We start from the raw sequence: 144179 nt of genomic DNA, 5'->3' as shown, positions 1-144179 counted from the left end.
TGATGCTGCACTTATTAGCCAATTTCTCTACGGATTACAATATGAGGTAAAAAAATTAATGCTCAACTTACCTGATCCTCAAACTTTGAGTCAAGCAATTGACTTCGCTGTGAAGTGCGACAATCACCTTTTTGAATTCCGATCTGAAAACCAACCTTGACGTTACTATAATTCAATGGCAACACCAACACCTCTTCAAAACATACATTCGAAAGTAGAGGATATGCAAATTGATGCAGTACGTTTCAAACCTCTTACTGAACAAGAAAAGACTTGTCGTCGTCAAGAAGGATTATAATTATATTCTAGACAACCAAAGCACACTGCTCAACATTATCTAAAGAAACGACATAATTACAAAATGAGGAGTATGGCTGTGAAAGAAGACAATATGTCAGAAAACGAGTTTGTCCAGCTATAATATGGACCGTGTGGCTGGAACCTTGCACAACATCTAGTAAAGGTCCTATTCTCTCGTTAGAGCCCTCTCCTTGTTTTACATTAAATGTTATTTTAGGACCTAAACATTATAAAGTCTCTGCCTTGTTAGATTTAGGAGCCTCAGCGTGTTTTTTAGATGAAGAATTTACTAAAAGACGTAGCATATCTTTAGTAAAGAAAACTAAACCTGTTCATGTAGAAGTCATAGATGGCCGTCCATTGTCTTCTGGAGATATTATTCATAAAATCCTTCCTATAGAAGTAATAATCAATGGTCATAATAGTTTTGTAGTATTTAATATCATTAGATCTCTATCTAATCCAGTCATTTTAGGTTTATCGTGGTTAAAAAAATACAACCCTCAAATAGATTGGATTTCCCGAACTCTTACTTTCTCTAAAAGTATAACTAACAGTGTAATTAATCAAGTAGAGAGTCATAAGTCCAATTCAATTAAACTCGTATTGATAGGTGCAAAAGCTTTCTTGCATGCTGCTATGAAAGAATCACCATATAATATTTATGCCACACTTGTTTTTACTGGTGAAAAGACTTCAAGTGGCATTCCAAGCCAATATCAAGAATTTCAAGATGTATTCAAAAAAAAGAATGTGGATACACTTCCAAAACATCATCCCTATGGTTGCTCAATTGACCTTCAAGAAGGAGCACAACCGCCATTCGAACCAATCTACAGTTTATCACAAAATGAGTTGACTAAACTCAAGGAGTATGTTGAAGAAAATCTAGCCAAGAATTTCATACGCCATTCTAAATCTCCGGCAAGAGCTCCAATTCTATTTGTGAAGAAAAAAGATGGATCATTGCGGATGTATGTTGATTATCAAGGACTAAACAAGATTACTATCAAAAATAAGTATCCACTACCTTTAATATATAGACTTCTTCATCAACTGAATTAAGCTAAGATCTATACAAAAATAGATCTTCGGGGAGCATACAATCTAGTATGCATCAAAGAAGGAGATGAATGAAAGACTGCATTTTGAACTAGGTATGGATATTTTGAATACAGCGTCATACCTTTTGGACTTACAAATGCACCAGCAGCTTTTCAACATCTAATGAATGATGTTTTTTGAGAGTTTTTGGACGATTTTGTCATCTGTTACCTAGACGACATCTTGATCTATTCTAAGAATTCAGAAGAACATCAACTTCATGTTCGTCGTGTGTTACAAAAATTAAGAGATGTAGGACTATATGCCAAGATAGAAAAGTGTGTATTCCATACTACTTAAGTCAATTTTTTAGATTACATCATTTCAAATGATGGACTTATGATGGATCCTAAGAAAGTTCAAACTATTATAGATTGGAAGATCCCAAAAACGGTAAGAGATGTCCAATGTTTTTTGGGATTTGCCAACTACTATCGAATCTTTATCAAGGACTTCTCTCGAGTTGCAGCTCCACTTACACGTTTGACTTGTAAAGTCAAACTCCAATGGAATCAAGAAGTGGAAGTTGCTTTTGAATCTTTGAAGACATCATTTGTTTCTGCACCAATCTTGTATCATGTTGATTTTTCCAAAGCATTCTTTATGGAAACAGATGCATCAGACTTTGCTCTGAGTGCGGTTTTATTACAAATGGGAATAGATGATAAACTTCATCTAGTAGCCTTTCATTTAAGAAAATTCTCAGTAGCAGAAATCAATTATGAGATCTACGACAAAGAACTTCTTGCAATTGTGGATTCTTTTCAAGAATGGCATCATTATCTAGAAGTCGCTTCCAATAGAGACCGTCTATACGGATCACAAGAACCTCGAATATTTTATGTCAGCACGCATATTAAATCATCGTCAAGCTCATTGGAACATGTCTTTATCAAGATTCGAATTCATCATCATTTATCGACGAAGAAAACAACAAGGTTTGTCCTATGCCTTGTCTAGATGTTCTTATCTTGCAACAAAAGAAGGAGATGCAACTTTTGAGTAACAAAAAATGGTTCTCTTGAAGCCGGAGCAATTTCATCTTCGAGCAATAAAATCAATATTGACTATTGATTTAACTTTTCTTAAGCAAGTCTAGTTAAGTATGTCTTCAGACCCTCTTATTCATGATATCAAGAATAATTCTTCTAAATCTCATGATCCCTCTAAATTTGAATTCAAGAACAACCTACTCTATTTCGAAGGCTGCCTATATGTTTCAGAAGGAGAAGCACGTTTATGTGTTCTTCAAGCTCGTCACGACTTCCCAGCAGCAGGACATTTTGGATATAATAAGACTTTAGAGCTGATATCTTGGGATTTTTTGTGGTCTCAAATGTGAAAGGCAGTGAAAGATTTTGTACAATCATGTGATGTTTGCTTAAGATCAAAAACTCCTCGTCATCGACCTTTTGGACTTCTTCAGCTATTATCCATTCCACAACATCCATGGTCTTCTGTTTCTATGGACTTCATCACAGATCTTCGAATCTCAGGTTCATATGATTCTATATTTGTGAAAGTAGATCGTTTTACCAAGATGGCACATTTTGTACGATGTACAAAATCTATCACAGGTGAAGAAACAGCTAAGCTCTTTTTTGACAATATCTATCGCTATTATGGATTATCCAATGATATTATATCAGATCGGGGAACTTAATTTGTATCAAGATTTTGGCGGACTCTTTTCAAGATTCTAAAAGTAGATATAAAACTATCTTCGACATTCCATCCACAAACTGATGGACGAACGGAGCGTTGTCGTATGGCGTGATTTGCTATCTGGGAATACACTTGGTATCTAGCTCTAGAGAGTGTACCTTAAACCTTTATATGATTCTTTTCTTAGCTTCTATAACTCCTTTATTTTTGTATAAAATCCCAAATATAACAAAATCCCTTAAAAACATATTTTTCTTGCGAAGGATTTTTTTGCCCCCAAACTTTAGAAAATCATAACTATTGATCTAACCATTTTTTTTAATCAAATTTATGAGATAGGTTTAATTTATCCTTAAATTTTACCACAAAAAAACCAACTGTAAATTCACTCCCGATCTTTTGGCATCTAAGAAACCCTAGCAGACACCCCAAATCCTAATTTACAAGCACCCGAAAAACTATTTTCCTTATATCTCATAAATCCGAACTCCAAATATCAAAAAAATTATGCACAAAGTTTACTAACATGAAATTACTCATTCCTTGAAATTTTGAGCCAAAACCTTGTGAAATTGCTCAAGATATAGCTCAAGAGACAAACACTAGTAAATCGGTTTACTTACTACCCTTAGATTCCATGTGCTGAATTCAAAATCTAATAACTCCATGATTCCAACTTAGAATATAGTAAGCAATATGCAAAAAATATAGCCGTAAAAGTGCTCTCTCCAGTCGCAGTCGCCAATCCTCAATTGCCATCCGTTCGCGTGCGTTATACTCAAAAGAGTGATAGTAGGTCCAAAACTAACATCTTAACTTTGAGCGCCTATATTTTTTTCATAAAAACCCCAAATGACACAAAACTTGAACCAAAACCTTAATCAAATACCTAAACCTTTTGACCTTAGCCTTCAGAGTTCGAATGGACTCGAGAAACTAACCCTAATTCCTAATATGGCCTCGGGCAGCCTACTCAAAGCCCATTGGTCATGATTTTTGATCAAAAGGAATGGAGATTTTTATTTTTCATCTCCATTCATCTATATTGGTGCCCTAATTACTCCCTTTGCTACCAAAATCCTTCTTCAATCTTTTTTTTTATAAGACTTACATAATTTATGCTCTAAACATCAAATAAAAGAACCAAAATAAGTTTTTAAATGTCACCAATGTCTAACAAAAGTGACTCTAAATATTTAGAAGTTACTATCAACCAAAACCAATCTTAAAAGCCACTATCAATTGAAAATTAAAGCTATACAAATTCTATAGTAATCTTTTTAAACAACCTCTTCTCAAAATAATACTCAAATTATATTCTAAAACCAACTAAAATCTACTAACATGGCTCTCACCATGTTACTTAATAAATTATATATTAAGTACATAATTACATTATTTTCATATAGTAGCTGAACCACAACACGACAGTATGTTAATCAAGTTTTGGAGTAATATTTAAGATGTACCATTAACTACCAACAAGATGATTGGACAACTCTCTTGCCATTGGCAGAGTTTGCTTATAATAACACGGTACATTCTTCTACAAAACAAACACCTTTCTTTGCTAATTATTGTTATCATCCACGACTTGATACTTTTAACTTTTCAAAAGTTGATAATCGTGCTGCGAAAGATTTGGCGATTCATTTATTAGAGCTACATGCAACGATGAAGCTGTAGTTAAAAGAGACTCAAGAACAACAAAAGGTCAATGCGGATGTCTATCAAAAGGAACAACCACCATTCCTCTTGGGTGATAAAGTATGGCTAATTCATTGCAATATCAAGACCACTCGTCCTTGTGACAAGTTGGACTATCGAAGGCTGGGACCACTTTCTATTTCTATACAAATCAATCCAGTTGCATAATATTTACATCTACCGGAGTCAATGAAAATCCATCCAATATTCCATGTGTCTCTTCTTAAACCATATAAGATAGTGGACATACCAAGAAGACGACAAGCTCTACCTCCTCCTATAGAAGTGGACAATAATGAAGAGTTTGAAATAGAAGAAGTCTTAGATTCAAGGCGGCATCGAAATAAATTAGAATATCTTATCCATTGGCACGGATATGGTATTAGTGAATGCACATGAGAGCTAATAAAGAATCTTGTAAATGCAGCAAAGGCAGTGGAGGCTTTTCTTCGATGGCATCCATCAAAATCAAGATGAAAATTTTTTTTATAAAAGAAACAACATCTAGGCAAGATAACATTCTACTTTCAATCCTTGTTCGTAGCTTCTTTATAGTTGTGACGTTCAAGAGATGGAGAACCAACAACCAGTGGATTCGACTCAAGAGTCTTCATTTGCTGACTTGCTGGATGAGACATTACGATTGTCACAACCTTCAAGTTGACGCAATTGAGATAAAGATCTTCAAGAACGACATGTTCTTCCTAAAATAGATGGTGAGATACAACTCGTTTGGTATCACAATTTGGGAAGGGACTCCTGATGTTTGGTGATTTTACTAGAGGTAGAAACAACTCCTCATGGTGTTCCAAATGTTTCATTCGAAGGAAGTTATGAAGGCCTAAATAATGCTCAAATAACTGGGTGGTCTTCCCGCCCTGGTATGGGACACTACCGATGGTTGAGAGGCCCTATCAATCATCTTCAAAGAGAACAAAGATTAGAGTATGTGGCGAATACAATTCGTCACATCATAGATTTCCTCAACATATGATGACCGCTCTTCGTGGAACTCGTCCCTAGAAGGGGGGTAATATCACGGACATACTCACAGACATACTCATATAAGCTAGTAATTACATATACAAATAGATAGAAGTAAGTAAAATTAGGTAAAAGTAAGTTAAATATATAGTATTTAATATGAAAGCTTCCTAGAAGCTTCATAGATGCAACTTTGACTTCATAGGTATCTTTAATTGATTTTTTGGATTAGAAACGTGGTTAACAAGTTGGCCACGTGCCATACATGTTGTTAGCTTGAAGATCAAGCTAATTATGTGACCCACACGTAGAAAAACTTGCCTTGTAAGCCAAGGCATGTGTCCTACAAAGTCAACACATATTGGAGGTCCTATAGAACGTCGCCATGTAGCCCCTAGTTAGATAGTATATATAGAGACAAGAGTGAAGCCTTCTTCACTCTTCTCAACTCCTTTCTTGCTTCTAGTCTAGTTTCAAAGGTCTGTAGTTTTCTTGTCATTTAGTAATAGCCATTTTAGTTTCTCTTTCAATATACTGTGAAGGACAAGAACTCGATGAAAAATAATTCAGACAAGTGAGCCTTCACTCAAAGAGAGGTAAATAAACAAATATATATATTGAAAGAGAAACTGGAATGGCTATTGCCAAAAGACAAGAAAACTAGAGACCCTTGAAACTAGACTAGAAGCAAGAAAGGAGTTGAGAAGAGTGAAGAAGGCTTCACTCTTGTCTCTATATATACTATCTAACTAGGGGCTACGTGGCGACGTTCTATAGGACCTCCAATATGTGTTGACTTTGTAGGACACATGCCTTGACTTACAAGACAAGTTTTTCTACGTGTGGGCCACATAGTTAGCTTGATCTTCAAGCTAACAACATGTGTGGCACATGGCCAACTTGTTGACCACGTTTCTAATCCAAAAAGTCAATTAAAGACACCTATGAAGTCAAAGCAGCGTCTAAGAAGTTTCTAGGAAGCTTCTATATTAAATATTATAGAATTAACTTACTTTTATCTACTTTTACTTACTTCTACATATTTCTATATGTAATTATTAGCTTACATGATTATGGCCGTGACATTACCCCCCCCTTCTAGAGACGAGTTCCACGAGGAGCAGTCATCATATGTTGAGGAAATCTATGATGCGACGAATTGTATTCGCCACATACTCTGATCTCTGTTCTCTTCGAAGATGATTGATAGGGCCTCTCATCCATCGGTAGTGTCCCATACTAGGGCAGGAAGACTACCCAGTTATTTGATCATTGTTGAGGCCTTCATAACTTCCTTCGAATAGAATATTTGGAACACCATCAGGAGTTGTTCCTACCTCTAGCAAAATCACCAAACATCGGGAGTGCCTTCCCAAATCGTGATACCAAACGCGTTGTATCTCACAATCTATTCGAGGAAGAACATGTCGTTCTTGAAGATCTTCATCTCGATTGCGTCGTCTTGAAGGTTGTGACAATCGTAATGTCTCGTCCAGCAGGTCAGCAAACGAAGGTTCTTGAGTTGAATCCGCTGGTTGTTGGCTCTCCATCTAATTAGCATCACAAATGCAAAGAAGTTACAAACAAGGATAGGAAATTGAATGTTATCTTGCCTCAATCTTGTCTCTTTTATAAGAGAGATTTTCATCTTGGTTTTGATGGATGTCGTTGATGGAAAACTTTAACTTTAGCTGATGCATTTGCTAGATTCCTAGATGGCTCCTATGTGCATTCACTAATATCATATCCGCGCCAATGAACAAGATATTTCAGCTTATTTTGGCGCCGCCTTGAGTCTAATATCTCTTCCACCTCAAATTCTTCATTATTATCTACTTCTATAGGAGGCGGTGGCATTTGTCTTCTTCCTTGTATATCCACTGTCTTATATGGTTCAAGAAGAGACACGTGGAATACAAGATGGATCTTCATTGACTCCGGTAGATGTAACCGATATGCAACAAGGTTGATCTGTTCAGAAACAGAAAAGGGGCCAAGCCTACGATAGTCCAACTTGTCACAAGGTCAAGTAGTCTTGATATTGCGACGAAGTAGCCATACCTTATCACCCACGTTGAGTTGTGGTTGCTCCTTACGATATAGATCTGCATTTATCTTTTGTCGTTCTTGAGCTTCTTTCAATTGCGTCTTCATTATTGCATGTAACTCTGACAACCGATTTCCCATATCTTCTGCTGCAGGATTATCAACTTTTGAAAAATCAAAAGTATCGAGTCGTGGATGATAGCCATAATTGGCAAAGAAAGGTGTTTGTTGCGTGGAAGAATGTACCGTATTATTATAAGCAAACCTTGCCAATGGCAGAAGGGTTGTCCAATCATCTTGTTGGTAGTTGATAGTACACCTTAAATATTGCTCCAAGACTTGGTTTACGCGCTCTGTTTGTCTATCAGTTTGAGGATGGAAAGCCGAAGATAGCTTTATGTTGACTTTTAAAATCTTGAAAAAGGTCCTCCAAAATCTTGACACAGATTGAGTTCCCCTATCTGATATGATATCTTTAGGTAATCCATAATAGCGATAGATATTATCAATGAAAAGCTTAGCTATTTCTTCACCTGTGATAGATTTTGTACATGGCACAAAATGTGCCATCTTGGTGAAACGATCTACTATCACAAATATAGAATCATAAGATCTTGAGCTTGGAAGATCTGTGATGAAATCCATAGAAACAGAAGACCATCGTTGTTCTGGTATAGGTAATGGCTGAAGAAGTCCGTAAGGTCGATGACGAGGAATTTTTGATCTTGAACAAATATCACATGATTGTATAAAGTCTTTGACTGACTTTCACATTTGTGGCCACCAAAAATCTCTTGATATGAGTTCCAAAGTCTTATTATATCCAAAGTGCCCTGCTGTTGGAAAGTCATGACGTGCTTGAAGAACACGTAAACGTGCTTCTCCTTCTGGAACATATAGGCATCCTTTAAAATATAATAGATTATTCTTGAACTCGAACTTAGAAGGATCATGAGACTTGGAAGAATTATTCTCGATATCATGAACAAGAAGGTGTGAGGACATACTGGACTGGATTTGCTTGAGAAAAGTTGAATCAACAGTCAATGTTGATTTCATTGCTTGGAGATGAAATTGCTCCGGTTTCAAGAGGACCGTTCTTTGTTGCTCAAAAGCTGCATCTCCTTCTTTTGGTACAAAATAAGAACGTCTAGATAGGGCATCGGACAAACCTTGTTGTTTTCCTAGCCGATAAGTGATAATGAACTCAAATCTTGACAAAGACATACTCCAACAAGCTTGACGACGATTCAATACGCGTGCTGACATGAAATACTCGAGGTTTTTGTGATCTGTATACACAATGACTAGACTAGAAGCGCCTTCTAGATAATGACGCCATTCTTGAAAAGAATCCACGATCGCAAGAAGTTCTTTATCGTGGATCTCATAATTGATCTCGGCTGCTGAGAATTTTCTTGAATGAAAAGCTATCGGATGAAGTTTGTCATCTAATCCCATTTGTGATAAAACTGCACCCAAGGCAAAATCTGATGCATCTGTTTCCATAAAAAATGCCTTGGAAAAGTCAACACGATATAAGACTGGTGCAGAGACAAACGATGTCTTTAAGGCTTCAAATGCTGCTTCCGCTTCTTGATTCCATTGGAATTTATCTTTACTAGTCAAGCGTGTAAGTAGAGCTGCAACTTGTGAGAAATCTTTGATGAAGATCCGATAGTAATTGACAAATCCCAAGAAACATTGGACATCTCTTACTGTCCTTGGAATCTTCCAATCCATGATTGTTTGGACTTTCTTAGAATCCATCATGAGACCATCATTTGAAATGATGTATCCTAAAAAGTCAACTTGAGTAGTGTGAAATACACACTTTTCCATCTTGGCGTATAATCCTGCATCTCTAAGTTTTTGTAATACTTGACGAACATGTATTTCATGTTCTTCGACGTTCTTAGATTAGATCAGGATATCGTCTAGATAGCAGACGACAAAATTGTCTAAGAATTCACGAAATATATCATTCATGAGATGTTGAAAAGCAGCTGGTGCATTCGTGAGTCCAAAGGGCATGACATTATATTCGAAATGTCCATACCTGGTTCAAAACGCAGTCTTCCATTCATCTCCTTCTTTGATCCGTACTAGATTATATGCTCCTCTTAGATCTATTTTTGTATAGATCTTAGCTTGATTCAACTGGTCAAGGAGTCCTGATATCAAAGGTAATTGATACCTATTCTTGATTGTGATCTTGTTGAGTCCTCGATAATCAACACACATTCGTAAAGATCCATCTTTTTTCTTTACGAATAGAATTGGAGCTCCTGCTGGAGATTTTGAATGGCATATGAAATTCTTCGCTAAATTCTCGTCAATATATGTCTTGAGTTCAGCCATCTCATCTTGCGATAAATTGTAAATTGGTCTAAATGGTGGCTGAGTTCCTTCCTTGAGGTCGATTGAACAATCATATGGGCGATGCTCAGGAAGAATATCTGCATTCTTTTTCTCAAAAATGTCTTGATACTCCTAATATTGACTTGGAATGCCACTTGAAGTCTTTACGTTTTCAGAAATAGGTGCAGCATAAATAGCAAAAATTGATCCTTCTTTTGCTGCGTGTATAAATGCTTTTGCACCTATCAGTACGGGTTTTACTATACTAGACTTATAATTTTTATACTTGGTTGGTAGAACTATTAATAATACTCTGGAAAAAGTCAAGTTTATGCGAATTCCAATCTATTCGAGGGTTATATTTTTCTAGCCAGGATAAACCTAAAATAATTTGATTGGACGGGGATTTAATTATGTTAAAAGCTATGTAGCTATCATGACCGTCTATTGTTACTTTTATAGGATGAGTTTCATGAGTGACATCTCCAGAAGACAAGGGACGACCATCTATGACTTCTACATGTACTGGTTTAGGTTTCTGTACAAAAGGTATTTTATGACTCTTAACAAATTATTCATCTAAAAAACATGCTGAGGCTCCCGAATCTAATAAAGCAGAGGCTTTGTAATTCTTAGGTCCTAAATATAAGTCTATTATAAAACAAGGAGAGGGTTCTGAGGAGAGGATAGGACCTTCATTAGGAATTGTACAAGGTTCCAGCTGCATGGTCCCTATTGTAGCTGGACGAATCCGTTTTTCGACATGTTGTTTTCTTTGACCGTCGTACCCCTCATTTTATAGTTATGTCGCTTCTTTGGACAATGTTGAGTAGTGTGCTTAGGTTCTCTGCAATATAAACATAATCCTTCTTGACGACGACGAATCTTTTCTTGCTCAGTTAGGGGTTTAAAACGTACCGCGTCAATTTGCATGTCTTCTACTTCCGAATGTATGTTTGGCAGAGATGTTGATGTTGCCATTGAGTAATAACGTTGAGGTTCCCGTGAATGATTCTCAGATCGAAATTCGAAAAGTTGATTATCACATTTTACCGCAAAATCGATTGCTTGACTCAAAGTTTGAGGATCAGGTAAGTTGAGCATCAATTTCTTTACTTCGTATTGCAATCCATAAAGAAATTGACTGATGAGTGCAGCATCATCCCACTTGATGTCAATTGCAAGTTGTCGAAATTGTGAAGCATACACTGTTACTGAGCGATTTCCTTGTCGCAGAATTCGGATCTTATTTGTTGCAACACGAGTTGCATCGTGTTCACCATACATAGATCGAAACTCTGCCAAAAAAACTTTCAAATTTTCTAATATTGGATTTCGTTGTTCAAGAAAAGACGAAAACCACGATAATGCAGAACCAAAAAGTAGAGTGCCAATAAACCTGACTTGTGATCCTAGAGTTGGATAGCTTTGCGGTTGAAGTTCAATTGCCAATTGTACTTGATTGATGAATCCTCGAAACTTTGATCTCGTATCATCAAACTTCTCGGGTAAGGCAATTCTTGGTTCTCTAGTGCTTACAGGGTGTTGTACAATTGGAGAAGGAACATGATTTGTTGCAGATGTTGAAGCAGCTCCGATCATCTCTATATCCCCACTTTCTGCTATTCTTGTTCTTTCTTGTGTTGGTGAATTGAGTTGATGCATTGCAAGCATTAACTCCCTCATTTGCTCTTGCATTTGTGCCATTGCACTCTTCATTTCAACAAGCTCTGCCATAATGATACTAAGAAGAAAAATTTGTTTAATACTGCTTAAGACAAAAGAAAAGAAAGACTTGATAACAAAGAAGATACTAAGAACAATACCAGTTTAGAAGTGGATAATCCGCAAACTTCTAATATGCTTATGTCTTGTCAAGAGAAAGGGGTAATCCACTCTTACTCAAGAGAAAATAAAGCTCTGATATTGTAAGTATACTCTTGTCAATCTGTCAAGGACAAGAACTCGATGAAAAATAATTCAGACAAGTGAGCCTTCACTCAAAGAGAGGTAAATAAACAAATATATATATTGAAAGAGAAACTGGAATGGCTATTGCCAAAAGACAAGAAAACTAGAGACCCTTGAAACTAGACTAGAAGCAAGAAAGGAGTTGACAAGAGTGAAGAAGCCTTCACTCTTGTCTCTATATATACTATCTAACTAGGGGCTACGTGGCGACGTTCTATAGGACCTCCAATATGTGTTGACTTTGTAGGACACATGCCTTGACTTACAAGACAAGTTTTTCTACGTGTGGGCCACATAGTTAGCTTGATCTTCAAGCTAACAACATGTGTGGCACATGGCCAACTTGTTGACCACGTTTCTAATCCAAAAAGTCAATTAAAGACACCTATGAAGTCAAAGCAGCGTCTAAGAAGTTTCTAGGAAGCTTCTATATTAAATATTATAGAATTAACTTACTTTTATCTACTTTTACTTACTTCTACCTATTTCTATATGTAATTATTAGCTTACATGATTATGGCCGTGACATATACATACTTATTTATTTATATTTTGTTACCTTTCTTTGAGTGAAAGCTCACTTGTCTGAATTGATTTTTCATCGAGTTCTTGTCCTTGACAATAAGATATTCTAATTTATTTTGGTACCGCCTTGAATCTAGGACTTCTTCTACTTTAAATTCTTCATAATTGTCTACTTCTATAAGAAAAGGTGGAGCTAGTCTTTTTTTTAGTATGTCTATTGTCTTGTATAGTTCAAAAAGAGACACAAAGAATATTAGATGGATTTTTATTGACTCTAGTAGGTGTAAATAATATACAATTGGATTGATTTGTGTAGAAATAGCAAATGGTCCAAGCTTACAATAGTTCAACTTATCATAAGGATGATTGGTCTTGATATTGCGACAAAGTAACCTTACTTTGTCACCTAGGTGAAATGGTGGTTGTTCCTTTTGATAGACATCTGCACTGATCTTTTATTATTCTTGAGCTTCTTTTAATTGTGCCTTCATTGTTGCATGTAGCTGTGACAAATGATTTGCTAAATCTTTTGCCATACGATTATCAACTTTTGAAAAGTAAAAAATATGAAGTCATGGATGATAATCATAATTGGCAAAGAAAGGTGTTTGTTTTGAAGAAGAATGTATCATATTATTATAAACAAACTCTGCGGATGGCAAAAGAATTATCCAATCATCTTGTTGGTAGTTGATGATACATCTTAAATACTGTTCCAAAACTTGATTAATGTGCTCTGTTTGTCCATTAATTTGAGGATGTAATACTGAAGATAGTTTTATATCCACTTTTAGAATCTTGAAAAGAGTCCACCAAAAATCTTGATACAAACTGAGTTCTCCTATCAGATATAATATCCTTGGATAATCTATGATAATGATAGATATTTTTAAGAAAGAATTTAGCTATTTCTTCACTTCTGATAGATTTTGTACATAATACAAAATATGTCATCTTGATAAAATGATCTACTATCACGAATATAGTATCATAAGAACCTGAGATTAAAAGATCTGTGATGAAATGCATAGAAACATAAGGCTATGGTTGTTCTGGAATAGGTAATGGTTGAAGAAGTCCGTAATGTCGATGAAGAGGAGTTTTTGATCTTGAACAAATGTCGCATATTTTAGCAAAGTCTTTCACACCCTTCTACATTTGAGATCACTAAAAATCTCTAGATATAAGTTTTAAGTCTTGTTGTATCAAAAATGTCCTTTTATTGGAAAGTCGTGATGTGCTTGAAGAATACATAATCATGCTTCTCTTTTTTGAACATATAATCAATTTTAAAAATAGAATAGGTTTTCTTTGAATTCAAATTTAAAAGTATGTTGGAACTTAGAAGAAGGATTCTTGATATTATGAACAAGAGAATCAAAAGATGTACTTGATTGGATTTGTTTCACAAGAGTCTAATCAACAATCAATATTGATTTCATTACTTGAAGATAAAAATACTTTGGCTTCAAGAAAATTATTCTTTGCTAATCAAAAAATGCATCTCTTTCTTTTGGTGCAAGATAAGAATGTCTAGAAAGGGCGACTAACAAACCTTGTTGTTTTCCAAGTTGATATGTGATCTTGAAATCAAATCTTGATAAAAACATGCTCCAACGGGCTTGGCTACAATTTAAAACATATGTTGATATGATATACTCAAGATTCTTATGATTTGTATATACGATGATTGGATTTAAAGCCCCTTCTAGATGATGATGCCATTCTTGAAATGAATCCACGATTCCAAGAAGTTCTTTGTCATAGATTTCATAATTAATCTCGGCTGTTGAAAATTTTCTAGAATGAAAAGCTAATGGGCAAAGTTTATTATATGTTTCCATTTATGATAATACGATATCCAAAGTAAAATTTGATGCATTTGTTTTCATAAAAAATGCCTTAAAAAAGTTGATGCAATACAAGATATGTTCAAAAATTAAAGTTGACTTCAAAGTTTCAAAAGATGCTTCAACTTCTTTACTCCACTGAAGTTTGTCTTTGCAAGTCAAACGTGTAGGTAGAGCTTCAACTTCAGAGTAGTCTTTGATGAAGATCCAATAATAGTTGACAAAGTCCAAAAAGCATTGGATATTTTTTATTATTTTTAGAATCTTTTAATCCATAATTGTTTGAACTTTCTCAGGATCCATCATAAGTCCATCATTTGAAATGATGTATCTTAAAAAGTCGACTTGAGTAATGTAGAATATACTTTTTTCTATCTTAGCATAGAATCTCACATCTCTTAATTTTTGTAACACATGACAAATATGTAATTTATGTTCATATGTATTCTTAGAATAGATAAAGATGTCGTCCAAATAACAAACAACAAAATTGTCTTAAAACTCTCAAAAAACATCATTCATTAGATGTTGAAAAACTGTCGATATATTTGTAAGTCCAAAAGGCATGACGTTGTATTCAAAATGTCTATATCTAGTTCAAAACGTAGTCTTCTATTCATCTCCTTCTTTGTTATATACTAGATTTTATGCTCCCCATAGATCTATTTTTGTGTAGATCTTAGCTTGATTCAATTGATGAAGAAGTCTAAATATTAAAGGTAGAGGGTATTTATTCTTAATGGTGATCTTATTGGATCCTCAATAATCAACATACATTTGCAATGATCTATCTTTCTTCTTTTCAAATAAGATTGGAGCTCTTGTTGGTGATTTGGAATGATGTATGAAATTCTTTGCCAAATTTTCTTGAATATATTCCTTGAGTTTAATCAATTCATTTTGTAAAAAACTATAGATTGATCCAAATGGTAGTTGTGCTCCTTCTTAAAGGTTAATTGAGTAGTCATAAGCACAATGTTCTAGAAGAGTATTTGCATTCTTCTTTTCAAATATATCTTGAATCTCTTGATATTAGCTGGAAATGCTATTTGAAGTCTTTGCATCATTAGAAACACGTGTGGCATAATTGACATAAGGTGATCTTTCTTTTGCAACATACAAGAAAGCTCTTGCACCTACAAATATAGGTTTAATTGTACTAGGCTTATGACTTTCTATTGGATTCATTTCACTCTTAATTATACTTTTAAAGAAATCAAAGGTACAAAAAATCCAATCTATGAAAAGATTATACTTTTCTAACCATGATAAACCTAAAATGATGGGATACTAGGAAGATCTAATTATATTAAAGATTATGGAACTACTATGATCATTTATTGCTACATCTATAGGAAAAGTTTCATGAAGAACATCTCCAAAAGACAATGGACAATCATCTATGACTTTTGCAGGTTTGGTTTTTTATATAAATAGTACTTTATGACTTTTAACAAATTCTACATCTAAGAAATAAGTTGAGGCTTCTAAATCTATCAAGGCAAAGACTTTATAATTATTAGGTCTTAAATGTACATCTATTATAAAACAAGGAGAGGGTTTCAAGGAGAAGACATGACCTTTATTAAAAATTATATAAGATTCCAAGTACATGATCCCTATTCTAGTTGGACGACTTCATTTTTTAAGACATTGTCTTCTTTGATAGATGTGCTTCTCATATTGTGATTTTGATCCTTCTTTGGAAAATATTGATGAGTATGTTTAGGTTTTCCATAATATAAGCATAATCCTTCTTGATGACAATGAGTCTTTTCTTCCTCGATAAGAGGTTTAAAATGTATCGCATCAATTTTTTCATCCTCTCCTTTTGAATGTATGTGTTGAAAAGATATTGGTATTTCCATTAAATTATAGTAACGTTGAGGCTCATTTGTGCGACTTTCAGATCGAAATTCAAAAAATTGATTGTTGCATTTCATAGCAAAGTCAATTGCTTGACCCAATGTTTGAAGATCAAATAAGTTGAATATCAATTTCTTTACTTTATATTGTAATCTATAGAGAAATTGGCTAATAAGTACAATATCATCCCACTTAATATCAATTGCAAGTTTTTGAAAGTATAAAGTATATAACGTTATAGATCGATTGTCTTTATTTCTATTAAACTTGTCTTTATTTCTTTGAGACTCTTTAAACTAGACTAGAAGCAAGAAAAGAGTTGACAAGAGTGAAGAAGGCTTCACTTTTGTCTCTAAATATACTATCTAACTAGGAACTACATGGTGATGTTCTATAGGACCTCTAATATGTGTTGACTTTGTAGGACACATGCCTTGACTTCCAAGGCAAGTTTTTCTATATGTGGGCTATATAGCTAGCTTGGTCTTCAAGCTAATAACATGTGTGGCACATGGCGAACTGGTTGACGACTTTTTTAACTTAAACAGTCAATTATAGACACTTATAAAGTCAAAGTACTATCTATAAAGATTCTATAGAAAAATTTATAGAATTAACTTATTTTTAACTACTTTTACTTACTTCTATCTATTTATACAAGTAATTATTGGCTTACATGGGTATGTTTGTGACATAAGCCTTCTAACCATGCTTCATCTTTTAATAAGGATTAAAGATTTCTTCTATTGTATGTGTCACACACTTCAGTGATCTAGTTGTTATAATACTAAGCTTAGAAGAGTGTAGTTCAGCATTTACATCATAATAACGTTTGTCTTCAACAATGTATATTGATGGTCCTAGTTGAATGGAAGGGCTATTAATCAACGAAGGGAGATACTTGAGAGTATGTTGGATGTACATTTGTATTTGTTTTGAATTACATATTTTATGATTGGTTGCTGGCACTTGATGTATTGTATGTAACAATCTTTGTTTACATGAAAACTATGATGTGATATGATAATAGGTACCAAATCTTGTTAGATGTATGTAATTTAGTTTAATTAGTGGTTTTTCATCCATTGATAGTTTTTTTGTGAGTTGACTTATTCATATCAATTAAGATTTGAGTACTTAAGTAAAAAAAAAATCCTTGACTTGACACTCTTGTCAAGTCAAGTCTTATGAGTCATTTTGAGAGTGAGAGAACTTGTTATAAGGGTTTTCTTACCTATGGTGTTTTAGCCATTTTAATAAAGCTTTAAGATTTCTCTTATTTTCACACTTGTATTCTTAGATTTCCTACTTTGTGGTATAAGAGATAACTTCACTTAGTTTGGAATAGATTTCTAATCTTTTTTTGACATTGTATTAGGTGTGTATTTGTATTTGTTTAGAATTACATACTTTATAATTGGTTGGTGGCACTTGATATGTTGTGTGTAATGATCTTTATTTATACAAAAAAGTATTTTAAAAATATTCTAAATATAAATAATAATTCATCAATATTAGTAGTATATATTTTATATTTTTTTGAAAATATATTAATATTATATATATTAATAATATTGCTATTAATATTAATATATATTCTTTTATTTGATACTACATGCTTCTTTTGAAATATTTTAAGGAGAAAGAATTTATGACTCTAATAGTTTTTTCTATATTTTGGTTTAATTATTTATATTAAGAAGCATGACTTTATTATCTTAACAATGTTAGTATATTTGAAAAGCCTCAAGAACTTCTTTAAGTTTTTGAAAGAAATAGTGATGTGTTTTATGATATCAAGAAGTATTGTCCTAGCATAAAGCTTATGATATGAGTATAGATTCAAAAGATATTTAAGATGATTTATCTTGGACTATAGAAATCCTTTTTATTGTCTTATTTGTTAGTAAAAATTATCAATTATTTTATTCCATCCATCTTAGCTAAAAGATTTTTAAAGATTTTGGGTCTTGTTCTAATAATAATTTAATTCAGTATTAAAAAACTTTGTAATCTTACTTTATAGTATCTACATATCTTGAAAATATTTCTACTAATATTTCCTTTTGCAAATTTATCGAAATAAAATTCATCCATATTTTCTTTTTCATAATAAATGATATATTTGCAAAAAGTAATGATGATGTATATTAATACATCCAACATATTTATATATGTAACATCATAATAAAAGATACAAAATTATAACACCAAAATATTTATATGTATTCGATCAAAAAATTTATCTTCAATCAAAAAAAATAAACCAATTAAATTTGGTTTAATAATTATTAAAATATTTAATAAAGCAAAATATTAATTTTTTTATATCTCAAATATAATTTTAAATCAAAATAAATATTTTAAAATTTTCTTGAATTAAAAATTATTTTTTTAATTTTTAATTTAAATATATAAAATAAGCATATATCAAATAGATGATGTAATTTTTGACATGATGTTTTTAATTTTATTTTGTTACATTGTACACTTTGAATTTTTATTTTAGAATAATTTGAATGTATTCTTAATATGAAACAAAACTTAAGAACATAATTATCTATTTGATTTTTTATTATAAGAAATTATAAATGTGATATTAAATTTATATATTTATTATTTTATAATTAGGATTTTTATTCTATTTTATCTTTTGTTATATGGTTTAACTGAGATTTGAAATCATTATATGTATATCCATAAATTTTTTTATATTTTTTTATTACAAATGTATAAAATACTTTCAATGTATAATATTTCCATTCAAATATACATACACTCAAAATCCTCTTAATTCTAAGTGAGTGCTTTTATTAAATTTATTAATTCCTTCCAACTTATAATATTACTATTCTAAAATATTTTATAAACTATTAAGTAAATACCTTTTATCTAAAAAACTTGACACATATTCAATTTTATAATAATTTTTGGTATCAAAAATACTTTAAATCAAGAAATATTTTTTAATCCATCCTCAAAAATTAATATTCAATTGACAAAAAAACTAAAAATGATTAAATAATATTAAAAATTAATATTAAAATATTTTAGAATGTTAGTTTAAAAACTCTACTTATTTTTCACATAAATACTCAATATAAAAAAAAAATCTAATTTTAAAATTTTTATTGTATATTATTTAATTTTTAATATACTAAGATTTAATATATGTGCTATGGATAATAAAAATGCATTAATTTAATATTTTAAATCAAAATTTAAAATTATAAAATATATATATTATGTGATATATGATAAATTATAGAAAAAATTATAATATATACATCATGTTGCTAAAAAACTTTAGCTACAAAAGAATTTATATATATATTATGTATCTTAAAAAAATAAAATAAATAATAGAAAAAAATAGAAAAGAGGCTATTTTATTAAAATTTTATATTAATTAAATATATCTTTGTAATTATAAAAGCTAAATTAAGATCAAATATATCTAATTTTGAATAAAACAAAATTATGAAACCTAAACATTTTTGCTTTCAAAATTTTTTTTTTAATTTATTTTTGTCTTATTAGTTTTGTTGTATAGAAGAAATGTAATTTTGTATTAGTTTTTTTTATTGATTTGTACATGTTTTTATCTTCTATATGTATAAATAATATATTTTATAAATCTTTATCACTTATGAGATGAAAAAATTCTTGCATAACTAATGAGCCATTTGGTTTTTAAAGCAAAAAATTAATTAAATGAAACTCTAAAATATCTGAGTGTAATTTGATGATATGTAATAGTATTAATAAGGTGGCTTTGATAGTTGTTCGATGTTTTTAGTACATTTGGCTATTCTTCCTAATATATGATGTTAAGAAGTTTATTTTTTTTTTGTTTTATTCCATTAATGAATGAAGCACAACATGTCTTTGCATCAAATAAGATTTAAAATATTAAAAAATTAAACAAAACAAAAATACCAGGAAATATCCTTATTTATATTGATATGATAAATCAATAAACATCCTTATTTTTATATATTTATATACTTTATAATATATTAAAATATTAATATGATAATCATAGCTTAATAATGATATCAAACTAGTGGTGAATAAATTCAAGTATTTAGAGTTGATTCATAGTAGACCAAATATTAGTATCAAGAATCATGATGCTACTATAAATATTTTTTGAAACATCTTTGTGCCATACAAGTTAAATAAAGTTAGCTTCTTTATAGGAGCTAGATTCTAAGTAACTATTTAATCAAGCAATAAGACTTAGGAGAATAAATATATATATATATATATATATATATATGTGTGTGTGTGTGTGTATTAAATTATTCAAAGATATATTACTTTGAATTGAATTTTTACCAGATTAGATAGAATGTTGTACGGATTTTTTTCTAATAACTTATATATATGATACAAAAACAATGGTCAAATAGTGGACCATAGAAGAAACCAACATCAAAAGCATGTTTTCTTGTTGATTGTATTTTTGTAATAACTCTCACCATTTAAAAAAAACCTTCAACTTGATTTGCATCCTCTTCAAAGTCTTAGTCAAGCAAATGTTTTGTATTAAAGTGAAGAATTTTTGATTGAATACCTATTTAAAAAGAATAATAATTTTGAATCTCTAGATAGGATAAATACTTATTTTTTTCTTCTCCAACATATTCTCAAGGAAATTAAAATACAACATTAAGAAGATGAGCAAACTTCAATTTGTATAGTCTAATCCTATGATTGGATTGTTTTTAAAAAAATTATCATACTGAAGATTATTTTTTAATAATTAAAATTATACAAGTAGAAATAAATTCAAATAGAGCTATAAAGTATGAAAATATTCTTTTTTTTAGTAGTAAGAGGATTTATAAGCTCTTTGAAGAGATTTTTGATAAAATGAAGATCATTTGAATGAAAGAAAACAACTTGATGGAATTTAAGGTGAATGTCAATTAAAAAAAATTGAAGATTCTACTATCGAAAATAGTTCTATAGGTTACAAAAAGACGTAAAATAGTTGAGCCAAAAGAACTCATACATATGATTTTACACTTTTTCAATATTGTTTTATATTTTAGATCCTAAATTCCATTTGTGATTTGAAGTAAAGGACCAAACCATATCTGGAACCCATTTTTCATAAGCCGTAGGTTAACTTTCATTAATTTAAGTCTAAGAAAGTATTGAATATTTTTTTGGCCAAGTTCAAGAGTCAATTACATATATTTAAATAAAAAGGCTATGATAGCTTCATTTGGAGCAATGATACTGAAGCCTCTTTCTTCACAACTTTTATGACAAATAAATCAAGCAACTTTAGAAAAAGTTAAAGAAGTAGTGTTTTTTTTATCAAAAGAAATATTAATCAATAATTTAATTTCTTTAACAACCTTCACAAAATTAGTCCATATGGCTAAAAATAATCATATATATATATATATATATATATATATATATATATATTTTAAATAATGGTTCAACTAACCACATTCATTTTGATAGATCACTACTATTCTAATTCTATATTCATTCTATTCTTTAAAAACTTATCAACTTCATGTATATTCAAGGAAACATTAAGTCATTATCATATAGACTGATGATTTGTAGGTTTGAACTCCAAAATATATAAATGTCTTATAAATAATGTTATTTGACATTATGTTGAACTGCAATATTTAGAATTATGTCAATTCAAATGAAGAAGTAATGTACTAAACGGCAACTTTGTCTCACACTTCATTTAATGGATTTTTTCTTTTGTAGAAACCTTGTTAATACTTGATGTTGTGCTTGCATCTTAAGCACTAATTTTAATCATGTAAGTAAAAGAAAATTTATCAAAGATGTTTTTTTTGAAGGCTATAAATACCAATTTGCAAGAGACTTTATCATAGGCTTCGCAAAATAAATTTTTAAGAAAAGCAGAGCTTATTTTGAAGTCCTGGCTTAGTTTATGCTTTCTTAGATAAGTAACATATTATATAAAATAAATCTCAAGGGAAGAAATAGAAATTAGTTAGGATGAATAATTTCTATAAAAATTGCTTAGATCTAAGGCTAGATTACTTTAGTATAAATTTTATTGAAATTTTTTGATAATGTCATTAGCCTTCAATTACCTAACTTTGTCTTATAATCTCTTTTGTGCAAAAAAGAAAAGAAAAAAAGAAAAAGAAAAAGAAAAAACCTTTGAAGATATTGTATTAGAATTAGCCTTAAGATAAAATATGGTTAATTTCAGAAATATAATTATTATCAATATTATATCAGAAGGTCTAAAAGTTTTTAATACTTACTTTATTTAGAATAAACAATTTCTCCCTAATCAAGGTGCTTTGCTTTTAGCCATGTCTTTTTTTAAATATCATTATTGTATATATTAAATGGATTTAATAAATATTTGTTTACATATTTTTTGACCTTTCATGTAATATTATTAAAAAAAATAGTTATAATCTCTTTAAATTTTCTAAATCCTTTAATTTGTTTTTTATAAAGAATAAAATAAAAAATTGAAACAAATATTTGTTGGTGTCAAAGGTCTCTATGTTGCTCACTTTTGGAGTATTAGAATGCAATAATATTACATTTAGAATATTTATTTTTAATCTTTGCATAGAAATCTTTGTTAGAATTATCTTCAATCTTTCTCTATTTAATCTAAGTAAGTATTGACTTCCTTTCTAGTTGCAAATCTTTAATTTGATTGAAAAATATTTGAACATATCTTAAACATATGTGTGAAGAAAGATGTAGGGCTTTTTTAATTGATTTTATAATTTGATGTATTATTTTTTTTACAAAAATATTTATTTTTTACAAAATATTAAATAAAGACATATAAAATTTTACAAGAAAAAATTTAAAATATGTAATATTATAACAAGACCATATATCATTAATATGTTGAAAGATTCAATGATTTTTTTACTAATAAATAATCATATTGAAGTTAGATGATTTACATTTATATTTTTCAATTGAAAAATAAATTCAACTTAAAGGTGATCAAATAATATACTATTTTTTCTTGTTTAGCAATATAAAATTTAATATTATGAAAAAAATGGGAGCTTAAATAAAACTTGTTCAGTCTTACAAAAACCTTTATTTTTTTCTTTTATTATCCCATAAGTAATATAATAAACCATTTTTTTTAATACATCTATTAAGAAAAGATAAGATATAATATAATTCTATATCAAAGACAAAAATCACAAACAACCATACATCAATATCTTCTTATATCACTTAAAAAAATAGATATTTATTCAAAGATAGTATAATATTAAAAATAGAATGTCTATTGTCAAAAACAAAAAAACTAAACATTCTTGAAATAATTTTAATTAATTTTAAATTTATAAAATGATACATTTTAAAAAAGATTCTTAATCCTATAAATTTTTACTTATTGATCTGCTAGAATGCTTACAAAATTATCTCAAATATAAACCTTTTTTATTTCACAAAATTTCAAATCACCTAAAATAACCTTGACTTTGTAAAGCTCTTACAAATTCAATATCCATCCAAATCACTCTAATCTAACGTTTATCCAATCTTATGAAGTTTATTCTTGAATTATTTTTTTAATCATTAAAAAAAATCCTATCATTGTTGTAGATATGCAATTTTGTGTCTTAAGAGTTAATTATGATCTAAATTCATAATTATTCTTCTCCATGTATCAATCTATAGTTTTTATAAATAATTTTTGCTAAAGCTATTCTAAAGTTATACCTAAAGATACTTATAATATTATTTTTACTAATCCACTATATTTTATCTTATTTATAATCCTACAAAGTATATATAAGGTTTATTTTACAAAAATATATACTTTTTAAACCTACAATGTTTTCAAACTTGGTGCAAATGTCTAATACAATTGAAACAATTTCTTTTGAAGTTTTCGTTGATTCTATTTAGGAAGAGATTTTATATAATTATAGTATTAAAGTTATAATTTAGGATTAAAAGGTGCAAAAATAATCTTTAAATTATAAGACAATAAAATTAAAATCCACCAAGATTACTCTTTTTAGAATATTTTTAAATATATTTATTTTTTTATTTATATATATATATATACAAAGCCTTTGGTTATTTATTTTAGAAATACTTAACATACTTCAAGACCATTATCTCTATATTTGTTATATGTAAAGCAAACAATAATGATAATGCATAAAAGTTTTTTTACTTTCTTTTGCACAAGTTCCTAGTCTATTTCCACTTTGAAAGGATAATTTAAATTAATAAACCAAAGTAACTTTGTAAGTAACTTGCAATCTAATGAGTAAGGTATGAGTGGTCACTATATTGATAATGATGAAAGGAATTAAGTAGAGTTTGCTCTTCTAACATGTCCATTGCTAGATTAAAATTTGAATCTTAGATAGTAGACTTCTCTTAGTTGTATAATGTATTGTTATTGTTGGAGATGCCTTGGACTCTCTTTGCATATGTAGTTATAGATGTTGTACCATTGATAATAAAATTACAAAAATATATTGGAAAATCAAATAAAAAATCAAATAAAAATGAAAAAAGTTGTTTCCTTTCAATAAACCAATGGAAGATTCTACATTATACAAATGATATGTAGAAGATTATGAAGTGCAATTTGAGCTACTTTTGCAAAGATACACACACTTTTGTGGCATTTTTATGCTTTAGATTTGAGCTTTGCTACTATTCTTTAGTATGTATCTAGTCTCAAAATCATGTCATTGGTGAAGTTTTTGAATGTCATTTTTTTAAGCATTACATGAGAAACTACTTTAAATGTATTTAAAAAACATTATATTGTTTTTTTGTATTATTTATCAAATACTCTTTAAAGGCCAAAATTTAATATATTTTTATTCTTTCTTCAAATACATACATACATAAGATATCGCTAATGCCACCACAATTTTTGCTTTTACATTCATAACATGCCACCTATCTAAAAATAAATAAAAAATTAATGAATATTATTTTAATAATTTTTTTGATATCTCCAATATTTTTTTTGATATTATATAGAAATTAAAATTAATTGAAATTTAAAAAATAATTAAAACCATATTAACAATAAATTGTGATGGTAGTAGCCAAAATTGTGGTGACATTAGCAACATCCTACATTTATACACGTCTCAAGTTATGTGTATATATATATATATATATATATGTATATTCCCGAAAATTTAAATACCAACAAATAAATTATTTGATTTCAACAATCCAAAACATCGCCTTCACTCTCTCCCTAGCTCCACAGTTCCCGTTGAAGTCTTCAAGAGTACATAGACTAGGCCCACGACGAAGACCCCTGAGCGCGAAGTACTCTGCACACACAAGTACACCCCCTCACTCTGGCAGAGTTATGACAAAACCCTCCATCAGACCAGTCAGCACTTGAATGTGTACAATTGGGGTAAAGGAAGATAAGCATAATAATCATAATAATAGCAACAACAAATAACAAAAATATCTCCCACACCAGATTCAGTGTCCAGCAAGTTATCTAGATATAGATATAGCATGGCAGCAGCATTCATGCCTTGCATAGGACTCCCCTGCCATTCAAGGAATCCGATGCTGTCTCCATCCTCGCCCGACCCGACCCGGCCCAACCTCCCCCCCCCCCACACCCTCAACTACTTTAAAAGTAAGTGATGACAAAATTTCCTCCGAATATATACCGATGTCGTGGATAATGCCTCGTGTGGGGTGAGTTTAGATTTTAGGTGCCTAGAGATAGGTGGCGTTGGGTGTCCAAAAACTGTGCTGAATAACTACATTTCGGTGCTGCTGCAATTTGGCCTCCGCCGCCTCTTTTCATGAGACCAAATGCAGCGATGTAGTCTTACCTCCAAAAGAATATCGCATGCCACGTGTTTTGTCGATCACCAGGATCCCATGACCCTCGTTTATGTAGGTGTATTGTACATATATGGAATCTATACCCTGCATAGAGAGCTTGTCTCCACTTGGATGATACATCTAATCAGTAATGACTGAAATAACTGTCGTGGAGGTACATGGAATGAAACTGCACCATCTCTGTGAGGAATAAACATCAACATCCAGATTACCAAATGAAAATTCTGAGTGATGTGAGTGATTTCTACATTTGTTTTACACATCTTGGATTGTATTTAACTTAATTTAAATTGTTAACATTGAATAACTAACTAGTGTGATGTTCAAAACTTTTAAGAGAGCATCACAATTTGTAGTGATGGTAGTGGAGAAACTTGACGTCAGGAAATTCATTTCAAACATGGTATTCTACGTAAGATGTTTTGGTACAAGAGAAATGTCATTAAAATTTATGATGATTATAAATATGTTTATTTTATTGTAGTGTTCAGTAAAAAGTAACACACAAAAGTTCTACCACATCGGTTATGTTGTAAACTTTAAAAAATTATATTAAAAATTAAAAAAAAACTAAAAATAAAACATGAAATAGGAAACTAGTTCATAAATAACTAAAGGAATATATAAACAACAACTTCAAAGTCAACCAGTTTGCTTGTAATTTTTTTATTTGAATAATGCAGTTATTTTAGGTGTTATTGAGTGTTTCCTTATTGAAAGTCAAATAAAAAAGAACAGCTAGAGTGGATGGATGTTCTCATCCAGACGCGCTCCAACGAACAGACGACGAGTCCTGCACTGGAGCGGTCCCAAAGGAAATTAAGCGCAAGCAAGAAAGCAGAAGGAAAGCCAAGAAGCGAATGGGTTAGGGGGTTCGTCCACGTCCGCAAATGAGAACCCCTCCAAGATCCCAGCTGGCAGCTGAATAGACATAAAGACCGAAGTCTGGTAGCCAGGACGGTATAACAATGACGTGGAGAACCGCTAGGAATCTACAAATAGCCTAGATCCATTGTGCTGATGAGGAAGTGAGTCACACAATGATCAGAGATGCCTCGTGTGTGGATGACGAGGTTTGCCGAGCCAGGGGGGGTGCAACGGCCAACTGGGGAAAAAGGGCCACAAGTACCCACACCTCTCCCCATGCCTCTTTGTCCCAAACGCAAATTCCACTTGGACCTTGTCGATAAGCATGGGTTAGCTTCGGAGGAAGAAGAGGCTCGGGCCGGACCAAAAACCATACCTGATACCAAACCTACGTGTCATGAGGCATCGTGGGATTGATTCTATCCTCTACTCTTTACCAGTATTGAAGGAACTAAAGGCGAGTATATGAGTTTTCGAAAGTTCACCGATGGCAGGTGGGAAAAGGAGCTCAACTGTTTTGTCACCACTCATGGTCGTTAACTTAGAAGGAACCCGAACGATCGCTCGCTCGCTCGCTGGCTGTGCTTCACTTTCCCTTTCTTACATAATAAAATTTAGGAATCTAGACCTTTCCTAGAGTCCCCCTCCACTTTTTGTCCACGACCGGACCTTCAAAATATCTCACTGCTGAAGGGTACATATCGCACGGCCAGGATGCTCTCAACGCATCGGACGTAATCGGTGCCGCGACCACCGGACGGTGGAGCCTCCCGACCGCAGAAATCTGCCAACTACCGAAAGTCGTGCGTGGGCATGGCTTGCTCCCCGCACCCCTCATAATCTCGTGCCCGCAGCCCTATTCTCATTGCACTCTCTTGCCTCTACTCTGGTCTCCTTTTCTCTGATCTCCGAGGCATTCAGGGTTCACCCTGCGCCTCTTTGTTACTTGTCCGTTTTTTTCGAACACTTCATACTATCAAGATGGGAGAAGAATTTAGGTGCTTCGTCGGGGGCCTGGCTTGGGCCACCACCGACGACCGTTTGGAGCAAGCGTTCCGTCCTTTCGGAGATGTTATTCAGAGCAAGGTAATCTCCGACAGGGAAACTGGAAGGTCTCGCGGGTTCGGTTTCATCACGTTTGCTGACGAGAACGCCATGAACGAAGCTATTAAAGAAATGAATGGAAAGGAGTTGGACGGGCGTAACATCACTGTGAACCAAGCGCAGTCCCGTGGAGGAGGCGGCGGTGGAGGTGGTGGCTACGGAGGAGGCGGTGGTGGACGCCGTGAAGGTGGTGGCGGCTATGGTGGAGGTGGTGGTAGCTACGGTGGGAGTGGTGGTGGTGGGTACGGAAGTCGCCCGTCCTATGGAGATCGTGAGGGTGGAGGCGGTGGTGGTTACGGAGGCCGCGGAGGTGGTGGCAGTGGTTATGGAGGTCGCGGAGGTGGCGGGGGTTCCGGGAACTGGAGGATCGAACGCCAGAGCGATTATTAGAGCCGTCAAAGGTGGTTGAAGCCTCTGGTGGTTTAAGTAACATTCCGGATTCACGAATGGATGACGCTCTGCGCTCGGAAATCTGCGGGTCTCGGATCGGATAACTGGTGACAAGACTACTGCAAGGGGGTTGCCGAAGGGAAAGACACTGAAGGATTTTACTGTTTGGGGCCGGGAGAGATGCAACTGTTCACTGGGGAAAGCCACTTGAGATTTAACTGTCCTTTCTGCGGGGGTCGCTGGACCTGCCTGCAGGTCGCGTTAGTGGCGACATGTTTGTCGACTTGTTTCTTGTTACTTGTTTGTTTTTGTGCTCTTTCTGCAGTGCAGAGCAACGGATCGTCCTTCACTGTTCCTGAAGTAGGATAACCACCCGTGGTACTCTGATATTTTTTTGCCTTGAGCTCGTTCTGATCTGTTTCTTGTAAGGATGTCTTAAGATTTTGGTCTCACTGTAGTAGGATGAACTTCCGGCGGGGCTTTAGCTCTTTCTGGCAGAGTCGTTCTGTATTTTATCTAAGGTGAAACTTAGAACGCTGGAACGACATGATACCTGTGAGTTCTTTTTTCGGACATTGTTCATGTGTCTCTTATACGAAGATTTGAAACTTCTGAAACAATACTTCGAGACCTCAGTCTTCTGGCTATGGGTATTCATGAATGTATACTGTGAATTTCCCAAGTGTATCGTTTTCTATCTATTTTTATTCCGTTCCATTGTGAAATAATGACACGCTGATCTTCCTCTGGGAGTAAAATATTGACATATTTGAAACTCACAGTTCTGCGGAAGATGTTGCCAACGGGATACTCAAAATATTTCACGAAGTAGCATGCTTTCATACAATGTATTACTTTTTTTTTCTCCACGTGTTCTACCAATTGTCACTTACACATTGCAAGCTCACTCTCTTATGACACAAACCTTCCTTATCATAAGACACAATATTTAGTGAACCCAAATGTGTCTCATTCTACCAGTTGCCATGTGAATGAAAATATCTAACACTCGCACTCTTTTTGTACACATGTTGAAAAATCTTCTACACCTGTATGGTATACACTATGTCAGAGCGAGGCGAATATACGTTGAATAATTTCAACTGCACATACCAATTCACTATCCCATTGCACAATCACATATAAATTCACTAAATATCAAATTTAACAGAATCGTGCACCTTAGCGTTCTATGTCGGAGCAAGAAGGTAAGGAAGTCTGTATTCTTGACAATGAGATTGACGTTGAGATTATGAACATTGATCTAGACAAACTTCGCATTCATCAAGACATAGTTATCATTCAGCATAAAATAAGGATAATAGCTGCTCTACCTATTTTTAATTACAAAAAGTCGTACACATCACCTTAACATCACAACGATTAAAACTACAAATTGACCAAAATGACTAAGATAATTAACCAAAACTTAATACTTCTCGATGTTGAGAAGATTCCTATAAATATTCAGTCAGCAAAAACATAAAAAGAAAAATATACATATACATATGTATATACACACATATAAATATATATATATATATAGATATAGATATCTTTGTTGATTGAATTTGGGTAAGCACAATTTTATGATCTATATATACATATCTTGAAATATTATTGTATCTAGAAATACAAGTATTACAAAGAATCTTTTCAAAACTTAAAAATTATAATCTCCAGGTTTCTTATTGTCTATTTGTGTATAAATTAACATTGATCTTTTTAATGCACTAGCCTAATACTTCTATGTCAAAGTTCTAACAACTTATTAATCAAATGTTATTTAGTTTGATTGTTGTTGTATATATTGGCAAAAATATGTAGAAACTATGAAGACAAACTAAACAAGAATCATGTTTACAAAGAAAGAGACAAAAGGGCTAGAAGAGTTGTGGTAATAAAAGATGGTATATGAGTGTATTATGAGTGTATTATCCATTTTTTATCGTTTTATTTTTTATGAAAAAAATTTACTTAAGCTAATGCAAAAATATAAAAATAAAACATAGTTAATCTATGCTTAGCAAGGTTGTTACATCCAACATAAAACATGTTTAGATATAATATAGAAAGCAAATAACAATCATACCATTTTAAATTGATTTAAAATACTAAATTGTACATATATATATATATATATATATATATATCTCTTGGTTATTCATATATTGATAATTATAGTAAATATTTTATCTAAATATTAGTTGATAATTATACAACATAAGAAGTAGGATGTGTTATAAAAGAAATGTCTAATTTTGGTATTTTATACACTTACTTCTTGTTTCTGTTGTTTTTTCTTTTTAAACAAGTTTTCTTAATAACATACTATGATCTAATTGATGTTTAATAAAATAAAAGGAATAAAAAAAATATGTGTGTGAGTGTATATATATATATATATATATATATAATACTTTATGTAGCAATTTATTTTACATGAAAAAAAATATAGTAATTGGCTATATTTATGACAAAAATAAGTAAAATATCTATGAATGTATTTGAGTGAAAGCTGATTTAGAATTATTTTTATAATCAATATGTTTTATATAGTATTTTAAAGAATCAATTGTAAACAGTTTAAATAGAAATATTTCAGAATTTTAATAAAAATTGTGAGAACTCTTGAATAAAGTTTTGTAAGGCATAAATGTTTTTCTAGACATTTAAAACAAATATTAGAAATATTTACATATGTCAACAAATAAATTGTTTTGAGCATGTTTGAAAGCTAGTTGGCATTTTAAATTTTAATGTTATAATATAAAATAACAAAAAAATATTTTACTACATAACATATATGGCTATTAATTTTATTCTAATTTTATAATAAAAAATTCACACTAAATAACTAATTGTGATTAACCAAGAATTTTAGACCCTAATTATTTTTAGTAATTTTGTTTTATTTACTTTTTTTTAAATAACGATTTTATATACAATAAAAGAATATCAAAAGTATATCATATTAAAAATTTAACCTTTAAAACTTAAAAAAATTTCAGATTTATCCTTGGAGTATCCTAAAATATTATAAATATCCTCTTACTTTTGATAATTTCTGATGCATATCTTGCATTGTATATGAACATATATTATTACCAATGATTCTTATATTGCATATTAATGGATATTACCAACAATGATTTATGTATCATATATGAACAAGTATGATTGGCAATTCCGCTTAATGATCATACTAATGAATACCACCAAAGCTTGAATTCATGATCAAACATCATCTTCTGTGTCATGCTAGCTTAGGTTGATGCTTTGAATAAAGATAGACCTAGTTGCAAGTTTGTACAAAAGTAAGTATTAATTGAATCTGCATCAAAATAAATCATAACATTTTTTGCAATTCTTTTTAGGTAGTGGTAGGATGATAATACAATTGTTTAAATATTGCTACATTTGTAATATTGATAGTATTAAATCATGTGTTTTGATTCTATTGCATTAACCAAAAAGTACTTCCAACTATCTTATCAATTGATTCCCCGTTTTTGACATTTGTAGCTATAAGCCTTAAGGACATGCTTCACATTACTCTACAATTCATTAATTTTGCATCTATGGATTGACAAACACATGATGTGCTTGAATTAAGCAAATGTACAATGCAATTCCATTGAGAATAAGATTTGAATCAAAATCAAGGTTGGAGACTTCATGAAGTTCGGAATCAAGCATTGATGTTGATATGTACTAATACATGACTTTACACAAATCTTTAGACTATCAGGTTGTTAGTGTTTATAAATCATGTAATTATAGATGACAATGCTTTTGGACCTAGGCCTCTACTATTAGAATTATGTAGCCAAGACATGCACTAATTTATAAGAATAAAAAATCAAATACTATAAGTAATAATTTTTTTATGATTTCTATATTGAAAGTCAAATTTGATTATCTTTGTGTAAGTGATTTAGTGAAATTATGTAGTGTTTATTCATAAGTAGATTTTATATATGATTAGGCATATGCAAGCATGCATACATCACCTTTGAATTTAGAATGATCATGTGTCATACTATGGGTGTTGTTTTCCTAAGTAGTAATACATTAAAGTAAGATATTTATTGTAATGCAATCAACAACCATTTTGAAACATCTTTTATCAAGTCCAATCAAATGAGATACATTGTAAAATATTGTATTGATACTTGCAATTAGAAACTACATATGCTACAATCTCAATAGATATGTACAAGTGAATTTATTATTTGGATATTTATCTTTGAAGACATATGCATTGCTAGCATTTCAATTGCATAAAAAATAATATTTGATGTAATGAAGGAGTTACAATATCCTACTTGATTGTCTAGTATAGAAGAGGGAAACATTACTTTTGAGCTAATTGATTCCTATAAAGATAACAATATAAACCTAAAAGCATACTATGACTAAAAAAAAACAAAGAATCTTAAGAGCATTACAAAATTAGAAGTTGATGAACAAAATTGCTTTCTTTTGTATTTTTGCCTAAAATGCTAGCTTATATGGCTTATAACATTGTAGACATGTCATTGACATAGATAAGACTCTTTCAAAAAAAAAAAAAGTGGGACATTTTCTTGTTGCTATAATAATTATTTCAAAGAAATAATTATTTTATTTTCTATTTAATATTACAAATGTTTAAATCAATGACTATTGGTTGTGGTTCATGTGATGGATGAAAGCAATAATTCTTGCATATTGTCTATTATATTACAATCTTCCAAAATTCACATTTTGTCTAATCAACAAAAAGATATCATTGATGTTGTCAACAATGTATTTCTACTATGCAAATACACATTTTTAGTGCACCATTTAGTTAAGAATTAATAATGACATTTCAAAAATCCAATGCTTATATGCCATCTCTAAGTAGTAGCAAGTGCAAATATTTTTTTAGATTTCAATATCAAATTTTCAAAAAAATTAGGATGTATTTGAAGAAGCTATACAATACTTAATAAATACTCTAGCATAATATTAGACATTGTCACAGCTTAATGGAAATCAATATAGCCACATGATTTTAAATATTACAAAATTTCTAAATTAATAGATCTTAAAAGGATATAAGAGGAGATTAATTTCAATGCTAGAAATACTTTGGCAGCAACTCATAATATAATACAATGAATAATTGTCAAGGACATGAATTGGAAGAAAATGCATAAACTTAGAAAATCTGTGTCAAAAATAAAGTGAAAAAATAAAAATAAAGTAGTATATATATTAAAAAGAAATTAGAATGGCTATTGCTAAATGACAAAGAAACTAGAGACTCTTAAATCTAAACTAGAAGCAAGAAAGGAGTTGATAAGAATAAAGAGGGCATCACTCTTGCCTCTATATATACTATCTAAGTAAAAGCTACATGGCAATGTTTTATAGAACTTCTAATATGTGTTGACTTTGCAGGATACATGCCTTACCTTACAAGGCAAGTTTTCTACGTGTAGGCCACATAGTTAGCTTGTTCTTTAAGCTACCAACATGTGTGGCACATGGCCAACTTATTGACCACGTTTCTAATCTAAAAATTCAATTAAAGTCACCTATAAAGTCAAAGCAGCATCAATAAAGTTTTTAGGAAGCTTCGATAGAAGATATTATAGAATTGACATACTTTTATCTAGTATTATCTAAATTATATAAGTAATTATTGGTTTACATATGTATATCTATGACAATAATGTACCATTGCAAATTCAACTATTAGACGATTATCAATTAATATAATAGAAAAGAACAAATGGTCACTTATACTTACAAGTGACTATTGCATCATTTTTCTATTCAATACTATCTTTGAATGCATATCAAAGCAATCATCTAATATTTTAGATTTATAGAATTGCACATGTACATGTAACTTGTGGGAGCTCTTATAATTAACAAAGTATTGGATAAAAAAATAACTATAAAATCAATGTTGCTTTGATCCTACTATCCTTGATACAACATTCATATTACTACCTTAAAAAATGTCACATTTGTATTCAAGATATTGAAAGAATTAAAAGAGTATTTAGATGCAACTAATCCAAGAATATTGGGCATAATTACTTGACATGCAAAAAACCAATTTGGTTCCTTGATTGAAGCATTGCTTAATGTAATGTTGATGAGACTACTTTTGAAACTTAATAGAAAATAATTAAATTTGGTCACTTAATAGAAAGCAATTAAATTTGGTCACTTAGAATGCACGTGTATATGATTTTAAATAAAATTAAATATAATAAATAATATTGCATATTCTTGGATTTGATTTACTTTTTATATACTATGTAGTAAAATAATACTTTGATATTTTCTTATTAATTCTCTCAATGAACTTATTATAAACTTAAAAATACCATTGGTTGCAAGTTTTGGTATTTAAAAGTGAACCTTGATAAAAAATAAAAATAAAAAAAGACCACATAATACCACAAAGATTTAATATGGAATCCTCCAAAGTCTTTGTTAATTCTAAAGAATAGTAATTATACCTTTAGAAAGCTTTACACCTAATATTCAAGTAATTGATTCATGCCTTCACTTAGGCTTTAGCTTCTCTTCCTCACACTAGCTGCTAGCCATTGTAATGCAATTCTTTCCATATTAATATATCAAGTCTTGTTGCACTATTTAAGGTGTATATCATAAGTATATGGTTGAAAGTTGTATTTTTTTAAGCAATGGCTTATAGGTAAATTTAAATATATATAATTTTTAGATTGTTTTGATTTTTGGTTTGATGATCACATAAGTATTAAAATTTAACTTTCAATATAAAAATCATAAAAAAATTATTACTAATAGCATTTGATTTTTGATTCTTGTGAATTAACGTATGTCTTAGCTACATAACTATGACAGGAGAGTCCTAGGATCAAGAGCATTGTCATCTATAATCACATGATTTGTATATACCAACAACCTAATAGTTTCTATGGATGCAAAATAAATGTATTGTAGAGCCACATGAATTACATGCTTAAGAATTATAACTATAAGTATCAAAAATAGAGAATAAATTAGTGAGATGGTTGAAAGTACATGTTGGTTAATAAAATAGAATCAAAATACATGATTCAATATTATCAATATTATAAATATAGCAATGTTTAAACAATCATATCATCATTTCATCACTACTTCTAAATAATTATTAAAAATATTATGATTTATTTTGATGCAGATTCAATTAATACTCATTTTTGTGCAAATCCGTGACTAGATCTATCTTTACATAAAGTATCAACCTAAGCTAGCATAATATGGAAAATGATATTTGATCATGAATTCAAGCTTTAGTGGTACTTGTTAATATAATCATTAAGCGGAGTTGCTAATGATACTTGTTCATATATAATATAAGAATCATTGTTGGTAATATCGATTACTATATAATGCAAGAATCATTGATAATAATATGTATTCATATACAATGCAAGAGATACATTAGAAATTATCAAAAATAAAAGGATATTCATAATATTTTAGGATATTTCAAAGATATATTTAAAAAAATTCTTAAAAATAAAATTAATTTTTTAATAATATTTTTTAAGTTTTCAAATGATTTTTAATAATATAATGAATTCTTGGTTATTTTTATTTTTTTACATCTATTATTCTTATTATATTATTTTATCTTCATTCATCATAAATTTGCTAAATATTGATTTTTTTAATCTCTTTATTAAAAATTATCTTATTCAATTATTATGCAATTGTTTCAATTTAATTGTTACAAAGGACAATCCAACAGAAAATTTCCCATATTTTTGCCTTTTCATTTAACTGTGAGAGTAAAATAAATAATTGTACCAATAAAAAGAATAATTGATTAATGTTCCATAAAATTATTATGTACAAATGAATAAATCAATCAATTTAAAAAATATTCAATAATTCTACTTACCACACTAACAAAAAAATAAAAAACATAAAAAATTGTGTGATGGTTCCACAACTATTTAACATATTAATAAATTGGCCTTTAGTTCTAATGTCAACAATAATTAAACATGGTATGAAGTGTTTTTGCTGATTTGATATTTGCATCTAAGACAATTTAAAATTTTACTTAAACAGGTTCAGTAATGATCTTTGAATCAATAGAATTCATATGAATAGAAGATTCAATAATTGAAGTATCTCTTATGGTGTAACAAAATTCTTCTAGAACCTTAAGGAATGGTATGCTTCTCATTGTAAAAGATGTTGACACCACATTTAATTATTGTTGACATTGGAACTAAGAGTCAAGATATAAACAACATATTGATTTATAATTCAGCGTGGAACCAATAGATGAAAAATTTGTGTGCAAACTACAACAATTGTCATTTTAGTTCATGAATATTGCATCATGCAATATAATGATGACAATTATCCTCTTACAAAACTTGACAGCATCAAAGAAAGTATATTCAGGCACTACAGAATCATTCACATCACCCAGAACATCGTCAGGTAATGCGAGGTAATATTCATTCTGCGAATCATATGCTTAGTGCACTTCGTCTATTTCGATAATTGTACGATTGCAATCTCAAATAACTACCAGTACACATGTAAATGGAAAATTATTCGAAGTATTAATTTGTCCTATAGCATTTGAAGTTGTAGCTCCATTTCACTAGGATTATGCATAAATTTGTTGATGCAATTCTATGTAGGAGCTAATATCATGACTTCAGATGTGTTTATTTTGCATACATTAGTTACGTTTCTGAGCTATTGGTGAAGTAAGGAAAGGCACTGAAATGAGTAATATCTGCATGTTTGTCCGCGTTTAGCTTACACCATAAGTATTAGCGACATGGAGATGCGAAACACAGATATTCCACAAAGACTGGAACTGGATTATCTGGACCTTAAGAGAAATCTAAACACCATGAGTCATACAACGACGTGTTAAAGATAGACCACGATGATGATAATGCGTGGATAGTTATGACCGGGGTACTTGGATTTTGAAACAAGAAATCACCAGAGCATTCGGATAACGGAAGTGTGCACCATCTAAGCTGTGGACTTGCATACAGTGAGAAAACTATTGTGTTCACCGACATACAAAGAACTCCAAACCACGAGGACAGAGATATAATTATTCGTTTTTCATCGCTTTGGCTGGTGTTTAAAATTCAATCTCATGGAATTATTCTCCGTCAACCACGAGTGGTTCAATAAGAAAAGTAGCCTCCAAGCATCGGTCTAGGGGCTTTATCTCATAACTGAACTGCAAAGACTACGTCTCTTCTTACACACACTACCGTGTGCAATGACTAGTCACTTAGCCATGGAAGAATACAGCAGTGCCCCCATTTGACTTCACTTCATGTAGCAGGGTGCTGCTCCGATCCCAGCAAGGACTGTCTTGATAAGAAGTCGAGATGGCAATCAAGGGACAATGTGACCTGCACGTAAACAGAACCAGTAATATTGATTGTTAGGAATAGCAAGAGATCTTTTAACGAATAAACAGTGGGAAACTCAATCGAGCAGCAACCAACAGGAAATTGTGTAAGAAAAAGAATGGAATGACGCACCCTTGCAGTTGTAGTTGTGGATATAGTTGAGTCTGCACTCCTGGGGCAGCTTGGATGCCAGTTCGAAATTCACCCCAATAGACTTAGCGAGATTGCTGGTCAAGGCATCACACAGGCACTGGGGACCGTTAGCACCGGCCAGCACGGTCTGGATATGTGCGCAGCAATCCGCGGTTGGTGCTGTGCCAGTCGTCACCGCAGGCCTGCAAGAAATGTACGAGTTCACTGCAGGGCACTGCGCATGCGCGCAGTACACCATCGCCAACACAACCACAAAGGCCACCAAACTCTTCGCCATGATCGCCATCGCTAAAGCAGCTGCTTTACTATCTTCAGAGGAGTCCAGAAACAAGAACTTCGAAACGAAGAGAGAGACAACTGTAGAAGACTAGAAGACACTGCGCCGCGACTTAAGCCTCGGAAGTGGAAGTATATATGCGCTCGGAGAAGACGATTCACGGAAATGAACACTCATACCTCAGTCTTAAGGCTGACAGCATCGATCTGCTCAATCACCGTTGTAGCAGATCTAGCTCCCAAACTAAATATCTGACACCATACAAAATCATAAACTAAAACAATACTATTAGAGAAGTCGCAAAACACCTGCACCACCTCTTGGTGGCAAAACAGGCTTTTAAGTGCGTTGAATTGTCGCAGACCGGATCAGCGAGAGGGACCCACTTGTCCACGGTCTTACAAACCGCAGCAGACCGGGCATGACAACATACAGCGAACCAGCCCATACAATCCGCAACCCGAGTGGATGAACCCTTATTGGAGCGAGCCACGGTACATGACGTAGCACTGATGCCATCTGTGCAACACTGCTCTGCGCTTCAGACGCGTCGTACTGGAGCTAGTGGATAGGAATCGGTGTCATAACCGCAACTGAACGGCGACAGTCCCAATCGGTGGAGTGGTGGCGAGAGAAAGACCCCACTTGGACTGATCTTCACACAAGACGAAGCTCGGTTCTCGACGGTGGAATCAATGCATAGCGCGTGAGAGTAAACCTTTCATGTGTGGGGTGACAGAATGGGATGATGCAAGCGCGGTGGTAGTGCGCAGCCTTGCATTGATGGTGCTGCTCCCCTCTGGTGATGGAGCAGTGGGTGCCATATCTCCTGCCCACCCACCGCAGTAACGCTCCTCCAGGTTCTGCCCTCCTCTTCCTCCTCCTCCTCCATATCTGGATGGCGGTTTGGCCTTTGTCAGGCACTTTCCTTGTTCAATTGCTCCTTTTCTGCTTGCTTCTGTTCTGTCCTCCACGCGGTATTATCTTCCGCACGAAAAACAATTATGTACAAAACATTTGTTTGTGAACCACGATAACCAATGCCTCACATAATATTAATAAGATTAATAATAAAATAATAAACAACAACAACTCTTTGTGTACAAAATCGACTCATTTCTGGTGCAAGAGACATTCATTCCTCCTGCACAGCAATGCTTCTGCACAGAACACTTGTCTGTGAAGCACATGGACAGAAGTACAAATCGTTGCTGTTGGGCAGACATACTCATTTCTTGTGCACAGAATTTTTGCTTCCTGTGCACAAGAGCTTGTTGTTTTGAGTGAACTGCTTCTTTCTTATCCACACAAATTGGTTGTTGTGAGTAGAAGCTCGTTTTAGCTGCTCAAAAGAATTTACATTACATTACATTGGTATAAAGTAATTATAGTTTTATTTGAAGTAGTTACTTTATTTAAAGATGGTATTTCATCAAAAACGTTGTAGTTCCAAAGGATTAATCTGAATAAATATAGGGGAATGCTAAATACACCCCCCAATATGCTATTTCGGTTGCTTCTAAAGCACCTACTATGCTCAATATGACTACACCCTTCAAAATGGAATTTCCATCCCTCCTATCTACAAGATTGTTGGATTGAACTAAAGCATCTACTACAATGCTAAGTATACCATCAAACCTCCAAATATTGTCAACTTCCAAATCCTGCTATCTTCAAATCCTTGAACCCTATTATCTTCAAAATTCCAAATCCTGATACCTTTCAACCCTCAAATCCTAGTACCCTCAAATCCCTTGAACCTTATTACCTTCAAACCTCCAAATCCTATTACCTCTCAACCTTCAAATCCTAGTGCCTTCAAATCCTTGAATATATTATCTTTACTCGAGATTTTTCATGCATTATAAGAAGAGATGTTGTACTTTGTAAGAATGTTTGTTCACATCCAAGGCTATGTACTTACAATGCTACACTTTGTTCCTACGTGAAAGAAGATTATTTTGAATTATGATTGTAGAAGCAAGTACAATCTACAAAATGATCCAACAAATGCAAAGTAAATTTACAAAAGATCCATGTAGAAGATTTATTACCTCTTTTAATTTAATGGATGCAAGTTGGACAAACTCTGGTACTTTACAGTCACCAAATATGAGTACAATCACAACCTTTTGAGCAATAGGGTTGGACATCCTAATGTATAGCATGATTAATATGAAGTAATGCAAAAAAAGGTTGTTGCTAATATTACTCCAAAGGTTATCTTGTTAACTATAATACAAGTCAATCCAAATACATAAGCAATAGCAAAGACCATTCAGAACAATAAAGTATATATTTTAAAAGGTGAATTTGATAGTCATCTAATAACCCTTTTTTCTTGTGGATTAATTTTGAAATGAGAACTTTTGCTTTGACTATTATGTCAACAATGTTGATCAAGTGACATCCTTATTTTTTACACATTCTAGATATGTGAAGCTTGCTAGTAAGTATCTTTACACTCTAGTTATAGAGTGCATATATAAAATAAATTGATTCAATATATTGATGTTCTATATTATTGGCATGACCAATTTCAATACTTCTTTCATTGTTGCAGTTGCCTTTATATAAGAAGAACCTAAAATATACTATCAATAGGTACTTGAAAAATTTGTAAGTATTTAAAAGAATATCAAATTAATAACTATTACAATCAATTATGAATTGACTCTCATAAATGTACTAGCAACAATCTTTTTGATTGCCACACTACTTCTTTGTATGTGGCATATTAAAAAAAATGACCTTGCAAACTATAAAAAATACTTTAGAATGGACAAAGACTGAAAATCATTTCAATAATTATAAAAAAATATTATTTAATTACCAATAATTGAAAATTTTATCAAATAATAGAATATAATTTTTTAATTATATATGAGTATTTTAGCTTCACTTTAGTACCTTAAAACAATCTTAATTATATACAAAGAGTGCTTTGTGGAAGCATGTACTAACTGTGCATTACAATTCAGGAAAGTCAATAACTCTTGAGCAAAAGGCATGAATTCTATGGTAAAAAATTACATATTAGTCTCCACCAAAGATATCTAAGATGTTCAAATTCAACATTTTTAAGCCTTTAAGAGTCGCATCAAAGAAATCAAAGTACAACCAAGTATGAAACAGATTTGTATTAATCATTACTGTAAGTAATATTTGTTCATAGATGTTATAAGATAGATCTTATTTTATGCAATCAACTTAGTCCCACAACATATTCAATATGCTAAAAAAGAGGATGTCATTAAATATTTTCATGATTTTATACCTATGATGGCCTTTCTTTGTTGCTTTTATATATAGAATAAAATAAAAGCAAAAATGTGATTATTAGTGCATGATTTTTATCTTCTTTGATATCTTCTTAGTATGCAATGGCTTGAACTAGAAGTTGGATTTGTACATTGACGCATTTCAAGCAATACAAGAGCAGTTTCAAATTTGGATAGCCTTGGATCCATCTTTGATGAGGTTAGAAGAACTTATTAGATCTTGGTACTCCATCAACAAGAACATATGTACAATCAACTACTGAAGCTAGCATTGCAGATACACACATTAAAAAATTCATCGATACAACATACTTATATAGGTCTAAGAAGCTTTATCAAATAAATATTATACTCAAATAATTTTGTAATATAAAGAATTTCATTTCAATTTGAATTAATCCAACTTAGAACATCTTCTTAAGCTTTGAATGTAATTTGTATACAAAAGTATATAATGTATAATCAAAGTAGCTACAAATTTTTAAAAAATCATTTATGTATTTTTAATTTTAAATAAAATATATAAATGTTTTTTATATTAAATATTTTATTTTAATTTTTAATTGATTATTTTATATTTTTTTATAATTTAATAATTATATATTAATATTCATTTAAATTAGATAGAAATAAAAAATTAATAAAAAATTATACATGATTTACTTATTAGAGTAAAAAATGATTATAAATTTTATTTAAGAATAAAAGTGGAGCTACTTAGAAAATTAATATTATTAAATATGATTATGCTATTATAATCATATATGTATTATAAATTTATAAAAAATATTTTAGAATGTATAAAGAATATTCTATATCATAATAGATTTAAAAAATATATTTTAAGAACTTAATAGACGTATGAGGTAGGTAGCTTAAAAATTAAGTTATGTTAGGTGGCATCTTTATCAAGGGCATGAATCTTAAAGAACCAAAAATTCAATACACTCTTGTGTAACTCAAAAATAATAGATATTTACTTAAAACTAATATAGTATTGAAATTGGAATGACTATTGGTAAAGATAAGAAGACTAAAAAGTCTTGAAATATGATTAGAAAGGCATTGATAACAGTGAAGAAGGCTTCACTCTTGCCTGCATATATACTATCTAACTAAAAGCTATATGTTGATGTTCTATAGCACTTCCAATAGGTATCTTAATTTACAAGGCAAGTTTTTTATATGTGCACTATATCATTAGCTTATACCACAAGCTACCAATATGTGTGATTCATGGCTAACTTATTGGCCAATTTTCTAACCTATCAATCACTTATAGATATGTATAAAGGTGAAACCATGCCTAAGAATCATCTAGAAAGATTTTCTTTAAGATATTATTAAATTAACATATTTTTATTTGTTTATAATATCTAGATAGTTATTAGAATAAATACATATATTTGCAATATTATCTCCCCTTTTAAAGTCAAGTTCAATAAGGAGCAGTGATCACATGTTGAAGAAGTTCATGATGTGGTGAATTATATTTGTTACATATTCTAATCTTTGTTTCTTTTGAAGGTAGTTGATAGGTCCTTTCAACCATCAATAATGTCTCATTTCAAGGCAAAAAGACTAATATATTATTTGATCATTATTGAAGCCTTTGTAACTTTATTCAAATAAAATATTTATAAAACCATTGAAAATTGTTCCTACCTCTAATAGAATCACCAAATAATGGAAGTCTCTTCCAAGGTCGTGATATCAAATGCATTATATCTCACTATCTATTTGAGGAAGAATATGTCATTTTTAAAGGTCTTTATGTTAATTATATTATCTCAAAGGCTGTGATATTTACAAGATCTTATGTAATAAGTTACCAAATGATGGCTCTTGAGTTGAATCTGCTAGCCATTGATTAGATTTTTTTTATTTTTATTTTTATCATTAACATAATTTATTTATAATAATATATTATATTTTTCTATTTAATAAATACTTTACTTTATTAATCATGATTATCATCCACAATTTGATACTTTTGAATTTTTAAAAGTTGATAATTTTACAGCAAAAGACTTAACAAATAGTTTGTCAAAGCTACATGCAAAAATAAAGTTACAACTAAAAGAAGCTCAAGAATGACAAAAGATGAATGCAGATGCTTATTATAAGGAATAACCTCAATTCCAGGTTGGCAATAAGGTATAATTACTTTGTTGTAATATGAAGACTATTTGTTGATATAACAAATTTTATTATTATAAACTTTGATTATTTCATATAAATAAATAGATTATCTAGTTTCTTATTGATTGTAGCTATTAAAATCTATAAAGATTCATTGTATATTCTATATATTTCTTTTTAAGCCATACAAGACAATAGATGTATTGAGAAGACAATAAATGTGACCTCTTCCTATGAAAGTACATAATAACTAGGAATATGAGATTAAAGAAGTCTTAGACTCAAGGCAACACAAAAATAGGTTAAAATATCTTGTTCATTGGTGTGAAAATGTTATTAGTAAACATACATAGGAGCCAAGTAAGAATTTTATAAATACAATGAAGAAGGTTTATATTTTTTTATTGACAACATCCATCAAAATCAAGATGAAAGATAACAAATCTTTGCTATAAAAAAATTTTAACTTAAAAAAGATTGCATTTGATTTTCTATCTTTGTTTAAAATTTTTATGTATTTTTAGTACTAAGGAGATAAAAAACTAAAGTTTTGTCATATTCAAAATGTTTGGCTACTAGAAAGTTATTCAAGCTTGAAGAATATGTAATTGTGTTTTGTCTTTTGAAATGTATAATCATTTCTTGAAATAAAATAGATTTTTTTTTAATGCAAACTTAGTAGTATCATGAAACTTAAAAGAATTATTCTTAATATCATAATCAAGAGGATCAAAGAGCATATTTAATCAAACTTATTTAAAAAATATTGATTTCATTGCTTAAAAATGAAAATGCTCCAACTTCAAGAAAATCATTCTTCATTAATAAAAAGATACATTTCTTTCTTTTGATATAAGAAGAAAATATCTAAAAAGGGGGTTTGACAAAATTTGTTATTTTTCAAGTCAATAAATAATCTTAAAATCTAATCTTGATAAAAACATGCTCCAACAAGCTTAGGAATAATTCAAAATATATGTTGAAAAAGTATATTTGAGATTCTTATAATTTGTATAAATAATGCCTGGATTCGAAGATCTTTCTATATAATAATATCATTCTTAAAATAAATCGACAATTACAAGAAGCTCTTTATTGTAGAACTTGTAGTTAATCTCAATTATTAAAAATTTCTTAGAATAGAAAGCTACTAAGTAGAACTTATTATTTACTTCTATTTATGATAGAACTACACTTATATCAAATTTAATGTATATATTTCCATAAAAAATACCTTAAAAAATTCCATAAAATATAAAATTGATATAGAAATAAATTTTACCTTTAAGGCTTCAAAAGATGCTTTAACTTCTTTGTTATACTTAAGCTTATCTTTACATGTCAAATGTGTAAGATGAGCCATAACTTGAAAAAAATTCTTACTGAAGATTGATAATAATTGGTAAATTTTAAAAAATATTACACATCTTTAATTGTTTCTTTGGATCTTCTAATCCATGGTAGTTTAGACCTTCTTAAGATCTATCATAAAGCCATCATTTGAAATAATATATCCTAAAAATTCAACTTGAATAATATAAAATATATATTTTATTTTTTATCTTGATATATAATCTTATACTTTTTAGTTTTTATAACATAAAATGAATATGAATTTCATATTTTTTATATTCTTAAAATAAATTAAGATATCATTCAAGTAACAGATGATAAATTCATCAAAAAAATTTTAAAAGACATCATTCATTAAATGTTGAAAAGCAACAGGTATATTTATGAGTCCAAAAGCTATGATATTATATTTGAAATGCCCATACCTAATTCAAAACATAGTTTTCTATTACTCTCATTTTTTAATGAGTAGCAAATTATATGCTCATTGTAGATCTATTTTGATATAAATCTTTGCTTAATTGAATTAATCAAAAATTTCTAAAAATAAAGATAGAGAGTATTTATTATTGATGGTGATTTTATCGAGTCTTCATTTATCCACACACATTTGTACAAATCCATCTTTTTTCTTCACAGATAAGATTAGAGTCTCTGTTAGAAATTTAAAATGGCATATAAAGTTCTTAGTTAATTTCTTCTTATTATATTCTTTGAATATAACTAATTTATTTTATAATAGGCTATAGATTGTTCCAAATAGTGGTTGACCTCTTTCTTGAAGATTAATAGAAAAATCATAGAGATATTTCTATAAAAGAATATTTATATTTTTTTTTTCAAAAATATCTTGATAATCTTGATATTAGCTAAGAATATTACTTGAAAGTTTTTTCCATCAAGAATAAGTATGGTATTTATAGTAAACTTTGTTTTATATTTTATAACATGCATCAAAGCTCTTATACCTACTAATAAGAGTTTGGATATATTGGACTCATGGAATTCTATTTGACTAGTAAATCTTAAGCTACACTATGGAAAGAATCAAGGTTACAAGAAATCTAGTCTATTTGAGGGTTATATTTTTTTAGCCATAATAATCCTAAAATAACTAAATTAGAAGGAAATTTAATCATATTAAATATTAATAAGTTAATATTACTACTAATGGCTATATCTAAAGGCACAGTTTTATGATTGATAACTTTGGAAGACAATGAACGACTTTCTATTACTTTTATGTTGTTGTATAAAAACATGATTATATAGTGAAAAATAAAAATATGGACGTTATAATAGAAGAGCCTAATAAAAAGATATAGTAAAAAAATAAAGATAAATGATAGAAAAGTAGTGTAAGATTTAGTCTTAATATTGCTTTATATAGAAGGAACTTCTATTTTCTTTGTAGAGACAAAAATAAGCCAAATCAAAATAAATAAGATAAGAAATTAATTTAGATATATTAAAAAGAGAATTAATTATAGATTAAGATAAAAATTATCTAAAATTATCAAAAATTGATATCCAAAGAGGACCAATTATCAACCTTCATCAAAATCAGATCTTAAGGCACAAAATCATGCACCTATAGTGATTCTCAGGTTCTTTTGCAAATTAAAGAGTGCGGTTTGAGAATAGACTTAAGGATAGATTTTTAAAAGTTTATTTTTATATAATTTGGAATAATATTGAGATTTTGAGAGAGTTTCAAAGTTAATAATGTACTCAATAGGCTCAATTTTAAGAAATAAAAATAAGTTTATAAATTTTAGAATTTTGTGAATTTTGTAAAATATTTAGAAGTAAAAATTGGAAGATTTGTTGTTGTGCTTGTTGTAAGTATATATGAAAAATTTGAGGCCAATTAAGTGGTAGATTAAAACATATGAGGATTTTGTAGATTACAATCATAAAAATTAGGATTTGGAGAATTATTGAGGATTTCTAAAATATTTGTCAATTTGCCAATTGGATTGAAATAAAAAAATACTTAAAGCTAGCTAATTTTATTTCTAAGAATTATAAAAAATCTGAAATGAATTAAATTGTGAAATCAAGAAATTGTAACTTAGAAATATCAACATTAAAGTTGAAAAAAGAGGTCGGTTGACTCATGAGTAAAGTTTTGGAATTATTGTCTATTTGATATGTGTGATCTTCTTTAAAAATTTTATGCTTGTTGTTAACCTAGTTGTTGTAAGATATGAAAATTTTGAGTCAAAATTAATAATTCAATCATCAGTTGTTGAATTTTTAATATGCTATAGATTTTTTAAAAACATTTATTTAAGATTTAGGATTTGATTAAAGATTCATAAGTATTGATTTAGGATCTAGGATTTAATTAGGATTTTTTAATGATTTGATTAGGATTTAAGATTTATTTAAGGTTTGATTAAATTTTATGATTTTTTTTAGAATTTTAGTAGGATTTAATTAAAATATGATTAAGATTTGTATTGGATTCCAATAAAGTTTTATGAGGATTTTATTAAAATAAGTTAAGGATCTAATATTTCATTAGGATTTTATTAAGATTTGACCTAAGATTTGATTCAGAATCATTAGGGTTTTAATTAAGATTTATCTTAAGATTTGATTAAATTTTATTAGAAATTTAATATAGATTAAATTAATATTAAATTAATATTTATTTAAATTTTTTATTTTTATTCTTTCTATATATTTTTATTATTATTTTTTTAAAAAATAATTCTAATATTTCTTTAAAGATTTATTTTTATCTTTATTTAAGATTCTTTTTTTAATTTATTTTTAAGATTAATTTATGACTTCTTTGTATTTCTTTTGTAACTTCTTTTAAATTTATTTTAGATTAATTAAATTTTGATTAGGATTATTAAAGATTACTTAAATTTTATTTAGGCCTATATTAGTTTTGATAATATTGTTGTTATATTTCTACTTATCTTCTACAGTTAGGTGCCTGATGCATTTTCAAGCAACAATATATCTAATACAACAACATACAAAAATTATTATTTTTTAATTAAAAATATTTATTATTTTTTGAAAAAGTCTTTGTCTACAAAATAAGTTGAGCTTCTATCAAGGACATGAATCTTGAAGAAAGAAAATTCTCAATACACTCTTATGTCACTAAAGAAAACTAGAAAGTCACTCAAGAGGTGATGTAATATTTAACTAGAATGGCTATTGCCAAAAACAAGAAGATTAGAAAGTCTTGGAACAAAACTAAGGACTAGAAAGGCATTGATAAGAGTGAAGAAGGCTTCACTCTTGCCTCCTTATATACTTATAACTAGAAGCTATGTGGCAATATCCTATAGGACCTCCAAAACATATTGACTTTGCTAACCACATGTCTTAACTTGCAAGATAAGTTATCTATATATGTGCCACATAGTTAACTTGTTCCATAAGCTATTATACGGAGTTAACTTGTTTCACAGGCTATTGATACATGGTTAGCTTAGTGGCCAAGTTTTTAATCTACAAACGCATCTAAAGTCAAAACCACATCTATGAAGCTTTTCTAGAAGACTTTATGAAATTAATTTATATTTATATACTTCTACTTAATTATGTAAGTAACTATTGAGGTAAATATATATGTTCGTGGCATTACCCCCTCTTCTAGGGACGAGTTCCACCAAGAGCGGTTATCATATTTCATAGATCTTCGCAATTCTTTATCTTAGTTTTGATAGATGTCATCGATAAAAATCATCAACTTTTTTTGTTGCATTTGTAAGATTCTTTATTGGCTTCTATATGCATTTACTAAGATCATATCCATGCCAATAAATAAGATATTCCAACCTATTTTGATGCCACCTTGAATCTAAAGCTTCTTCCACCTCAAATTCTTCATTATTATCCACTTCTATAGAAAGAGGTGGCATTTGTCTTCTTCCCAAGATATTCATTGTCTTATATTGCTCAAGAAGGGATATATAAAATATAAGGTGGATCTTCATAGACTCTAGTAGATGTAATCAATAAGCAACCAAATTGATTTGTTCACAAATAGAAAAAGGTCTCAGCCTACGATAGTCTAACTTATCACAAGGGTAAGTAGTCTTGATACTTTGACAAAGTAACCATACCTTGTCACCTATGTTGAATTATAATTGCTCCTTACAATAAGCATCCGCATTGGTTTTTTACCATTCTTGAGCTTCTTTTAATTCTATCTTTATTGTTGCATATAGCTTTCACAAATGATTTGCTAAATCTTTTGCTATATGATTATCAACATTTGAAAAGTCAAGAGTATCAAGTTATAGATGATAACCATAATTGGCAAAGAAAGATATTTATTGAGTAGAAGAATGTACCAAATTATTGTATGCAAACTCTATCAATGGCAAAAGAGTTGTCCAATCATCTTGATGATAGTTAATAGTATACCTCAAATATTGTTCCAAAATTTGATTCACTCCTTTTGTTTATCCATTGAGGATGAAAAGCCAAAGAAAGCTTTATATCTACATTTAGAATCTTGAATAGATCTTTCCAAAATCTTGATACAAATTGAGTCCCTTTACCTAATGTAATATCTTTTGGCAATCCATGATAGCGATAGATATTGTCAAGAAAAAACTTAGCTATTTCTTCACCTGAAATAGATTTTGTACATGATAAAAGATATGCCATTTTGGTGAAGCAATCTAAAATTACGAATATGGAAACATATGAACTTGAGATAGGAAGATCCATGATAAAATCCATAGAAATAGAAGACCATGGTTGTTTTCGAATTGGTAATAGTTGAAAAAGTCCATAAGGTCGATGGCGAGGAGTTTTGGATCTTGAACAAGTATCACATGATTGTGCAAAGTCTTTCATTGCCTTTTATATTTACAGCCACCAAAAACCTCTAGATATAAGTTCTAAAGTCTTGTTGTATCTAAAATGTCCTACTTTTGGAAAGTCATGACGTGCTTAAAGAATACGTGAACGTGCTTTTTTTTCTGGAACATATAGGCATCCTTCAAAACAGAGAAGGTTGTTCTTGAACTCAAGCTTTGAAATATCATGAGACTTAAAAGAAAGATTCTTGATATCATGAACCAGAGGATTAGACGACATACTTAATTAGATTTCTTTGATCAAGGTTGAATTAACAATCAATGTTGATTTTATTGCTCAAAGATGAAAATACTTCGACTTCAAGAGAATTGTTCTTTGTTGATCAAAAGATGTATCTCTTTCTTTTGGTACAAGATAAGAATATTTAAAAAAGACATCTCATAGATCTTATTATTTTTTGGATCAATAAGTAATCTTGAAATTGAATCGAGATAAATACATGCTCCAATGGACTTGATGACAATTCAAAATTCATACTGACATGAAATACTTGACGTTCTTATGATCTATATACATGGTAACTGGACTTGAAGTGCCTTCTAGATAATAATGTCATTCTTAAAATGAATCTATGATTACAAGGAGCTCTTTGTCATGGATCTCATAACTAATTTTGGTTCCTCAAAATTTCTTGGAATGAAAAGCTATTGGATGGAGTTTATCATATGTTTCTATTTGTGACAATATGGCACCCATAGCAAAGTCTAACACGTTTGTTTCTATAAAAAATGCCTTAAAAAAATTAATATGATATAAAATTTGTGCAATAGTAAACTCTTTCTTTAAATCATCAAATGATGCTTTTGCTTCTTTATTCCACTCAAGTTTGTCTTTACAAGTCAAACGTGTAAGTGAAGCTACTACTTGAGAAAAGTTCTTGATGAAGATTTGATAGTAATTAACAAAGCGCAAAAAACATTACACATCTCATATTATTCTTGAAATCTTCCAATCTATGATAGTTTGGACCTTCTTGGGATCCATTATAAGACCTTTATTGGAAATGATGTACCCTAAAAAGTCAACTTTAGTAATGTGGAATACACACTTTTTCAACTTGGCATATAATCATGTATTTTTAAATTTTTGTAACATGCAACAAATATGAAGTTCATATTCTTCTACATTCTTAGAGTAGATTAGAATGTAGTCTAAATAGTAAATAACAAAATCATCTAAAAACTCACAAAAAACATCATTCATAAGATGTTGAAATGCGGCCGGTGCATTTGTGAGTCCAAAAGACATGATATTATATTCAAAATGTCTATACCTAGTTCAAAAAGTAGTTTTCTATTCATTTCTTTCTTTGATACAAACTAAGTTGTATGCTCTTCATAGATGTATTTTGGTATAGATCTTTGCTTGATTGAATTGATCAAGAAGTACTGAAATCAAAGCTAAAGGATACCTATTTTTTATAGTAATCTTATTGAGTCCTCAATAATCGACACACATCTATAGAGATTTTTTTTTTTTCTTCACAAATAAGATAGAAGCATTGGCTAGAGATTTAGAATGGCTTATGAAGTTCTTTGCCAAGTTTTCATCAATGTATTCCTTTAATATAGCTAATTTATTTTGCAATAAGGTATAGATTGGTCCGAATGGTAGTTGAATTCTTTCTTGCAAATCAATTGAACAATCATAAGGTCAATGCTCTGAAAGAATATTCATATTTTTTTTTCAAAAACATCTTAAAATTCTTGATATCGGCTATGAATACTACTTGACATTTTTCTATCAGTAGAAATAGACGTAGAATATATAACAAAAGATGATCTTTCTTTTGTAACATGCATAAAAGCTCTCATACCTATTAATAGAGGTTTGGATATACTAGACTTATGTACTTCTACTTCACTAACCTAATTTTGGATTGTACTATCAAAAAAGCCAAAATTACAAGAAATCCAATCTATTTGAGGATTAATTTTTTTTTAGCCACAATAATCTTAGAATAACTGGATTAGAAGGAGATCTTATTACATTAAATATTATTACATTGTTAAAATCTTTAATTTTTATATCTAAAGGAATAATCTCATGGGTAATATTTTTTAAAGAAAAAAAATGATCATCTATGACTTTTACATGTATAGATTTAGTTTTCTTGATTAAAGATATTTTTTGATTTTTGACAAAAAATTTGTCTATAAAACAGGCTGAGGCTCCTGAATCTAATAAGACAAAGACTTTGTGATTTTTAGGTCCTAAATAAACATCTATTATAAAACAAGGTCAAGAGTTTGAGGAGAAAATAAGACCTTTATTAGGTATTGCATATGATTCTAGCCACACGGTCCTTATTGTAGCTTGAGAAATTTATTTTTTGACACATTATCTTCTTTGGTAATTGTGCTCCTCATTATGTAATTGCGTTGCTTCTTTGGAAAATATTGAACAATATGCTTAGCTTCTCTACAATATAAACAAAAACCCTCTCGATGACGTTGAATTTTTTTCTGCTCCGTGAGAAGTTTAAAATGTATCGTATCAATTTGCATTGGTTCTGACCTTGATGAATATATTTCAAAAAACTTTGGAGCTATCGCCATTACTTCACTTGATCTTCTCTATTCAAGTCTTTGTTCTTGATGCCTTTCAAATAATCGATTATTGCATGTAATGGCTTGAGTAATAAATTATTTCAAAGATTCTACTTTTGACATTGTTAATAACAAATCTTTGACGCTATCCCTCAATCCATATCAGAATTAATTGATTAGTATTTTGTGATTCTAGTCCACATCACAAGCGAGGTTTTGGAATTTAACAACATATATAGTGGCTAACTATGATCTTTGTTAATCACTTTTTCCAAATGTGGTCGTAAACACTTCTAGGAATAATTTTAAATCATAAAAGAGTCATGAATCTTTCTCCATTAAAGGTGCAAACCAAGAGAGAGCACTTCCTAATATAAGTGCAATTATAAATCTGACTTGAGTAAATCTATCAGGATATTGGAAAAGATGCAATCTTAAATAGAGCTTGACTTTTTCTTAAAATCTTCAAAATTTTGATCTTATTCCATCGAACTTCTCAAACATATTAATCCTTGCTCTCATCATATTTGTAGAAGCAAAACTCCCTGAATTTGATTGTGAGGTCAATCTACTTACTTCTTTTATCTATACAATTTCTTTCCATAGACTCTAAACTTTTTTTATAGACATAGGTATAGTATTTCCATGATTCACCTTGGAAATACGTGAAATTTCTACTCTTATGGTATTGACAAGTTCATGAAGATCTACAATAGTTGCAAATTTATTTTCACTTCTACTAAGAGTAGCGTCTATAGTCTTCTCTACCATAGACAATTCAAACAAATTTAAAAAGTTAAATTAGATGAAGGTAATCCGTAATTTCTAATAAAAATTTCTACAAAGATGGATAATCCACTTTCTTTGAGGAAAAGATCAGTGTTAGAAAATAAAAAATTTTGTTTAAAGATGAGTAGTCTGCAACCTTTAAAATATAATAATAAAAGCGGAATAATCCACTCACTTCTAAAACAAGAGAGAAACAATATGTTAATACTCCTCTCAAATTATCAATGATATGAATCTCAAAGAAAGAAAATTCTCAACACACTCTTGTGTCAGTGAAGAAAACTAGAAAGTCACTCAAGAGGTGATATAATATTTAACTAGAATGGCTATTGCCAAAAATAAGAAGACTAAAAAGTCTTGGAACAAGACTAAGGATTAGACAAACATTGACAAGAGTGAAGAAGGCTTCACTCTTACCTCCTTATAAACTTATAACTAGAAGCTACATGACGATTTCTTATAGGACCTCCAAAATATGTTGACTTTGCTTACTACATATCTTAACTTGCAAAGCAAGTTATTTATGTATGCACCACATAGTTAATTTTTTCTACAAGCTATTACACAAAGTTAACTTGTTCCATAAGCTACTGACACGTGGTTAACTCGTCAGCCAAGTTTCTAATCTATAAATACATCTAAAGTCAAAACCACATTTATAAAGCTTCTAAAAATATTTTCTAAAGGACTTTATGAAATTAATCTATATTTATCTACTTCTATTTAATCACATAAGTAACTATTGAGATAAATGTATATATCTGTGACAGCTTGTTGAATCTAACAAGGCTAAGACTTTGTAATTTTTTAGTCCTGAATAAATTTCTTCTATAAAATAAGATAAAAGTTCTGATAAGATGATAGGATCTTTACTTGGTGTTGCATAAGATTTTAACCGCATACTTCATATTGTAGTTGAAAAAACTAATTTTCTAGCACATTGTCTTCTTTGGCAACTATGCTCTTATATAAGACCATAGTACAATAAATCTTTGATATTATCTTTTAATCCATATCAAAACTCATTAATAAAGGATTTGTTATTTTAATCTATGTAATAAGTAAGGTTTTGGAATTTAGCAGCATATATGGTAGGAAATCGAGATTCTTATTATAAAGATATAATTTTGATCTTTGCTATCCTTTCTTGATTATTTTTTTTAAATATGAACATGAAGACTTCTAAGAATGAATTTAAATCATATAATATTTATAAATCTATTTATATCAAAGATATTATCATAGATATATTATACAAGAGACCAAACAAAAAGTTAAATGAAAGATTTTCAATAAAAAAATTAATAAAAAATTGATTAAACTAGATGAGTACAAGATCAATAGCCAAAGATGTGAATTAAAGCTGTAAAAAATATGTTATTGAGATTGAGGATCTCTTCACCTTTAATTCTAATATATGCAAGATATTATGAAGCTTTTTGAGAAGTTTCTATGTTGCTTGAAGATGAAGCAACTTTAAGAAGCTCCTTGAGAAGTTCTCATATTATTTGAAGCTAAAGCAATCGTATAAAGCTTCTTAGACAACTTTCTTAATAATCTTAGAACTTTCTAGAACCTATTAAAATATTTTAAAAAACTTTTAGACTCTTCTAAAAAAAATTTGAGAATATTTTTAGAATCTTTTAAAAACTTAAATTTAATAAAATCTTTTTAAAATCTTTTTTTTAGATGTTTGTAACACCACCTTCTCTTTTAATTCTTAGTTCCATACAAAGCATTGGTTTCATATCTACTTTATTTATTATATATAATATCTTAGTAGTAGCTTCATAAAAAAGTCAACTTAAAATAGATTTAGATTTTTGAGGATAGTATTGATGAAACTTCTGTAGCTTTGTGGCACATCAATTAGATTTTTTGCTGATTTTTATATACAATGTCGTGTTGTAATATGACTATATGATAAAAATATGAATAAAATTGATTTTTAATTAAAATTCACCTATTTTCATTCAATAAGAACTCAAGAAAATTTAGAAAGGCTTTTAAAAGTTTCTTAGATTATTTACTTGTCTTAATAGCTAGTAGATAAAAGCTAGCTATTAAATTTTCTTCTTAGATTGTAAAAATTTCTTTATTACTTTAAAAAGACCATGAATTAGTAAAAACAAGATAGATAAGATAAGTGATTGATATGATTGATATTAGGATAAAGGTGAAGATATGATCATGCTTAAAAATCCCTATGATAGATTGAATTGATACCTGAAAAGGACTAATTGCCAACCAAGGTCAAAATCAGATCTCGAGGCACAAAACCATGCATCTATAGTAACTTTAGAGTTCTTTAGCAAATCAAAGAGTAGAATTCAAAAGAAGACTTTGTAGGATTTTTTGGAACATTAGTCTTGAACAATTTAAGTTTATAATGATTTTATATGAACTTTGCAAAGTCAGGGTTGTTTTGGGTGACTCTAGATTATATGAAATAAAATAGGGTTTATAATTTAGATAATTTCATGACTTTTATAGCAAGTCTATTGATAAAATTTTGTAGAATTTTAAGTATAGATGTATTAAATATATGTTCTAAATTTGGATTAGAAGTTATTAAAGTTCAAGTTGGTTAGGATCTCAAAAGTTGAATTTCTAGGTCTAATAAGGCGTATTTAAGATTTGCAACAATCTACCTATTAGATTGAGGATTTTTATTAGAACTAATAGTTTACTTGAATTCCAACACTTGTGGGAAATATGAAAGCAAGTTAACAATTCAATGAAGAGTTATTGTTATTAGAAGATTAACATTAAGGTCAAAGATGGAGGCCAACCAATACCTAAGTGGATTATGACGTTTTTTTTTTTTTTTGATTTCATAAGTTTAATTTTTTTTCAAATTTATTGTATTTATTATTAATTAAAAAACTGAGAAGTGTATAAAATTTTAAGCAAGACCAATGGTTTAATCAATAGATATTGAGGTTTTAATACTATCTTGGAATTGATTTGAATTGGATAGATTTGGTTTGAATTAGTTAGGTTTCTATTAGGATTTGCTTAGGAATTGATTAGGATTTGATTTAAAATTTAGAATTCGATTTAAGATTTAGAATCTTATTAGGATTGATTTAAGGATTAGAATTTCTTTTGGATTTCTTTAGAATTTTTTTAAAGTTTCATAAAAAAAATAAAAATAGATTTAAATCTCTTTAGAATTTCTTTGTTATTTTTTATGATTTCTTTAGAATTTCATTAGGATTTTTTTTGTATTTGTTTTATATTTTATTTAAAAAATTAATTGAATTTGATCAATTTTTTATTATGTTTATTAAGATTTAATTATAATTTGCATATGATTCTATTAATGTTGATAAGACTTGTTGTTGCAAATTTCTTTTATCTTCTACAATCAAGTGTCCAATGCATTTTCAAGAAAAATTTCACATAATACAACAACACTTATTAATATTATAGCCATACCAATAAATAAATATTCCAACTTATCTCTTTTTTATAAAGAATCAAGGATTGCTTTTGTTTCATATTCTATATGATTGTCTATTTTAATGCAAGGTGGTGATGATTGTATTCTTCTTGAAATAGTTGATTCTAATTAAGCCTCTAAGAAAAGAATATGAATTATTAGATGTACCTTCATAAATGTTGATAGTTTCAATTGATAAGCTACTCAATTGATTTGCTTTTGAATACAAAATGGCCTTAGTCTTTAGTAGTCCAACTTATTGCAAGGCCAATTGGTCTTGATATTTCATTGAAGAAGCCATACTTTATTTTCAACTTAAAAAATATAGAATTATTTTATAATTTTTTTTAAACATGCTCTATAAGAATTTTGAGTTATAAATGAAACTTTAGAATTGTTTAGAGCTATGATAATTATTTTGCAAGATGTTCAGATATTGGATTTTCATCCTTTAATGTACCCAACAAATCAAGCTTTGGATGGTAACCATAATTGATATAAAATGATGTTTGTTAAATAAAAGCATGAAAAATATTATTATAAACAAACTTTATTAAAGATAAATATGAAAACCAATCATCTTATTGATAGTTGATGAGACATTGCAAATATTGCTCTAAAACCTGATTAACTTGTTCTATTTGACCATCAATTTGAAGGTAGAAGGTAAATGAAAGTTTGATATCGATTTTTAATATTTTAAAAAATAGTTTTTAAAACTTTGATATAAATTGAGGTCCTCAATTAAAAATAATGTCATTGGATAGGTTATAATATCAATATATATTATCAAGAAAGAACCTTAACATTTCTTTTTTTTATTTATTTTTTTATATAGAACAAAATATGTTATCTTTGTAAGTCAATCCACAATAACGTAGGTAGCATCAAATGTAGTTGATGGTGATAAATCAGTGATGAAATCCATTGATACTAAAGACCATAGTTACTTTGGGATTGATAGTAGTTGTAGAAGTCTATAACGATAATGTCAAGAATTCTTAGAACATGAATAGATGTCACACAAGAAGACAAAGTCCTTCACAATCTTTCACATTTGAAACTACTAAAAATCTGAAGAGATAAGCTCTAATATTTTTTTAAAATCCAAAATGTCTTGCAATTGGAAAATCATGATAAAATTAAAAAATACAAAGTTGTATTAATTTTTTTGGAATATATAAACAATCTTTAAAATACAAAAGATCTTTAAAAAAACTTAAACTTATTGTTGTCAAGGCACTGCTTGATATTATAAATTAATGAGTTCTTAGTTGATACTATATAAATTTATTCAAGAAAATTTGAATCTTTAAGAATAATCATAAAAATAGCTCAAAGATAAAATTATTTTGGCTTCAAGAGAGTGATACATTGTTAATCAAATGATTCTTCTTTGACCTTTGGAGCAAGATATGATCTCTAAGATAAAGCATTTGATAGTCATTGTTACTTTCTTAGTTGATATGTAATCACAAAATCAAAACAAAATAATGACATATTTCAACAAGCTTGGTAGCGATTCAAAATCCAAGTTAATATGAAATATTTCAAATGTTTGTGATTAATTTATATATTCTTAAGATATGTAGTACCTTCTAACAAGTGATGCTATTCTTAAAAAGAGTCTACAATCACAAGAAGCTCTTTATTAAGAATCTCATAATTAATTTTATAGTTGAAAGCTTTTTAGAATAAAATACAAGTGGGTGGAATTTCCCATACTTTTTCATTTGTGATAATACAGCTCTTAATACAAAGTTAAAAGTATTAGTCTTCAAATAGAAAGCCTTTATAAAATCTCAATGTAATAAAATTGGAACTAGAATTAAAGTTGTCTTTAAATCTTAAAAAGCCTTTTGTCCTTGAGGTTTTTATTTCCATTTGTCTTTGGATATCAATTAAGTCAATTCGAATAATTCTTGATAAATATCTGATAAAAATTAATAAATTCAAAAAAATATTGTATATCCAACACTATCTTTGAAATTGCTCACTTCTTTATTACTTGAACTTTCTTTGGATCCATCAACAAGCCTTCATTGGATATATTATATTTCAGAAATTTTATTTTTGGTTGATAGATACACATTATTCTAATTTGGTATATAATCTTACATCTTATAACTTTTATAAGACTAATCTCACATGTTCTTCATATTTTTTAGGAGTCTTGGAATAGATTAAGATATCATCAAGATGAAAAATAATAAACTTGTCTAGGAATTCTCAAAAAATAACATTCATCAAATGTTAGATTATAATGGGAGCATTTGTCAATCTAAAAGGCATGAAAATATATTCAAAATTTCCATATCTTATCTAAAATATTCTCTTCTATTCACTTCTTTTTTTAATCTGTACCAAGTTATATGCTCAATGGAGATCTATTTTGATATAGATCTTAACTTGATAGAATTGCTTCAAAAGCCTTGATATTAATTTTAATGGATAACAATTCTTCACCATTATTTTCTTAAGGCTGTCATAATCAACAATTATTTGTAAAGATCCATCTTTTTTCTTCACAAAAAGTATTGGTGTACTTGCTTGAGATTTAGAATATAGAATAAAGTTCTTTGTAAGATTTTTGTTGATGTAATCCTTCACTATTGAAAGCTTGTTTTGTGATAGGTTATAGATTGGACCAAATGGTGGTTGATATTCTTCTTAAAGATCAATGGTACAATCATACAATCAATGTTTTGGTAATATGTCAACATTCTTCTTTTTGAAGATATCTTGAAATTCTTTATATTCTTCTAAGATAGTACTAGCAAGCTTGCTTCTTCATGAGCTCAAGTTGCATAAATAAAAAATGACATTTCCTTCTTAGCTATCTTTACAAAAGTCCTTGCTCTAAAAAACAAGGACTTTGTTGTTGATAACTTTGTAATAGGTTTTACTCAAAAGAATTCTATAAAAAATTTAATTTTATGAAACCTCCAATCTATAGATGGATTATATCTTTTTAACCACAAAAGTCCTAAAATGATAGAATTAGATAGGATCATAATAATATTAAATATTATTTTGCTACTATAGCCTTCAAATGATATTTCTAATGGTATAATCTCATGAATATTATTGCTTGAAGATAAAAATTGACTATCTATTATTTCTACATGTATAGATTTTGATTTGTATAGTAGAAGAATTTTATGAATTTTAGAAAATTCTTCATCCAAAAAGTAAATAGATGCTTTTGAATCTAATAAGGCATTTGTTTGAAGTTTTTGTAGACCAAGAAATAAAGGTATAATAAAATAATAAGAAAGTTAGATAGAAAGAGATGGATCTTGATGAATTTGAAGTATTAAAATGTCTAGCCGCATAGTGTCATGATGCACTTAATTTAAGTACATCAAAGATATTTGGAAGATGATTAGTTTTATTTGTAAAGAGGGGAGAATATAATACTAATATATTTATAAATTTGAGTGAAATTTAGAATATAAGATTATTATCTTAAATAGAATATTCAAACTTTGAAGATATTATCTTTTAGGATATATATATCCAACTATATAGTGGTTCAAGGTGGGTATTGGAAGAAGACTAGGATAGGAGTTTTGGCATAAAGTGGTGTTTTTTTTTTTTTTTTTTTTTTTTTTTTTTTTTTGTTTGGATAGGAGTGTATTGGAGGGGGGTCGCTAGAATTTTTAGATAGCGAGATTCAAGACTAGTTTGGAGATTTCTATGCCATTTATTGGATTTTTTTTGTCTTGGAATTTTGAAAGAAATTAGATCTTGTTGTTAATTTTCTAACAAGTCTTAGTACACAAAAAGAAGAGCTATGATAAGAGAGATCCATACAAATTTGTGGATAGATAGTTGCTAGAGTTTTTGAGTGACAAGATTCAAAAATGGTTTGGAGTTCTCTATTCCATTTTTTACATTTTTATTTTTTTTGTTTTGAAATTTTAAAAGAAGCTTAATCTTATTGTTAACTTTCCAACAAGCCTTAGCATGCAAGAAAATAAGTTATGATAAGAGAGATCCAAAAAAATTTGTGGAAAGGTGGTTGCTAGAATTTTTAGGCAACTAGTTTTAAGATTGGTTTGGAATTTTCTATACTTTTTACTACATTTTTGTCTTTTGTGTTGATATTTAGAAAAAAGATAGATCTTGCTTTTAAATATATATAATTATAAATTATTATATTTATGATTATAAAAACCATTATTAAATAAATCAATAAAAAAAAAATTTATAAATAATTATATAATTTATATATAATAATATATTATTAATATATTATTAAAATTACTTAAATAATTCTATTACATATAATTTATAATATTAAAATTTCTTAAGTAGTTCTAATAGATAAAATAATTTTAGTGTTTTAAATATTAATACAATATTAAAACTCCTTAAATATTTTTATTACTATTAATAATATATATGATAATATATTATTATATATATTAAATTAATAATATATCATTATAATATCTATTTATAAATTATATAATTATAAAATATTATTTTTTCATTGGTTTATTTACTAATGAAAATATTAAATTTAATAGTTCTAATAGATAAATTTAAAAAAAAAAAAACAAGATGGACTATAAATAATATGTATTATGTTTATAAATGTCAAAAATATAATGTATTTAAAAGGTTGTTAGCTCATGTATGGTTCAAAGTATATGTTTGAATTCTTTATTTATTTTAGTATGTGATTTATAATTTTTTTGAATAAATAGAAAATCTCAAATATTTTTAACTAGAATAATTTTTCAATACATATATTTTATATTATCATATATATATGTATATATAGAAAGTGTTAAATTGACCTATGCATTCATTAAATCAACTCATCCATCATCATTGGTTGAGGATCCAACTATTTTTTCATTGATTTTTAACCAATATAGATCTAACCATGGAGAATGTTTTTGATGATGGTTAGGATGGGTGGGTCAATTTAAAAATTATTATTATATATATATATATATAAACACACACACACACACATATATTTACCCCCATATGTTTTACCACGTGAGTAGGCTCTCTCGGTCGCATTCACTCATAGTGGTAAATTTTGCTTTGAATTTGGACGAAAGGACGGGAATACTCCTCGTTCCCGCCACTCTCCAGCGCGGGAAACCCACTCCAACCCACTGGAAGCACTCATCACGCAACGGTTTCTCGACGAACGTCGTCGATCGTTCAACGTCCGTCCGCCGTCGAGCGAACGAAGGTCCTTTTTTCCGGTGGAGAGATTCGTTAGGGCTCCCAGCTCCTGGAAACCCTTGGAAGCAAACTCACCATGGCGAAGTTGCGTTGATTGAGGCTTTGAATTAAGCCTCCCTCGATCTCTCTGTATCTCTCCCTCTTGCCCTGATGCGTCTCCGTCGCGACGCATCTTGCATGAGATAGAGGATCGGCTTGAGCTTCGATTTTGTAGTACAGAAATCGGTATCTGACGGGAATTTGTGAAGTGTTTAGTCAAGATTTGTTGAGTTTTGTTAATTTTGCAGAATGGCCGGGGGAAGGAGAGCAGCACCGGCGAAGGAGGAAGAGGATGTGAAGATGGAGACGGAGGCAGAGGATGAGGAGGATCCCGAGGAGATAGCGGCTATAGAAGAAGCAGCAGCTGAGGTTGGGGACGATGATGTAACCATGGCGGAAGGCTCGGGAGAGGACAGCGAGGAGGAGGAGGAGGAGGAGGAAGCGGAGGGCGGGACGAAGAAAGACATTGCGAAGCGGGAGCGACAGCGGTTGAATGAATTGAAGAAGCGGAAGAAGGCGGAAGTGGATCAGTTCCTTGCGGAGCAGAACAAGTTGGTGGACAGTGACATGAACACGAAGGCGAAGGGGCGGTTGAAGTTTCTGCTGCAGCAAACGGAAATTTTCGCGCATTTTGCGAATGGGCCGCAGTCTGCGAAGGACGCGAAGAAGGCGAGTAAGGGACGGCATGGAAGCAAGTTGACGGAGGAAGAGGAGGACAAGGAGTATTTGAAAGAGGATGAAGATGAGGGGGCTGCACGAGGTACACGGTTGTTGGTGCAACCGCAGTGCATTAATGGCAAAATGCGTGAGTATCAGCTTGCTGGGTTGAATTGGCTTATTCGGTTGTACGAGAATGGTGTGAATGGCATTCTGGCTGATGAGATGGGGCTCGGGAAGACGCTGCAGACCATTTCGCTGCTCGCGTATTTGCATGAATATTGTGGCATTTCGGGCCCGCACATGGTGGTTGGGCCGAAGTCGACCTTGGGTAATTGGATGAACGAGATACGGAGATTTTGTCCCGTGTTGCGGCCGTTTAAATTTCACGGCAATCAAGATGAGCGTAATTATCAGAGGGAAGAGCTGCTTGTCGCAGGAAAATTCGATATCTGTGTGACGAGTTTTGAGATGGCTATCAAGGAGAGAACTGCGTTGAGGAAGTTCAGTTGGCGTTACATTATTATTGACGAAGCACACCGCATCAAAAACGAATCTTCTATCTTAGCCAAGACCATGCGTCTTTTCAGCACGAATTATCGGCTTCTGATCACTGGAACTCCACTTCAGAATAACCTTCACGAGCTGTGGGCTCTTTTGAACTTTCTTCTTCCCGAAATTTTTAGCTCAGCTGAGACATTCGATGAGTGGTTCCAGATTTCAGGTGAGAATGACCAGCATGAGGTTGTCCAACAGTTGCACAAAGTGCTGAGGCCTTTCTTGTTACGGCGCCTTAAATCTGATGTCGAGAGGGGTTTGCCTCCCAAGAAAGAAACCATCCTGAAAGTGGGCATGTCGACTCTCCAGAAGCAGTATTACCGGGCTCTCTTGCAGAAAGACATGGATGCTATAAACACAGGTGGTGAAAGAAAAAGGCTTCTCAATATTGCCATGCAGCTTCGAAAGTGCTGTAATCATCCTTACCTTTTCGAGGGAGCTGAACCGGGGCCGCCCTACACCACAGGGGAACATTTGGTCGACACCGCGGGAAAGATGGTGCTCTTGGACAAATTGCTGCCCAAGCTGAAACAGCGACAATCTCGCGTTTTAATTTTCTCTCAGATGACTAGGCTCCTGGATATTCTTGAGGATTACTGTCAATACCGAACTTACCAGTATTGTCGTATTGATGGTAATACCACTGGCGATGATCGAGAAAGTGCGATAGATCAGTTCAACGCCCCCAATAGTGAGAAGTTTTGTTTCTTGCTTTCTACAAGAGCAGGAGGACTGGGAATCAATTTGGCAACTGCAGACATTGTCATTCTATACGACAGCGACTGGAATCCACAAGTTGATCTGCAGGCTCAGGACCGTGCACATCGTATTGGTCAGAAGAAAGAAGTTCAAGTCTTTAGGTTTTGCACGGAGTTTACGATAGAGGAGAAGGTGATCGAGCGGGCTTACAAGAAGTTGGCGCTGGATGCCCTTGTCATTCAACAGGGGCGTTTAGCTGAGCAGAAAGCAGTCAACAAAGATGAGCTGTTGCAAATGGTTCGCTATGGAGCTGAGAAGGTGTTCAGTTCCGGTGATAGCACGATAACTGATGAAGATATTGATCGTATTATTGCGAAAGGAGAAGAAGCTACTGCGGAACTCGACCAGAAGATGAAGAAGTTCACCGATGATGCTATCAAGTTTAAGATGGATGATACTGCCGGGCTTTATGATTTTGATGATGGGGACGATAAAGAAGATGGCAAGAACGATTTTAAGAAGATCATTGCTGATAACTGGATTGAGCCTCCCAAGCGGGAACGCAAGCGGAATTATTCGGAGTCTGATTACTTCAAACAGGCAATGCGAGCTGGACCTGTGCCGAAGCCCAGAGAGCCGCGCATACCTCGAATGCCTCAGTTGCACGATTTTCAGTTCTTCAATACGCAGCGACTTACAGAGCTCTTTGAGAAAGAAGTTAAACAACTGTTGCATGCCAAAGCAGCAGGAACCGGTGAGGATGTTAGGATCATCGAGGACGTAGAGGAGGGACTTACGGAGAAGGAGCAGGAGGAAAAAGAGCAGCTGCTCTCGGAGGGTTTCCAGAATTGGTCCCGGCGCGATTTCGTTGCATTTGTGCGAGCTTGTGAAAAGTATGGGCGTGATGATTTGAAAAGTATTGCCAGTGAAATCGACGGTAAAACAGAGGAGGAGGTGGAAAAATACTCGAAAGTGTTCTGGAGTCGGTACAACACTTTGAATGATCATGAAAGGATCATAAAGAATATTGAGAGAGGAGAGGCGCGTATTTCTCGGAAGGATGAGATTATGAGGTCAGTGAGCAAGAAACTGGACAGATACCGTAACCCTTGGTTGGAACTCAAGATTCAATATGGACAGAACAAGGGGAAACTGTACAGTGAGGAGTGCGACCGATTCCTGCTATGCTCTGTGCACAGATTGGGCTATGGAAACTGGGAGGAGCTTAAGGCAGCAGTGCATTCCTCTCCTGTGTTCCGCTTTGACTGGTTCGTTAAGTCTCGGACACCGTCGGAATTGGCCAGGAGGTGTGACACACTGATTCGGCTTGTCGAAAGAGAGAATCAAGAGGTTGATCAGCGGGAGCGACACGCACGTAAAGACCAAAAGAAGATGAACAAGAGTAGTCCTTCTCCTGGTAGAAGGGGATGGGCTAACTCGCCAGGAATAGAGGAGGTGCAGGGTAACAGCAAGAAACGCAAATAGGTGAGACCTGAACTCAATGCTTAAAAACAGCTCATATGGGGTGACCCACTCCGATTCTAGCTGAAATTCGTTAAGACACGAAACTCTAAAAGTTCCACGTGGGGAGACGTTATTTTTGAGCTTTATTAGATTTGTGGAGATGTTTTCAATCATGATTCACGACAATGTCCACTGACCCTCTTGGACGCTGTGTGCCTCGCCATGATGTACATCAGTGGTTATCCATGTGATATTTTTGAGTAATTTTTCATTCTGTGCTTAACCTACTATAACTGCATTTTGATTTGCAAGCTTTGTTAAAGTCCAAGAGAACTCTGAAAATTGAGTTGCGCTTTTGTTCATGCAGGTACAGGGCTGAGCAAGCACCTCCCTCATTGCTTTGTATTCAAGAATACCTCTTAGGCGCCCCCAACATTAATTCGGTTCTCCAATTTTAGGCATTTGATTATTTTCTTACTTCCTTTTTTCAATTTACTTTTGTACAGCAGAAAAGTGAATGCTTCAAGCATTGTACGGGACCTAAAAATTGTACTAAGGGAGCTGATGATGGCCCTAGTTCAGTGTGTTTATGCAAAAGCTGGCGTTTCTCAATTTGGGCATTTGAGTAAAAAATGAAATCTGGTCCAAATTCTTAAGATAGACAGCTCTATCAGAAGTGCTATCTCAGTCGGTTCCAGATAACACTAGTAGATATCCATAGGACCTACATTTTTATGAGGGGACTACTTTTGCATATGTACGTGAATTCCTGTAATTGAGAATCGAAGTAGAAGTTGACCATTTCTATGCAAGCAGTGCAGAGAGCCCATTTATATAGGTTGGCTATGGTCATTTCTACTTGCTAAATGTAGTCATATCAGATTTCAATTCTAGGGTTTAGAAAATAGGTGGTAACAATTCTCAAGTTTTTTAAAACTTCTGGTTTCATTTGATTAGGTACTTTTGAAACTTTGACTTGCTATAAATAATTAATAAATTGCAGTTAAACTCCAAATAGTCATACACTGCAAATGGTGAAGTGAATTCATCAACTAATTTCTTGAAGACAGCAGTGGTTGTAAAAGTTGAAGGTTTGGAAAAAAAATCTTAAAATAGTATTAAGTCTATAAACAATTCATTGTAGAATGGGACTTGCTGTCGGAATAGGGGCATTAAAAATCAGAACCATTAAGAGGTGCTTCAATATAAGTAATGACATTACTGCCAAAAAATCATAAATGTTATATTACATTAATACATTTTGTGAAGATCTAAAATTATCATCTGATTAATTGTTCTATGCATTGTGGCTACATTTGAAAACACTATTGATATGATTCATTCAATGCATCCTAAAAAGAATCTAAAAAGATTGTTATTGTAGGTAGTCATCAAATATTAAAATAAAAATTATATCTAATATCTTCTTAATGTAGATTGTATCTCAAATTTGCAATCCAATGAGAATAGCTTACGGGTGAGCATGAAGGAATTGAAGATATGCCCGTAAAATTATGGAATATTAAGTTTTAAACAATATATTTTAAATCATCCATAATTGGAAGATGAGTTAATAGTCTATTTGACATAAACAACTATAAGCAACTAAATTAGAGACATTCAATAATTACCTTATCTTTAATAGAAGAAATATCCATCATTTTGTCAATAGGATTCAATCTAACTTGTATGATTTAAAATAATTTGATACCTTTCTATGCATCAATTATAAATATTTGTTTTCCTTTTTCTTTTTCTTTTAGGTTTGAGACATTTATTTAATGATTGTTTCTAACATACATGATTGAATTGTTTTAATACATATTATTTAAAAAAAAAAAACAAGTATCTTTTTAATTATGAAACTATAGTTATCATTATAGTCATGATTATCATTAAATATATGTGCTTTTTGGATTTCTTACACAAAAATAGATATGTTTTTGTATTTCTTTACAAATATTTATATTTTACAAACAATTCTCTTAAATTTCTAAATAACCTAAGAGACCAAAAATAAAATTAAACATTCTACCTTTTTAAGTGCATGATGGATTTATTAGAGTTTAAATCCACTAGAGATTATGCCCGTATATTGAATGTCTCTAATTTAGTTGCTTATAGTTGTTTATGTCAAATAGACTATTAACTCATCTTCCAATTATGGATGATTTAAAATATATTGTTTAAAACTTAATATTCCATAATTTGCAATCTATGCTACAATTTGCATCTTTATCTCTATCTCCTATTCCATATTATTTTTATGTGTCTTTAGATGATATTGAAGAATCTATAGGATTCAAAGGATATGATTTTTCTTTGTCAACTCTTCCCACAAATCCAATTAATTTTAGTACTAATTCTTATAATGTTCAATATCAAAAATTATTAATAAGATTCAAATTTACAAAAGAATATGTCATATATATTTCAAAAAATTACATAAGTATTAACAATAGATACTTATATTTACAAAAATTTACAGAGTCAATCATTGTTAATCTATTTTCAAAAAATTATATCATATATATTATAAAATTATTGTATTAATTATAACAAACACTTTAATACAATATGCATGTTATTCTTATTATGATGTATGATTATATCTTTATTAAACACACAACATGCATGTTAATCTTATTATGATGTACTTTAATAAATAAAACTCTTAGATTTCTTAATTGTTTCTTAAACATATTTATGCAATGTTCAAATTTCTAATAAATAGATGCATATGTAAAATTGAAATGAATATTTTTTCAATCATAAAGTTTGAAGATGTCTATATGATCTAATAGTATTGATTAAAATAAAAATGAATCATCTACTAGAAAATATTAATAGTTAATTTTTTTTTTAGAATTATTAGATTATAATTTGATATTTAAGAATACAATGCTTTTATGTGTAAAACCTATATGATCAATTTGTACAGATAGAATTTTTCCAACTCAATCACGTACAATAGTAGCAATAATGATCCTTGTTGCATAGATCTATATGCAAATAAAATAATAAGTATCATAAATGATATCCACAACCTACAAGAAACTATTAATACAATGAATATAATTTTGAGTATTAGATTGCTTTGTGGCATTTGAATATGTTAATAATTGCTTAGTAAATGGTAGAATTGCAACCATAACATGTTTAATGAAAAATATAGCTAATTTCATTCTACAACCATATAATTCTACAATTAAATAGTATAAAGTATTATTTTAAAAGAGGTCAAACATAAATAATATAATAGCCAATTGAAATGTGATTGCCTCTCATTCATGTTGGAAACTACATCTTCCCAATCATAATCTGTGAAATTGAAACACTCAATTCATATACATGTACACTTAATATATGTAATTCACTACCAATCTAGAAGTTATTTCTACAGGAAAAAACTTTGTGACAATTTACTAGAATTCTATATTTTGGAATAAAATCTACTTGTCTTGATCTCAAAAAATTTAAAATTGTTGCCACTCTACACTCCTAAGAGCATCTTCATACTTATAGCCCTTGAAATCCTTCAACCAAATGGAGGCTTGTTTCCTAAAAATAAATATTTACATTTTTTGACTCCAAATTCTATTAGATGAATACATAAATTTAAATATCCATAGTACCTAATAATAAATTTTCAATATTGATAGTATCAAGATTGTTTCACTTAAAAGCATTAAAAAATTCTTTTTGATAATCTATAATATAAATCCACACCAAATATAAAAAATATAAAATTATCAATACAATGTATTTTTAATTCTAAAAGATCATAATAATTAAATAATAATATATAATAAAAATAAAATTATAAATATATTTATTAAGAAAAGAATTAAATGGTATTGGATATGTATATTACATGCCACTTGGAAGAAAAACTTATTACATATAATATTTAAAAACAACAAGAAAAATTATTAAGCTTTTGAATATATATACATATAACAAATCATGTCATAAAACATATCAAAAGGTAAATCTTAGAGCTTTTTTAAAATTAAATTTAAAAATTCTAATTTAAATTATTATCATTTAGATTATAAATTGTAATGATTCAACTTTACATATTAATAAATTTATACTCAAAATAGAACTACTAGATTGATATAACTTGAAATAGTACAAGAGATTAATGTAGATTGAAGCAATAGATTAAATTGTTCTAAACAACCAATTTGGTGGATACGAGCTTATAATATACAATGACATGGTTAAGGTAGAATACAACATACAAAATAAAAAATCAATGGTTTAGATATTGGCTAAATTTAATAACTCTTGTTGGAATGTCTAAAGTTTAATAATAAAGACATAATACAATGAAGCAAATACATATTACAATCTAATTATCTAATAGATTTCTTAAGTTATAAAAAATGACATAATTAGTTTTATAAAGAAATTTAACATACAACTTCTAAGATATAGTTAGAATATAATAAAGCAATTAGAATATGTTAGATGTTGTATAGTAGAATGTTACATCACTAAACTATCTAATTAATATTTAGTTACTTTTTAAATGATACTAACCAATAAGAAAAAGAGTACTTGCAATAGAATGCAATAAAGCTAAAAACCCTCAAGTAAATAGTCTATGCAAGGAGCAAGGCATAGTAGATACAATGTGGTTCATAGTGACGTATTTACTCAAAGTTGTTGATTATGACAACGACTCAAAAGAACATAATAAATAAATAAATAAATTCGAGCTTGTATAAGTAATAAGCAATATGCTTCATTAGAATAGAAAGCAACCATTGCACATACTTTCACATCATTGCAAAAACCATACAAAGTTAATTAAAATCCTTACACATTTATAAAAATCCTTTTAGTGTAGCAATAGATCATTTGTCAGAAGTCACATGCCAAAATTTTACAAATTCATTGTAATAAGAATAAATACAAACACTAGAAAAAAACTAAAAAATGGTGTTGTGAAGTTTATTGTCTATTTGAAAAAACATTGGACTCTTAATTGTTAAGACTTCATAACTTCAAATAAAAATAAATTCTTACTTCTTAATGCTATCAAGCAATAATTCCTAAATTCTAGGGCCTTATCAAATCTTAAATTTTATAGCTTAATTTTTTTTTGAAGTTCTATCTTTCTTTAATAAATTCTAAGTTAAGAATAAGGATATTTTGAATTTCAATTGCTGAAGTTTAATATATATATATATATATAGACCCACACACATGGGCACAGATATATATACATATATCAGTTTTTAATTAAAATATAAATTAGCTTCGATTTTTTTATACTATTGGCTATGTAAATTATATACAAGCTTATAAATTTTGAAGATGATTCCACTTAAAGATTAACAAGTATCACAACAAAACCTCTACTAATAAATCTTTTATCTCTACTCCAAATTTGATGAAGAATTCAAATAGTAAAATCTTGTAATGTAATTGTTAACTACTATTAAATTTTTGTGTGCTGCTTAACTAGTCATGTCTTGTATCTATACCTAAATTTTTTTTATTTTATCTGATTTTTAAATATTAAGATTTATAGAAAATAGAGGCTAATTTCAATTTGCTCAATATTTGCATCTCCTTACATAAGCAATGAAAGATTTATCAACGACACCATTACAATGATACAACATTATATATATATATATATATATATATATATATATATACATATTTATTTTTTCTTTATTCACTCATAAAAATCTAATCATTCATTAAGCTTCCAAATTTAAAAATTTACCTAGAAATCACACTAAACTTTATTGCCTTTAAAGTTTTCTTACTTCTAAATTCTTAACTTTCATTGCCTTATCAAAGATCTTTATAAACCACAATCTTGCAAATATATACTAAGAAATGATTTTAAAACAAACTCTCTAATCTTGCCCTTTGACCTCTAAAAAGATCTTCTATTGCAATAGGTCCTTACTTTTTTGCCTTATGATTTAATTTTGACATTGTTTCACAAATAGTTACCTCCCAATTATCAATCTAACTAATTGTGTTCATATTTTAAATATCAAGGAATTATTATACAAATTAACTTAAGCAAGGATTGTGTGTTATTACAATAATAGTTATTATTGTAATAACACATAATTCTTTCTTAAGTTAATTTGTTTTATCACATATTTGGCTAAAATTGTAGATTAATTTGTTTCAAATAAAATGTGGTTTGAATTTTTTTACATATTTATTATCATTGTCTTATAAGATATATATATATATATATATATATATATATATATGGTTTTATAGATAATAAATGAATGTACAAACACCAAACCACTTGTTGTTGTAAAACCATTACAAATTTGTATACATGACATAGAGTATGGTTCTTTGAACAAAATAATTTAAAATACATATCAATAATAAATCAAACAACCAAAGGTACTATAAGCTAAGTAAAATTTGAATATCATTACTTGAAGTATCTACATTGTTTACACATATTTTAAGTCGATTATACTATGTAAAAGCTTTATACATTAATTAACTTACAAAAACTTAGATAGTATATATTAAACATTGAAGCTATTCATAACTTTAAAAATGATTCAAAATAAGGTTAAAAAAAATTATTAGTACTAATCAGTATTATTAATGTAATCAATAATCTAAAGAATATCATTTACAATATATATATATATATATATATATATATATATATATGGTGAATTAAAAATATATAATTTTACTAAAATATGTTTAGTTATTATTATCTATTGTTTTCGTTTGATTATTTGATTATTTTATTATTTAAATTTTAAATTTTTGCTAATACTTTTTTGTAAGTTTTATAGTAAACTAATTTTTATAAAACAATTATATTTGTACTTTAATCAAAAGATTTTTTTTACTGTTGTAGCTATTAATGGCTTATAAATGTTTCAAAAGTCTCTTCTATAAAAACCTTAACAATTTTCAAACAAAACCATATTATGTTTTATGAGTGTTCATAAGATACTAATAAAAGATGTTTTATATATTGTATAATATACTGAATGATATATTTCTTATCATATATTAGTTAGCTTCACATTGATAGCTAGAAGACAAATCTATCAAGTAATATTTTTTTTATAAAAAAGACATTGTCTATTTTTAGTTTTTGTAATGTTTATTATTATTTATTTATTTATATGATTATTTTTAAAATAATATTTTTTTTATAAAAAGTGATATTCCACTAAATCACAAAAAAATAATTTTAATAATTTACTAAATATTGGTGTATAAGAGTACAATGTAATTCAAAAATATCTATATATTTTTATGAGAGTTTTGTTTCACTATTAAAGTAGCTCCTGAAATATTTCATAATATTTCAAAAAATTTATCAAAATATAATATTTATAATATTAATACATAATATATAATATAATATTTGAAATTTTTTATAAAGTAAAATAATATCGTAATATTTCAAAAATAATAATAAAAAATCATAATTTTATAATATCATAATGTTTCAAAAAAATATATAAAATTTTATAGTTGCAATTTGAAATATTAAAAATAATTGAGAACTTTTGTATGTGACAAGATCTTTATTATGTTTCTCTTGGAAGGGATGTCCTCTCCAAATGGATGTTGACATATATTCATCCAAGACAAGGGATAGATAACAATCCTCTCAATTATCGAAGCAATTAAAAGGCTCCTTAAATTCATAATCATTAACTCACATCCTAACCTCTAGAATCTTAAGCCTTTCCCAAACTTCTAATTCTAAACCCTTTGGAACCTGCTTTAGTCCAAGATTTAGATGGATGAACCCACTTTATATCCAGTGAAAAAATTGAAATGGATTTTGTAGCAAACCAGACTTTTAGTGGCTAATTCAGATACTAACATAATCAAGAATATGACTAATATTTTAACACAGTATGATAAATTTAATAATGGTGTCACTTGCAAGAAAAAGCACGAGACATCTCTTGCACCTTTTAAGCCTCAAGTATTTCATTATGTATCAGTTATCAATTGTTAAATAATCTATTTTAATTCTTACTGTGTTTTCACGATTGATATCATGAACAATATTAGAATATTTCCTTAATTTCACATGATAAAAATATTTTGTCATTTTAACTTAATTTCTCATACCGAAAGTTGAATACTGTTTCACAAAAATTTACATAAAATCAATTTCTTTGAAGACTTTTGTGTAGCTTTTGACCTCATAACCTTACACAAATCACGCAAGTATGGATAAGGGTTGGAAAGTTTCCACAATTTAAATACTCAAGCAGCATAAAATATAGTTGTTAAGATGTGACGACGTTTGATGTGGTAAAGCGTCAACCAGTGCTTACCACTCTAACCACCGAGCACAACAGTCCATGAAGGTAAAATATCTGCTCTTTACTCCAAAGTTTCCAAAAGAATGGTACTAAACCCTTCTTCTAACTATAGAGAGAAGGAAGAGTTACCACTGAGAGAAGGAAAAGTCACTCCAGAAACGACTCCAACCCTTCAAAGAGTGGCTTAGGAGTAAGTCTTCGTGGATCGATACGATTGCAAGAGGAAATGAGATCCATCACAATGCTGAAACACTCGCTTCGCAAACGGCTGATTTAAGGGTCTGATCATGCATGTTTGCTTCATCGTATTGCACATGCTGGGAGCTGAAGGGATTGCCAGCATCGTACACTAACCTTGGAGTAATTAGATAACAGAGATAACACTACAAGTGATAAACATGAAAGTACATTGAGAAGCTACAACAGAGGAATTTCTCCTTACAAATATGTAACAACTCACTGCAACAAACCCGAAAATTGAATTAACGCTCACGTTTACGATCTGATGAAACAAATGATGGGACCAGAAAATACTTTTAAAATGCCCATGCCTGATTCCTCTGCCTCGCAACAAGCACGGACGAGGTTTACTCCTTGGAGACCGCTCTACTCTACACGTCCCATTCACCTCACAGGTTGCTGATTGTAATGACTTTTCTCCTTCTTTTTAGCAGCCGCGAGTTTTGCAGCCCTGGCAGCTGCCTCTCTAGCAGCAGCCTTAGCTGCCGATGAATCGCTATCCCCTGCCTTTTTCTTCTTCAAAGACTGCATCCGTTTCAAAATTTCTTTGGGATCAACCGTCTCGCTGACCTCTTCGGCAGCAACCTCTTCTTCCTTCTGTTCATTGTCAGGAGTGGGCGTTACATCTCCATCCCTCTCCTTGAAGGACTTCTCCTTCTTAGCCTTTCTTCTTTTGGAGCTCTTGCTGTTCGTGAGTGCAGGTACTCCACCAGCACCTTCCTCATTTCCGTTGACCGTCTCAAAATCCTTCTTGTCATCGGCGTGAGGATTAGATCCTGAATTCAACCAGCGATAGCTTGTTGGTAAATCAAAACAAAATCAAGAGAACTGAGCCGAGACACATACAATAGCAGCAGGTTCAATAAAAATAAGCGATTATAATCTATGCAAAGGCAAGAAAAGAAGTGAAAAGAAAAGAAAGTTCTCCAGAATGAACTTCTCTGTTAAAGGAGAGGAAACAGAGAAATGCACCATTTTCGTCTTTCTCCTCAGTCGGTTCAAGGCCAAACTCAGCAAGAACTGCCTCTAAATCAGCCAGTTCCTTCTTTTTTATCTCTTTCTTAGAAAGCTGTCGCTCAGGCTCCCTGGATACAGGAGGTACCACGACATCCGGTTTTGAAGGGATCTCATCAGTCCTTTGTGCCGCTCCACTCTCATTCTCTGCTTCTTCCTCAACCTCATCGTCGACCTCGTCCTCTCCCTCTCCATCTTCGTCACCTTCTGTTTCCTGAAGTTCAAAAAGCAGATAATGAAAACATGATCCATCAGAAACACATCTCCAAAGGGGAGAATAACTGAGACGACAAGCTTTCAAATGAAATCAAATCAACTACCAACGAAGCTCAAGACAAGTCTAAAGCCTAAACTAGCGACCAAAACTACATGGTAAAATGTCGGTGCTAGATTATAGTTAAACTGGTGTATGATACAAGACCCTAATTACTGAATGATGCTTATAGAAAAACCTTACTGGCACCGAGAGCTTCAATCTATCCACTTCATAATACATTTTTCCAATGACAAGGAAAAAACAGCTTCACTTGACCAAACTGCCCCACAACTCAATTCTCGCGTTTACGCTTGGTAAATGCACTTAATAAAACTTAAGCAAGAGGCAACTTCTATATTATCACAGTGGTGGTGATGATGATGCTCTACTGAAAACAACACACGACACCTGGTAATTGCACTCTATGGTCAGCACCTTAACCAAGGTTTCCCATTGCAATTTAAGCTAAGCTTTGAAGTCCATTGCGTGTGCCAATGTTAGAAAGAACCCTAAACTGCGACACTGAAACACCAACTGCAGCGGAACCAATTAACCTCCTCCGTACGAAATGGACTATGGCTATAGCTTCCATTTTATGTACAAGAGTTGACACATATTTTGCACAGCAACGACATCCAAGCAAGGCCTACGGGCTTAATCCATAAGCCCATGTGCTTCAACCAATAGAAACTAGAGGTATTCTCTAATAGCTGAAACTTAACAGAAAAGGACCAGACATATGTAGAAAAAACCTAGACTACCGGCTAAGATTTACTTAAACACGACCCATACATGTGAATACTCAGAAGTTCCACAGGTGTTTCATATTCAAGATCTAAACGACCAGGAATTGTCTGATCTGCAAGCAAGACCTGCAAGTGTGCCATTTTCGACTTTGGGAAGCACTGTTTCAAAAAGTTACCAAATAATACAAACGACGTGCACTTTAGCCTAATCCTGGGGGTCACAAAAGGGAGGATTCAAACTTCAATTCTGTTGTCCATATCAGATCACGGCTGACAAAAAAAGATCCAAGTCCTCAGCACGGTCTAAATTCAACGCCCAGTAGAAACTCAGACATTCTGTAGGAAAAAGAAGGTAGCCACGGAGGTTCAAAACACACACGACCAATGTGCCAAACTCACCTCGCCTTGGCTCAACGCCTCCTTCGGTACCGGAACGGGAGCGACGTCGATGTCAGGGGGTGGCGCAGTGGTGGCGAAGTAGTCATCCTCATCGTCGCAATCCGCCCAGGACTTCACGGACACCTGCGTCGCCGACCAGAACTGCGCCTGCTCCTCCTGCTTCGCCTCGCCGCTCTCTTCTTTGCCCTTGGACTTTTCCCGCTGCAATTTCCTCCTGCTCGACGACTTGGAGCGACGTCTCTCAAGCGCGGCAAAGATGTTCGTACTGCTTATTGCCGGCAATCCATCGCCCTTCTTGCTTCCGCTTCCGACCATCCTAACTACTCCACCGTAACCACTTCCTCTTCCCCGTTCTATCTTCACACCTCCTCAAACCTCACCCCCGACCTATTTATATATATATATATATATATATATATATTTTTTTCTTCTCTCCCTCTCTCCCCAACGCTCCACCGAATACACTACCAAACGATGCAACGGCGTTCGGCACCAATTCGAACACCACGAATCCTACAGACTACAGCGCCGAAATCTCGCGCCTCTACACCGCGATTTACCATGCGCAAGACACGCCTCTCTCTCTCTCTCTCACTCTCACACACACACACACACTAATTCCCCGCTGCGCTTCCTGCGTTGCCACTCTGCGAAGAGAGTCCCTTCTCCCAGTGCACAATGAAGGAAGCCCTATGGCGAAACCCTAAATCCTGATGCCTGCCTGCCTTTCCCCTTCACTCTCCCTTCCCTCCCCCATCCTTCTCCTGCCGGTCGGCGCCGCTGCCGTCAGGTGACGCTCCTAGTCACGAGCTCCGTCACGCACCCCGTTTATCGAGACGGTGCCCCCCCCTACGAACGCGACTGCGCGGTGGATTGGGTGCGGGATCATGCGTCTCCAGCTAATCCTGTTTGGTGTTCTTCCCTTTTCACACTCTCGTCTTGTATCGCTCGCCATGTCGACCTTGCTTTTGGTGGGGCTGCGCTGACGTGTCAGAACAATTTATGGATTACTTTTATTAAAAGTATTACAAATATTTTTAAAATTCTCTGGTTTTCTTTCCATGTCATGCTTTTGAAAACATAAAATAAAATGTAACATGTACATACAATTATTCCAATCCAACACTGTTTCAGAATTTGTATACACACTTAGACATAATTCTTTACACAATTCATTTTTTTATGATTCTTTTAGATTATAGTCCATTTAGTAGCAAGTTGTATTTGATGCTCATTGTTCCAGCTTAATAGTAATAACGTCACTCGACTATTTTAAATACAAATGTAATGATATTCAATTTTTTGTATCACAATTTTGAATATTTGAGTTTTAGCTACATTAGATTCTGTTGTTCCTTTCTCCTTGTTTGGGGTTACGACTACACAATCCAAATTTACTTTAAATTTCACAATGATATATATATATATTTTTTTTCATTGTTTATAGATACTCACTATGTTTGAAATTGCTTCAAATATCTTTATGAGTGAGTTAAACTACACAATGAAATCAATACTACCCCAATGATTTATTGTATGTTTTCAAAGTAAGAAAGTGACACATTTCAAACCATTTGGAAATAAAATCAAGTAAATTCGAGGTTGATTCTACTAAAGTAAAGAAAGGAAAAGAAAAAAAACTCAACAACATCAGTTTTATTTCTTGTTATTCTATTCTTTTAAAACAAAGCAAATAAATTAGAAAACTATATTTCAAAAATAATAATAATAATAATAATAATCTTATTGGTTTTTTTTAAAATTGTTGGTATTAGTGTTGAATTAAGCAAACATCATTGTAAAATAACTTATGAAATTTACAATAAACTAAAAACTAAATAAATCGTAGCAAAAATTCATAAATACGAAAGTAATCAACAATGAAAACCTCAATAAATAAAGATAAACCCAATTTATATTTTTAAAATACTATTGAAAAAAAACTCTATTTTGTGTTAGCTTTCATTTGAATTATGTCCCCATCTATTATGTAAAATATCTTGGGTATAAGACAAAGAGGCCTTCTCATTTCCCATAAAGAAAGGAATTTAGAGAATGTAGGAACCCATGACCATAGGAACTTGAAAAATATAGCATCGTAGGGCTTTTTGGGGTCCCATAGTTTCGAACAAAATGCTCCCATAAGCTTTTATAGCTTTTTCATGTCTAACTACACAAGTTTCTGCTAGTTTGTTATATAGTTTTTTTATATAGTTTATTATAAAGAAGCTTAGTTATAAGACAAAGACATAAAGAAGCCTTCTCATTGACCAAAATCAAATTCATTATTTCAATAACCACCATCAAAAAGCCTTGTATAACTTGTAAAAACACCTCCACTTTGTTATTTGTACATCATATCATTGACCATATTGGTTCTTTGCACGTGGCAAATAAATGAGTGAATGTGGGATGCATGTGTGCATGAATATCACCTACACAAAAAAGAGTGAAATTGTATATGGAATTCTTCATTACATTCAGTAGAAAAGATTGAAGTCAATGATGTTAGAAAAACGATTTTCATTTACAAAAAAAAAAAAAACAAAACAAAACAAAACAAAAACAAAAACAAAAAAGAAACAAATTGAAAACAAAAAAACAAAAACAACAACAGATGTACAAGCAAATTAGCTGACGAAATGCACAATATAAAATGTTTGGTTTAACATTTGAAATTACTGTGTGCAAGAAAAGTATTAGGTAATAATTGACTGTCTTTTTAAAAAAAAACTTTCCTAGAAGAAGAACAACAAAACATTAGTTAAAGTGAACTAAAATTTTTTTAAAAAAAAAAAATATATGCAAAAATTTAAGTAAATCAAGGAGCATGTCATTGTTTTGAGCACAGAAATATTCAACCTCACAGGAGTTATGGAAAGACTAAAAGTAACTTTGAACATTCACAATATATGATATCCAAAATACGAGTGCAAGTTTGCTCAGAAAAACCCAAATTGTGGAAAGAATACCCAAATGAAAAGCAGCAACAGCGTTAAAAAAATTTGTTTTTTTTTTTTAAAAAATGACTCAAACACATACAAAATTCTTATTAAATATCATGTCATTTTGTGTAAGAACTAAAGGCATGACACACACTATCTAACAACAATCTACTACAACCATGATGTTGGTTAAACCTCAACATCAAATTTGTACCTCATCATGGGTCTCCACAAAACCATGATGTCCTTCCCTTGTGGCTGTAAACAAAAAAACTAATCAAACCCACATTGGCAATCAAAAGCCATCATCGTCATTCCCACGTCAAAAACACTACAATAAATAAATAAATAAAAATACACACACACACACACGCACAGAAACGTTGACCCTATAGCGCTGACTTCAGACCGCACTTTCTAAACCATGCACCCAGTGTCGGTATCCATTTTGTAACAACGTCGGCACGTAGGACGAATCGGGCTGTTTTATTTTTGTGCACAACAGGCACCACAGATGCAGCAGACAGATTCGTGCAGTCGGCGTGGTCGCAGTAGTTAATGAGGTATTGCTACAATATCGATGGGGGAGAAAAGCTTCCTCGGGGATCGAATGAATAGCGGAGTGGATCTTCTGTTCAATAGCTTGAAATGTAGCTCTGTTGCTAAAAGAATAAGGGAGCAGGCGTGATGGAATCCACAGCGAGTAAGAATCCTAGCACCTGTGTGCTACACAAAATGCACCGCTAGACATGCGCAGCTAAACAAACTGGGTTCCTTGAGCTGGGGCAACGAGTGAGAATCTAACAGAGGAAAAACAATTTGAGAGGCCGAGGATTGTGAAGATTATGAAGAGCGCGTAGAGTCCTCAGCCGGGCGGGCAGTTGCAGAGACGTCCAGTAGCGTGGCAGAGCAGTGAGAAAGCTGAAGAAATTCTGTGGCTGGATCAGTATCGTGGTGAAACTGTCGCGGTGGGACGACGCAACAGCCGCCGCTCCTCTTGCTCCAGCGCTGAACTGCGTCCAGAGAATCGTGAAGCCGATCGAAGAGAGAGAGCTGGACTCATACGGGTGAAGTTTGGTTTGTGGGTTCGGAGGAGGAGGTCGGCATTTCAGTCCCCACTCGACACCCTTCCAGCATGAAAACCACCTCGGTCATGGAAGGTCTGTCCATGGGATCCGGCGCGGTGCACAAGAGAGCCACCTTCACCGCGAGGAGAAACTCTTCCCACTCAGAAGACTCGGGATCCAAGTCCAAGAGGCTAGGATCGAAGAGCTCGGATACTTGTCCACTCTGGAGTTGTCGCTTCACCCACTTGACGATGTCCTCGTCCTGGTTCGCGAACATGACAGGCCTACGTCCCGTGAGAAGCTCCAGAAGCACGATGCCGAAGCTGTAAACATCAGCTGCAGAGGAGAGTTGCCCGGACGTGGTGGCTTCCGGGGAGACGTAGCCGAGGGAGCCAACTGGCGTGGAGGAGGTAGAGGGGTCGGTAGGGGTGACGGAAAGCTTGTCCAAGCCGAATTCGGACAGGTGCGCTTCGAAGTCCGCGTCGAACTGGACGTTGTTGGGTTTCACATCGCCATGGACAATCGGAGGGTCGCATTGCGTGTGCAGGAAGGAAAGGCCTCGTGAGACGCCGAGCGCAATGAGGTGCCGCATGGGCCAGTTCAAGACGTGGCCGTCTTGTTGAGACGCTTCTTGCAACAAGGATGCGAGGTTTCCGTTCGGCATGTAGTCGTAGACCAGGAGGCGGACGTCCCCGTGAACGTAGTAGCCTCGAAGGACCGTCAAGTTGCGGTGCTTCACCTTGCCCAGCATTTCAGCTTCGAGTTTGAAGAGGCTGTCCTCTACGGCGCCATCGGGGAGCCTCCGCACTGACATCACCGTGCCATCCTGCACGAGTAGCTCCCAGTTCACATGAGAATCAGTTCACGGTGGGTTACGAGTAGGGGGAAAGTTATGGCCGCCGGATGGAAGGAGGATTGAAAACAGTACCTGTAGAATGGCCTTGAAGACGATCCCATGGCGAGTGCGGCTCAAGACATGATCCTCGTCGAACTGCCCCGTGGCCTCCTGAATGTTTGTCAGCGTAATCGGAGACTGGAACATGGTGACCTTGTCCAAGGGCGATCTTGGCTCCCGGTTAGTCTTCCTACCTTGCTTTCTCATGAAACGCACAATACAGAAAGAACATAATACCAAGAGTATCAAAAGAAGCACGCCACCGCCCACGGAAACACCCACGATAGATTTCCATGTCCAAAACCTTCTCCATCTTGAGGCCAACGAATTTGAGGAACCGACCCCACCACAGTAACGATTTGTGTCTTGGAGAGGAGGTCCACACAGATGGAAATTCCCCTCAAAGGATGCTTTGCTGAATTTTGCCCCGAGAACACTTGGAATGGAGCCCTGCAGCTGATTGTAGGAGACGTCAAGCAACACTAAGTTGTTGAGATTCTCTAGCGACGCCGGAATGGTTCCAGTGAGATTGTTGCGGGACACGTTTAGGGCAGCCAACCTCGACAAGTTGCCTAGCTCAGCAGGAATTCCACCGGAGAACGAATTCCCTTGAAGGTTTGCGGACTCTAATCTTGGGAGGAGCGCAAGCCCAATGGGCATATCTCCTGTGAACCTGTTGCCATGAAGGTCAAGGATTATAAGATTAGTGCAATTCGCGAGTGATGGAGGAAGAGTGCCGTAGAGCTGATTGACGCTCAAGTCGAGGATCTCAAGGTTAGTGGCGACGCCGATATCTGTGGGAATTTCTCCAGAAAAGCGGTTTCTAGCAAGTCTAAGACTTGTCAGTTTAGGGTTTCGTACGAGCTCGGCGCGTATAGGCCCACTCAAAAAGTTACCACTCAAAGAGACCACAGCAAGCTCTGGAAGATTTATAAATCCCACAGGGATACTGCCATTTATGCGATTCTCCTCCAGCGCAAGCTCTTGCAAATTGGGAAGGAATGTATAGGACGATGGTATGCTACCCGTCAAGCTCTGCCTGCTGAGGTTTAAGGTCCGCAGATTCAAGCAGTTACCCAGCTCTGGAGGCAGGGCTCCGCTCAAATCGTTCCCCCCTAATTGTAGTACCTGCAAATTGCGGAGAGACCCGAGAGACGTTGGAATGGGGCCAGACAATCTATTCTCCCGGAGGTCGAGGATTTGAAGCTGCGTGCACTCTGCAAGCGTCGCTGGGATAGAACCAGTGAGACCATTCGATGCGAGAGACAGAGTAGTTAACGCTTGAAGCGACGCTAAATCGGCCGGAATGCCGCCCTCCAGGAGATTCCCGTCGAGAGCTAAGTATTGTACCTTTGTGAGGAGTCCGAGTCCCTCAGGAACACTCCCTGTCAGCTTGTTCCCAGAGAGAGCGAGCACCCTCAAATTCTCAAGTTGCGTCACACTGCTCGGAATAGCGCCGTCAAATGCATTGAAACTTAAATCCAGAGATTGTATACTCTGCAACCCGCTTAGCGCTGGAATGCCACCAGTGAAGAGGTTGCGGGAGATAGTAAGGATACGCAATTCCGTAAGGTTAAAAAGAGACACTGGCAATCCTCCCGAGAGAAAATTCGCCGCCACGTCGAGCTCCTGCAACGCCACAGCACTGCCAATCTCTGCTGGTAGAGGCCCGCTCAGAAGATTGTCCGCGAGACGCAAATTTTGCAACCTTGGAAGAGTGGAGAAGATGTTGGGAACGCTTCCTGTGAGATTATTGTGCGCAAGGTTCAAAGATTGCAGCATTCCCAAACTTGAGAGCTCCACAGGAATCTCGCCGCCAAGCTGGTTGCTGCTGACGTCGAGACGTTCGAGGTTTAATAAACGGCCGAACGCATAGGGGAGGCTTCCGGACAAGAGGTTATCGCCGAGAGCGAGCACGTTGAGCCCCAAGCACCGAGAAAGCTCCACGGGGATACTCCCCATGATCAAGTTGCTCGTCAGGTCAAGACTTCGGAGGACTCGCGAGGTTCCAACCTCGGCTGGTAAAACCCCGACGATCCTGTTGTGCGAAATACTCAACACCCGCAGCCCTGGACAACCAAGGAAAATCTCCCGGGGAATATTGCCAGAAAATTCATTGTTGAAGAGGTATATCGCGTGCAAACGGCTGCAGTTACCGAGCGACGCCGGTATGTTGCCGTTCAAACGATTGGTGTGCACATTTAATCGCCGAAGCTCGCTCAAGCCGCCAATGTCCACTGGAATATCCCTCCACAAGAACAAAAACAAGTTAGATAAAATTTGTGATAAAAAAACAAAAAAAATTGAACAAACGAACGAACGAACATACAAACAATGTCGTAAGTATAGGGCAACACTCTTTGGTTATTGATGGCGGGACGTTCTTCGGCAGAGATATCTACCTCAACTTCAGGACTTGAAATTCAGGGAAGGCATGAAAGGCATGGTGTGTGAAGAACCTGAGAGAGGGCCTTGCAAATTGGACTGTTGCAATCGGATCTCGTAGACACGGCCAGCCCAACATATCACCCCTTGCCAGTCGCAAGGAGCGTTTTCAGACACAGTGATCCAATTGTTCAGGACACCCTGGGGATCGGCTAAGGCCGCCTTGATCCCCAGCAGCGCCCTTATGTCCGACATCACATCTTGCGCACCCACAGAGAGCACTAGCAATCCCACAACCAATGAAAGAAGTACTTCCGCCCTGGCTCCTCCCATTGCCAATTTTATCACCTTTCCTTTCTAACCATCGTCAAACTCTTCATCATAGCAAACACTCTTACAAATTGTTCAAGCTACTGCTCCAAACAGCCCAAGTGCATCGCAGAACATAACTCCTACGCAGCGAATTTGAATTCTTCCGATGGTTCTGTGGCCTTCGAAGATTCAACCTGCAAACTTGTGGCGGGCGTTGCTGGCCTCCATAGCCTATGCGGAGCCTTGCCAAAACCCAGCCTGAAGATTACAACCTTCGAAACTTTGCTTCTGTGCATAATTCCACGTGATGTGGACAAGAACGAAGTAGCAATATTCCAAGGGATTGAGCTGTAGGACGAAGTGCACAAAGCAACATCAGTGACAATCCCGTGAGCCTGTTCCTGGCAGGCAAGGTCGAGCTCGAGCTTAACCATGCAATTCAACAGACGGAGCCCTGAGATTATTCAATTTTTTGGTTTGACCGATCTGGACAACTAAAAAGAACAATTATTTGACAACCTTTATCGACAGAGACTCGTTCTCTCCTTCCTGTGTCCTTCTCCGTCCTCTTCGTCCCTACCGCAATCGCCTCTCCCTCTCCCCTCCTGCCATGTGCACAGCTATACAACAGTACCACCCCACCAGCACAAAGCTAGACCACAACCCCGAACGGCACGAAAACAAAACTGCGCTATACTCGCAATCTCATGGACATCGAGCACCCCTGCTGTAGCTAATGCAAGAATCTTCACTCGCCTGTAGCCAGCAATTCCGGCAATCTCTATTCTGCACAAACAAATTCCTCTTCCGCCGACACTCTGCCAAAAGCCCCCCCTGAGCCTGCTCAACTTCAACGGCCTTGGTTTCCACGTCGTCAAGAGGCCACAAACAAGCCTCCAAAAAGAGGCCACCACACGATCGTCCCGGCCTGATCACTGTAGCCGTCACCCAGGTCAATCCAGAGAATCGAGTCACCCACAAGCCCAGAATCCACCACCCAACTGCGCAATCTGGCACCCAAGGTCGCAACGGTCGCCTTCGCTAGCATCACCCCCTCCCGTCGTGCACACTCAGATGTTGCCTGCAGCCGCGAGTGCGATGCGACGTGATGGTGGGTCTAGTGTCAGACGGCTTCAGCACCGGTCCTGCACAAGTCTACCTATCAACACTCACTCCTTTCACTAGAAGACAAGCAACAACACTCCAAAGACCAGTAGGTTCTTGCGGATGCAGCAAGCGTTTCTGATTCACCACAACCTTCGAAACGTTGAGCAGCAATCGAACTCAACCCTGCAGCACTAGCTACAACACCATGCCTACAGCAGCAGCTGCAGCAACATGATCAGTGCGATTGCTGTATCCGAAACGCTCAATCCCCTTGCCCCCCTTCTCGAACCCAGCATCGTCTCCACATTGCAATATCGAACTAGCCCTCAATCGGTCCGGTGGGTTTGATCGCAGCGAGCCGCCCAATTGATGACGGCTCGCGGTTCGAAATCGTTCGAGAAGAAACGCACCATCAAGTCGCCGGTATTTGAGTCAATTCCAGGGCCCGTACTAAAACACCAGGGGCCAGTCTTCGTCTCGCGCCGTTCCATCGATATTATACGCATCCACGTACGAAATATACATACGGTGTAGGTCAGTCGCGGTGTGGAAAGGGGTTTTTGGCCGATTTTCGTATCGTCACTCCTCGCACTTGAGCTGAGCTGGAACTCAAAGTTTTCACGTGTTCGAGTGCCCTCAGCTCCATATCCATACACTTATAAATAAAATAAATATATAAAATAAAAGCTGGAATTTATATTTGGTTTGGACAAATGTTAGGACAACACCTACTGGCAGTTACACACAATTGCATGCATGTACATATGATGGTTGACGACTATTTTATTTAGGGTTCATGTTGGACTCAGGCTTGTGATTTTTGTGGTCTATTTGATTAATGTTCAGAATGAACATGATCCACCTTTTGATGTGGGCTACCCTAATTTTTTGCTCACATGCTCTCTTGATTTGAGTGTAGCTATGAAGTGGGTCATGGATCACAATGATTTGTGGGGATGCTTCTGGATGACCTTAGTCACTTGAGAAGTTTGTAGTACTAGTACAGTGAGTTTACTTTGTATTGCCATGGAGCTCATTAGAAGCTTCTGGTATGAACACCTAAGTAGTATCATGCCCCTCAACTATGGGAAAATACTATTATTCTATTCATGAATAGTAAATATAGTGGAGACTATTTTTATTTTGCTTAAAAGGTAAATTTGTACAAATTCTAGATACTTATAGGTTCTAGATTGCATGTGTATATGTATTAGAAAGGGTTGCCACAAAAGAGGTTCTTCTTCAAATTTGTTGACTTGATGTTCATCGACTAATGTATTTTATTTAGTCAAATAATAATAATAATAATAATCCAAATTTGTGGTCTACAAACTTTTATTTGTAATCATGATCGTTTTCTAACAGTATCAACTTTTAAAGTTGAATATTTCTATTTGGAGTAACTAAATAACACTAAACATAAATTTGGACATTGAACATCACTTAAGATATGTTTTTAAAATAGGAACAGAAGTAAAAGGAGAGTAGAATTAACTGGTGAATGCCTAAATTCACAATTATGAAACACTGCATTGTTTTAGGTTATTTTTTCTTGATCAGTTGCTTGCTACCAGAAAAATCAGGTCTAGAAATTTTTGGTGAATGTACAAAACCCGAGCTCACATTGCAAATCTGTGCATTTATTAAAATGTAGCAATAACAGAATAAATTAGTCCAACGTTTTTATGCATCAGACTTGATGTAGATAACTCATGTAGCTTCCAATAGCTTCTTTGTCCATATGAATATTTACTATTTCTTTGTTAGAATCATAAATAAAAAAATCTATCGAAATTATGTAAACAGTAAATTACAATATTTGTATCTGATGTAAAGCATTTATTACAGTTATGAAAAAATATAAATTTGAAGACTTTAGTGAAAGTTGTCTGCCCAATTCAAGGAGCCACGGAGCAGAGTTACCTGTTGGATCACTGTCAGTTTGAACCCCAAGTTTACAAGCACAACGTTATTTGTTCATTTAACTCAACGCTGAGAACAAAACCCTAAAATTAAAAATCGTGCACGAGTTAACTGTTCTACGTAGGAATTTTGAAGATGTTGTGCAGGATTTAATGTAAGATTTAATATTACTCCAGTAGTCAACTCTGTGCATGTACTTTACGGCTTTAAACATTGTTTGATATCATTATTAGTATTAATGTTTCACTAACATTAAAATACTAAATGAATTTTGTTTTTTTTGTTTTTGTGTCCTTAAATTTATTGACGAAGCCTCTTCTTCATCATCTTCTTCTTGTAGTTGTTAAGAACGTGCACGTCGAATGAATGAGTTGTATATATATATATATATATAATACTGTTTTCATCCAACATACATCCACCATATCGAGCAGATTACGTGGGATGAAAGTATTATGGGGACTGCATTCATCCATCCGGCGACGATCACGAGCTGTGCTGGATCCCACGTGGCGAGGTCATCGCTTTGGTTGACTTTGGTCTTACATTTGAATTTGAATGATGATGGATTCCTCGTGGAAGGGGTTTTACTTCACTACCTTTCACCTTTGCTTGCGTTTGTCAACTTCCTGGGTAAAAATAAAAAATTCTGGATTCCGAAGTTACGGTTACCTCCAAAGACAAAGAAGACGAAAAGGAAAAAGGTACCCCACTTCCTTTTGCCTTTCTTAGGTACTTTTGTTTTTGATTGAACACAAAATAAAAGTTTTTAATTCACACGCTATTATCTGCTGTTCAAGTACGTGTGAATGTTATCGTACACATTCATTCAAGTATTCAATTTTATGGTCACAAACACAATTCACAAGCTTACGTTACACTCAGATTTACTACAAAAGTTTAGAATTCAATTTCTAGTGTTAGTGAATTGTGAAACATGAAACCATGAAAACACTACATTGGGTAACCTCAATCTCATCTTTCCTTTACCATTCTTCAAGGATTTTACACCAATTGTTAACTTATGAGGAAAAAAAGTGCACCCCAATTGAACCCTGAAGGTGGGGTATGGCGGATTTTGGATTTAGGGCTTACTGGGTCACTCTGGTCTGTGAAGTGATCAGACCCACTTAAGCCTTAATCCTAACCCTAACCCTAAACCACCGAGATGGTCGCCTTCACCGTGAAAATCGAACTGGTAGTTTCACAGCCATGCGAGCAGGGAGATGCATTTAAGTGTGTGCAGAGAGGAGCAGGTTTAAACCTTAGAGGCTACAGAGTAGGGGCTGAAAGTGTGCATTAGTGAGCAGAGGAAGGGTTTTGCTCCAGGCTCGGACAGAGTACACAGGCAGGACAAGAGGTCCAAAGATCACTGGATTGCAATGCAATGCAATGCGATGCAGTGCTCTGTCTGTGAGCTGGTTATGGCCCTCGTGCAATTGCTAAATCCGACCTGCATGCCAACCCCCCTCGCTTACTGCGTGACATAACCATCTTCATTCGCCGAGGACGATACACTGCACACAGATCTCTAATGTTCACACTCGCACCTGCACACACATCTCATGTTTTCTTCACGTGAGGGCTCATCCGCAGTCCTATAGGTTGTGTAAAAGTCTGCACTGCCTTCTAAATTCTTCAGGTTGGATTAGGTCTTCTCCTTCTGGATAGACGTTGTTTTGCAATGCGTAGAGCTTGGACACCCATGCTTTCCCTTTTTGTCAATTTAAATTCCTTTAGCATGTGCGTGTGGGCACCACAAGGGGAACCCCCACAGGATAGGGGACAATCACTCAATTTTACAAATTCTCTCTACTTATATGGCCACTAAAACTGACATAATTTTGTTAGTAGTGTGGTTAATACATGGAGGGAGTGAAAGCCGTATTATTAAGACTGGATGTGCAATATCTTGGAAAGTCCTCATTGACTACAGTTTACAATCTTTGCTATGATAGAAGCAGAGAGAGCCTTGGCCTTGAGGCTCACACATGCTTGCAGGTGGAGAGGTAGTCCAGGTTTGAGGCTAATGAGTAACACAGAGAACAAGCTTGATTGTTCGATAACCAAAAATCATCCCAGATGTCGAGGGGTTTAGATTCGTCCCAAGTGACCCAAAATACTGTGACATTTTTTCCATCATGCCCAGCACTATTGAACATTAAGAAATCGTTTTTGATAAATCATAAGGAATCTAACTTTATTCGTGAAAGCCCAAAAAACAGAAAGAAAAGGAAATCAAACAAAACACAACAAGGGAGCAAAACTTACTCTGTAACTAGAAAAATGGAACTCCAGACATGCTCGAACTCTCACCAAACATTGTCTGAAGAACACGTTGAGTGTTGTACTACTGCACAAACATTCCCTTTGTAACCAAATGCTTCCATGGAATGCCTTTATATGAGTTTAAGGTCCATATGACCAATACGAGACTGTCAACTTATCAAGATCATTGGATAAACAAAGCTACTCCAATTTGTAGCCTTCGTAATGCACACCTAAACGCAACCTTCAACACAGGATGAGTACCTTAGTCAGCTAAAAGCGTATCAAGTCATAATTCTCAATTAGTTATTAACCGTAACGTCAGCTATGAACCTAAATTGTGAGAATCTGAATACCCTATGAAATCAAGTTCTCAACATGCAACTGCTCGCCCTCCCAATTGGGAATGCATGAATTTGAAGAGAAAAAGACTAAGCTTCAGGTCCAGTCGAATTCCGAGCTTGGAGTGAGAAAGTGAGGAGTACACACAGGCCAACCACTGCAACTTGAGCTAAAGCTTTCATTTTCTGCTGCGCTTGCGTAGTTGTTTTAGAAAGCAGAGTTCGTGTCCTCCATAGATCCATTATCACTTGCTGACTACAAATTTCCGTAGAAATTATCTTTTTCCAGCACTCCACTGTCTGGAGCCTCATGAATTACTTTGACATGTGGGTTCATACACAGGCAGGATGACCGTCAGCGAGTCCTCCAGAGAACTAAAAATGAGGTCCAGCAAGTCGGAAGATAGTTTCATTGCGAGAAGTAGGGAGCAAACTTTAATGAATACCTATTAGTTACCTACGGAGAGACGTAACCCGGGCAATGGCCCATGAAAGGAGGCGTAGGATGTAAGGATAGAGAAAGAAAATCATGGATAGTGAAAGGGTAATGACGACCAAAGATGGTATTAACCCCCAGGGTTTGTTCGTCGATGATTGACCAATCGCAGATGAGTCTCCTTGTGACATGGTGGTATGCATACTGGTAGATCCAAAATTGGGCCCAGGAGACTGTTTCGCCCTGTTCACAAACAAATATTATACTGAGATCCAGCAAAGGAATAGAACTCGAAGTGGACCATTAAGAAGCTTGGCAAGATACTTTAACTTGACATCTTGAGTTCCGGGTTTAGAAGCAGGCTGCTAATCTAATTAAAAAATGTCTTAAGGATTCAGAGCTTTATTAGAATAACGATTTAGATCTCATACTGTTATCATTTACGGGTTCTTGAGTTTATAATGACTGTATTATAAAGAGTCTCATGAATCTTACCCCCTAAAAGCCTTCACTGTTAGTGCAATCAATTACAACACTAAAACTAAAGCATTAAATTCAACAAATGAAACCATCTGACTAAGAGGCAGAGTTCAAGTTTTCTATTAAAAAATACAAGACACCACTGTTAATACACCCTCGCCAGATACTTTCCGTATGAATAACACAACTGGTATATACAAAGAACTGTCAAATACACAAGTCTCAAATTCAATGCTAGCTCTTGAATAAGGAAAAACCGCATCGCACTGGTTTGGTTAGAATACCCAGCAAGGTTCTTAACAGCTCCCCAAATTCCTTTTCCTTGTTTTGCAGGCACAGACTCTTCTCCCGTTTCCTTAGGCGAATCACTCTTACTGTCGTGAGAACCTGCGAAGTAGGAAACAATTCATCAGACATAGATTGCGGCGAAAATAATAAACTGCACAAACCAAGGAATTCTCGTACCCATTCATCTCACGTAGTAAATGTAAATCCGTGTGCATGTCAACAAAGCACACGAACTTGTAAGAAAAAAACAACGCATGATTCCGTCCGTTACAGATATCATGCTCATAACAAGAAAATCCCAGCAACAACAATGTTCATTAACTTAAGAATAGAACAAATTACTCTTTGACCCAATTCTCAAACACTACTAAAAGTTTCACCTATCACAACTAGTGTAACCTGTAAATCCAAATGTATACTTGACAGACAATAATTGTTGGCACCAGAGTGCGTATCCACAATAGCGCGTACTTAAAGGGAAAAAATCCAAAATGTAAGCTGGTAACCTAGGACTCGTTATGAAATCGAAACTGATAAATTGTCTACAATACTCTAAGCCATGGACGTGAAAAACCTTTCGCATATTGCAGAAGTGAAAAAGAATTCATTTTCATGTCAAAATACAAGGCCATGAAAATACGGAAAGGCTCAGGCACGGTTTTACTGATACTCCCAACGCCATGAAAGCCTCGTGAGGCTTGACAAAGGCTTAAACTACATCAAAATTTGAAAATAACTCTCAGATTTCTAAAGAGCGAACGGAAAGGCTACTCAAGGCCTGATGGTTCAGCAAGGTCCGGACTAAGAGGAGTGTTCGTTTGTTTGGCTTTCGCAGCCGCACTCTTCTTACGCTGAGGCTTGCTGGTTGCATTCAGCGCTTTCCCGCCTCCTCCACGTCCTCCCTTGATTTTGCGCATCTCTCCTAATCTCTTCATCAGCTCAAGCTCTGCATCACTGCACATCCACAACACAAAGTTGTGAACTGAAATTTGACGATCCTTGTTAAAGGGTGCGAGTTGAAAAGAAGAACTTCCGATTTAACATACGTTTCAAGAATTCCATGTCCGTGAAACGAATATCGACAAAAAATTTTAGTAGCATTCTGACAAAGAAATTTACCTTAATTGAGTTGGTATTTTGACCTTTACTGTGAAATAATGGTCACCGCGTGATGTTGGCTTGTTCAATTTAGGAGCTCCTAATTTGGGAAGCACCAGTGTCTCGTCAGGCTGAGTGCCAGCAGGTACTTCAAGTTCCTTCTCACCTTCTACGGTTTGCACCTGCCAGGCGAATAGAATCTATGTCAAGTTCACAATCATCGTGACAAGACAAAAAGACCGGCATGCAATTCTAATTTCGCAAATATCCACCAAACACAAGTAATGCCAACTAAGGAAATGTGCCATCACAATCACAGTTTAAGGTAGCAGAATCCTTGGAGATCGATTATACCAGAATAACTGACATGTACACAACGCGAATCAAACTGAAAGTCTCTACAACTACAGTACCACTACACCGTTGCAGCAGAAAACGTTCCAAATAAACTGCAGTTAAAAGCGAAAGTTCACAAAACAGTGAGGCTGAACAGAATAACCTGAGCAACTGTGCCAAGTATAGCATCCGTATAATCGATGGTGATATTAGAAAACAGGTTAGTCCCCTCCCTAACGATTCCAGGCATTTCATTCACGCTCAAAAAGACATAGAGATCCCCTGGTGGTCCCCTGCAGATACAAAGACAAACCAAAGATGTAAAAAACTTTACAAAATCAAACCTGGCCATGTATTAATCAACTCAAGTGTTACTACTCAAATGCATATAAACGAACAACCACGAATTTCACATCAAAAAAGCACGCAAGGAACAGCATATGCAGCAAGAAACTGAAAGCATCAGTCAATACACAGGATCAAGTTAAAAAGTCAAACATATATCGAGTCACAAGCAACAAGAACATAGAAAGAAGATATAATACCCCCTTTGGCCTGCATCACCCTCCCCACGAACACGTAGTGTACTTCCATTATTGACACCTACAGGAATCTTCACTTTTATATTCTTTTTCACTCGCAGCCTTCCGTCTCCACCACATTTCCTACAATATTCAGATATTACTTCACCTTCCCCGTTACACGTTGGGCAAGTAGAGACCTGCAGACAAAATCACTCCAACTTCAGCAACTTCGACAGCATTAAGGAATTAAATACCATTTGACAACTTCTGCCTACTTATAAAAATACAGGTGTGAGTAAGAGGAGTTAATATCTACAAAAAGACATACCTGAGAAAACGATCCAAATGGAGTTTGTGACGATTGAATAACTTGCCCTATACCACCACAAGTCTGACAGCTCTTTCTACTGCTGCCCGACTTAGCACCACTACCTGAACAACTGCTACATGTCTCTAAATGTGTGGCGTCGAAAGTTCGTTCAGTCCCAAATATGGCCTCCTTAAACTCTAGAGTCATATCATATCTGTAGCCACAAACAAAACTCTTAGTTCATCAAAAATAAATTGTAAAACACAAAAAACTACATCCAGCTCGATACTCTATCTGATTTGTTTCTATAACTATATGTTCGCCAATATCTCCAACAAAGTCAGATACTCTTACCGAATATCATCACCCTGCATAGATCTAGAGCGTTGTCCTGTGTTAAATCCCATGCCACCCATGCCACCCATGCCACCCATACCTCCCATGCCACCCATTCCGCCACCAAAGAAAGACTCAAAGAGGTCAAATGGATTTCCCTAAAAAAACAAAATCAACGAGGTCAGAACCACATCTAGAGTGCATTACAAAGGAAGGATATTGCATATAAATTGCAAAAAACCTGAAAGCCTTCCAGCCAATATTGAACTAAAGTTTCCACAGTTAAAAAGTTCTCGGAAATATCTACTGCATTAATGTGTGCTCCTAATCGACAAAAATGATAATCAAAATTCAAGTTGAAGAAGATTTAAGCTTCATACCCCATAAGCCCCAGCACCACCGGATGAAGCTCCACCCTTGAAGGCAGCTTCTCCATACTGATCATACAATGGCCTCTTCTCATCATCTGACAGAACCTACAACGGAAGGCACGAACAAAATCAGTACCTATAAAACAAACTAATGTAACACAAATGATATAGCTGATAAATCTAAGTTCGTGGACGGAGTTCGCTTGTAAAATTCACCTCGTAGGCATTGCTAATCTCCTTGAACTTCTCCTCGGCAGCTTCTTCCTTGTTGACATCCGGATGATACTGAAAATGCAAGCAACACATCACTTCGATATCAACAACTCTTAAGATAGATTCGCCCTCTGTTACCCTGTTACAACTTTACGTGAGTCCTTCAGGCATTCAAACAACCTGCAGCAGCACCTGCCATATTTTGGCTTCTATCAGAGAATGAAGATCTGAGCTAAAAAGCGGCTTCAAATCATATGATCTCGGCTCAATTTGCCACGAATGTACAGCGACAATTCATAATTTTCCCTATAGCTGTTACTGACAGAACCTATTAATTTCAAGCCATCTAAATTCCAATCCCTCGACGGATGACATGACTGCACGTGTACACTGGAACTGCGCAAAAAAATTATAAAAAAAAAAAAACAAAAAACAAAAGCAAATTATTCCTAAGGTCTAAATGAATTCTCGAGGAGACCAAAAGTGACAGAAAAAAAACCTTTCGGGCAAGCTTCCGATAAGCAGACTTGATTTCAGACTTAGTCGCTGTCTTCGAAACTCCAAGAGTTTTGTAGTAATCAGCAGCCATAAACACACACGCCCGGCCACCATTCTTCTTCCTACGCTTTCCCCCTGACCCAGCTCTAAGGGTAAACAACAACCCTCCATCTCCAACTGCGAATGAAGCCTTCTCTCCCGCTACGAATCCACGGTTCCAATTCCTTGGCACCACCTTCACTCTACGACACAGCGGCATTGCCACCCCGTTGGACGTCGACGGAGCCTGCACCAGCATCGCCGGATGCATCGCCATACCTGCAATCATTTCCGCTTCCCGCTCACCTCTCCTCACACCACATTCCTACAATCTACCTCTCAATCAATCAAAAACACGCTCAATTCCCAGCAAAACCGAACCCTAACTGGAAATTCTACCCAACCTATGCAAAATTTCCACGTCCGAAGCTACGATTTCAGGGACCCAATTCAGCAATCGTGGGAAGGCACCCCATCAATCCACAACCCAACAATCCGGCCCTGACGCAAGCTACGATGAGACAAATGCGAAGCGCAGAGCAAAGCTTGAATGGCTGCGCAGGGCAGCGGAGTGGCAATTCCTTGCAAACATTCCGCTCATCAGGGATAGAGGGCGAGATGCCGCGCGCGAGTGTGGATATTGCCCTGCAAATGAGCCTTCACAATCCCCTCGAGTTTCATGCTCGGCCCTTTGCCACGTGGACCGCCTCTTCCCTCGCTCGTCGACACCAAGCCCTCGATATTCTTGAAAGTTGGATGAAGACGAAACAACTTCATCCAACGCAGTGAGTCCTTCCATTCCCAACATACTAATTATTAATTGATAACGATAGACTTGTCATATCCTAAATTAATATATTTAATTATTTATTAACAGAATCTTCTGTTGTTGGGCACAAAAAAAAATCTTACAAATAGTAAATTGGAGGTTTTTTTGCAAGTTACACAAGGCTTTTTGGTTGTTAATGATTTTTTAGATTTTGGATAATGAGAAGATTTCTTTGTCTCTTTGTCATATACATAAGCTTCTTTATAATAATACAGGCTAGTTGAACCCACGTCATTGTCACAAAAAAAATGTTGTTTTATAATTCAATTATCTAAGTTACAAATCTCTTCAAAAACTCTTTAAACCACCCATCTCCATATCATCCTACTTGGTGAATACTTCAATACTAAAAGCCTAAAGTTGGAGAGAATGCTACTCAAAGACAATGCACCTGCACATTTCTATTATAAGAACTTATAAAAAAGACTTGTAGTTTCTAAAAGAAGATGGGCAATTCAACTATTCAAGTTATAAAAAGAATAGAAAATTGATCAACACAATTGAAATGTCCATTATATCACACACTTGACAAAGTACAGTGGCACGAAAAGTTATACACAAAAAACTCACTTTTGATCAAGGAAATGTAGATCCGGTGCATCAAAAAGGATTCTTGAAAAAAACTCTAATTCTCATGTATGTCAAAGAAAATGAAAATAGTGAAATTCTTAACAAAACGGAGAATCCAATTAAAAGAAACCTTCAAGTTTTAAAAGAAGTTGCAATCATCTTTTGAGCAAGCTCTAAGATATCTTCACCTTAGTCTAAGATTGGTTTTGTTAAGGTGCAATAAATCGGCAAGTTAAGTTAAGTTTTAATAAAAACAATGAAGCAAAAGTTTTGATAAAAAACAATGATGATTGAGTAATGCAGCCAATCAAAAAACCAATTTGTCTCCCTAGTTTATCCCATTGATTTATACCCTGGATAAGTTTTATAATAGAGATAATGTTTTTGAATGTATATTCTTGAGTAATAATATATTTGTATTTTTTGAAAATATATGATTCCAATGTTTAAATGTATAGACCTGGTCATGACATGTGTTGGGTCAACACCTTAATTGAAGATGCAAAATCATGTTGTGTGACCACAATTTGCATATTTTGACAACATGTATCCATTACATTGAACCAAAAATATACACAACATCTATTCAATTTTAATCTTCAAAAAAGAATATTGTTCTCAGCTTACAGCAATTCAAAGTTGGAAACAAAAACTGTCCAATAGCATCCATGTCACTTTTTCACAGATTGCATTCAATGTATAAAATATATATATATATATATACACATACACAAAAAAAACAAAACAAAACAAACAAACACATAATTTATATATATATATATATATATATGTAATAAGATAATGATGATATACATTTGAAATCATATTTTACAACATACAAAAGTATATAAACATTTCATGCTTGTTGAGATGAGTAGGTGCATATATATATAATAGCATTTAATATCTTATGTTTTGATTTGAGACTGACATATTAATTCATCAATCTATTCAAAGAGTTAAATTTTCAACTCTTTGATAGTTTTACTTTCAATATAAAAGATGGGATTTAAACAAAAGTATGAATACAGATTTATAAGCATAAATTTATCCAAAGAGTTAACAAATATATTGTATTTCTTTATGTATTTTAATTTGACATATAAAATTATGTTATCAATTTTAAAACCACATGTTTATTATTCATAACTAACATTTAAAATCTTATTTAGTTTATTTTTCATTGTATTGTTAAATATTACTCAATATTTGTGATATAACATTTTTTCATATTAAATAGACTTAAATTTAAAGCATATTATATTCTTTATACAGCATTAATAAAAATTGTACATAGATTAATTATTGTGTAGTTTTTAGTGAATATCCAATGTTTTATTATATATAATTTTAAGTTTTTACATAAAAATTAATATATTACTTTTTGAAAAATTTAAATATATATTCAGATAAATTTAAATATAATAAATATCTAATATATTCAAATTTATATTAAAAACAAAAAAGAAATATTAAAGTTAGATTTCATTTATATTCTTAGATAGAAAGTGAAGATATTTTGCAGTAGAATTAGATGGAAGATTGGAATTCAAGTGAGAACAAAGGTAGAATTAGATAAAAATACACTATAATAAATGTTTTAGGAATCACTTATCATCTATAGTGTTTTGAATAGTCAACACAATTGTAGTTATTATTGTGGTGTAAGTTGATGTTCAAGGTTGTGATGAGAAGTTGAGCAAATAATTACATTAAGATTTGAGACCATTGCCTTAATATGCATTGAGATGGGATTTATGACATGATAATAGCAACAAAAACTCCAATCCAATAAATGGTTGATTTTCTAACCATATAACAAGTTACAAGGGTGGTGGTTGCTTAGTGGTATTTTCTAAATTTTTTAATTCTTAAGCTAGGAACTATTTGCACATGCCATTGCTTTGCTCTTTTAGCATTATAATCTAAATTTATAAAGTAGTGACTTTTTACATTTGCTATTACTTGGTTCCATAGATGGTTGAATGCTGGGGATTTTAATAGTTGCTCGTTTGAACAAGTGAATCAACAAAATGTTGAAGCATCACAAAGAATACACATATGGAATTGTCATTCAAACAACATGTATTACTACCTTCAATAAATAAATAAATATATATATATATATATATATATATATGAGAGAATATTGCTAAATTGATCCATGCATTTAATCAATTTATCAACCCATTCTAACCATTATAAAAAAAATTCTCTATTGTAGGATCCATATTGGTTGAAAACCAATAAAAAATGGTTGAATCCACAACCAATGATGACAGGTAGGTCGATTTAGTAAATGAATATGTCACTTTAACAATTTCTTGTGTGTGTGTATATATATACATATATACGAATATTTATATGTGCATAAAATTAATCAATTTTGTGTGTTAAAATACAACATGCAACAATAGTTAGATATATTGTGCTTCTTTTGGTTCAATTTAAAATAAAAATATTTTTGTTATTAAATCCTTCAGCAATGTTTTTGGAATGCATGAGTTTTGAAAAAATGACTTCAATGTATCTGAACGTATCATTTAAAAACTGTGAACTTTATTAGTCAATACTGCTGATTTGTCATATCGATTACTTAATCAATATTGTCGACCAGGGGGTGAAACCTCAATATATATATTACAAAATCAACCTGTGACGTAGACATGAATACAACATTTGTTAAATATGTAGAGTCTCAAACTCGATGAATCAAATTTCAATTTGAGCAATAAAAGTTATTGCAAATTGAATAACATTGTAGTTGACAAGTTCTACACACTAAGATGACAAAAATACAGCTAAATAGTTTATAAAAATGTTGAACATGCTTTGCATGCCCTTCCCATGTCGCCATGACAATGTGTCTCGATAATTAGGGTTTAGCTGCGCCATCGCTCCTGAGCAATGTCTCAGACCCAGTGGGCTGCTAACCATTTGTCTTCGCCGGTGCAATCAACGAATCTTTTGCGGTATTGGGTTTGCTGAATCCAGGGATTTGCTGTAATTAGGGTTGTGGGTTTGGAGCGAAGGCACCGTGTCCGCGTGAAATCGAGACAGATTTCGGCACAACATGAGGTGATAACTCTGGAATCAGCTGAGGAGAATGCCGATGCACTGTTTTGGAGCGAATCAAGTTCGAATCACACGGACAGAAGTAAGAATGCGTCGCGCTTTCCTCTCGTAGTTTCTCGTTTCTTCGTGGTAGAGGCTGTTTGTGGTTTTTCTTCGATGTTGAACATGTGGTGTGAGTTTTCGTGGAGTTTCGTTACAGTGTAAGAGCGTGATGCGATCTGGAAATCCTTCCCATCTCTGCTTCCCGTGGTCTTGATGAGATAGTGTGAGATTTCTAGTTTTCTTTTCTGAGCGTGTGTGCGGCGTCTCATTGCACTGCTTCTTCTGTTTGCGTATTTTGTGTCGACAGCACGTTGATTGGTTGCTATTATTTTAGCAGATGTATTGTTAAGTTCGATATGTTGTTTTACGACAATTGCTGTTCACGTGCCTTTTTTTTTTGTCCTGAAAGTTTATGTCGCATTTCGTCCGAAGTTAGGGGTGGTATTCTTTCGTAAATCTTGAGTTTCTTCTCATTTGGTGCCTCATCGATTGCTGCCAGCATTTCGGTATACTGATGTATGTCCATTCGTATATTCTTGTGCAAAGCGATGGAATCATACTACAAACTTGGTGATCTCATGTATGAAGTGGGTAATATTGGTAAATAGTCGATTAGAGTTATTATACGGCTGATGGCACATCCTAATATGAGAGAATGGTTTTGTTTTTTTATCTTCGGTGTAGGTTTGAGGTTAGCAGAGACGTGACTTAGAGTGAGTTTTTGAGCGCATTTGCAGAGAGGGCTCTGGCCATGGAGGGGACTGACGCCGTCATGCAAGGACAGTCCTCGTTGTCCTCTGCCCTCGTTGTTTCTGCGCCCAAGACGTTGCAAGACCTCGCAGTGGATGGACAGAAGCAATTAGACACTGTCGTGGAAGCGGCGCACGACATTCTGCTCTCATTGAATCGTGCCTTGTGTAGTCCTAGCTTCTGGGTGGCTCCTTCATTGCAGGCGGGGAGCAATGGTCCTGCTGATTCTAGTGCGGACGGGGCGAATGAGGGTGGGAGTGTCGCTACCACGGCAGGAGGAGAGAGTGGCGTGACGAAAGAGAAAGCATCGGATGGTGGTGAAGGATTGACGGCTTTGGATGCCACTCGCTTTCGGTACCGGAATGCCACAGCAGCGCTGCGTGCAACCGTTACCGCCATTTTGAAGCAAACTCAGGTTTAATTCTCAAGAACGTTCACTACTGTTGGTTTGAATTGTTACGCGAATCGTTTTTTTTAATGTTTCTTTATTTCTCTTGGACCGTGGCTCTGAATCGAGATGAATTGCGAGTGATTTAAAATAGTTAATGTGATTTATATTCAACCAGGATGTACTTTTCACTAAAAATATACCACAACACGGCAATGAGTGACGATGAATCCAAAACGTCTTTGACTTAGAATCTCAAAGTTGTGAAGCCACATTTTTTGTGATTTAGTTTCTCACTAGTTATGAAAAGAATCTTCGTCATTTTGCTAGGGTTGTCGATCCACGACTAATGCAAAATTGTTTACCTAAGAAACCATTTAGTTATGTATTCCTTCCTACGTTCACCTAGAATACCTAGCTGAACCACAAACTTGATCCGTATCATTCGACAGGCGGCCAGGGCGGAAATTGATGGTGCTACCGTAGAGAATATTGATAATGACGAAGTGGAATATCTTGAACAACGAGCGAACGACCTAAGAGAGGTTCGTTTTCCTCGCAGAGTGCATTATTTAGTGTAGTTTTCAATAAGTTCTTGAATGGGATGAATGAATGGCTTCTGTGTTTTCAAGTTAAGCCAGCGATTGAACACAAAGTGTGTTAAACCTTACAACTCCTTCACGAATGACACATTCCTCAATTATCAGCGAGCACGAGTATCTGTCAGAGGACATTTAGTTGGAAGTCTACCTGACGAAATCTCTACTCATATCTGTGCTCGTCTATTCTTATTAAACCGTCCTTGATTTTGTAATCGTTCTGCCCATACGAGAAGTATGTTTTGTTATTGTCGACCAAGCCTTTCTTTTTTCTCTTTTATCTAGTTTATGTCAGACGATTTGGTCTGATGATGACGTCGTGATTTCATTTGTTCTTTCAGGAGGTGATCAGGAAGAACCAAATTTTGAAGCTTCATATGGACCAGTTGCGAACTCTCATAGCTGATATTTTTATGTGGCAGACATCAGGGTTGTAGGGGTTACGATGGCAAAAGCCGTTGACTGCAATTGTGTGTAGAACAGTTCACTTGTAACATATTTTTGGTGATAACCATTTTGAGCCGCGAAATGTATTTGCTCAAAGTCAAATGAGGGCCTACCTGTTTTGATTCCTTCATCGAGGTCAGATCTGCAACATGGGACGTGGAATCTCTTGAATTGTGCACCACTTGGCATGAAATTTATGAGTGCTTTCACGTCTTGCCATCTCTTCACTGGAATATGTCGAAGCCGATTGTGTTGAAACATTCCGTGTGGAAGTTAACCTACAAGAGACTAATTTTGGTCCGCAGAATTCGTTTACATCCAGTAGCCTGGTCATTTTTGACGCAGGAACTTCCGGGGTTTTAGTTCAGAACAAGCCACCGTTCATGAACGAGACTATCATCTTGATATCTTGTTCGTCATACATGCATTTTGTATAACAAAGAATAGTAATTATATTTTTGATGTTACACGGTTCAATTCAACTTATTGATTACACTGAACACATCTTACGAATCGGAACCATGTCTTTACATTATTATCTGATATCACTTCTTTAAGAAAGTTAAGCAAAGAAAGCTTCTAAGTATTATTTTGCTTTTGCAAATCCCATTCGTCTTAATGATGATTATGTTTCATCACAAAATTCATGTATATGCAGGTTTCAAATATAGCAAAAATTTCCGCTTGTTTGGACCGAGACATGCATCGATATAATGAATAAACATGGTTTTTATCTATCCAGGGACCAGGAGGTTTCGGAGAGGGGTTTCCGGAGACAGCATGTCCCAGACAGAGAGCGGAGAGCTGATGGATGGAAAGGGAGGTGCGTCGATGGCTCGGAGCAGAGATTGGCGGTCCATAGAATTGCCTCTGATACCTGCCTTTACACATGCCAGTCCCAGCTCGTGAAACCCGGCTTGAATGGCAACCCTCCCTCGCCCTAATTCCGTATGAACCCACCTCGCCTTCACGAGGCCTTGCTGATTAGGGCTTCGCAACGTCATCGCTATCACCAGAGTCACCGAGTGCGAAGCGAACTCACAGACCTACCTCGCACAATTCTGCATGCTGTCCACTGGCACTAGCACCTGGAGTGCTCAAAGAAATCATCGTCCGGCAAGTCTTCGCGATTTTGGTTTCGGTGGGAAGCTCCCTCAGGAGTTCAGAACTGGACTGTGTACGTTCGCCATTCTCTCTACTTGTTGATGGTGCGTGTGGACTTGGTGCTCTCGTTTGTTGACGCTGTTTCGTTAAGCCTTTTCCCCCTCTCTCTTGTCGAATGTGTTGTTACAACCCTGCTGGTGTTCAACTAGACTGTCGTTGCGAGTGGTTGTCGTTTTGGGTTAGATTTTAATATCTTGGTGGAAGGTTTTATGAGCTGGCGGGGTGGTAGCAATTTTGGATGTCTCAGCATTCATGTGATTTCTTTCGAATATTATGTTTACATGTAGATTCAAAGAGTTTCTGGTGTTTTTGGAGTCCCGGGGGGGGGGGGTGTGTGTCGATGGAATAGTTATGTGGCATTAGTTTAGTCAGGGGAGTGAAAGGAATGTGGATATTGCTTACTTCATTATGGTCGATTGTGGGGATTTGACCACCGCGTATCTTTGGAAACTCTGGACGTGGAATTGGTGTTGCTTCAGGGTACTGTATTTCAAGGTCTGATCGCGGTTTTCGCCACTTCGGGAAGGGTATTTTACACTTGTAGAGTTAAAGAGGGTCATCGGAATCTGCCTGGTATGTTCATGGCGAAGAGAGGTTTAGAAGGGGATCACAGTCGAAATCACATTGTAGCATTAGGGTTTTTCAGCCTTGTACTCGCTGCAGCCAGGTTTTTTGAATGAGGTCAATCAGGTTTATTTCGTCACACGATTTAAAATTTTTAAAGATAGTTTAAGTGCCCAGTGTTACAGTTGGGTCTGTCTCTTGGTAGTCGCAGCACGTTGGGTAATTTCTGGAGGCTCCCTTTGTTGGAGTTGGTTCTTAACGCATCTACTGTAGAGTGTCCGTTTTGATAAGGCACTGGCTTCGTCTTGTAGACCATATATGGTTGTCATGGTATTTATTTGTTTATTTGTAGTTTTTTGGTGTCTCATTGTATCATCCATGAGGGCTGAAGTTATTGCTGTTGATTGCAGTCTATTAATACATTCCTCAATTGATCAGTTAACAATCTCACATACAGCGGAGATGCAGCAAAATGAAGTCATGTGAGCTGATCATCCATGCAGTGATTGGCACAGGACGTCATTAAGCTCAGTACATCATTTCTTCTTGATTGAAGTAAGGTTTTATTACAATCTTGGCTACCATTCTGGCTTTTTCTCGAAGTCATCATGTACTGAAAGGACTAGGAAAGAGGTATCGAGCTTCACTGAAATAGTTCTTCATTTACCAAGAAGAATTATTAGATCTCTATATGCGGTCAAAGAAGACTTGAAGAAGGACGGGAATGAGTCCAAGGAGAGGTGGGGAGTGTTAGGTGAGAAGTAAGAGTCTCGTTTTGACGAGAATTGAGGGAAGCAGACCGGGTGCCGGGTGGGGCAAGGGTTTGCATGGACTATCATGAAAGCTGGCCAAAGCCTAGCGGCCTCACTGCCGAAGGTGCTTCCCTGTTTGCTTCTGCGCATTCCTCTGCAGCTAAAAAGGAAGATGATTGGTGGACTAGAGCTGAAGGCCAGACTGCTGAACTTATTGATTCTTTAAAGCCTACTCGACTATCGGAGGAGAGACGGACAGCTGTTACTGGCTTTGTTGAGCGCCTCATCAGAGACCGCTTTGAATGCGAGGTCTCAGCTCTGCCTCATGAACTCAACGTAGCAAATATATGTCTTTTTGTTCATTTTGAACTTTATGTCACATGTTCGTATTTGTGCCGGTCGTATTATTTGTTGTAAAATGTTAAATCCTAATTTTTTATACCCGTGTATGGTTGGATCTTGGGATGAACTTGGAGGGTAATGCATCTATTAACACATTTAAAGTATAACATCGTTGTACGGTCATATGAATTCTCGTCATATTCAACACTTTTATAAGAAAGCTTGATTATTGCGGAAATGTAAATTTCAAAGCCAGAGTTTTCAAAGAGTAAGGACTTGCTTGTAATCGGAAGTGTTGACGGCTACACCTAACCTGAAGTACGGATTTCAAATTGCATTTTTAGAGTTAATTTAATTGTTTAGTGTCGGTTAACGAGCTTTATTTATTTGAAGAAGTTCTCTATCACAACTCATACTCTTTATAAAGTTTTATTCGTCTAGGAAGCAGCGGAAGTTAGGAACTTATGACGCTCATGACCGCTGTTTCACGCAGTTGGGTTAAATTTCCATTAGAAGTTTGAGGAATTTATTTTTGAGGCTTGTGGTATTCCAAAACTTCAAGTGTAAATCGCTGGTACCTTCGAGGGTATGTTTAGGGTTTTATAGTGCGTTCTTCTGCAGGTGCTGTTAGATACTCAGCGGTATGTCAATTCTGGTTTTTACATCCATTTATTCTTCCCGCTTAAGATTCAATACTAGTGCAGAAAGTAGATGGATCGCGTTTCCTTCTTGTATTGGAGCGGATCGGGTACATCAAGTGTGTTCTCTTAATAATAAGACCATTTTCGTGGGAAGTGCTGATGATCCTTACTAGATGATTCTCTCCCCTGATCAATCAATTCTGTTCATGCTGTTCTTTTTCCATGTAACAGGTAATAAGGTTCGGCTCCGTACCACTCAAGACTTATCTGCCAGATGGAGATATTGATTTATACATATTCGCTCGGAATGATCTGAAAGAGACTTGGGCACAAGATGTGTTGAAGGCCCTCAAACAAGCTGAGGATGATGCTGATGCCGAGTTTCGAGTGAAAGAAGTTCAATATATACAGGCTGAAGTAAGGATGTCTAATGGTTTTTCTCTCTCTCTCTTTTTTTCCCCTTCTCTTCTTATTTAGGTTGATTCAATGTGATGGATAATTTCTCCGCTTAAAATACAATTTCTTCTCTTGCTTCTGTGACTCGTATAACTTTAGATTTTACCGTTGTTTTCTGAAGTTGCATTCCATTGCACAGGTTAAACTCATCAAATGCTTGGTGGAGAATATTGTTGTGGATATTTCGTTCAACCAAATTGGGGGTCTTTCTACTCTTTGCTTCCTTGAACGGGTATGACAAGTGTGTTGTTTGTTTACTCTAGGTTATATTACATGTGTGGCTTTTGCATTGTGAGGGCTTAACGTCTTTGAATGCATGTTAAATGTATGAGCGTTTGAACGTTATAAACAGCTTCAGGAAGTAGCATTGATATCATTCAACTTCCTGGTAGAAGAATCTGGTAGTCAAAAGTCGCGCCTGATTGATATAATCTTAACTGCATTCTTGAGGCAATTTGTGTAGAGATATTGTAATTTGTTTTTCCGAGTAGTTTATGTAGTAGATTAGCATCCTGACGCACACAGAGAAGCACTTGTGGTTTTTGATGCATGAGACTATCGTTACTTCTGCGAGTATCTGTGAATTTGTATCGTTGTTCCAGATGTCTGATGCTTGTGAAGTGCCGTGGTATAGTCTGTGAAGTGCAGCGCATATTAGTTTTAATCACATTAATGTGGTGCAACTGCAACGACGTGTTAAGAAGTACATGAACGACTCCCTTGTATTCGACTTCTGTAGCACCTGATAATGTGCGGCTTAAGTAGCACCTCATACTCTTGTCTTTTGGTGATATCATTTGGAAGATTGCGTTAGATCATCCCTGCGTCGAAGTGGAAGAGGTCAGGTGTCTGGAGGTTACTGGTGTTTAAAGGAACTGTCTTGTTACTTGAATTTTCTGTGCTTTAGGATACTTTTTTTTCCAAGTTTCTAGTTTGTCTTCTTCTTCCATAATTGTTATTGAAACACATCTTAAAATGAACGGCAAAATATACGAGATTTCATTTATTGGATATAATAATTTGGGTAAAAACACATTTCATTAGGGATGAATCTCCTGGTGAAATCCAATTTTGTTTAAACTCAGGTGCAAGCTATTGTTCTTCACAAAGGAGTTTCCTCCTAGTGAAGCACATATTATTTTATTCACCACGAGTAGCCCAGAATGAGAAGAAGTTCAAATTATTTCAAAATTAATTGTAATTTCACTCCAATCAATAATTTTGTGGTTATGCCGCCTTGATCATAGTGGTCGTAATCACCTCGGTCATGAGTGAATGATTATTGTGAATTTGGCGAAGCGTGCCTTCTGTAATAATTGAATTAATATTTCTGTCCAATGCGAGTACATTTGCATGTTAATTCCATTCCATCTAGCAAAATGAGGTGGTTTGTCAGAAGTTACTCAATCTTAGCAATGATTCCATGGTGTGCTTGGATTTTTGGTTGCAGGTGGATGAGGAGGTAGGACTGAATCATCTGTTTAAACGAAGCGTTATATTGGTGAAAGCGTGGTGCTATTACGAGAGCCGCATTCTAGGAGCACACCATGGCCTTATATCTACATTTGCTCTGGAGACCCTTGTGTTGTATATATTTCACGTCTTTCATTCCATGCGATCGTTGCATGGACCGTTGGAGGTTGGTGATCTTATGGTTTTTTTAAGTTATTTAAAAACATTATTTCCACTTGTATCTTCAATGCGTTTTTATGTTGAAAACTGTATGCAAAGATCTAGTTTTAGAGAAAATAACACAGTGGAATATCATGTAATTTGCATACTATTCTATTCAACTTTGTTACGTGATTGTTGGCGATCATGTTGAGCTCCATGATTTTTGGCTACACTGGTTTAAGTTGTGCTTTCATGCTCTGTGCAATTGTCGCGGTTGTCAGATTGTAACATTTGTGGCATTCGTTTATTGTGCGGATATGTCGAGCGTAGTCGTGGATTTATTGCACATTTCTTCTATGGGTTGGCTCTACAGCGAATTCTGCAAGTGTGCAATTAGGACTAGAATTTGCAATTTTTGTATATTATGAATTGTTGTTCCTTCCTCGAGTCTGATAGCAGCTGCACAATAAGATACAGCCTCATTTAATGTGGCCGTTGTTATGTAGCACGACTCTTTTCATGCTTACCATTCTGTATTTTAGTATGGGAGTGGAATTTTAGCGAACCATGAGTCTCTAATCGTTTGTCGTTGTTGCGAATGTATCTCAGGTGCTGTATCTATTTCTGACTTATTTCTGCAATTTTGACTGGGACCAATACTGTCTTAGCATTTGGGGTCCAGTGCCTCTGGATCATATTCCCAAAAACTCTTCTGGTATGCAGTGCCTTCTTTTGTCTGGTTTCTGGTTGTTTAACAAGTTTAAGAATCCGGCATAGGAAGTTTTTATTAAGTTTTTACTTTCACCACAAAGGTAATAGAATACTTTGTGTAATCACCTGTTACTTTCGCTTATGCCATTTCAGTGCAAGTTGAAATTAGATACGACAAATTTGGCGCAGCAACTATAGCTAAATTTTACTAATTACTTGCTCATTATGTATACTTGTGTACCCGGACCAATGAATGCTTTCAGAAAAAAATGGTCTTGTTGGATTTCATTTGATTATATATTTTCTTTCCAATCTATGGTCGGACTGTTTAGACTTAGAAATACCGTTTTCTACCTCTCCAGCGGTGCAGTGGTGCTTTTGTATGCCTTTTACTGTCGAAAGGTACTGATGGAAAGTTCTTTTGTTCTTGCAGAGCTTTCCCAAAAGGATGGAGGATGGAGGACTGTTGCAAGGTCTCCTTGGGAGGTTGGGGGCAAATTGTACTTTAGTGAGGAGTTCATTGAGGAATGCATTAATCGGTATTCAGATGTCCGGGCTGGTTCAGAGAGCAGTCAAGGACGGATTTTTAACCCCAAGTATTTGAATGTTCTAGATCCAATACGCCACACCAACAATCTTGGTCGCAGTGTTAATGTTGGTGCGTATATAAACTTCTTTCATCAACCACTGGTGCATCCTGCGTTTTTTAATAACCACGCCCTTAAGCCTTTCATCTGCATTCAGTATTGGAGATTGAAGGCTTTTACGTGACAGCTAATAGGTAGTCCAAGAGTACTTAATGTGAGGAATGGCATCAACTGTCCTCTTATTTTTCCAACTTATTTGTGTTTGTGACTTTCCCTGGTCATAGCCAGTGTTGTAGATGATGTCTTGGTAATTTTAATCGAATTCTGTTTCCAGGAAGTTTCAAGCGGATACGTTCAGCATTTGGTTTAGGAGCACGTACGCTTGGAGAAGTTTTCGAATGTCCCAAAGATCAGATTACTGAAAAGTTTAAGTCATTCTTTTCTTGTACATTCAAAAGTTTAGGGCGATATCGCAGTGCTGGGAGACCCGACAGTGGCATCCCTCATTTACGTGGCTTACAGCATCCTATCTCAGGAGCTGGAAGTGCCCACCCGCAAGAGAGGTTATCTGATGGATACAGGCAAGAGAACGGAGCAGATTTTGTTTCATCTCAAAGATCTCTAACTCATGCAGGAGATAATATCAGGGCTCAATCGCAGTACGGGAGTTGGCCAGTACAGTTAGACGACAAACCTAGTAGCGACTTGGATGTTTCAGAACAGTTGAATGATATGCAGAATGTCTTCACGAGGCTGAGAAGGGATTCCCCGACAACGATTGATACAACTTTCTCTTGTAGCAGTGGTAGAGATGATGGAAATATCATGGACACAGTTTCGTTCGCAGTAGATAATAAGCAAGAGAGACGGAGAGGATCAGAGGCAGGATCTGTCAAGGCAATTCCTGGCAACTCGAACGTTGCGAGTTCCGAAGAACAGTTAAGAGAAGTTGATGGAAGAAGCCGGTATACTAATGTTGATGCAGATTCAGCTAGGGTGCAATCCAAAGGACCCAATTATTACTCTCCACAGGAGCACTTTGAAAGAAGTACCAATCGCAGGTGATTTGTAATTGAGCCCTCTTTTTCCTGGACAATTACTATTTTTATACATATCTTGGATTTGGTGTACCTAATTATAGCTTCATATGGTACAGGTTTGGTGAGGAGCACGAATTTGCTAATCACTCTAAAACTCCGATGGTTGGGGAATATCAAAGAACGGAACCGACTCCAGATTCATTGCGACTGAAATCCTCATTAGGTGATTCCATTAGACATGGTGATTTGTCTCGAAGCAGGAATTTTTCCGACGAAAGCCTTGCCCATCCGAGTCTTGATCAAAGGGGATCCCTTGGACCGTCAGGGGAATTTAAAACCAATTCTAGCCACAGAAACTTTCTGTCCAAGACTTCTTCCGATGACGAGACTGCTACTTTCATATCTGGAAGAGTAGCAACCGAGGAGAGTAAGACCACTTATAATGATGGCGTAATACATCAGAAAGACCCTACTTTCCCTGGTGATAATTCCTATCAGGGGCATAATCAGGACCGTGGTAGTCACACTATGTCACAGTCATTGTTGTATTCCAATCTTGCTCCTCATGTACAGTTACTACCATATGTCCACCCTGTTCAAATGCATTTGGCAGTACCTTCTGCCATTCCTATTCCTGTGTTGGGTTTAGCAGGACCTCCTTCCGCATCAAGTTTTCGTGCCATTCACCTTAGTTCTCCGTCAGGGGATTCGGCTCTTAATCGGGCGACTTCTCACCCACCCATGCAGATTTCGTGCATGCCGTCCACCTTTTCAGCAACTCCAGCGTACACTATTTCGGTTGGAACTTTAGGAGATAGTGCTGGCAGTCACATCGGAGGCTTTTCCTTTCATGCGGAAGAGCAGCTGGAGCAACGCCGGTCACCTCTTGAGGTGAGATTCGTTGTGATACATAATCTTTTGATGATGTACGTTATCATATTTTTCTTTGAGGTGCTTTAGAATGACATTTCTTGTTAGCTTCCTAAAGTCGCATGAATTTGAGATTTTTATTAATGGTTCTGGTGCTTTTTCTGGGTAATGTTCACCTGTATTGTGTCCTATTCATCCTAGTTGTAGTATTTATTTCATACCAGTGATCTTTCTGTAGATTAGGTGCATTCGATTTTGTACGTCAATGAATTATCAGGTGACTGTTAATCCGTTTTTGTTATTATTATTATTATATTTATTTTTGGAACGATTGTCAGCGGTTTCTTTACTCCGGCCTGTTTTGTGCTTAGGACCAAGCGCAGCCACTGCAAAGGGTTTCGGTCAGCCCCAATGCCTCTCCATTTCGCTCTGTTTTCATTGGAAATCCACCTGTATCCATTGGGTCTGCGATTCCCTTCATTGGTGCCTCACCAGAGCTGCCTCAAGTTTCTGGGAAATCAAATGCTGCTTCAAGAGGTCGTGGTTGTGCTGTCGAGATGGCGGGTTTGCAAATGCATTCACCAGTTAATGAAAGCCCGTCTGTGTCATCGTTAGGTGATGAGGGACAACGTGCAGCTTCTTGCAAAATGGGAGAAAGGACAGAATATTTGGAACCACGGTTGAAAAACAGAGAAAGTATCTCAAATAGCTCGAATGTGAAGGCGTCTGCAGGAAAATCTTTGAAAGACACAAATGGTAATAAACAGGTTTACAGGAAAGCTAGATCACATAATGATAAGTGTGAAATGGAAGTTGTTCGAAGTGTGGATGGCAACGCAGCTGATCTGCCTCTGCAGTGCTTTAGTCAGGGAAATTTAGAAGATGCCTGTATTGGAAGTTCTCAAGCTCCCCGAGCGCACCTACCACCATTTACCTCAGCTCATAGTTACGAGGAGACGGTGCCTATGGCTGTCCCTAACTATCATAGAAGCTCTTCGGTTCACTCTGTGACACTGGAACCTGCTGGAATGGCGTCACACCAGTCACTTCAAGCGCCCAACAATCAAGGAGGTTCTGGAACCGAGTCGACCTCCTCGTCCACATTAGAGAGAGTGGCGGTTACGCCTGTATCTGTTGGTGTATCTTGCAGTACTGGTTCATATCCTCCCCCAATATCTGAGTTCGCATCCGTTTCAATCGGTCCGTCCTTCAGAAAGTGCCCAACGGGGACTGTTTTGATGCCCATGACATCTCCCCAACCAATGTATTATAGCCGAAGCCTGTGCTACTCCCCTTTTCTTATCCTTCCCGCGGGAACGGATGGTGTTGTTAGAGTCGACTCTGTAGGTTCCCTGCATTCCAATTGCTCCATGGATTTTGCAACAAACACCCTTAGATTTCAGTCATCTGAAGATTCGAGAACAAGGACTATGCCACAGGTTAGTTCTTTGCTTTAGGGATTCAGATTACCTCTTACTAGTCCTTGCATGCGTTGCTTCTGCACTTCTGGGCTCAATTTTTCTGTTGCATGTCTTCATTGTCTCGAAGTATGTTTGGATTTCTAGTTAAAATAGAAAGTCCTAATTACTGTTGCCAGGATCTTGTCAGTACCTTCTGTCCGGAGAGGAATTAGTTTTTTTGTGCATGCCTTTTCTTTCGTATTTATATCGTACCCTCGACACCTTGTAGCACGGTCAATTTGTCATAGCTGTTTCTCTACGGGGTTTCCATGCAAAGGACATACTTTATTCATTTCGGTAATAGTCTTTCCCATGATTGCTGCCTTAGATCTTTGTTGATACTTCCAGATCTTCCGTCCATCTCCTATTAGAAATCCCAAGTTGAAGATTCTTGGAACTGCAGGTTGGTGTGGATATTGCAGAGCGGCCGACAGGGGTAGGCAACAGAAAACACATGGAAACACCTCATGTGGAGAGTACTAGTGAGAAGGGTATTCCTGGTGACCTGCAGGATGACATACTCCGTGGCGACCTTCCAACCCACGAAAAGCAGCTTCGGCGCTCAATGCAGTATTCTAATGCGGATTTTTCAGGTTCTAATTCTGCTATGAAGTTCCAACAAGTTCCTCAACTATGGGAGGGGTCAACCAGATTTCATGGAAACTTGGACCTTCATGCTGGTCCGAACATTCCATATCCATTTGGTTTGACGATGCCGTTATATCCTTCTCATGAGCGAATGGCAGAGGGATTACATACACCGCGGAGCTTTCCTGTCCACGACAGTGTGTGTACTTTACCTAAGTCTAGGAATGGCACAGGCACCTACATTCCCAAGCCGGTAAGATTTTATTATCTATTTGTATCTTGTGAATCCTTTAATTGCAATGCTTTAGCAATTTCCATGGATTTGTATGCTCGTGCATTTAGTTTTTTCTTAGCAACATTTTGGGGCAAGATGTTATCAACTATGCGTGGCTAGATATAGCTGCTTGTTTATATTATGATCACATGCTTTTGGACGCTAGAGCATTCACTTCAAGTGGTGTAAAGTAAAAATTTCTTGAATGGGTCGATTTTCATGAATGGCTACTGTTATTTGCTTCGATGTGGTGAAATTTCAAGCTTCAGAACAGTATCTCTGCGGTACTTCACTTGATCGTTGAGATTAGTCATCCTTTGGACATGCACTGCAGCAGTTATTGATGAGTGAGCCTATGTTGAGTGGTCGGTAACTGCTTCACATAGTTGTTGAGAGTTTTGGTCTCTGAAATTGGTTGGAGATACAGAACAGTGGTTTGTCATGTCATTTCCTGAGATATGTAGGTTCAGTTATCTTATTATTGGAGCTTCTTCAACTCGTCTAGCTTTCTAACGGATGATGATCTTCTTAGAGGCACGCATATACCTCTCGAGAGAGGGTAGGTTCTGGAGCAAGGGGAGGCAATCAACATGGAGCTCATAGCCAGCAGGATCGGAAAGATCGGGAAGGAGTAAACCAATCACATACATCTCGGTACAGGAGTTTAGGACAAGGTATCCGTATGTTGGTATTTGAATTTCCTAGAGGGATTTTGTTTATTTAGTTATTTATTTTTCTTTAGTAGGATATAGTGAAATTAGTTTACTTTCTTTCCGTTTTTTTTCCTTTTTTTTCAGCATTTGCAAATTCTACGAATTTTTAGATCAACACAAATTCTATCCTTCTGATCACGTAGTGTTGGTTCTTGTAGGTCGTGGACAGCACAACAAGCACGAACCTCGAGCTCAATATATGGTGAATCCTCAGAAGAGTCCTGCGTCTGACCCGGAGAGAAACATTAATTCGGTGCAGCAGACAATGGATAGAAGAGGTTCACCTCCCCCGAGTCCAATCTCCGCACCTGCGAATCAAACCACATCCGCTGGGTCTTATACTGCAAACAGCAATGGTCATCCTAGAACAGGCACAAGAGCACCAGCTGTTATATTGCAACACAACCTAAATGATGCAAGTACAGTACTTCCTTATGAGCTGGAATTTGGATCTCTAGGACCAGTTTAATTCTGCTGATTACCTAATTAGTTGTCAGAAATTTGGTAGCCAAACATCAGAGTAATCTCAGAGTTCTTGATACTCCTATCATGTCTTCACCACCTAGGCAGGGGTCATTTTAGTCATAATCGGTTCACAATTGACCTTTCTGAATTCATCGTTCGGAATCTTTGTACAGCTGTAAGGTAGTACTTGAATTTTGTAGTTCAACAACAGTGGAGACTGGGCTGTAAAACACTGTTCTCCGAATACACCAGCAATTTGCAGCGTTTCCACGTTTGCAATGTTTCAATTTTTTTGATTGTCCAGTAATATAGTTATCTTAGCATATTGTGTTGCAATGCTCATCAATTTTCTAAGGATATTAGTGCAACTTTTGTAGATTAATGAATTTGTATATATCATTGTTGCAGTTTGTGTTTTATTCAACCTTATGATTTAGTGGTTGGAGTTAGAGTGGAGCATACTCACTTTATCAGACTCTTCTGTCGTTTTGTTCAACATAATTTCCCACGCTCACAAGAAATACTGAAATGACCTATTGGAATGTTTTGATTTATTTATTTATTTATTTTGACGTGTTCTCATTGAAATTTAAAAATACACTTTTAAAGATTTAAAGAATATTTATTGCAATTTACATAAATAAATTTTCATAGAATATCTCCTACTTCTACAAGGGTAAATTCAAACAAGTTTTCTTATGACGGAATGGAATTTTTTTTCGTACAATTTAAATATGAGTAAGACTCAGGAGAACAATTTAGCGTAATTAATCATACAGTGATCATTTTGAATACTGTTTATTAAATAGTATCTAAATAATTTAGACTTTCGTACAAGTGTTTTCAGTGATCTAAATTTAAAGTATGGTTGGTAAAAGAATGATTTTTTGTAACTCAAAATTTTTCAGGAAGTTAAATTCTTATATTATTTATTTTTGAATCAATTTTCAGATATGAAAAAATCTATGAAATCATGTAACTTTTTAATAAATAATTACATGTATATACACACACATTCATACATAAATAAATTATTTGAACTTAAAAAAACAATCATCAACTATAATAATATTATTATTTTTTTATGAGACTCCCTAATTCTCTTGATAAAATTACAGCTGGTTGCAATAGTTATATTCAAAATATAATATATTTTATATGAAATTATAATAACTTAAAATATTATGTTTATTATTAATAATGTACAATGGTCAATTTATATTGTATTTTTATTCCTGGATATATACATAGACTTGTTCAAAAACAACACAACATATGTTGGTCAAACTATCTTTTACAATTATTGTAGAAAACATTCTTTCTTATATTTTTTATTATTGTATTCAATGGAAAATAATTTTACCAAAAGTAATTAATTTTATTATATTTTATTATTGAATTGTAATAAAAAAACATGATAAAAAATAATGTGTTTGTAGAAAAATACACTTATAAAAAATTGAAACAAGGTTTGAAAGCTTCACAAGGTTGCTGGACTAATTAGGTGTTTTAAAACACCATGGTAAAATTGAATCTATAAAAACTAATTAATTAATTGTTACTTTTTAAAATTATCAAAGAAACATATTTAACCTGGAATAAATAGAAAATTAGGTGCCTGAGTTTCACAGTTCTACCACCGCTAATAGATGTATTAACATAGCTCACATGTAGGATTAATTCTTGACACATTCATCTGGATGATTGAACGTGGAATGAAGTTTTGGAAACTTGCATTGAGGTGAGCTTGTGAGCGAGCTGATTATATACATGGCCACTTTGTTGGCTTCATCCCAGGAAATTGACAATGGAGTCTCGTGGTGTGAAAAAGGCTCCACTGTGAAATGACTCCCAACATCGCACAACGCATCAAGCGATGAGCCTACTAGAGCACCACATTTCATGACCCGTTGCTGAAGTTTCGAACCGATCTCAGGTACTTCATGCACCGCAGAAACCACAGGCAAACCAAATTTACAATCTTTGTTATGGAGCTTGGAATTGTGGGATTAAGGCGGGCACTTCATCAACAGCGTGAGCCTCGTGGTTCTCCACTGCAGCAATTTGAGGCGCATGTCGATAATGCGCTGGAGGGCCTCCGAAGAAGAGAGACTCGATCTCGATGGGATGAAAGGTCAGGCTGGGTTCGAGAGGGATTGTTAAATTGAAGTCCATAGTCACGTAACAGCCCTGAAGTGGAACGCTGCCAGTGCAACTCTTGAATTCAACCCAATTCGCAAAAGCAAACTACACTTACTGAACTGAAGAAAGCATGACACAGCAACCTCGACAAATCAACACCTCGCAGGTTCGACACAACAAACTAGAACCTCGAGGACAGAGTTTGCAGCTCTGAATCAACACTTCCAACTTACTCTCAATCATATGGGGGTTAGTCGGGTCTCAGACCAGGATCATAGACATGAGTTGATAACTTGTATGGCGTGTGAAAATATCGGAATATATTTCACTTTCTCTTCCGATAGAATGTGCAATATGACTATCCTCTCTAATATGATTAGTATGGTACTAAATAACAAATTTAATATATGGGTTCAATATTAGTTGACATAAAACAAACTTAGAAATTTAACAATCTCTTTTTCAAATTTTACACAAATCACAATCAAAGAAAAAAGTGTCCAATTGATTGTACTATTACATTACAAGATAGAGACTTGCCTCTAATTTGAGTTAGAGAATTAAGAATTGAGACAAGTTAAGAAGACATGCTCTTTTATTTAAAAAAAAAACTCAGCAATCTCTAAACAAATCCTAATGACAATTCCAACAAAATTCTAAACAAACTTGAAAGCTTCAAGAAATCTATAAGAAACCCAATGAAATTTCAAAACAAAATTAAGTAAAATATAAGCAAAACCTATCAAATCCTTAAAAAATTCTAACAAGTTTCTAAGAGACCTTTGATAAATTCTAATAGATTTTGGAGCGTGCTTAAAGACTTCTTCTAAATGCCACTTTATTTATAGCCAAAAAAACTACGTCTTTGCCATAGGTTCTAATCTTTGTGCCTTAAGGTTTAATTTCAACTATATCTTATTTATTGACATTTCCAAATATCAATCTAATCTATTTATGATAAGTTTTATAAAATTCTACTTTTAATTTTAATCTAAAGATAATTTTATTAAATCAATAATTATATTATTATTTTAAATTTAATTTATAGTCCTAAAATATAAATAAAAGTTCTCTCTTATAATATATATATATATATATATATATATATTTCTAACTATCAAATATAGTAATAATTTTTTAAAAGTTTTTAAAATTTTTAATCAAGTGTTTTATATGTTGTGGTCTTTATCCAATAGTTAAGTTATAACACAACTCCTTATAATTTTATATTTGTGAATTATTTTAAATAAATGTAGAATTATTATAATTATTTAGAAATTTTAATTATATGAAGTATTTTGCAATTGCAAAGAACTTGCCATCAAGTTTCTATACCACACTTTTTAGAACAATACACATTAATACTTTCTACAAATATTTTCTTAAGATTAATTTTTTTTAACTTCAATATCCTTTCTTATATTTAGTTTATTTTTAATACAATTTATACTATTTTCTATTGATTTTATTAATTTTAACTATTGGATTTCTATGAAACACAAAAATATATATTACATTTTAAAGAGTTTTATTTAGATTTTGATATCTTTGGTTATTATGTTAAACAATTCTAAATCCAAAAGCCAAGACAACAAAAGAATAAAAATAACACATATAATTTTGTATTGGAGAAGGTAGATAAAAAGAGTACTTAAAGTTATTATTAACATTATGTTCTTTTGAATAATGTATTATTGTGCTAAGTTGGTTTTTTATTTGCAAAAAAAAAATTAGATGTTTGGCTTGTAGATATCTAATGTATTTTATTTCTTATTGTATGACATTTCTTCTTAAAAATTATTTGGAAGGACTATTATCAAGTCAAAGTTTTTGAACTCAAGTTGGACTTTAAAAGGTGATTAAAGGAATCAAGTTTTGTAGTAAATAGAGATATTAAATAGATCAAGATTGAATCTATCTTTGATCTAATGTAACTTTTTATACTTCTTTGATGTCGTTAGAATTGAATTTAAAAACATGGCAACTTGTAACTTATTTGTCTATTGGAAAATATGACTATTGATAGAGGAAAAATAATACATTTTGGTAATTTATTCCAACTCCTAAATTTGATATGCTAAGCACTACTCTAATTGAGTTTTACAATTTGTATTGTAATTGGATCTAAATATTATTTTTTTGAAGTCTATTAAGGATGTACAATAATATAATCCAATTACTACTCAACTATCTGTCTTTGTATATAATACTAAAAGATTGGGAAGATATCAAATTTTGTAGTTGAATCTTCTCTTGACACTCCAGATTTTCCTAAAATGAAGGATCTAAATGTGGTCAATACAAAGCCAAACCAATGGTCACTATAACACCTAACAAATAAATGAATAAAAATTCTAAATTTTACTTTTGTGTAACAAATAATCTTATTATTAATAATTAATCATGATGTTGATAATGATAGAAAATATATCTAAGATTTTCATAGAAAATTCTAGAAAATACACCTAAGAAAATTCTCAATGTTACTAGTCAGAATTGAAAGGGGTGGTCAAAATGAAAGATGGTCAGAATTGAAGAAGTGGGTTCACACTTAGGGAATAAATTTTAGCACCAACTAAAAGCACCACAAAAAATCAGCGGAGTGCAAAAATGGATACCCACACATATATACCAGAAAAAGCATCCTAGATTTACTTTGATGATTCTACTATATGAATTATTAATAATTTATTTTCATAATTATTAAACTTTTCTATTTTCCATCATTATTAACAATTACAAGTTTGTAATCTAAAATTGTAGAAAAAATTATGTTGTGGAAGTGTGCCATTATGTTTTTCTTTTTTTCTCTTATTCATCTATCTCAGAAAATAAAAATTACCTTTGCATTGAGTTTTGTATTTTTCTGAATGCTTGAAGGTGTTTACAGGTTGAAACATGCCTTTTCCATTGCTTTTTCTCTTTCGAAATTCACAAATTGATTTTTAAGTCAATCCATTTACCAAAATAAATTGATATAATTGATTCAATTTCAATTAATTGCTTCAACAAGAAAGGTGCCCAAGTGGTACTTGGGTAATTTTGCACATAGATGAGAAATAACCATCACATCTTCTTTTTGCCATGCTTGCTATTTGTAAGCAATAAGTGGGACAAAAATCAAGATTAATATGAAAAACTTGAAACTTAATTGCAAAAGTCAATAGCAAGGAAGGATGGTGTCAAAGGTATTCTATTGAAGAAGTAGTGAGTATACATGGCATGTATCAAATCTCGGTTAAGGCTTCCTTGGCCTATATTCTCCTTAAGGCATCGCCACCATTGGCACCAATGGTAGAGCCAATGGCAATGTTGCATGCCTTGGCTTCAAAACGAGTCCCACCATGACTTGTTGAATAGCCTCGGCAAGATGTAGAGTTTCTTTGGCAGCTTGCTATGTATACTCCTTCCTCTTGCCATAGTTGGGGCATCCAAACTTAGATCAAAGCTTTAATAAGAGACATATTTAATAAAAGGGGGGGACTTTTTGGGAGGAGAAGGGACTAAGAGTGGGGTTCCTAAAGAAGCCACAAATGGGACAAGTCGGTGGTGCCAAGCATGGCTTCTATTGGCCACCTTGCCAATGTGGTTGGATACTACTCTATACCTGCCCTTGCTAAGGTGCCATGAACCTATAGCATCCATCCCGTTGGTGCCAATGGATGAAGATGCCTTTAGTCCTAAAATCCAATCTTAGTAGGAGGATGTAGGCATATATATATATATATATTAAAATTGCATGACATCCATTCATGGATGAAGAAGAAAAATTACCATGTTACTAATAAGGTACATTTTCTAAGCTAGCATTCAATAAACTTGTTTGCTCTATTAATTAAATTATTATCTTCTTAAAACTTTCTACTTTACAAAATAAAAATATGTGATATAATATATAATATTTTATAATATTGTTAAAACTTTAAATGCATTTTATTATTATAAAAGAAAATCACTTTAATCAACTTGTCAATTGATATCATTAAAGCAAATTTGACATCATTTAATACCTTTCATGAAATAGATGCTAATGAATGAATATCTCCCTATCCGAAAAATGATTCACATATGCTTCTTTACATATTGATAGTTTGTTTATAGATAATAACTATGGAGTAGTTACCAAATCAATTTAAAAATGACTTTTTTTTATTGGAAATGGGTCTAAATAATTCAAGAATAACAAAATTATAACAAGAATACATGCAAACTCAAACATTGCCTTGGTACTGATATTGACCTAGCAAAGACCATAGAAACTGTCCTGGTATGTCCACTCTGCTTGTTACTTGTTTTTAATTGAAATGTTTCATTATAATAATGTACAAGCACGTTGTTCTAAGACTCCGCTGTATTTAACTATCAAATCCAAAGACACATTCTTGTCAGCAATGTACAATGGAGTGCAACAGTTTAAGACCTTCATTCAAATCCACATTGAATAATAACCTTTCAATGTTCTTAAAATACAAAATGTACTGAAAGATGGAAAGTGTAGAGTAATTACTCGTGTCGTACAGGAAGTTTTTTTAGGTAAAAATTCAAATGTTAACAGAAAGATTTACGACAGACCACTATGGGGAGGCATAAACTGCGCATTCAACAAGAGTCGGTACAGTATCTACACAAGGTCTCTACACACTTCGCCATGATCAAACCTTCTTAGTAGCCTACAAAATGTGATGCATTACAAAATCGATCCACTGATATTCCATTGGAAAACAAGTAAGAGCTGCCACAGGTTCTGTCGGACACTTCGCTTTGCATGTCCGGCTACAACAGCCCTGCCTCAGTTACCGGCTTAAGCAATCTGAACAAACTGAACCTAGAAACCGCTTGGCTTAGGCTTGGGAGATGAGGTTCTTCTGGAAACGTGATGAAAAATTAGGATTACGCGCAACTAAACGAAGAATCCGAAGCTGAGCGGCATACAGGCAATGAACCAGAATGCTTTTAACTCCACAGGATTCCAGGAGTGAACTTCCCCAGATCTAAGCTCTAGAGTACAAGCGGCATGAATCTAACTGATTCCCTGGCTGGAGGAGACATCGAAGATCAGAGCCAATAATTGGAAGACGTGAAGACCCAAGAGGATTAGAGGACATGGTTTAACATATTGGAGGGAAGCCGGCTGAAATTCATGCTGTGGAGAGTAATACCCCCTCCCTTGCCAAGCTCCTTCGGAAAGGAGATAGCACGATTCTGACCATAAGTCGTCGTCGAATTGACAAATAGTTCGAAATTATAGACCACCAGCTGCTTGGCCTCCTGTACCGTTGAATATGGCGGTTTCACCGCTGCTCCTTCTTGGAGACGACGAGGGCTTCGCAACATAGACCTGTTTCAGATTCGAACAAGGAGTGAGGAGTAGATTCACACGACTCCACCTGACCAGAGACACAACTACAGAATTTGCCAATCAGTATCATACATAAGTCACCAATAATTTTTCGAAACACGAGGGTGACTAGCAAAGGGAATATCATGCACACCTGCTTCAATTTTGAAGGGGGTGCAAACATTTTTTCTCCGGTGGAACCCCGTTCACCCGCAGGCGGGCGTCCTTGATTACCAACCCCTTTGCGATGACCTTGGGACCCTGACCAATTGCTGGACCCCACCCGAGGGGAATTTTGTTGCGAGGGACCTCTCTGATCAGAGTGATTGATTGTGTGATGGGCATGAGGTTGTCCAACACCACCCATTGCTGGGTAAAGATGATGTGGAGGTTGGGGTTGCAGATGATTTTGGGGAACCCGACCGCCATTTGTTCCGGCATTATTGTAACCTCCAGAGTTCACACCCATTCCTAAGTTGACTGACCCTGTATTAGTTCCATTTCCAGTACTCATTAGGTTGCCTCCTCGGGTCACCCTGGATGAACGGCGATTACTGCGGAACTTAGCATTACCTGTTTCAATCAATTTCACGATCAGAATACTTCGTGGGTACAATGCGTAAATTCTGACAAGACCATTTGAACTTCTAAGAAAACTTCTTGCAATCAACACAGTCACGACAATCTGCAACAGCAAGATGAAGCAAAGAATATGTCAGTTAGGTCATCTGTAATTATGATCAACAGACTCGCAATAACTATCAGATTCTCGAAAACACTCAGAGTGAAGAATGTGTTTCATACTCTGCGCTGATGACGACATAGATGTAGCTTGGTTGTTTATGGCACTTCTACCCAAATTCTGAGAAGAACCGTAAGGAGAGGTGATATTAGGAACCGAGGATGTATCACCCAATCCAAGCTCATCTGGAAATTGTGCAGCTGTATCCATAGATGTATAATTTCCATTATTCGCTTGGTTGGAGGCTAGACCAAGATTGAACCCTCCATCCTTCTCCATTGAATGGGAGGGCCCTCGTCTTCCCTGCTGCAAGTAGCCCAAGGATATGGGTACATGCATCGGACCTGGTACATGCGACCAGCCCGTCGAGCTGTCCACGTTCGGAATCTGCTTGGGGAAATACGAGCACTTCAAATGAACCAATTTGAAACGCACAACTTCAATGTGAACATGCTGACATCGATGTTACTTACCCACCAATCCCCTACTACATGAAAGTCCCCACTAAAAAATTTGATGCATACCTTGCCAGATAGTCAAAGACCAATCATCTTCTGGAACAGGCAGGTCCTAACTTTTCAGTTTTTATGCAACTAAGCGATTATGAGGCTCAGGAAGGATGAGCGCACAGTATACGCAGTACAATTAATCAACTTAATTAATCAACAAGAGGTTTGGAATTGAAGAATTTTTTAAAATCCTGTAGTGTACACGGTAGGAAAAGCATTCCATGGCATTATGCAATCATGAAAGTAAAACAATCTATGAGGGATTTTCAATCGATGTGGCAGAGAGCATATCATAAATAGCCAACAGGTTACTGTTTACCTGGAACGGAGCTGATAGATTTAGATCAAATGGGCCTGGCGATTGTACAACAGGCACCAGAGCTGGGCCAGGAGCAATTCGTTGAATATTTCCGGACCCACGCTGCGCAGCAGCCATTCCACCTAGGCTGTCATTGCTGCTCATGCCAACAACACCTGGACCTGATGACCAAACAGGAGTGTGTTTCCAATCCGGCTGCTTACCTGAGCAAGCGAATGAGGAATCTATCCACAGGTTAATAGAGTTCAGCCTATATTTTTACACGTAAGAAAGCTTCTATTACTCAATATAACTCCTAAAATGAATTTTATCCAAACTAAAAATGGACACAGACCAGATCGGTCATACACACCTAATTCAGAAATCCCCGCCAGAACAGCCAGCCAAATATCTTCTGTTCCAGAAATGAGTGCCAAAAAACGGAGAACAATATTAAAAAGAGAAATAGGTTCTAGATACTAAGAAGTGCTTGCCTGATGGAAGATATGTTGGATTCATAAAGCCAAGTTGCCCAAATTGACCAACTGGAGAAAATGGATTAGTGTACACCAGCATATGAGGAGGCATCCCTGCGCCAGGATTGATATACTGGCCGGGAAAGCCAGAAGGAGGAGGACCTCCATAAAATGAATCGACGCTCGAGTGCTGTGGTTGCCAACCACTCGCACTAGGGCTAGCACTTGGAACCCCCTGGTCATTGGAACCCTGCATAACGGCAACATCTTTGCTAGGACCAAATGAATAACTCAGCATTTGGCTCATTTCCAAACCAGAGAAAGAAGATTTGCCAGAGGTAGAGAGACAACTTGACCCCTGCCCCGGTGATCCTCTCATTGAAATTGAGGTGGGTTCCACTGAGAGATCAGCAGGAAGAGCTGCAGCCATTGAGTCTTCCATCATGGGATTTTGCATGTGGGCAGACACTGAATTACCCAGACCTATGCATGTATTTCCACAACAGGATCAGAACAGTACATTTGCACATACGCATACGTTCTAATGCACACCTACAAGGCCCATACCTTAAAAGAACAAATTAAAAATCACTCAAAACGTTCAAAAGCCTGCTTCCACCGTTGACATTCATTGTTATATCGGTACCAAGTCGCACCGTTGGGCATTATCCAGTCCACATTACGGCCCATTCAACAGAATTACTATTGAGTAACGACGAAGTGAGACAAAGCGGATACCAGTGTGATTTGTTGAAGAGGTGACACTGCCGAATGAGCTTTTTATTGTATTTTTCCTAATTGCAATTGGTTCTCGAGTACTGCAAACTGACTCATCACTGCTAATAGCAGCCACGGCCACAGCTGATGCTGCTGCCTCAGCCTCAGCCTCAGCATCAATCCCCTCATCTGTACTTCCTGCAATATCCTCTTGTCCACGTGTACGCTTCCCTAATAATTATGATATATCCAAAAATAAGAATGCAGAAGTAAAACAAACTGTGAAACAAGAATACAGATCCAGATCACGCGAGTAATTCTCAATAATTAAGTAAAGGTCTTGCAGTTTCATCTTTAGAGAATTGAAAAATAATCTAGGTTTATACACATAAATTTAAGTAAGAATCAGCTGACCTTTGGTAGGAAACGAAGGCATATCCAGTTCTGAACTGGACATATGATTAGGTTTTTTCAAATCGTTCTTATCAGATGCATCATCAGCGTGTGATCCTAAAGAAGAACCCACTACATTCATGACAGCAGGTGTATGGGGACGGCTGTTAGATACCCCAAGAGGAGGCGAAGTCACAGCCCCTGCAAAAAAAGCGCCATCTCCATCCTTAATGAACAAATAGATCAGTAAGATCTGAAGATGCTTACGTACAACAAACTGTCCAAGGGTAAAATGTATATATCCTTGTCTCGAGGACAACCTTACAAAGTGAAGAGCCAAGTCACATGAGATAGTAGTAACACAAAATGCAAGAAAAATTAGCCTCGAATTAATTTTGAGTGCTGAAATACAAGTTACAACCACCAGCATCAACGAAGAAGGTTGCAAACTACAAAGAGCAAGATATCTGAACCTACCAAACTGGATTTTACCCCCCGCAAGAAGTGAGCCGATTGGTCCTGCCGTAGGGACAGAAAATTTGTCCTTGCCCGCCATAGAAGCCACAGTTGTTCCTGGGTCTAGAACCATACTGCCCCGAGCTTCTAAAGGTAACTGCTGCGAGACTATTGCCTCATAACGAGCTGGTTTCATGGCTTCTTCTAGTTGAATCTGAGTAAGACTCACCACCTGCTGGTAAAATGTAATAAGTATAATTTTTCTCAACGAAGACGAACAAAAAAAGATTTTTCACACTACGATCATCGAAGTGATCAGTTATCCGAGAAAACAATAATTACTAGGATAGGCAATCAAAATAAATATTTGCAAAAACTCGCAACATAACAGTGAACCTGCAAATCTTGATTCTTATTGCTCCATTTTGGAGATGGAACTAGGTATATTTTCTAATCCATATACGACAAAACAGTTAACTGACCTATGAGCTGCTAACACCGAAGATTATGAACATATCCAGTAACATACATATCCCCACAGTGTATAGCATATATAGTGTAAATCATTTGGTTACTCACCTTCGTGTTCATTAAGAACGGATTTCACTATTTAAGATCCAGATAGTTTAATGTGTAGATTGTAAGAAAAATACCTGTCTGGTGGAGTGAGTCCCGCCCCACGCAATTGGTGTGCCAGACGAACTCTCCTGATGCTGGTTTAGACTATCAGAAGTGGCCGCTGCAGCACCAAGCTCAGAATCGACTAAGCTACCTCCTGATACTGAATTCGATCGAGAAGATCTGTACTTCAAAAATACTTATGTCAACGAGAGCACGCAAAAAATCAAGTATCAAGGACTTCTTCATGAAGTTACTTTGGTTCAAGACAAATGAGTTTAAAGCATCATTCGCTTACTTGGACGCATTAGCACGTATATCAGATAATCCACCAGACGGAGTGCCAATGGGAGCAAGTGTAAGGCCCTGAGAGCTTGTGGCTACCGCTGTGCCTGACGCAACAGTTGAAGTAGTACCTCCTGGTTGGAGCGTACGAGTGGTAGTGCCAGAATTTTCTGTGCTATTATTAGATGCACGCTTATCTAAAAATCCACCAGGTTTGTTTCCCTGTCCCGATACGCCTTCCATTTGAAGCCCCGACTTTGCAGAGCCCCTCTGCTTCCTAGCTGCTTGTTCCTTCGCCTGTAAGGAAAATTATGCACTCATCAAATTTATACCCATGATGCACGACAGGCAAATATAGAAAACTAAGTCTCAGGTAAGCCAAGTCGCAGGGAAAATAAACATCAACGATGTACAGCACCAAAAAAGTGTAATACCAGCATATCAGTAGAACATTTTAAGAGAATAGTCAAGAAGAGCATGAAATCAGACGCACCTTCAGGTTTGATTTAGCCTTTATCTCCTTCTCACGCTCTGCCCGGCGATCACTCAACATTTGTCGCTTTGATCTAACCTCGATAAAATCGTCTTCGTCCCCGCGTTCAATACCAGGCTGCTTGAAAACATGAACTACACCAGATTGTAAAGGTGCATCCGACGTTAATTCAGACGCGTGCTTTCCAAGTAAGCCTTCAACAGAATGGGAAACACTATCAGAAGACCCTGAAAGTTTTCCACCACTTTTTTTCAAGACGTCGGTAGTACTGGCACGGTCAGATTTTGATGAAGATGCACCTTCGAACATAGGTCGGGAATTTCGACTATTATCTCCAGAGCAAGTACTTTCTTGCGGATGTAAATTGGCATCCCTGAAACCATCTTTTCCGTTGGTACCGGCCATCAAATTCTCGGTGGAAGCATTCATCGTTTGCTTAGAGAACTTTCCTCCCGCAGCTTCGGATAATAGCTCAGCAGAATCACGGCTTTTAAGATCAGTTCGACGGAAGTTGCTACGCCGGTTAGAACGCGGTCGAAGTGCTGTTCCATCGTAACTTGCGGAAGATGCACCCATTCCAGTAGAGAGACCTGCATTATCATAGGTGCTGTGAGGAGAATATCTTCCAGAATGAGGAAACCCACCACGTCCAAGCACACTTCCTGGTCGATTCCCTCTTCCTCGACCACCATATTTCTCATTCCCTCCAACTGGATCGAAAAAAGAGTTGTCTGAAACAAATGACGTCACATCACAGACATAAATCATCCTTTCCAGTTCCAAGGTTCACATTTCCCTGAACACTGGTCCACATAATTTTAATGATGACAAATTTAGAGCTTTCCGGAAAACAAAACTTTCAGTGAACAAAAAAAAAGCATGCCAATACTGTATAATTTATGAAATTGACTTTATATAATAAACTATAAAATCCTATTATATACGATCGTACCTTGTGAAGCTGTGTAGTCTTGGTGTAAACGTTGGTTGCCCGGGTCTCGGCGGGAATTCTTGAGGCGTGGGTAGGTCTCAGGACCAATTGTGCTGGTCGGACCTTCACGAATCATTCCTCTATCTCGCACCCTCCTTTCAGACCGCTGGCCTAGTTTTCCAATTGTGGACCTGGTCTCCTTTGTTTCCACTTCCACTGGTGATTTGTGATCTACAGAAGAAAATTGATTTATCCACGGCGACTGAGGTTGAAGCGAGATAGGTTCTTTTTCAGGCTGGGCTTGGATCAAGGCAGTTACTGTAACAGTGTCTTGTAGCTCATTTACCACCTACATGCACAAATACAATACAAAAGTAATAAAAATCGTGAAGTAGCAATCCAAATGTATTGGAGAAGAAGAAGTAGCACGAAGGGCTTGGCTAACATTAATCCCGTAGCTTTAAATGAGACAAAAATATTTCATAACGAAGTATCAGTCAGTAGCTGAAATTAACAATTCAAACAAAAATTTAGCCAGCACGACTCTTGTGCAAAATCAGTTGCCAAGAACTCAACTGATACGATCCAATCAGAACCAGTAATGCGTAAAATAAACAGAAACTTCGGAGACTACAAGCTCACCTTAGAGACAGATTCAGGCTCTGAAATTTTCTCTTGGACTTTTCTCGACACGTTCGACTGACTTGAAACAAATGTCGATTGCAGTACTGTAGGTGGGTTGGCCAACTGTCCGAACTGGATTGGAGGAGCTGTGGAAGACGAATTAGGAAACTGTTGAAGACCAGTATGAAGAGGAACATGGAGTGGCATCTGGATTGATCCAATCTGAATCGCAGGAACTGACCCCTGAAGAAATGACGTGCCAGGAAGGAGCCCAAACTGTAATGTCATCGGAACTTCAGAGGAATGATGAAGACCAGATAGCCCAACAGAAGAAGAAATTGTTGTGTCGTTGTTTTGTGAGGTTGAAAATTCCATGAGGGGAGGAGGTGGTTGCAGCTGTTGTGAAAATCCCTGTCGGACATCGCAGGAATCAGACACCTCGACCAACCCAGTAACCGAGGGTATCAAGCTTGTTTGTTCAGCCTCCTCTTGAGGCAGGTATCCACTCCCCACATCCTCAGTCATCTGATAAAACACACAAGGCCGATGTTAGATATTTGCACACGAAAAATCTCATAACTGAACACAAAAGCAACTAAAACCAACCATGAATGCCCATCGTACACTACAAAATTACTGCAAAATGCGATAAGCTTGCAGAAACATTCTTAATTCGCGGATTATGACCATAGCTAATGCAAACCACACCAATCAAAGCAGCGCTCCCTACCTGTACATGTGCGGAGTTAGCGAGCTCTCCGGCTGCATCTTGCTCTATATTGGCATCATCGAATTTATCCCCTTCATCTTCAATGATTTGCGCAATGAAGTGCTCATCTTTGACATCCCCAAGGGCGATCTCAGTCCTATCAGAGCCTTGATCAACTGCTTCTCCAACTCCACCGTCTACTCCATCGAGTTCATCGTCCTCATCGTTATCTTCGTCTTCGTCTTCGTCTTCATCATAGCCCTCATAAGCCTCATATCCCTCCTCATCACCTTCGTGATCTTCATCTTCATCTTCATCTTCCTCATCCTATATCAATACTAGGGGATTAGTAAACAATTAAAATATGAACAAATGCACGACATGTCGAGAGCTCGGAAATACCCTCAAGAGCTTCTAAAGTTCGCAGATTAACGGCTTCACTTGGACACCAAAATATGACACTTCAAAGCTCAAGCCTGAACATCTTATAATGGGCATGTGGGACCAATTTGACGAAGGGAGCATATATGGTTTCAAAACTTGATGACCAAAGTACGTAGCGTTTGCAGCATTGTCGCAAGTAACCAAACGCTTGATCATAATACGAAAACCATTGAAAGAGTATTACTTAAAACAGCAATCAAGCAGTGCCAGTATGTCCCAGCGAGACAGCTGCGAAGATGAAACTTACATCAGTTGGACTCGCGACATCCTCCAGATCATCATTTAGATCCTCGAATTGTACATGCATCTCCTGCTTATCAACTTCTGAAATGACCAACGTATCTATTGAGCCTTTTTGCTCATAATCGTCCTCTGACTGTGATAGACTAGAGAAGGGAGAATCCCCATTCTGCTTATTTTCACTTTTCTCTTGTGATGGAGAAAAGGGTTGCGAATTCAAATTATCATGTGAGAGACCTTGAGACACCTGGACAACCCACCCTTCGTAAGAAATCAAATGCAAAACTGAACAAACAAAAGTATCGACACAAGTATTAAAATCATAATTACAAAGATATTGTTCAAAAAGACTAAAAAAAGCTTAGGTTACCTGCGCAAAAGGGCATTGCGGAGTGAGAGAGGAAGTTGTGTTGATCTGCCAGCCCCTCTGAGTAGAACTCCAAGCATTGCTTCGTTGCTGTGAAGCGTTTTCTTGTTGTAAATCTGCAGCAGTAGTCTTTCCACTGGATTCTTTCGCGTGTTGTTCATCGTTATTCTCATGACCAGAAAAACCGAAATTATTATCTAACTCACGTCGTGGCAATACACCCCGGGTGTCATCGTCCTTCGCCTCTGAACTTGCTACAAATGTCTGCTCGCTAGAGGATTTGGGTGGTGGTCGAAAGATCCCCATCCTTGCCGGTGGAGGAGGAACACGTGGCTGCTTCGACAAAGAATGGCGAAGGCGACCATAGGAGGAAGGTTCTGTTGAGTCCAAGCCTTGGAAGTGAGGCGGGGTCTGTGGTGGAGATGGTCGTTGGCTGTAACCTTCTCGTCCAGGCCGCCATCGCTCCATCCTATCTCTACCCCATCGTCGATCATCTCTATCTTCAGAACCCTCCAAGGGTCCACTCTCAAAGTCCGAATTGGAGACCCGGTTAAAGTTCATTTGTTTATTGAAGAACCCTGGCTCTTCTGTTAACCATCGTTGATCGTTAAAAGGAGATCTTCTAGAAAATTCACCAGGGCCTCCGTCCGAGGAAAGCCCCGCAGAACTCGGGGCCCCGCCATAGTAACTTTCTCCCCTATCTCCGTAACCGCGACCATTATACACCCGATCACGAGAAACTGAAGCTTGGAAATCAGTGCTTTCATTCCCACCAAAAGGAGGACACATCTGTGCTGCTGATCCAACGACATTCTCCGAAGGCTGCTCCCTCCGCCAATGCCCAAAGGTCTTACGCTCAGTTTCAGATGCAGAATTACTCCCACGTAGTTCAGCACGGGCAGATGATCCTGCAGACGGGGCCTGCATTTCAGAAGGCTTAACAAAGAGAGTATTTTCGTTCTGTAACGCCTTCTGAGACTCCTGGGAGTAGGGAATAGCAACTGAGGGCCGCAGCGAAGTTCGGTCAGTATCACCATGAGCATTCCCAGTAACATTCGCAACCATTTTCTCTTCCTCTACATTGTCATCATCATCCCGCGGTCTAAGCTCCTCTTCTCCTCTCTGCCACGCATTTGCAGGCTTGTCCTCCACGTTTAGTCTGTTCGTACAAATAGAAAGCATTCGTATTTAAACTTTCAGAAAATAGAAAATAATATTAGACTGATACTACATACTTTATCTTCCTCTAACTTTGAGACTTGTGGGAATAGCATGCAATGGCTGTATTTTTTTTTATCGATCTTTTCCGGATAGGTCGTTGAAAATTCCCAAAGGTTAAAAAGGAACATAAGCTACAGCTAAGCCCGGCTTGGATCTTAACTTACAGAATTCATGAACACGGAAACGATCCCTACACTGTGCCTAAGACTCACCATGTATTCTTTGACAAACATCAAGAATATGACCTTAGCAGAAATACAAAAAATAGCCAGATCCACCAGGTTAAGTCTCTCTTATTAGCAGGAATTATTTAAATATCATCGTGTATTTTGAAGGAACATCAATGCACCCTTCGCCAAAATCCACCAGATAATCGTGTGATAGTATTTATCAAAGACCTGGCTTCATCTTGTTGCTTCTTCTCAGCTTCTCGTTTTGCAATGCGCTCTTCTAGCTCGAGCAATTTACGACGGGCATTCTCCTTCCTTCGCTCCTCTTCAAGTTGCAACTGTCGCTTTTCTTCTTCTCTAGCTTTTCGCTCATCCTCCACCTTCTGAGCTGCCTCCATCGCTTCCCGCTCGGCTCTAGCAGCTGCCTCTTTGGCTTCTTCCTCTAATCTTGCCTGCGGATGAACATTCAGGGCAAAACCCCAGCAAGAAGAAATTTTTAAATACTAAGCTTTCAATGTCATCAATAATCCCACAAGCTCGGGCTTCAGGTAATGTACAAAAAGTGTAACGCCCCAGTAAACATAACAAGATAAACTTCATCAAACACTAGAGTTTCGAGAAAATCCTAAACCACAAGAAAGAACCTCATCCATTTTTTAAGGTTGATAAAGGCCACAAACCCACCAAATCATATTCGACATAAATTTCAGCAACAAACATTGAAAATCCTAAATATAAGCACAATGAAGTACAGTTTGTTTAATACTGTACGTGTGAGTGAAAGGTTGAACTAAAATCACCTGTCTTTCTTCCTCTTCTCTCGCCAGTCTTTCACGATCTTCTAGTTCTTTCTGAGCCATTTCAACAGCATGCTCTTTCTCTTCCAATTTACGCTGTCGATCTAGCTCTTGAGCTTTTTGTACTCTCTCCAACTCAGCTTCAAACGCCTCTCTTTCCTCATCTCGGAAGTCCGACTCCTTCGCCTCCTCCTTCTTCCTCCGAAAACCAAACATTGGAATCACGGGCGGTTCTATTCCCACTCCTTGAGACGGTCGAAAATTGTCCAAGCCATGGATCTCTTCAAAACTTCGCCCATGTGATACGTTGAAATGATAACCTTCATATGGCCGCCTCTCTCTCCCAGCAGCTGGTTCCTGACCTGTGAAGCTTCTCCCACTGAAAAAGTCACTGGAAGCACCATTTCTCGGAAAACGATCGCCTCCAAATCGCCCTCGGCCGGCATCATTCTCTCCACCTTGGATGCGTCTATGATCCCTATTAAAAGTATTTTCCCTATTTAAGCCACTTTCCCGAGACGAGCTCACATCTCGATGAGGCCCCTGGTCGCGATTCCCAAAACCGTGCCGGTCCTCGAAGCCATCCCAACCCCTACTGCCGGGCCTTACATCACCTCCATCCTTTTCATACACACCTCTTTTGTTAGATCCAACGTCCCTACCCCCCTCTCGGCTGAATCCCCGACCACCGAAACCAAATTCCCTATTCACCCCTCCTCCCCATTCCCGGGAACCCCCCTCTCTACCAGTAAAGTTACTTCGACTAAAGTTGTTGTCCGCGCTATGTGCAGTGCTCGAAGACTCACGTCCAAGTGAATTGTCGCCACTAAACCTACTCTCCCGGACGTCAGCAACTTTGCCCATGTGACCATCACGCCCTGGAATAAAAGAGACCTCTCTGAAAGATGGAGGCCGACCATATCCGTAGCCCTCCCCAACACGATTCGCGGGTTGATGATCGGGCTCTCGATCTGATCGATCACTCCATTCAGAATAATTGGCCCCTTGTGAACGGAAGGTTGAGTCCCTCTCATCGTCTGTCCAATTTGACTGACGTTGTTGAGAAGGACCAGATGCTCCAGGACCCAATGAACTATTGCCAGCTTTAGGTGTAGATCGGACAGATAATCCTGGATCAGTGAAGCGTTGTTGCTCCAGTGATTGAGACTCTTCAGGCGCATCCTTGCGGCTATGATCTTTCTTCGTTTGCAGTGATATTGGCTGTGCAGGTTGCAGCTGTGGACCTGTAATAGACCCCAATGAGTGCTCGAATAGAAAGCATTGCAAAGGAAAAAATCGAGATTGCAATTGAAGAATGAACAGAAGAAGTTAGAGTCTACAGTGTAGACATTGGTAGTATTGTTCAAACAAAAGAATTAAAAATTAAATTAAATAATTGAAAAAGCATTTTAATCATCAAGTTGTAAAAATTACGAGTACATTTATCTTCTACATAAATGTCCTCCAGCCTCTCCATGTCGGAAGTAGTTTCATAAAACAGATTCGTGTGGGCGAAAATGTAGACTATTTTAATTCGTTTCTGAACTCTCCGTATCAGAAAATGATTTCTGGCAACTGGTAAGTAACAAACTTAGACCAATTTTCGATGGAAACGGCCACAGCAACCTACCTCCAAGATGAGACTGTAAGACTTCGTCGGGCTTCAAAACCGCGTGCTGTTCAGACAGAAGCTGCAATTTCTGCTGCTGATCTTTGAGCTCCTGTTGCTTCTCCCTCTGTTTCTGATGCAATTCCTTCTGCCTTTGGTGGCTAGAGACCGAAGGAGGGGGCAAAGCGGCTTGCAATGTTGGGAAATCTTCCCCTCTCAACACCACAGCCTTCTCAACGGCGGGGACAATGTGACCACTTGTCACAACAGGATTTTGCATTGCACGCGCACGAGGTGGTGTATACACACCGTGCCTTCCAGGAGCAACTTGAGTGGTTCCAGTAGGTCCAGATTGTGTAGGCACTGGCCAATGTTCTCCGCTTAGAGACCCAGTCGAAGGTTGGCCTGGAAGAGAAGGCGAAGTCCCCCAAGTTGATCCAGCACTCAATGCTGGTGCTAACCTTGCCATTCCTGACAACAAAAACGCTCAAAATTTTCAGGTAAGGCCATCATCATCTTCTCGTGAAGTTCATTCAAAGTTGATAAGTTTACCCTCTCGAATCTTACACTGTAACATAAAAAGCTGCGATCAAATTGAAGACACTACGAAAGATCAGAGATTCGTTCTCATTGAATCCCTCTAAAGTTCCCTCCACACGCTGGCAAACCAAAGCCGTGAAAAATTGTCCCGGAGTCGAAAGCAAGCCTACGAGGACAACCGATTTCTCGGATAAGTCCAATATTCCTAATCGAAGGCAGAAACCTCTTCGAAGGGTCACTCCGACTGCATCGTGCAACCTTTCAGAACATTCTGGACTACATAATGCGATCCGCCAACACATTGCTAACCCTAATCATGATCCAGCCTCGGCTACCGCTCATTGGGACATCTCAGCAGCAAAATACTATGCCGTGAGTATTCCTCCCGGACAGAGGCACACCCAGGGTCAAGCTTCTCTATCAGAACGCACACATCGAATGATTGGCACCAAGGGTAAAGCAAATGAACAAAAGACAGAACACTCTGTTAATCCGTGTACAAGGTCCACTTAGATGCATTCAAGTCCTGTAACCAACAAAATTCTGTCTCACTTCCCCTAATCTGCGAATTACATTAGACCTCGATGCGGAAAACCTCCTCAACATTCTTGACTAAATCTCGGGAAGCCACAAAAACCAACACCTTCGAGACATCTAAAAACTTCATAACCGCTTTTACAATAATGAAGGCCTAGAACAAAGAGGAAGGTTGCAATATAACCAACAGATTAAGAGATGCCAGAAACGTTTTTTGTTGATTGATAGTCCAATCGACCTCTCACCCGCATGAACGACAACTCAATCCTAAATGAGTTGAGGTAGAATGAAGTGAATGTACGGCAGGTTCAACGAACATACCCGTAGACGTCTCGGGGGTGGCAACAGCAACAGCGACAGGCGCCTGTTCTTCGTGCACGAGCGTTTTGGTCCATCCTGAAGAACCAGAGCCGCCGACAAGCGCAATGGAAGGATCGTTTCCAGCGTGCTCCCGTCGCAGCGACGGAAGATTGACCGGGCGCGGCACGATAACTCGACCTCCTTTCGGCACCGAGGTGGCTACCCCGGAGCGGGAGAGCAGCAACATCCCCCCGTGCGACGAGGTCCGCCCGGCTCGCCCTGCACCCCCAAGGGCTCCAGTTCCCGACCCAGAGCCATTGCCGCTGCCCCCCGCTCCAGCCGTAGGCTTGCCATAGCTCTTGTTCAAGTTCACAGATGCAAACTTTGTGTTGCTACCTGCGGCTCGCGCCATAGATCGTGCTACCGGTTCCCCCTTCTTGCATCAGCATGAAATGAAGCCCTCCTCTCGCTCTCTCTCTCTCTCTCTCTCTCTCTCTCTCTCTCTCACACACACACACACACAAACTCACACACACTCGCAACACTCAGACCTCCGGTCGTCAGGCTACTCCACCTCAACCCAACCCTAAGTTCAACAACACTGGGCCCTGCAAGCAAGTTGTGCTTTCTCTTCTTCAGACCTTCTAACCCTAACAGCTACCGGACTCCCAGGCAGGAAGGCAGGGAGGGGAGGGAGGGAGGCAGGGCAAAGCAATCGAGCACACAGCAAGATGCAAACGAACGATCCAAGATGCCCCTTCCTGCTGCTGTTGCTACTACTCCTGCTGCTGCTAATGCTGTGCTGCTGCTGGGTCGTCAATGTTCTCACCGTCCTGGACGACGCTGCTGAGCGGATGTAAGCTGGCTGGCGATGATCTCTGGCAAAATGCCTGACGAAATTGGATGTCGCTGCTGCCCCCCTTTCCTCTACTAATCTCGTCCCGTCTCCGTCACCACACCCGTTTCCGTCTCTTCCTGCCAGTCGGCCGGTTACTCCCGGTGCCCATACCCTCCCTCCCCTCAACGCCTCCCCAAAGCTGCTCCACCTTCATCTTTCTTACTGGACGACGAATAAAATATCACCCAACAACTGCTGCTGTTGCCACCACCATCGTCATCCACAGCCTTCCTTCCTTGCATTGAATCCATTGCTCTTCCCTCAAGCTGGCTCGCTCATGTTCAAGCACTCCTCCTCCCATTACCATTGTTCTCATTCTCGAATTCATTTCCTAGTCACATCACACAAGGTGTGATGTGAGTTTGGTTGATGATGCTCTTGTATCCTCTTGATGCCTACTACATGTTGTTTAGTTTTGATAGAGCTTATTATTATACCACTTCTAGGATGCTTTATTTGTTTGTTTGTTAGTTTTGAAATGGTGAAGTTCTTTGCTTTTAGTTGCATGACCTTTGGATAAACAATTTTTGGAATTGTTTGAAAAATAATAAAAGAATAAAAAAATACTAATTTTTTCAAAAACGAGGGATTTTATTAATTTTTTGCAATTTTTTATTTTATTTTATTTTTTAAAAAAGATGAAAATAGACTTTTATTTATAACAATCTTACTTTAGGAATATATATATATATATATATATATATTAGTAGAAATCCATGTCAATGGCATGTATCTAGTAGAAAGCACAAGCATCATGGATCTTAAATTCAGTACCTTATTATATATCCATTAAGCCTCTTTACATAATTGATTACACCATCTCAATTAATACACGCTCTAAAGGGTCTTTCTTACAAAAAGATAACATTTGGATTTCTTTTGTAAATCACACAAAGTTTGACAACTCTTGAAAGAACAAATCTACTAAGAAGAAAATATATGACTTCATTTATAAACAAAGAGCAAAGTTAGTGTTTGAAAATTGGGTAAAGATATAATAAGGTATTAGACAAACATTATTATTCCACCTAATGAGAGATCATGATTGGTTTCAATAGAGTACCTCTAGATTTAAAATTAAGAGTGATAATTACAAGATTATATAGAAACCTCTCAAAGAAGCATAGTACAAAGGCTTTTATTCCTTTAGTTTTTGAACATTCAATATGTTCAATTTTATAAGTGGGCATAAACTTTGCAACAATGTCTAATGATCTCAAGTATAGAAGAAAAAAAAAAAAAAAAAAAAAAAAGATAAAAACAATGATGATTGAATTAAAAGCCAATGTGATATTATTTTTTGATGTAGAAGTGAATCATATGTACTGTTAAGGCCCAATGAATCTATAACAAAGTTCTCTAAGACCTTTTGAATAACTGCATAACTCAATTTTTGCTTTACTTATAATGAAAATAATGAGAGATGACTCAATTAGAGATAAAATTTGACCCTTGTATTTTATTCAATTAGTTCATCTCTGTTATGGATATACTATATAGAAGACCAAATAAGAAGTTGGACATAAGAGTTTCAACAAGAAAACTAATAAGAACTTGATTAAACTAGATGAATATAAGATCAATACTAAGAAATGTGGACTAAAACTTTAAGAAGTGTATTGTTGAGATTGTAAATCTCTTTAGCCTCGATTCCAATATATAGTAAATATTAGGAAGCTTCTTAATAAGTTTCCATGTTGCTTAAAGAGGAAGCAACCTTAAGAAGCTTCTCAAGAAGTTTTCATATTGCTCGAAGATAAAGCAATTCTAAGAACTTTCTTACACAACTTCTCTAATCTTCCTAAAACTTTTTAAAATGTGCTAAAATATTCTAAGAACCTTTTAGAATCTTTTAAAATTTTTTAAGAATTTTTTTAAAATATTTTATTAGAATATTTTAAAATCTTCTATTAAAATCTTCTAAAAATCTTCTTATTAGATGTTTGTAATATCACTTCTTCTTCTAACTTCGAATTCCATGAGGAGCATCGATGTCATATCTATTTTTTTTGTTATATATAACATCCTAGCAGTAGCTTTATAGAAAAGTCATCCTAAAATTGGTTTAGGTTTTTGAAGATAGCATCAATGAAATTTTTGTATTTTTTGTAATATATTAATTAAATTATTTTGTTGGTTCCTACATACTTTCATTGATATTGTAGCTATGCCAATGAATAAAATGCTCCAACTTGCCTCTTTTTTACTAAGAATCAAAGACTTTTTCTACCTCATATTCTACATGATTATCTATTTCAATGCAAGGCAGTGATATTGTATTCTTTTCAAAATAGTTGATTCTGAATAATCTTCTAAGAGAAAAACATGAAAGTTTAGATGTACCTTCATGGATGTAGATACTTCCAAAGAATAAGTTACTAAATTGATTTGCTTTTAAATATAAAATGGTCTCAATCTTTAGTAATCCAACTTATTGTAAGGTTGATTGGTCTTGATATTTTGTCAAAGAAGACATAATTTATCTTTGACTTAAAAAATAGGGAATTTTTTTCTAAATTTTTTTGAAGATGCTTTATAAGAAACTTGAATTGCTTGTAAATGGACTTTTAAAGTTTTTTGGAGCTATAAAAATTATTTTGTAAAATCTTTAGTTGTTAGATTTTTATCTTTTGATATATCTACCAAATCAAGCTTCAAATCATAATCCTAATTGGTATAAAATGGTGTTTGATGAGTCAAAGTATAAAAAATATTATTATAAGCAAATTCCATTAAAAATAAATAGAAGATTCAATTATTTTGTTGATAGTTGATGGCATATTCCAAATACTGCTCCAAAACTTGATTGATTTATCATAATTGACTATTGGTTTGAGAGAAGAAGGTAGAAAAAAGTTTAATATCCACCTTCAATATCTCAAATAGATATTTTTAAAACTTTGATGTAAATTGAGGTCCTCAATAAAAAATGATGTCATTAGGTAGGATATGATATTGATATATATTGTTAAGAAAGAGCCTTACCGTTTCTTCTTTAAAAATTATCTTTTTGCATAAGACAAAATATACTATCTTTATAAATCAATCTACAATAATATAAATAGTATCAAATGTAGCTGATGGTAGCAGATTAGTGATAAAATCTATTGTAATTAAAGACCATGGTTACTTTAGAACTAACAATGGTTGTAGAAGTCTATGAAGATGATGTTAAGAATTTTTGGAGCTTGAACATGTGTTACATGAAAGAAAAAAGTCCTTCATGGTCTCCCACATTTAAGGCCACTAGAAACCTTGAAAAATAAGCTCTAATATTTTATTAAGTCCAAAATATCATGCAATTTAAAAATCATGATAAGATTGAAGAATATGAAGTTGCGACAATTTTTTTGGAATATATAAATAATCTTCACAATACAAAAGATCTTCCACGAGTTTAACTTTTTTGTTGTCAAGGTGTTACTTGATATTATGAACTAATAAATCTTTAATTGACGTTGCACAAATTTGTTCAAGAAAACTTGAATCAACAAGTATAACCATAGAACTAGCGCAAAGACAAAATTATTCTAGCTTCAAGAGAGTGATATATTATTGATCAAATATTGCTTCTTTGACCTTTGAAGTAAGATATGATCTCCTTGATAAAGCATTTGACACATCTTCTACTATCTTTAGAATTTTTAAAACTATTATAGCTTGAAATTTCTTTGAGTCTATCAACAAGCCTTCATTTGATATAATATTTTTTAAAAAATTTTACTTTTGCTTGATGGAAATTATGTTTTTTTTAATTTGGCATATAATCTTGCATTTCATAACTTTTGCAAGACTAATCCCATATATTCTTCATGTTCTTCAAGAGCCTCAAAGTAGACTAAGATATCATCAAGATAACAAATAAGAAACTTGTCTACAAATTCTCAAAAAACATCATTCAACAAATATTGGAATATAGCTGGAGCATGTATCAATCCAAAAGTTAAGACATTATTTTCAAAATGTCCGTACTTTGTCAAAAAATCTATCTTCCATTCATCTCATGTATTAATCTATATCAAATTATATGATGTCATATTATCTGAAGTTTATTTGAGAATGTACTTGATACCTAGATATAGAAAGAAAATTAAACTTATTACAAGATGATTTTAATAACTCTAATAGAATTCTAAAAAAACTCTAAATAAATTATAACAATTGTAATCAATCTTTAATTAAATCCAAAAGAAATTTTAAGAATTTATGAAAGAAATACAATAAAATAATAAATTAATCTAAATAAAAATATATATGATATAAAAATATTTAAAAAACATCAAAAATAAATTTCCTAATTATATTCTAATCAAACCTTAATAAAGTCTTCAACAAATCTTAAATCAATCTTAATCAAATTCTAAAGCAAATCCAAATAAAATCCTATCCAAATCCTAATCAAATCCTAATTAAATTATAAAAAAACTCTAGATAAATTATAATCAAATTCTAGTCAAATTCTAAACAAATCTTAGGCAAATTCTAAATCTTTATCCTATGCCAAATTTTATGCAAATCCTAAATCCTAATCATAGACCAAATTCTAATGAAATCTTAAATTTTAATCAAATTTTGAATAAATCACAATCAAACTCTAAACAAATCTTAATCAAATCCTAAAAAAATTCTAATCCTTAATTCTAGACCAAATTCTAATAAAATCTTAAACCTTAAACAATCCCAAGAAAAATTCAAGTAATTTTTAATCAATTACTATAGTTATTTGAAACCTCAATAAATATTAATTGAATTATAGATTATAACTAAAATTTCATCCAAACTTCAATCAATAAGTAATTAACAAGCACACAAAATTTGAAAAGAACCAAACTTACCAATTATAAGAAAAGTTCTCAAAACCTCTCAATTATTAGCTACTTTTTTTTTTCGACTTGGATGTTGATCTATCAACACCAATTTTTCATTGTTAAACTATTCAATCACTAAAAAATTGGATTTTGTGTAGATATTTAAGTCTTAATTGCTTTCACCAAATTTTGCTTCAATCCAACTAAAAAATATTGCTAAATCTCGAAATCACTCACTGACCATAAATCTCAAATTTTTGAGACTATACTCCAAAAAAAACTCTTATATTCTTTATTCCAATTACTTGATTGACCTCAAATTTTTCACACACATTTATAACAAGCAAAATAACAAACTTCCAAATTTTTACTTGTACATATGCTAAAAAACTTTAAAAATCTTCAAAGTTGTAAATATATTTTATTTCTCAAATTTTAAATCCACCAAGTACATCATTAAATGATTTTGTACCTTCGGATCTAATTTTGACCATGGTTGGCAATTGGTCCTCTTTGGATATTAATTTTTGTCTTCTTGAGGTAATTTTTGCTAAAATCAATTCATGATTCTTTCTTACATATATCTATATCCTTTATTTTTTTAATCTATCTTTTTTTGTTTGATTTATGGCTCTAATAGAACCTATTTTCTTAAAAAGATAGTTCTAATACTTATAGATTTTACTACCTACTAATCATTTATTTATATTTTTTGTTACATATTTTTTATTAGACTCTTCTACAATATATATATATATATATATATATATATATATTTTCTTTCACCTAATAGTGATGTTATTACATGACAATGCTCTAGGAAGATTTATTTTGGTGTAGATCTTAGCTTGAGTAACTTGCTACAAAAGTCTTAATATCAATGGTAATAGGTAACAATTTTTGACCATTATTTTGTTGAAGTTACAATAATCAATATACATTTACAAAAATCCATCTTTTTTCTTCATTAAAAATATCAATGTACTTTTTGGAAATTTCAAATATCAAATAAAGTTCTTTGTAAGATTTTTGTACATATAATTCTTCAATGTTAAAAGCTTGTTCTATAATAGGTTGTAGATTGGGCTGAATGGTGGTTGAATCCCTTCTTAAAGATCAATAACATAATCATATGATTGATGCTTTGGCAATATGTCAGCATTATTCTTTTTAAAGACATCTTGAACTCCTTATACTATTTTAGAATAGCTATTAATGAACTCTCTTTTCTATGAGCTAGAATTGCATAAATAAAAAATTGTATTTCTTTTTTAGTCACATCTATAAAAGCCCTTGCTTTAAGAAATAATGACTTTGTTGTTAATAACTTTTTGCAAGGTTTTGTCCAAAGAAATTCTATAGAAAATTCAACCTTATGAAACCTCCAATTTGTAGATGGATTACATCTCTTGAACCATGAAAGTCCTAGAATAATAGGATTTGATAAGAATCTAATAATATCAAATATTATTTTTCTAGTTTGACTTTTAAATAATATTTCTAGCAGTATCGTTTCATGAATAACATTGCCTAAAGATAAAATTTGACCATCTAATACTTCTACATGTATAAGTTTTAACTTTTGTATTAAAGAAATTTTATAAAGTTTAAATAATTCTTCATCTAAAAAGTAAGCAGATACTCTTGAATCTAATAAGGCATTTATTTAAAATTTTTGTGGGCCAAGAAATAAAAATATAATAGTACAACAAGCAAGTTGGAAAGAGAAAGAGAGACCTTAATGAATTTGAGGTGTTGAAATATTTAGCAACATATTCTCTATTATAGGTGGGCCTCTTTATTTTTTTGAACAATCACACTCTTAGTTTTGGTTGTATATTATTTTTTTGGACAATTTTCAAATTTATAGTCTTCTTTTTCACAATATAAACATGGATCTTCTTGAAATTGACACTTCTTCTTCTTTGTAGTAAGAGATTTGAATTATATTACATCAATTTGCATATCCTCAACTTAGAAGTGTAGAAGAAATATATTTGTTGAAGCAAAAAAGTAAAAAAATTCAATGCATTGCTTTATCAAAGTCTACAAATATTAATCTTGACAACATTGAAATAATCAATTATTGCACTTAACTGCTTGGCTAATAGCTTCATTGAATGTTTGAAGATTAGATAATGATCATAATAGATCTTTCACATCATCTCTTAGTCTCCAATAGAATTAATTTATTATGGCTTATTTATCCAAAATAATGTCACAAGTCAATTACCTAAAATTAGATTCATTAATTGATGCAAAATATAATCTTTGATGTAATAAGCGAATTTTTATTGTTATCCGTCAAGCCTTGTCATGTTCTCCAAATGCCTCTAAAAATACTTCTAAAAAAATTTCATGGATTGTTGAAGATTGAAGATCTCTTTTCAAATAAAAGAACGAATTAAAATAAGGCTTGTCGTGTGAATAAGGTTTCAATTAAACCAACAAACGACTCATTTATTGAATAGTATTTAGGTTGTACAAAAGTTATCAATCAAATTTGGTTAATAAACTCTTAAAACTTGCAGCTTGTGCCCTCAAACATTTTTGAAGGACTAATCAAAAGCTCTTCATGTTATTGAATAGGTGAATTTTCTTCTTGAGGTACATGAGCCATCGCCTCCTTGCATGTAGAAGCTTAAGAAAGTCGTTGTATCACCTTCTTAGACAACTTTTTTAATCTTCTTAGAATATTTTGGAATCTATTAGAATATTCTAAGAATCTATAGAATCTCTTATTAAAATATTCTAAAAATCTTCTTATTAGATATCCATAACAATCTCCTTTAATGTGTTTTATATAAGAGATTGCTAATATTTTAAGTTCGAATTTTTGAAACAACATGTTGATAAAGATAAATCACTCCAAAAAAGCTCATCAATAAAACTATTTTTTTTAAAATTAAAATCAAAATGTGTAATATAATAAGTATTTATCAAAATAATTGTATATTTATTTTTATTTTTTACCTATTCAATATTTAATATATCAATTTATGTTAAAAATTTAATAAAATTATTAATCATTAATGTAATAAATTATTTTTTAATGTAATTATAGTTAAAATTTTAAAAAATAAAATAAAATAAAAATATGTGATTATTTACTTATATAAAATTTTATAATTAGTGATGAAATTTTGTATTCTTTAATATAACACCAAATGCATTTTTTTACATATTTGTTGTAATATGCATAATCAACTATGAGAAGGTGAAAATATATAGATGCCTTTCTATGGAATGCTTAGACTTGGTGGTACTACATAATATTATCTCAATTTTAAAATGTATGAGTGTAAATTCTACTACAATCATAGAAATGGTTATATTGCTTGACTACTTTATGATTCTACATCAAATAATAATTTTCTTCTCATACGCCATCAATATTTATCATATGTCAAATGTAAAATTATACATTAAGTAACATTATTGTTGTCAACATTTTTCTTAATTGTTTTTTCTGTCTTTCAAAATAATAATTGACAATCATATATGATTAAATATTTTTGTAAAAATATATATTCAATAAATTTTGAATAGTATATATTAATTACATATGATTAATAAAATAGATGGTTTTAATCTAATTAATGTAATAATTTAATTTTTAAAATTTTATTGATATTGTAATACATTTGAAGCAACCAAAGCTTTAAAAAATAAAATATATAAATATTTTATATAATATAATTTTTTCATTTTCTTTTTTATAATAAAGATCAATTACTTATAGCTTTCTGATATTTAATATAGTATTATGTATTTAATAGAAGAGATTGTTAAATAAACCTAAATTTTTACTAAATTAATCTACTTATGATAAAAAAAAATATGGTAATCATGATAAGTGTGGTTGATCATTTATCTTATAAATCTAGAGATTGTTTTTTTTCATGATGGTTGGAATGGGTGGATC

At 34.4% G+C, this 144179-nt stretch overlaps 9 protein-coding genes across 17 annotated transcripts; 4 read left to right on the top strand and 5 right to left on the bottom strand.

Annotated features, from left to right (window-relative positions):
- Window positions 1-27846: 27846 nt before the first annotated feature.
- LOC112284810 (uncharacterized) lies at window positions 27847-29223 on the top strand. The gene has a single exon (XM_024525066.3). It carries the CDS (start codon window positions 28089-28091, stop codon window positions 28599-28601), a length of 513 nt encoding a protein of 170 aa, XP_024380834.1. The 5' UTR covers window positions 27847-28088; the 3' UTR covers window positions 28602-29223.
- Window positions 29224-37740: 8517 nt separating this feature from the next.
- On the bottom strand, window positions 37741-38552 carry LOC112284272 (uncharacterized). The gene is made up of 2 exons (XM_024523947.3): window positions 38159-38552; window positions 37741-38026 (listed from the first exon to the last, which is right to left on the bottom strand). The coding sequence occupies exons 1-2, from the start codon at window positions 38463-38465 to the stop codon at window positions 38010-38012; spliced, it is 324 nt and encodes a 107-aa protein (XP_024379715.1). The 5' UTR covers window positions 38466-38552; the 3' UTR covers window positions 37741-38009.
- A 23679-nt stretch (window positions 38553-62231) lies between these two features.
- LOC112284849 (putative chromatin-remodeling complex ATPase chain) lies at window positions 62232-66314 on the top strand. The gene is made up of 2 exons (XM_024525160.3): window positions 62232-65530; window positions 65877-66314. Exon 1 carries the CDS (start codon window positions 62381-62383, stop codon window positions 65528-65530), a length of 3150 nt encoding a protein of 1049 aa, XP_024380928.1. The 5' UTR covers window positions 62232-62380; the 3' UTR covers window positions 65877-66314.
- Window positions 66315-73864: 7550 nt separating this feature from the next.
- Window positions 73865-77200, bottom strand: LOC112285035 (uncharacterized). Its single transcript, XM_024525501.3, has 3 exons — window positions 76480-77200; window positions 75037-75292; window positions 73865-74840 (listed from the first exon to the last, which is right to left on the bottom strand). Exons 1-3 carry the CDS (start codon window positions 76792-76794, stop codon window positions 74449-74451), a joined length of 963 nt encoding a protein of 320 aa, XP_024381269.1. The 5' UTR covers window positions 76795-77200; the 3' UTR covers window positions 73865-74448.
- A 2691-nt stretch (window positions 77201-79891) lies between these two features.
- LOC112284391 (uncharacterized) lies at window positions 79892-84245 on the bottom strand. Its single transcript, XM_024524139.3, has 3 exons — window positions 83846-84245; window positions 81420-83623; window positions 79892-81317 (listed from the first exon to the last, which is right to left on the bottom strand). Exons 1-3 carry the CDS (start codon window positions 84102-84104, stop codon window positions 80484-80486), a joined length of 3297 nt encoding a protein of 1098 aa, XP_024379907.1. The 5' UTR covers window positions 84105-84245; the 3' UTR covers window positions 79892-80483.
- Window positions 84246-89477: 5232 nt separating this feature from the next.
- On the bottom strand, window positions 89478-95203 carry LOC112284817 (uncharacterized). 2 transcript variants are annotated; one of them, XM_024525089.3, is made up of 11 exons: window positions 94614-95203; window positions 94118-94186; window positions 93911-94006; window positions 93549-93688; window positions 93213-93408; window positions 92906-93081; window positions 92524-92653; window positions 92046-92206; window positions 91777-91880; window positions 90923-91025; window positions 89478-90401 (listed from the first exon to the last, which is right to left on the bottom strand). In XM_024525089.3, exons 1-11 carry the CDS (start codon window positions 94938-94940, stop codon window positions 90176-90178), a joined length of 1728 nt encoding a protein of 575 aa, XP_024380857.1. In that variant the 5' UTR covers window positions 94941-95203; the 3' UTR covers window positions 89478-90175. The 2 variants fall into 2 exon arrangements, with proteins under 2 accessions (XP_024380857.1, XP_024380858.1); XM_024525090.3 differs by having other exon boundaries at window positions 94118-94306; window positions 94614-95192.
- Window positions 95204-98771: 3568 nt separating this feature from the next.
- On the top strand, window positions 98772-101481 carry LOC112284818 (mediator of RNA polymerase II transcription subunit 30). Of its 3 annotated transcripts, none has more exons than XM_024525091.3 (4): window positions 98772-99207; window positions 99852-100332; window positions 100758-100850; window positions 101246-101481. In XM_024525091.3, the coding sequence occupies exons 2-4, from the start codon at window positions 99919-99921 to the stop codon at window positions 101339-101341; spliced, it is 603 nt and encodes a 200-aa protein (XP_024380859.1). In that variant the 5' UTR covers window positions 98772-99207; window positions 99852-99918; the 3' UTR covers window positions 101342-101481. The 3 variants fall into 3 exon arrangements, with proteins under 3 accessions (XP_024380859.1, XP_024380860.1, XP_090107787.1); XM_024525092.3 differs by having other exon boundaries at window positions 98924-99207; window positions 99905-100332; XM_090251661.1 differs by lacking the exon at window positions 98772-99207 and adding an exon at window positions 99236-99325.
- A 761-nt stretch (window positions 101482-102242) lies between these two features.
- Window positions 102243-113883, top strand: LOC112284816 (uncharacterized). 3 transcript variants are annotated; one of them, XM_024525084.3, is made up of 13 exons: window positions 102243-102528; window positions 103490-104140; window positions 105046-105231; window positions 105410-105502; window positions 106721-106909; window positions 107494-107599; window positions 108029-108253; window positions 108517-109243; window positions 109339-110113; window positions 110464-111531; window positions 111956-112393; window positions 112947-113088; window positions 113286-113883. In XM_024525084.3, the coding sequence occupies exons 2-13, from the start codon at window positions 103907-103909 to the stop codon at window positions 113594-113596; spliced, it is 4494 nt and encodes a 1497-aa protein (XP_024380852.1). In that variant the 5' UTR covers window positions 102243-102528; window positions 103490-103906; the 3' UTR covers window positions 113597-113883. The 3 variants fall into 3 exon arrangements, 2 of the variants coding, with proteins under 2 accessions (XP_024380852.1, XP_024380855.1); XR_016504053.1 differs by having other exon boundaries at window positions 102379-102528; window positions 111901-112393; XM_024525087.3 differs by having other exon boundaries at window positions 102379-102528; window positions 103583-104140.
- A 6534-nt stretch (window positions 113884-120417) lies between these two features.
- LOC112284767 (uncharacterized) lies at window positions 120418-135104 on the bottom strand. 4 transcript variants are annotated; one of them, XR_002970533.3, is made up of 20 exons: window positions 134570-135104; window positions 133193-133642; window positions 131566-132806; window positions 130994-131217; window positions 129378-130533; window positions 129015-129254; window positions 128345-128650; window positions 127633-128139; window positions 127012-127339; window positions 126060-126790; window positions 125580-125863; window positions 125317-125464; window positions 124685-124895; window positions 124229-124408; window positions 123836-124045; window positions 122995-123580; window positions 122643-122845; window positions 121877-122201; window positions 121227-121645; window positions 120418-121072 (listed from the first exon to the last, which is right to left on the bottom strand). XR_002970533.3 is itself a non-coding variant. In XM_024524954.3 (20 exons), the coding sequence occupies exons 1-20, from the start codon at window positions 134958-134960 to the stop codon at window positions 120977-120979; spliced, it is 8115 nt and encodes a 2704-aa protein (XP_024380722.1). In that variant the 5' UTR covers window positions 134961-135104; the 3' UTR covers window positions 120418-120976. The 4 variants fall into 4 exon arrangements, 3 of the variants coding, with proteins under 3 accessions (XP_024380722.1, XP_024380723.1, XP_024380724.1); XM_024524954.3 differs by having other exon boundaries at window positions 123116-123580; XM_024524955.3 differs by having other exon boundaries at window positions 123116-123580; window positions 123836-124012.
- Window positions 135105-144179: the final 9075 nt, after the last annotated feature.

Source organism: Physcomitrium patens, chromosome 7, assembly GCF_059467195.1.
Source record: "Physcomitrium patens ecotype Gransden chromosome 7, ASM5946719v1, whole genome shotgun sequence".
Classification (NCBI taxonomy): domain Eukaryota; kingdom Viridiplantae; phylum Streptophyta; class Bryopsida; order Funariales; family Funariaceae; genus Physcomitrium; species Physcomitrium patens.
This window is presented reverse-complemented; position numbering and strand designations above follow the sequence as displayed.

Coding starts and splice junctions, on each gene's coding strand:
- LOC112284272 (XM_024523947.3), bottom strand. CDS start 38,465: ATGGCGATCATGGCGAAGAGTTTGGTGGCCTTTGTGGTTGTGTTGGCG.
- LOC112284767 (XM_024524954.3), bottom strand. CDS start 134,960: ATGGCGCGAGCCGCAGGTAGCAACACAAAGTTTGCATCTGTGAACTTG. Junction 129,255..129,377: donor CGCAATGCCCTTTTGCGCAG/GTAACCTAAGCT, acceptor TGGGTTGTCCAG/GTGTCTCAAGGTCTCTCACA. Junction 124,896..125,316: donor GGACTCACTCCACCAGACAG/GTATTTTTCTTA, acceptor TTTTACCAGCAG/GTGGTGAGTCTTACTCAGAT.
- LOC112284818 (XM_024525091.3), top strand. CDS start 99,919: ATGGAGGGGACTGACGCCGTCATGCAAGGACAGTCCTCGTTGTCCTCT. Junction 100,333..100,757: donor CCATTTTGAAGCAAACTCAG/GTTTAATTCTCA, acceptor ATCATTCGACAG/GCGGCCAGGGCGGAAATTGA. Junction 100,851..101,245: donor GAGCGAACGACCTAAGAGAG/GTTCGTTTTCCT, acceptor TTGTTCTTTCAG/GAGGTGATCAGGAAGAACCA.
- LOC112284817 (XM_024525089.3), bottom strand. CDS start 94,940: ATGATTGCAGGTATGGCGATGCATCCGGCGATGCTGGTGCAGGCTCCG. Junction 94,187..94,613: donor ATCGGAAGCTTGCCCGAAAG/GTTTTTTTTCTG, acceptor TTGCATTTTCAG/TATCATCCGGATGTCAACAA. Junction 92,207..92,523: donor TACTTGGCACAGTTGCTCAG/GTTATTCTGTTC, acceptor TTCGCCTGGCAG/GTGCAAACCGTAGAAGGTGA.
- LOC112285035 (XM_024525501.3), bottom strand. CDS start 76,794: ATGGTCGGAAGCGGAAGCAAGAAGGGCGATGGATTGCCGGCAATAAGC. Junction 75,293..76,479: donor AGGCGTTGAGCCAAGGCGAG/GTGAGTTTGGCA, acceptor TTTGAACTTCAG/GAAACAGAAGGTGACGAAGA. Junction 74,841..75,036: donor TGAGGAGAAAGACGAAAATG/GTGCATTTCTCT, acceptor GGTTGAATTCAG/GATCTAATCCTCACGCCGAT.
- LOC112284816 (XM_024525084.3), top strand. CDS start 103,907: ATGGACTATCATGAAAGCTGGCCAAAGCCTAGCGGCCTCACTGCCGAA. Junction 108,254..108,516: donor TGGTCGCAGTGTTAATGTTG/GTGCGTATATAA, acceptor TTCTGTTTCCAG/GAAGTTTCAAGCGGATACGT. Junction 111,532..111,955: donor GAACAAGGACTATGCCACAG/GTTAGTTCTTTG, acceptor TTGGAACTGCAG/GTTGGTGTGGATATTGCAGA.
- LOC112284849 (XM_024525160.3), top strand. CDS start 62,381: ATGGCCGGGGGAAGGAGAGCAGCACCGGCGAAGGAGGAAGAGGATGTG.
- LOC112284391 (XM_024524139.3), bottom strand. CDS start 84,104: ATGGGAGGAGCCAGGGCGGAAGTACTTCTTTCATTGGTTGTGGGATTG. Junction 83,624..83,845: donor TTTGCAAGGCCCTCTCTCAG/GTTCTTCACACA, acceptor GGGATATTCCAG/TGGACATTGGCGGCTTGAGC. Junction 81,318..81,419: donor TCTTCAAGGCCATTCTACAG/GTACTGTTTTCA, acceptor CTACTCGTGCAG/GATGGCACGGTGATGTCAGT.
- LOC112284810 (XM_024525066.3), top strand. CDS start 28,089: ATGGGAGAAGAATTTAGGTGCTTCGTCGGGGGCCTGGCTTGGGCCACC.